Source organism: Muscardinus avellanarius (assembly GCF_963383645.1).
Source record: "Muscardinus avellanarius genome assembly, chromosome: 4".
Lineage (NCBI taxonomy): Eukaryota > Metazoa > Chordata > Mammalia > Rodentia > Gliridae > Muscardinus > Muscardinus avellanarius.
Genome location: NC_137789.1, coordinates 117211472 through 117354875, shown reverse-complemented (window position 1 = coordinate 117354875; position 143404 = coordinate 117211472). Strand labels below are relative to the sequence as shown.

The window sequence follows — 143404 nt, the reverse complement described above, 5'->3', positions numbered from 1 at the left end:
GGTCCAGTGAAACCTCTGTTATAGATGGGTCCAAAAATCTGTATGGGGAGCCCGTTGCCCAAGGGCTCCCAGGGAATGGGGTCACGGCTTAGGCAGGTCTGTAAAGCCTGGCCAGTGGATCCTGGCTCTTCAGTGCTCTTATAAAGAACATTTTCAAACCAAGCAGGAGGCAGCTCTGCATGCCAGGGGGCTGTCTGTGGGCTCTGGAAGCTGTTGCCCCTCGGTGGAGTTGGGAGGAGAAACCTGCCCCCAGCTGATCCCACGGAGCTGGCCAAGTGTGCCTGCTCTCTTGCTGTCTTCTACAAGTTTGTCTTCCTGTGCCTTTCCCAAAGAATCAAGAGCATCAGCCTCCATCCTCCTCCAAATCCTGACCCATATTTCCAACTGACTCAGAGCATCAACTCTCTGCCCCACAGGCACCTGAAACTTAGTCTCCCATCACGGTCTTTTTGTGGGGTGGGGAAGAGTGGTAATGGGGATTGAACCCAAGGGCACTTTACCTCTGAGCTACACATCCAGCCCTATTTTATTTTGAAGCAGGGCTTCCCTAGGTTGCTAAGGGTCTCACTAAGTGGGTAAGGCTAGCTTTCAACCCATGATCTTCCTGTCTCAGCCTCCCACTTGCTGAGATTACAGGCCTGCACCACCAGGCCTGGCTCATCTTCTTCCCCTTAAGCTGACCTTTTCTTCTATCGCCTCACCTTGTCATTTATTCACTGAACAGATATTTGTAAAGTACTCCATCTGTCCTATACGTCTCTAGTCACTAGGAGTGTGGTGGTGAGCAAGACATAGTGCCCACCCACGTCCTAGTGGGGGAGAGACAGACGGTCAACAAGTCACTAATTAAATATACACGAGGCCAGGAGCCAGGAGGAAACTAAAGCAGCCGCAGCCTGCCCAGCTATGCCCACAGCATGTGTTTCTCCTTTGACCTAATAAATATTCTCGGTTTTAGCTGAACTTGGGTCCCCTGGAAAAGGACCACATTTCCACCCTCTTCTGCAGCTAGATGTGACCATGTGACAGAGTTCTAGACAAGGAGATGAAGGTGAGAATGCCATGGTAGCTTCTGGAGCAAGCCTCAAGACAGCCTTCCTCTTTCTCCTTCCTCCTGGCTGAAGAACAAACAGAAGGGCAGGGAGCCAGCAGCCTCAGGGGTTATGATATAACCTGGAGAGTGGCACAGAATAAACCAGAACGAGAAAACGGGAGGCGCTTGGGTCCCTGGTCAGGCGGTCCCATGGCCCACACTGACTAACCGGGAACCCAGGGGCGTGCTGCTTCTGAGCCACACCCCAGCACTGTCTATTTTGAAACAGAGTTTCACTAAGTTGTGGAGAGCCTCGCTAAGTAGCTGAGGCCGCTGCAAACCTGCGATCCTCAGCCTGCGATCCTCCCGTCTCAACCTCCAAGTACTGGGATTACAAGCATGTGCCACCACACCCTTCTCACCGTTATTAATATTGTATGTAAAGCCAGAATTGAAATAGCCTTGCTGCTGATATCATCGTCATCATTATTATTATTGTTATTATTACTGTGGTGCTGGAGAGTAAACCCAGGGGCATTCTATTTCTGACCTACACACTTAGCCCTTTTCATTTTTTTTTATTAGGGTCTTTAATATGGTTTTCATGGGAGGGCACCAAGCACTGTGTGAATGTATGCCATTGTCAATACGATCCACATTATGATGTGAAACTATAATGTACCAATAAAAAACTTAAAAAATAAGAATAATAGGGTTTTTCACTAAGCTGCTGAGGCTGGCCTCTAGACTGCAGTCCTCCTGTCTCAGCCTCCCAAGTACTGAGATTACAGGCAGCCCTATGCCACCATACCCAGCTGCTAATTTTTCTTTCTTTTTTTTTAATGGCTTCTTATTTTATATCTCATCAGATCTTTATATTCTTTTAACCACATTATGTAGTCGATGAATAGCTTGTACCAGGAATAGGAAAACTGTCAGCACTTTTATTTTCTCTTTGTTCATTTTTGTAAGCTTCAACCCACAGTTATTTAGAAATATTTCTAAGTCACGTGCCTATTTTGTGAGGGTTAGTCTAGTTAAAGCCATATAGCATGATGTAAAACTACTTCAATCAAGCTGTTCTTTTCTAATACTAGGGGTTGAACGTAGAGGGTATTCTACCTCTGAGGTACACCCTCAGCTCTTTTTATTTTTATTTTTTTATATTTATTTATTTGTTTATTTATTTATTTTTGCGGGTCTGGGGATGGAACCCAGGGGCATTCTACCTCTGAGCTACACCCTCTGCCATATATATATATATATATATATATATATATATATATATATATATATATGTATATACATATATATATATATTTAATTCTTTATTTTGAAACCGGGTCTTACTGAGTTGCAGAGGGCCTAAGTAGCTGAGGCTACCCGCGAACCGCGATCCTCTGGTCTCAGCCTCCCGAATGCTGGGATTACAAGCGTGTTCCACCATGCCCGGCCCCTCAGCTCTTTTTAAATTTTACTCATTAGCCGGGCGTGGTGGTGCACACCTGTAATCCCAGTACTTGGGAGACTGAGACAGGAGGATCTGGGTTCACAGACAGCCTCAGCTACTTAGTGAGGCCCTTTGCAATTCAGTGAGACCCTGTTTCAAAATAAAGAATAACAAATAGGGCTGGGGCATAGCTCAGAGGTAGAATGCCCCTGGGTTCCAACTTCAGTACAGCCAAAAAAAAATTTTATTTATTTACTTACGTATATATCTGTGTGTGTGTGTGTGTGTGTGTGTGTGTGTGTGTGTGTGTGTGTGCGTGTATATATGTATTTTTGGTACTGGAGGCTGAACCAGGGGCATTCCACGTCTGAGCTACACCTCCAGACCCTATTTATTTATTTATTTTTGTGGGGCTGGGGATTGAACCCAGTGGCATTCTACCTCCCAGCTACACCCACAGCTCTATTTTAGTGTTTATTTGGAAACAGGATCTCACCGAGTTGTTGAGAGCCTCACTAAGTTGCTGCGTCTGGCTTTGAACCTGCGATCCTCCAGTCTCAGCCCCAAGTACTGGGATTCCGGGCATGCTCTAAGCAGTTCTTAAACTGTAATGCCCCATTTGTGCTAAAGAGGGTCCAGGAAACCAAGGAGGAGACCACTGCTGACCCCTCCTCACTGTGAGGCCTGGGTGCGGGTAACACAAGTGAACTTCTGAAAAGCTCACTCAAACAAGGCCTCCAGTGTTGGTTTGTCTTTTTTAAAGTTAGTAGCAGTGGGATCGTGATACTCTCTTCCTGCCCCTAAGTGGACCATCTTGTGCACACCCCACTCTGGAGGTCTTTCTACATTCATCCTACTGCCCACTCTCTGGTTTCCTGGGTGACCAAGGCCCACAGCAGCTCATGCTTCTAGTCTCAGCCAGACAGAATACCATTCAGTCACATGACTCCTCAGCCTAAAAGTCCAACCCTTTAGGCCTTAAGGACGGCACAGCCAGTCACAGCCCCTCCCACGTCCTCAGCCTCCCTCAGCTCCATCCCACCAGCCGGCTTCGCTTCCATACTCCAGGCTCTTTGCTTGCAATGACCTTGCTAGCCTGGCAAATTCCTTCTGCTGCTTCAAAACCCTCTGCAAAGTGGGGGCATGGGGTTGGGGGTGAAGGGTGGGGGCCATGGTGCATGCCTGTAATTCTAATCCTTGGGAGGCTGAGATAGGAGGATCGCCTGTTCCAAGCCAGCCTCAGCAACTTAGTGAGGCTCTTAGCAACTTAGCAAGACCGTGTCTCCAAATAAAAAACAAAATCGGTCTGAGGGTGTAGCTTGGAGGTTGAATGCCTCTGGGTTCAATTCCTAGGAAACACACACACACACACACACACACACACACACACACACACACGACAAATAAAACCCTCTGCAAATCTCACCACCTCTAACAGCTTTTGTTTTCTAAAACAGGGTCCATTGCTCCCTCACCCCGCTCTTAAATGCCATCCTCTGTTGAAACTTGTTTTTTTTTGTTTGTTTGTTTGTTTGTTTGTTTGGTATGTTTGGCTTCAGAGCCATAAGTCCTTTGAGGCTGAGGACTGAGTCTTACTCATTTCAAAAGAGCAAGAATGTAGCCGGGCGTGGTGGTGCACACTTGTAATGCCAGGACTCGGGAGGCTGAGACAGGAGGATCACAGTTTGCAGCCAGCCTCAGCTACTTAGTGAGGTTCTCTGCAACTCAGCGAGACCCTGTTTCAAAATAAAGAATAAAAAATAGGGGAGTGTAGCTCAGAGGTAGAATGCCTCTGGTTTTAATCCCCAGTTCCAGAAAGGAAAAAAAAAAAAAAGAAGAACAAAAGAGCCAGAATGTAGTTATCCAATCAGTGGAACGAAGGTCAGGGCAGAGTTAGTGATGAGTCCACACAGAGCCTGGGCTTCACCTGGAACCAGGTGATGGGTCCCGATACAGGGGAAATTGAGAATTCTTTTTCTTTTTTCCTCTCCCTGTGGTGCAACTCTGGGCTATACCCTCAGCCCTGTTTTACTTTTTTAAATTTGGAAACATGGTCTTGCTAAGTTGCTAACAGCTTCACTAAGTTTTTGAGGCTGTCCTTGAATCTGCCATCTCTTGTCTCAGCCTTCCAAGCACTGGGATTACAGACGTGTGCCACCGCACCAACAAGACTTATTAGATTTTCTACCAAAAAAAAAAAAAAAAAAAGATTTCTAACTGGGCATGGTGGTTCACACCTGTAATCCCAGTACTTGGGAGGCTGAGATAGGAGGATCACAAGTTTGAGGACAGCCTCAGCAAGTAGTGAAACTCTCATCAATCTAGTGATGACCTTGTTTTAAAATAAAAATAAAATAAGGCTGGTGGCGTAGGTTGGAGGTGGAATGCCCCTGGGTTCCATCCCCAGGATCACACACACACACACACACACACACACGCTGATTCCTGAAGCTCCTACCTTCACATGAAGCAAGCCATCTCAGATTCACTCTGCTGTGTGTAACTTATATGTGTGTGGTACCGGGGATTGGATCCAGGGGCATTTTACCTCTGAACTATACCCCAGCCCTATTTTAATTTTTAATTTTGAAACAGCATCTAAGTCTAAGTCTACTACACCTAGTTTTTTTGTTCTGTTTTGCTACTGGAGACTGAACCCAGGAGCACTCTACCTCTGAGCTATACTCCTAGCCTCCTACTCTTTTGAGTAGTACTAGGAAGTGCACACAGGCATTCTGTCTCCAAACCACAATTGAACCAAAGGCATTCTACCTCCAAGCCACACCCCAGCTCAATTTTATTTCTTACTTGAAAGCAGGGTCTGACTAGGTTACTAGAGCCTCTCTAAGTTGCCAAGGCTGGCTTGGAACCTGCGATCCTCCTATCTCAGCCTCCCAAGTACTGGGATTACAGGTGTGCACTACCACATCCAGCACCTCCAGCCTTATTTTAATTTTTATTTTGAAACAAGTTCTCTCTAAGTTGCTGAGAGCTTGCTATGTTTTCAAGCTGGCCTAGAACCTGTGGTCCTCCTGTCTCAGCCTTCCAAGTACTGGGATTACAGGTGTGCACTTTGCCCATCTCATTACATGGAATTTTAAAGGCATAATAGGTGTCTGCTTGGGGAATGAGAAGGAGGCACAGAAAACTCCCTGGTTTGGGGCATATGGGATATGTCGGCCTCGGTCAATAGGGAAGATCTATTGTCCGTGCTGAAGAGCAGAGGGGACGAGTGCCAAGTTCCTGGGCTGTCTGTCCTTGTTCATGGAAAAGACAGAGGGGGTGAGACTATGTTTAGGTCTGAAAGCATCTTGCTTCTAAGAAAGGGCTAAGAGGGGCTCTCGTGAAGTGAAGGCCAGAAAGCACCTGCCTTTGGTCTGGGCCCAAAAGGGAGCGCACGGGGTAAATGCTGCTCCCTCCCCATGGTGGGGCTGCCTGGATTCTTACAATTCTTAGAATTCCCAAGGTCGTTTGTCACACAACGTCTATCTTTTACATCTATCTTTTACAGCAAATGTTACGGAAGGAAATGAAACGAACATTTTGGCCTCTTACCTTACTTTCAGTAAGTGGGGGGCGTATTTGCATTTCAACTGCTACAGCCTTAAAGAGAGTCAGAACAAGAGCATCTTAGCAACTTATATCCACAATACCCTGATGATCAGAGCTAATGAATCACTCAAAAAGCAAAAGCAATTACGAATAGCCTCGGAACGTCTAAGCAAATTCTAACATGATTAGTGATTCTCTGAATGGAACGCAGCAGAGCTCAGGAATGTCTAATTCATGGATTTATTAACCTAAACTCTTACCAGGAGCTGACAGAAGTGCCAGCACTGTGCTGGGCACTGGATTTGATTTGAAGATGGGAAATGACAGCAGCTCAACCTCATAGCAGTGAGGGGAGACGAATGGCAGCTTGCACTGAGCTACCAGGGAGGTCTGCGGGTGGGAGCACGGGGCTCTCATAGCTGCCCAACCACTGGGTCACGTCCCCCAGATCACAGTATGAGCGCGTCCCAGATGAGCACAGAGAAGCAGCAACCAGCTCTTGCTGTGATCTGGGAGGAGATGAGTCAGGGCCCTGCCATTCCTAACTTCCCTTGTCTCCCAATTGTGGGAGTTGCTGGGAATCCAGAAAAGAGACCACGTGAATTTCTTCATCATAGTATAGGGAGGGTAGAGTTAATTGTTTAAAATGGCCATAATAAGCCAGGTGTGGTGTCACACGCCTGAAATCCCAGTGCTTGGGAGGCTGAGACAGGAGGACTGCAGGTTCTTGACCAGCCTCAGCAACCTAGTGAGGCCCTCCACGACTTAGTGGGACCCTGCTTCAAAATAAAGAATAAAATAGGGTTGAGGGTGTAGCTCAGAGGTAGAATGCCCCTGAACTCAATGCCTGTTCCACACACATGAGAGAGAGAAAGAGAGAGAGAGAGAGAGAGAGAGAGAGAGAGAGAGAGAGAGAGAGAGAAGGAGAGAGAGAAGGAGAGAGAGAAGGAGAGAGAGAAGGAGAGAGGAAGAAAGGCAGGCAGGCAGGCAGGCAGGCAGGCTGGCTGGCTATGGGTATAGCTTGGAGGTAGAATGCCCCTGGGTTCAATCCCTAGAACCAAAAATAAATAAAATTGGCCACAATCATTCTCCTCTCTGTACCCATGCTCTGGGATGACTCTGAGATTGGCCAAGTGATTTGCTTTAGCCAATAGAACAATAGCAATGGATACAAGCAAAGGCTTGAGAAATGCAGCCAGTTTTCCTTGGCTGCTCCTCTTGGGACCGTTGCAACCTCCCCGACGCAAATGAGCCCAGCTAGACTGCTGGAGGGTGTGTGACCTGGCCCATACCTCTCCATCATGTCTGCCTCCCATCAGGGATGCCAGGCATGTAAAAGAAGCCATAGACCTCAAGCTGACTGCAGTGCCTCTGTGAGCCCAGCTGAGAGTAAGTGGGACAGAAAAAAGTTATTCCAGTTGAGCTCAGTCCAAATGGCTAACTCGCAGAAGTGGGTTAATAAAGGACTGCTTTTGCGTGCGTGCGTGCATGAGAGAGAGAGAGAGAAAAACAGACAGACGGACTAGGGATTGAAACCAGGGCATTCTACTTCCTTCCAAGCTAGATCTCTAGCCCTATTTATTATTTATTTATTTATTTATTTATTTATTTATTTATTTATTTATTTGTGGTACTGGGAATGGAGCCCAGGGGCATTCTACCTCCAAGCTACACCCCCAGCCCCCCCCCCCTTTTTTTTTTTGCAGGTCTGGGATGGAACCCAGGGGCGTTCAACCTCCGAGCTACATCCCCTGCCATATTTCTTATTCTTTTTCATTTGAAACAGGGTCTCACTAAGTTGTGGAGGGCCTCACTAAGTAGCTGAGGCTGGCCGCGAACCTGCGATCCTCCTGTGTCAGCCTCCCAAACGCTGAGATTACAAGCAGTGCCACCACACCCGGCTTAAAAGATTGCTATTTAGAACTACTAAGCATTAGGGTGATTTATTACACAGCAAAAGCTAACTGCTACAGAGAGAGATTTCTAAGTTGGAGACAGAAACGACAAAGCATATACACCTTAGAGAGATCTTCCTTCTCCAATAACCTTGCTTCCCTGAATTCAAATGCCAGCTGGCTGCTTAGCACCCTGGCTCTCTGGCTGCTGTAATACTTCACGGAAAGGGAGGCCTACAGGAGGTGATCTGAGGCCGGCAGCTCAGGTGAGCACCAGCCTGCCTCCTGAGACATGCTGGGGCAGCTGGTGGAGGCTGGAGACTAAGCTGTCATTTGCAAGCGAGCACCAAAAAAGGCTACCTGAGGAGCATAGAGATGATCAACACCCTGCAGAGGCCAGCAGGCAGGGTTGGGAGATAAATGAGAAGGCTCAGTGATGCACTGAGTCACATGTCCAGAAAGGAGTGTTTAAGGACACGCGTGGGGCTGGTTCGCCTGCTCTGGAGCTAGTGGAGCCAAAGCCTGGCCCAAGCCACCAGTAAGTGGGAGATGGGCTGTTGTTGGTTTTGTTGTTTTGAAGCAGGATCTAAATTGCTGAGGGGCTTGCTAAGTTGCTGAGGCTTCCCTCAAACCTAGGATCCTCCTGTCTCAGCCGCCCAAGTACTGGGATTACAAGTGTACACCGCTGTACCCAGTTGGGAGATGGATCTTGGTCCCAACCAGTCCCTGGGTTGCTAGAGACACAAGCTCCAAGCCAGATGTAGCTCAACCTCAAGTGTATTGGTCCTAATTTTTTCTTTTAAGGGCTGGAGACGTAGCTCAATGGTAGAGTGCTTGCCTAGCTGACTGCCCTGTGGCGTGCCACCTCTCCAAGCCTGGCTGCCTGCTTTAAACCCTTGGCGCCATTCTGCCTGGGGCCAGCAGTGCCAGGAAGGGGCACAGAGAGGGGATGGTGCAGGCTGTGAGAGGTGGCAATACATCTCAAACAAACCTCATGGCTTGGAAATGCCCCTCCCCTCCCTGAGCAGGTCAAACTTCTCTCTGCCTGCTTGGGGGATGGAGGCCCGGGGCCAAGGGGGTCTTCAGCTTCACCCATTTAGTGATTTCCACGCCCCATTGTGAATCAGCAGGCACCTTAGGTGCCACAAATGAGAGTATCCCCTTGGTGGCAATTATTATGTGTTGATTTTTGATGGTATTAGGATTAAGCCCAGGGACATTCTACCTTTGAACTATACCCCCCCAGCCTGTTTTCTTTCTTTCTTTCTCTCTCTTTCTTTCTTTCTTTCTTTCTTTCTTTCTTTCTTTCTTTCTTTCTTTCTTTCTTCCTTTCTTTCCAGGGCCTATGTTGCTGAAATTGGCCACAATCTGTGATCCTCCTGACTCTACCTCCCAAGTACTGGGATTACAGGCATGTGCCACCATCCCCTGCTCCACTGAGAAACAGGAAGAAATTCCATTCTCTCAAAGCGCTGTGAAGGAAGAAGGACACATTTAGGCTGAACTTTGCAAAGCCTTTCTTAGAAGTGACAAAGAGAGCATTTTATCATCCTCATTATATTATTATTATTATTATTATTATTATTATTATGTTGTTGTTGTTGTTGTTGTTGTTGTTGTTGTGTAGTACTAGCGATTGAACCCAGGGACATTCTACCTCCAAGCTACACCTTCTTTTTTATTTTTATATTTATTTATTTATTTAATTTATTTGCAGTATTGGTGATGGAACCCAGGGGCATTTTACCCCTGAGTGACACCTCCAACCCTATTTTTATTCTTTCTTTCTTCCTTCCTTCCTTCCTTTTTTCCAGTACTGGGGTGGAACCCAGGTGCATTCTACCTCCAAGCTACATCCCCAGTCCTATTTTTTATTTATTTTTGAAGCAAGTTTGCATTCACTGAGTTGCAAAGGGCCTCACTAAGTAGTAGATGAGGCTATCCGCGAACTGCAATCCTCCTGTCTCAGCCTCCCAAGCGCAGGATTACAAGCATGCGCCACCATGCCCGGCTTTATTTATTTATTTTTTTTTTTTTTTTGAGATAGGGTCTCACTACATTTTCTAGACTGGCCTTGAACCTGCTATCCTCCTGCCTCAGCATCTGAAGTGGCTTGGATCACAGGCATGAGCCACCACGTCTGGCTATCAAGAGGGCATTTAAACCACTTTGGCCAGACTGAAGGAAGTCTGCAGCCCCTCAGTGCTGGATCCCCTCTCCAGCCCAGAGCAGCACCTTGAGCTTGTACTATCTACTGTCTGAGGCTAATAAATGAATCTGCAGCTGGCCGTGGTGGCGCATTTGGGAGGCTGGGACTGGAATATCGAGGTTTGTGGACAGCCTCAGCTACTTACTGAGGCCCTTTGCAACTCAGTGAGACCCTGTTTCAAAATAAAGGTTAAAAAATAGGTCTGGGGGTGTAGCTTGGAGGTAGAATGCCCCTGGGTTCCATCCCTAGTACCACAAAAAAAAAAAAGAAGGAAAGAAAAGAAAAAGAAAGACATGAATTTGTTCTCAAGCACTAAGGGAAGGTTTTCACAAAGCAAGCGGGCCGGTGCACCTGCAGTTATTGAGTAGCAGCTCTGAGAGGGCTCTGATCCCCAGAACACTCAGTAAGTGCCAGCCCTTGAGCTTACACTCCACTGTGTCTCAACTAGGCCTAACCCCAAAGGCCCACCGCAGCCCAGAACAACAAAAGAGACCAGCTTTTACTTTTTCTTTTCTTTTTAGTACTGGGGATTGAACCCAAAACATTCCCCTCTGAGCTACATTCCCAGCCCTATTTTTTATTCTTTACTTTGAAACAGGGTCTCACTAAGTTTCAGGGGGCTTCATTAATAGTTGAGACTGGCCCCCAACCGGTGATCCTCCTGTCTCAGCCGTCCAAGTACTGGGATTGCAAACGTGTGCATCACACCGGCTATCCTATCATACTTTCTGAGGGCTTGTCTCCACAAACCTCTCTAAGATGGAAGAATGGGCTTCTGGCCAGGGGCAGTGATGCACACCTGTAACCCCAGTAGTTGGGAGGCAGAAACAGGAGGATTAGAGGCTAGAGGCCAGCCTCAGGAACATAGCAAGGCCCTCAGCAACTTAGACCCTGTTTCAAAATAAAATAGGGCTGAGGGTATGGATCAGAGGTAGAAACCCCCTAAATTCAGTTTCCCAGTACCCCCCAATTTTTTTGTGTGTGTGTGATCCTGGGGTGGCACCCAGGGGCTTTTCTACCTCCAGGCTATACTCCCAGACCTATCATACTTTATTTGGAAACAGGGTCTCACTAGGTTGCTGAGAGCCTCACTCAGTAGCTGAGGCTGGCTTCGAACCTATGCGATCCTCTTGTCTCAGCCTCCCAAGCAAGGGGATTACAAGCGTGCGCCATCACGTCCGGCCCAATTTTTTTAAAAATAGGCTTCTACTTTTAAACAGCAATGGAAAACTCAGCCAGAGGGGGCTTCTCCTTACAGAAGAGAAGCCAAGCTCCTATTTTTAGAAGAGGTTCATGAACAGCACAACTAAGTGGCCAGGGTGAGAATTGAACCTGCGCCGAGAGTTAGGGTCAGATGGAGAGGCTCCTGCCTGTCCCGTGGCGTGTCCCTGCTGTGCCCGGGTCCTCGTGTGGACTCTAGCATCCTCCAGAGAGAGTGGGCGGGGCCAGCCGAGGCGCATGCGCGGCCCTCTAGGAAGCAAGAGGAAAGCTGGGGGGCTTACCTTTCCTCGCTGGCAGTTCTGCCCCATGGCGGGGAGGCAGGGACTGTGCCGGCTCCTGTCCTGTCCTGTCTCACTCAGTAGCAGGGTCTCCAATGCCTGGAGAAAGGTCAAGTTCAGAAGAGGCAGGTCAGGGGCCCAGCAGCCTCATTCTTGTCCTCAGCAATTGAGAAGCTAAATACCCTGATACTGAGGACCAGGGACAGAGTGCAGGCCCCTCTTTCTAGAAGGATCTACAAACCCAAGTAATATAAGGTTTCTAGCAGATCTAATACTAGAAAAAAATTCCCTGGAGTCCTGACTGGACATGGAACCTCATCACAATGACGGTTTCTCCTCTGCTCATTGGAAGAGAATCAAAGAGAAATGGAAACGAGCAGAAGCATCGTCAAAAGGCCAAAATTCAGCGAGGCATCATGGCGCACGCCTGGAGTCTCAGCACTTGGGAGGCTGAGACAGGAAAATCTCAGGTAGAAAGCCAGCCTCAGCAACTAACAAGGCCTTGTTTCTAAATAAAATACAAAACAGGGCTGGAGGTGTAACTTGGCAGGCCCTTCTCAGTATAACACACACACACACACACACACACACACACACACACACACACACACACACACCTCTCACAGCCCAAATTTCAGACCTTCATCAGTTTCTCCATATTGAAATTAAACAGGGTACGAAAAATAGAATAATATCAGGTTAAAACTTTATTTTTCTAACTATAAAAGCAACACTTAATAAAGAAAGAAGCTAGGTGTGGTGGTGCACACCTGTATTTCCAGTACCTGGGAAGCTGAGACAGGAGGATCTCAGGCTCAAGGCCAGCTCCAGCAATTTAGAGAAATCCTGTGCGTGTGTGTGCATGAGCGTGTGCGTGTGCGTGTGCATGTGTGTGTGTGTGTGTGTGTGAACCCAGAGGCATTCCATCTCCAAACTACACCCCAGCCCTATTTTTCTTTTTTATTCTTTAATTTGAAACAGGATCTCACTGAGTTGCAAAAGGCCTAAGAAGTTGCTGAGACTGTGAATTACGCTCTTCTGTCTCAGCCTCCCAAATCCAGGGATTACAAGTGTGTGCCACCACACCCAGCTCCTGTTTTCTTTCTCCTTTCTTCCTTCCTTTCTTTCTTCATACTGGGGATTGAACCCAAGGATGTTCGGCCTCTGAGCTACACCTCCAGCTCTTTTTATTTTGAAACAGGGTCCCACTAAATAGTTGAGAGCCTCACTAGGTTTTTTAGTCTATCCTCAAATCTGTGGTCCTTGCTGTCTCAGCCTCCCAAGTACTGAAATTACAAATGTAAGCCAACATTCCCAGTTGAAACCTCATTAAAAAAAAAAAAAAATCAGGGCAAAATTACAGGTTCAAGGACAGCCTTAGTAAGTAGTGAGATCTCAGCAACCTAGCAAGACCCTGTTTAAAAATAAAAAATAAAAGATAGGGCTGTGGGTGTAGCTTGGAGGTAAAATGCCCACGGATCAATTCCCGGTACCGCAAAAAAAAAAAAAAGTGAAAATGGGATTATCATATGATCCAGCAATCCCACATATGAGTATATACCCCCCCAAAAAATAAATAAACCAGTAAGTAAAAGAGATGCCTGAGCTTCCATGCTCTCTGTAGCAGTGTTCACAATATCCAGGCCGTGGAATCAACCTTAATGTTCATCAACAGGTGAATGGATAAAGAAACTGTGGAATATGTATAGAATAGGATATTACTTGTCATTTGTAATAACATAAACAAACCTGGAGAACATTGTGCTAAGTCAACAAAACAGGCACAGAGAGAAACACCACAGAATCTCCCATTATAGAGCATTTTTAAAAGTTGAATTCAGCTGGGCATGGCGGTGGACGCTTGTAATTCCAGTACTTGGGAGGCTGACACAGGAGGATTGCAGGTTAGTGGCCAACCTCAGCAACTTAGTGAGACCCTATTTCAAAATAAAACTTAAAAATAAGGCTGGGAGTATAGCTCAGAGGTAAATGCCCCTGAGTTCAATCCGCAGTAACACACACACACAGCTGAATTCATAGACCCAGTAAATAACACAATGCTTGCCAGTGGCTGGGAGTCAGGGATTTCAGGGGATGGTTATAGGGTATGAACTTTTAGTTATAAAATAAGTAAGTTCTGAGGGCCTAATGTACGGTATGGCAACTAGTTGACAATACTGTATTATATATTTGAAATTTGCAAAAATGGTGAATAATCGTTTTCATCACACAAAAGTAGCAACTGTGTAAAGTGACAGATATGCTAATTATCTTGACTGTACTGATCAATGTATGTCAAATCATCCTGTCAAACATCTTAAATGTATATAAAATTTACTTGTCAATTATATAAATAAAGCTGAGAAGCCAGGCATTGTGGCTCATGCATGTAATCCCAGTACTTGAGAGGCTGAGACAGGAGGATCGCAGGTTCGCAGCCAGACTCAGCTACTTAGTGAGGCCCTCTGCAACTTATTGAGACCCTGTTTAAAAGTGAAGAATAAGCCGGGTGTGGTGGCGCACGCTTGTAATCCTTGTGCTTGGGAGGCTGAGACAGGAGGATCGCACAGGTTCAAAGCCAGCCTCAGCTACTTAGTGAGGCTCTCAGCAACTTAGTGAGACCCTGTTTAAAAGTGAAGAATAAAAAATAGGGCTGGGAGTGTAGCTTGGAGGTAAAATGCTCCTGGCTTTCATCCCTAATATCTCACACACACATAAATAAATAAATAAATAAATAAATAAATAAATAAATAAATAAGTAAATAATAGAGCTGGGGGTATAGCTCCTGGGTTCAATTCTTAGTACAGCAAACAAATAAATAAATGAAATAAATTTTTAAAGACTGGGGTATAGTTCAGAGGTAGAATGCCCCTGAGTTCAATTCACAGTATTACACACTAAATAAATAAATAAAGCTAAGGCTGAAGAAGAATTTCCAACAATAAGTGCTAGATATATATCTAAGTTAAAATTTATGACAATTTTGTTGAATGTCTAACATAACATATCCTGAACAACAGATAATATATGATTTGCCATTAACATGCGACAGCAAATCTATAAGCCCCATTCTCTCTCTCTCTCTCTCTCTCTCTCTCTCTCTCTCTCTCTCTCTCCTTTTAATTTGTCACGCTGAGAATTGAACCCAGGGGCATTCTATCTCCAAGCTACACCTTAACCTTTTTTATTTTGAAACAGGGTCTTGTTGCTGAAAGTTTCACTAAGTTGCTGAGGAATCCCTTCCATGTCAGACTCTTTCTACTATAAGAGATGAAGCCAAGAGTCGAGGCTTTTTTTTTTTTTTTTTTTTTTTGGTGGTACTGAGGGTGGAGCCCAAGTAGTTTCTACCTCCAGGCTAAACTCCCAGACCTACTTTCTATTTTACTTGGAAACAGGGTCTCGCTAAGTTGCTGAGAGCCTCACTAAGTAGCTGAGGCTGGCTTCAAACTCGTGCGATCCTCCTGTCTCAGCCTCCCAAGCGCAGGGATTACAAGTGTGCGCCACCACGCCCGGCATACTCAATTTTTTTTTTCATATGTGGAAACTAGAACAAAAATAGGAAACAATAGGGACTTCAGTCAAATAAAGAGAAAGACTAGCAGATTAGACGAAGGGGATTAGGGAGTGAGGTAGGGAGGGGAAATGAACAGTTAAATAAGGTTATCTTCAGACGGGAGAGTATGACTAAAATGTCAGTAACGTGGGAGGAGTGGGCAGGGGGACAAGGAGAGAGACACACCGAGCACTGTGCGCATGTGTTTATGTTTCACTTTGAGTCTCACTATGATGTATTAGTACAATTCACCAAAAAAGTATTAAAAAATAAGTTGGGCATGATGATGCATGCCTGTAATCCCAGACTTAGGAGGCTGAGACAGGAGGTTCAAGGACAGAGGTAACCTAGTGAGACCTTGTTTTTTTGTTTTGTTTTGTTTTATTTTTTGGTGGTACTGGGGTTCCTGGAAGCCCTTCTACCTCCGGGTTACACTCCCAGACCTAATTTTTAGATTTTTATTTGGAAACAGGGTCTCCTAAGCCAGCGCACGCAGCTGGCTTCGAACCTGCGTGATCCTCCTGTCTCTGCCTCCCAAGCGCGGGGATTACAAGCGCGCGACACCACGCCCGGCCGAGACCTTGTTTTAAATGCAAAAAATAGCCGGGCGTGGTGGCGCACGCTTGTAATCCCCGCGCTTGGGAGGCTGAGACAGTAGGATCGGAGATTTGTGGCCAGCCTCGGCTACTTAGTGAGGTCCCCTGCAACTTAGTGAGACCCTGTTTCAAAATAAAGAATAAAAAAATAGGACTGGGGATGTAGCTTAGAGGGAAAATGTCCCTGGGTTCCATCCCCAGTACTGAAAATAAATAAATAAATAAATAAATAAATAAATAAATAAATAAATAAATAAATAAATGAGCTGGGGAGCCAGTTGTGGTGGCACATGCCTTTAATCTCAGTACTTGGGAGGTTGAGACAGGAGGATCACAGGTTCGAGTACAGCCTCAGCAAGTGGTGAGATTCTCATCAACCTGGTGAGAACCTGTTTCAAAATAAAAACAAAATAGGGCTGGGGGTTATTTAAAAACAAAATAGTTCAGAGACAGAATGTCATTGGATTCAATCCTTAGTACTACACAGAAAAAAAGGGGTGGGAGTGCTGAAGGAGTATCTCAGAGGTAGAATGCCCCAGGATTCAATCCCCAATATTATATATAATATAAAAAGCATGCTGGGCATGGCGATGCACACTTGTAATCTCAGTATTGGAAGGCTGAGAAAGGAGAATTGCATCCTGTCTTAGTGAGGCCCTCTGCAACTTAGACCTTGTTTCAAAATAATGAATAAAAAATAATGCTGAGGGCGTAGCTAAGAGGTAGAATGCCCCTGGGTTCAATCCTCAGTACCAAAATAAAGTATAAAAATAAAATAAAATTAGCCGGGTGTGGTAGCGTACACTTGTAATCCCAGCGCTTGGGAGACTGAGACAGGAGGATCGCACAGGTTCGAAGCCAGCCTCAGCTACTTAGTGAGGCTCTCAGCAACTTAGTGAGACCCTGTTTCCAAATAAAGTATAAAATAGGTCTGGGAGTGTAACCCGGAGGTAGAAAAAGCCCCTGGGTTCCATCCCCAGTACCACCAAAATAAAATAAAATAATAAAATAAAATAAAATTCACACAATTCCTTCATCCCAAGATTTTCTGTACGAGAGGAGACACAGGACTGGGAACTTATGTCTTTTCCAGAGCACTTGCAAATATCAGTAATTGCTTTATATTACTTGCTTATTGACACCCCCTTCTATTAGAATATAAGCCCCAGGGTGCATGAACTTCACAGTTGTAAGTACTCAGCACACAGTAGGTGCTGAATGCAACCTGGATTTCAGGTGCTGGGGCCAGGCTGCTTGACTTGAAGCCCTACTTGACCAGTTAATAGCTCTGACCTTGGAAAAGCATCTTAAGCTATCTGAACCTCGGAACCTCAGTTTCCTCAACCACAGAACAGGGATAATAGCTAAATAATAGAGCCACACAGGACTGGGAGGCTGTTGTATGTCAACAGAGCACTTACAATAAAATGCTTGGTACCAGCCGGGCGTGGTGGCACACGCTTGTAATCCCCACACTTGAGAGGCTGAGACAGGAGGATCGTGCAGGTTCGAAGCCAGCCTCTACTGGCTGAAGAGATCCTGTTTCCAAATAAAATATAAAATAGGTCTGGGAGTGTAGCCCAGAGGTAGAAGGCCCCTGAGTTCCATCCCCAGGACCACCAAAAAAAAAAAAATGCTTGGTACCTAGTATGTGTTCAATGTGTTAGTTAACTATTACTATTATTGATTGGCAATTTTACTAAAATACAAAGCAAATAGGGTTTAACTAAAGGCCATAAAAGACCTCTGTTTGGAGCACACACAATTCAGATGTGATTCAGAGCAGGGGGTCCTCAGAGAAAGCCTAAGTCAATTTGTTAGGATGAAAGAAGACAATGTTAGAACTTGCATTCACAGGTTTTTGTTGTTGTTGTTTTTGTTATTTATTTTTGGTATTAGGGATTAAGCCCAGGGCTGTTCTAAGATATATATATATTGTGGTGCTGGGGATGGAAACAAGAGGCATTTTACTTCTGAGCTATACCCCCATCCCTATTTTTTATTCTTTATTTTGAAACAGGGTCTCACTGAGTTGCAAAGGGCCTCACTAAGTAGCTGAGGTTGACTGTGAACCCAGATCCTCCTGTCTTAGCCTCTCAAATTCTGGGATTACAAGCGTGCACTACCATGCCTGGCTAATATTTTTTATTTTGAAACAGGGTTTCACTAAATTTTTGTGGTTGATCTCGAACCTGTGATTCTCCTTTCTCAGCTTTCTAAGTACTGGGATTATAAGCGTGTGCCACCATGCCAGGCCCTGTTCATGAGTTTTTAATCTCCCCCATAACTGATGAGGTAGAACAGAAAAATAAAATAAAATTTTAGGAAGAAAGTAGACACATTTAGAAGAAAAGGAAAAATATGGTTTTAACTTCTGAAATCTTCAGGTTAACAGAGCTTGTTTATTCCTAAAAAGCCAGGCCTATACTTTTAAATCATAATGGGCTGGCTCAAAATATTCTTGAGGCGATTAGAGCTTCACCTTTTGTCTGCCTCTAGGAAGATTCCCCAGAAAAAGTTACACCTTTTATTAAAGAGCCCCACACCCTTGCAACCCCAACTTTCTGTCTCTGCTCCTGAGGAATCCTGTCCCAAAAGGAATTCCCAATATTGTGAACCAGAAAGCTTCAAAGAGAAGAGGCCACCATCCCATATGACCTGGCCACTCTGTTTCTAGGAAGTCTTACTAAAAAAGTATAGCTTTGAAGACCTCTTAGCCATTTGGGGCCATTCTGAGTCATTCTGGGCCATTTGGGGCTACCTTGGGCCATTTGGGGCAGCTTGGGGCAGCTTTTGCAGCTCTTGTCTCTCTCCCTGCGCTGCTCTCATTCTTTTCTATATGATCCAGTTTCCCCTTAATATGCAGCTTAACTTGAATTAAAACCTCTGCCTTTATCTCTGACTGGCGCGTGGTGAAATTCTTTTCTCCACGGAAGCCAAGAACCCACAGAAGTTATCATGGTGCCCATGACATAACTTTTAGGCTACTCTTTAAAGTTTAGCTTTGGTACTGGGGGTTGACAGAGGGGTATTCTACTGCTGAGCTATACTCCTAGCCCTATTTTATTTTTTATTTTGAAACAGGATCTCATTAAGTTGCTTGAGGGCCTTCCTACATTGCCGAAGCTAGTCTCAAATCTGTGATCCTCCTGTCTCAGCTTCCCAAGTACAGGGATTACAGGCATGCGCCACCACATCTGGCTTGAATGTATGTAATTTCAAAAATTTGAAGATCCAATACAGTGTCTAACTTTAGTGGTTTTTAGTCTATTCCCAAGGTACACAACAATCACTATCTAATTTTAGAAAATGTTCATCACCCCATGAAGAAACCCATACCCATCAGTATTCACCCCTTCCCGGTCCTCCTCCAGCCCCTGGCAACCATTAATCTATTTTTGTGTCTATGGATTTGGCTATCTAGGACATCTCATTGAAGTGGAACCACAAATGTATATAACCTCAAATAATTAAAATACATGAATTTGGGAACATGTCTCCAGAAATCTTTTATGGTGGCCGATAGGACCATAAAGGTTTGGAGAACCCGGGCGGAAGGCCGAAGCCAGCCTGGCCTTGTCCCTGGCTCTCCATGGCTTCCACTCCAGGAGCCCTCGTAGGAGCCCTCTGCGCTCCCCGAGTCAGTGCTCCGGGGATTCCAGTAGCGGGCCCAGTCCAAAGCAGACACGATCTAAACCTACAGTGCATGCTTTGTCATTTGTGATTTAACTTTGTTTCTATAAAAAGATGTTATCCTAATTGTGAGAGATGGGCTTACAGTTTCCATAGAGTCCACACGTGCGCCTGTCTTCCTTTCTGAGTCGGGACAGCTGCCGAAGCCTCTATGGAATGCTGCCCTGGGTCACTGAAGCACCTCCCAGAGCGCCCGTGTCACCCCTTTCCCTTTGGTATGGATGTCCTAAAAGCCCCATGGGTCCTTAGGAGTCAGAGAAGATGTGAAGGCACCTTCCCTCTTCCTGCGCTTACTGCCAGCTGTTGCCCAGGAGATGGAGTGGGGGAGGGGAAGGAACCTGGAGACCCGCCCTAGTTACTCATTTGGAAGGCCATTCAAGGCAGAGCTGGATTCCTGCTGGGAGCTGCTGTTCACCATCACTCAACTGCCTGGTCCCCGGAACAGGCACTGATCTCTAGAACTGCGCTCCTCCCTCCCTCCCGCAGGGCCTAAAACATCTGTGTAAACCCCATGTTGCCCTTCAAAAAATTCTAGCATGAGCTGTGTGTAGTGGCACATGCCTGTAAACTTAGTACTTGGGAGGCTGAAATAGGAGGATTGCAGGTTTCTGGTCAGCCTCAGCAACTTAGTGAGGCTCTCAGTGACCTAGCGAGACCTTGTTTGAAAACAAATAATAAAAAGATCTGGGTGTAGCTCAGAGGTAGAATGTCCCTGGGTTCCATCCTAAGTACACCCCACCAAAAAATTAAAATAAATAAAATAAAATAAAATAAAATAAAATTCTGGCCCAGGCATTGTGAAAATACAGTTTCAAACTAGATGCATCATTTCTTGGGTTTGCTTGAATTTAGAGATCCTGCTATCTCAGCATCTTCCTAACAGAAATCCACAATCCATTCACATTTTGCTAAGGGCTAAATTTCTTGCTCTTTCCATTGATGGCCACCAAACCATTCAATGATTTACTACCTTGCCCTGAGCAACTCTCTGAGAGGTCATTACAAATAGCATCGATGGAGCGCTCACTGTCTGTCAGGCGTGCTGCAAAGAACGCAGGCATTTACCCACAAGACCCCTCAAAAGTAGCTTTCCCCATCCCATAAGTGAGGGAACTAAGGCCCAAAGAAGTCGAGAAACTCCCCAAGGCCTTTCAGATAGTAGTAGCAAGGCTGCGATTTTAGCTCACACTGGTAACCACCGCACACAGGGCCCTGGGCCCCGAGCACCACCCAGACACCGAGGCCAACGGAGAACGGCGGGTGGGGGCTCAGGGGAGAGGCGTCCCACTACCGAGCGAGCTGTGAGGAACCACAGCACAAGAGCCTGCCTTAAAAAATATCATATTAAAAAATGATACTAGAGCTTGGCATGGTGGTACACATCGGCGATGCCAGCACTTGAGAGGCTGAGACAGGAGGATCGCAGGTTTGAGGAAAGCCTCAAAAATGAGATCTTGTTTTCAAAATAAAAAATAAACCCTAGTACATACATACAAGAAATAAATAAATGAACAAATAAATAAAGCGAGCTGGAGGTATAGCTTATAGGTAGAATGCCTCTAGTACCATACATACACACAAAAGACATTAGCCCAGTCACTTCACACAAAAAGACTTAACGGTAGTGAATTTGGATCTACTTCAATTTATTATGTAACTCTGGGAAAGTGCTCCTCTCTGTAAAACTACTTTCTTTCTTTCTTTCTTTCTTTCTTTCTTTTTTTTTTTTGGTATTAGGGATGGAACCCAGGGGTTCTTTTACCTCCAGGCTACATTCCCAATCCTATTATTTTTTTGTGTTTGTACTGGAGATAAAACTCAGGGGCATTTTACCTCCAAGTGATACCCCCAGCCCTATTTTTTATTCTTTATTTTGAAACAGGATCTCACTGAGTTGCAAAGGGCCTCACTAAGTAATAGCTGAGGCTGCCCATGAACCATGATCCTCCTGTCTCAGCCTCCCGAATGCTGGGATTAGAAACATGCACCATCACACCCAGTTTTTAATTTTTATTTAGAAACAGGGTCTCGCTAAGTTGCTAAGGCTGGCTTCCAACCTGTGATCCTCCTGTCTCAGCCTCCCAAGTACTACGATTACAAGCATGTGCCACTACACCCGGCTCATCTACAAGGTTAAATTTTAAATGTCAGAATCTACCCTTTCAAATCTTAAGACTTGAATATCTATTTGTTTTAATTTACACAGGACAGAAAGTTATTAATGCAAAAGGTCAGAGAGGGGCTGCCTGCAAGGGCGTGAGACTCCCAAGCCCAGGGTGCCCGCCCTCTTGCCTTAAGCAAACTCCAGTCCCCTCTATAGGCTTTTCACTTGGGTTTACTCTCATTTTTCCAAAGGACAACATATGCTGTCTTTGCCATCCCATTACCATACGTGCATCAGCTGGCGATGAGTGGGGATGGGAAAAAGAGCGATCATAGAGTAAAGAAAAAAGAGCTCCCAGGAGGGAATGGACCAGAGGTACCAGCCTCCTCCCATGCTCTAGACAGAGGCAACACTCCCTTCCTTAAATTTATAGGCACGCATCATGTTCCCAAGATCACACATGCACCCACCACTACCCAGGGCTAAATTGACCATTATATGATTGTCCCTTGGTGGCATAGACCAGAAAGGGCAAAATGAGCCAAGTGTGCAGGAATACAGCCTCAGGTTGAGCACAGCACAGAGGTGTGACTTCCCCCAAACAATTTCCCAAAGCACCTGGCCCAAAAAGGTGTGGCTACCTGCACACCAAGGTTCCCTGCAAGGAGCCCCACCTCCGACCTCCAGGGCCCAGCTCCCTTCTCTGGCCTTTCCCTGCCTGATGACACAGCTGCCTTAAAAGCTGCCTCTCTCTGCCTCCTTGTACACTTCCCTGTCTACCCGGGGTCATCGCTCTGACCTTAGGTCACCTCTCAACCTCCTGGGACAACCGGATTGTGGATTCTGGGCCCAAAGCTCCCGGAGGTGGGTGTTCACGCTCTTTCCTCCTTCGGGAACAGTGCTCTGGGGAACAGTTCTTTCGCTGGTTAGTTGGAGTCCTGAGAACAGAAAGAAACAAAAGATGCATTTGTCATAAAATCCGTAGTCACAAAGGATTGGAAGGGCAGAGCCTGTGCCAGCGTCCGGTGGAAACAAGGGCGCAGGCCTTGGATGTCACTGTGGGCCTTGTGGGCAGAGGCTGGGCACTTGGCTGCCCTTGACATTCAGACAGGGCCCTGTGGTCCCACTGGAACCTCACAGAAACCTTGGGAGGGAGAGCACAGGACTACGACAAATGATGAGGAGGTTGCCGGTGGTAGCTCCTGCACACCGAGCCCCCCCGTGCGTGCTGGGCACTGTGCTAAAGAACTCACGAGCATCAACTCCTGGAACCTCCCAAGCCCAGGAAACGGGCACCCTTTTATTGCAGAAAGCTGAAGCCTGAAGGAGCTAGTTCACACCCCATGGACACGCAGCAGTAGCAGGGCTGGGTATTTTATTTTGGGTACTGGGAATTGAACCCAGGGCCATTCTACCTCTGAGCTACACCTCCTATTTTATTTTGTATTTTGAAGTAAGTTCTCACAAAGTTGCTGAGTGCCTTTCCAAGTTGCTGAGGTTGGCCTGGAACTGTGATCCTCCTGTCTCAGTCTCCCAGGTCCTGAGATTATAGGCATGTGCCACTGTGTCCCGTTGGGGATTCGGTTTCAATGTATGAATTGGGGGAGGCGGATACAAACATTCCAACCATAGTAAGCCCTCCCCAGCCCCCAGACAAGATCTTCAGGTGGTCCCTTGCCCTTCAAAGCAGCCTTTTCCATCAGGACAGTTAAGTCTGAGATGACATCTGCTCCTCTGCCTCCCTCCCTTAGCCCTTGTTCTCCGGCGTCTTGAAGGTAATTGCCCTCATGTTCTTCCTCTTAACTGCAAAAGGATGACAGCCATGCTTACTGGAGGTTCTTACTGAAGACACAATCTCCAACCAACCACAGCGAACCACAGAGTAAGAGAAGACCCTGGACTTTCATTACAGCAAGAACGAAAGTGACGGACGCTCCAGATTCACCTGCCCTTCAGCCGGGGCCAGCTGACAGGAGGTTGTCTTCATGGCCTGGTCCACATTCTGGTAATGTCAACAGTCACAGGACCTGACTCTTACCTCTGACCCAAACCTCCATGGTCCTCTGGGGCTCTGGAGTCCCCTCATGTGGTTTAAGTTCTGCGTCCATGACTTGGCTGCTTGGAAAGAACTTTGGGGACCACGTACTTGACTCATCATCTGTTTTCACAGATATTAACTACTCTACCGCCCGAAGTCCCTTTAGTTTCAGAAGGAACATACATGTTACTTGTGTTACTTCCACGCTCCTCAACACATGCTGCCAGCTCTGTTCATTCACGTATTATACATCCTGCAAACCCCATCCGAGCCCAGTCCCCCCTCCTCATCCACCCGCAATTGGTTACTATCCAATTTCTTCTCCAAATCAAAATACCAAAGCCAACCCGGACAGGTTCTAGTCCAAAAGGTATGCTAACAAAAGACCCAAATTAGAGAAAAGCATGAGGTGGCTGAGTACAAAAGAGAAGATTAAATTCCCTTTTGAGTCTGTATGTGCACGCTGTCCTAACATCCAGAGAAGAGGGCAGAGAACTGTCCATGTCTGAGAGAGACCGGTTGAAGCCCAGGAAGACATACACCCCAGGGCCCTGCCTCTCAGCCTGCTCACCTCACCACCAACCAGCGCCCCCAGGACCCTGGAAGGTCTGGTGGATGCCCACCATCTAGAAATGCCATCGACCCTTAAGTGATAACATGGCAGCCATCAAAACCTCGAAAGAAACTTACTATGCCACTGGCTCTGACACTTCTTGCATGAAGATTGTCTTCGGAGAGTCCCAGCAATAGCTCGCTCCTCCGAGACCGGGATCATAGCTTCTCTACCCTCTTGATGATGCAGGACCCAAAAACTGAACACGTGCTCTCAGACTGGCGTCTCGCCAAGCCCCGGAGAGAGAGCTCATCTGCCCACCGCCTTGGAACCTCCGAGCAAATCTCTGGTCCATTTTTGCCAAAAAAGAGAAAGAAAGACTCCATCCTACCACAACGGTCCATTGACTTCATGCCTCTTTGCAGGGGAAGCAAAAGACTTCCTAATCTCAAGCAAAAAATGCCAGCTATGTGCTTGTGCTCCCACAGGCTCCGCCGTGGAGGCTGGGCGCCGGGGCTGGCACAGCAACCTTCCAGCCCAGATACACTTCAATTTGCTTTTGTACAGAACCCCAGGCGCTGTCCAACAGTTCAGATCTGAACTTCCATCCCGGGGGCAGCTGCCTCGTCCTCATGCCCCAAGCATTCCCCGACCTCACTAGCGGACTCAGGAAAGGAGACAGACTAGGATCGGGGCCAAAGACTAACCACAGAGCTGGCGCGCTTATGGGGGGGGCGCCCTGGAGGGGGAGGGAGCGGCGAATGGGGGGATGGGTGGACTGTGAAGGCTGCGAAAAGCTTCATAGACAAGGTGCAGAGCAATTCAATATCCACGTGCACTGTGAGGTGCGCGCCTAGAGTCTCCACTACCTAGGAGGCTAAGGCAGGACTGAAAGGTCAAGGCCAGCCTGGGCAAATTAGCAAAACCCTGTTTTGAAATAAAACTTTAAAAAAGGTCTAAACTGGGAGTGGTGGCACACGCTTGTAATCCTAGCATTCGGGAAGCTGAGACAGGAGGATTGTAGGTTTGTAAACAGCCTCGGCTACTTAACGAGGCCCTTTACAACTTAGTGAGGCCCTGTGTCAAAATAAAGAATAAAAGATAGGACTGGGGGTGTAGCTCAGAGGTAGACTATCTCTGGATTCCACCCCTAGTATCTCAAAAAAATAAAAATAAAAATAAAAAATAATCTTAGACAAAGGTTTTGGATTTTTTGGTTATTGTCGTTCAGATAGACCATAAAAAAACACAAGCCACAGAAGAAAAAATAATAGCCAGGCATGATGGTATAATCACAGTTCTTAGTTCGGTGTGGTGGCGCACGCTTGTAATCCCAGCACTTGGGAGGCTGAGACGGGAGGATTGTGCAGGTTCAAAGCCAACCTCAGCTACTTAGTGAGGCTCAGCAATTTAGTGAGACCCTGTTTCCAAATAAAATATTTTTAAAAAATAGGTCTGGGAGTGTAGCCCGGGGGTATAAAGCCTCTGGGTTCCATCTCCAGTACCACAAAATCATCGTTATCATCATCACCATCATCATCATCATCATCATCATCACAGTTCTTGGGAGGCTTAGGCAAGAGGATTGCAGATTTGAGGCCAGCCTCAGCAACCAAGCAAGACCCTGTTTCCAAATAAAAAATAAAATAGGGGCTGAGGTTGTAGCTCAGAGGTAGAATATCCTGGGTTCAATGCCCAGTACCAAAAGAGAAAAAAAATAGTAAGTTAGACTTTACTAAAATTTAAAACTTTTGTCCTTTTAAAATAATATATATGGCCGGGCGTGGTGGCGCATGCTTGTAATCCCCGCGCTTGGGAGGCGGAGACAGGAGGATCGCGCAGGTTCGAAGCCAGCCGCGCTGGCTTAAGAGACCCTGTTTCCAAAAATAAAAATAGGTCTGGGAGTGTAGCCCGGAGGTAGAAGGGCTTCCAAGAACCCCAGTACCATAAAAATAAATAAATAAATAAATAAATAAATAAATAAAATAATATATGTGTATGTATATATACATGTTATAGATTCAATCACCAGTACTGCATAAATAAATAAATACCAAAGACATAACATATAACTATAATCCATTAGAATAGACATAACTGAAGCCAGGTGTGGTGGCGCATGCTTGCAATCCCAGTACTTGGGAAGCTGAGACAGGAGGATTGCAGGTTTGAGGATCATCTCAGCAAGTAGTGAGACCCGCATCAACCTAGCAAGACCCTGTCTCCAAATAAAAATAAAATAGAGCTGGGGATGTAGCTCAAAGGCAGAATGGGTTCAATCCCCAGTCACACACACACACACACACACACACACACACACACACACACACACGACAAGAAGGAACAGTTGAATTGGAAGACAAGATTGAGGCAGTCTCTTAGTAAACACAGAGACTGAAAAAGAAAGAGAAAATGTTAAAGTTGACTGACATGGAGAACAGAAGTGGTAACATACGAGTAATAGGAGGGCCAGAAAGAGAAGAAATAAAACTAGAGTCTGTAATATTTAAATAAAAGCAGATACATTTCTAAGTGGGGCGTGGTGGCACACACCGTTAATCCAGGTCCTTGGGAGGCTGAGACAGGAGTATGGTAGATTTGAAGCCAGCCTCAGCAATTTAGGGAGACCCTGTTTCCAAATAAAAAAGATCAGAGCCAGGCATAGTGGCACACGCCTGTACTTGGGAGGCTGAGACAAGAGGATCACAGTTTTGAGGACAGCCTCAGCAAATAATGAGATAGTAGTAGTAATGATAATTTTAATAACATTTAAAATAATAATAATAATACTATTTCCTAAACTTAAAAAAACAAAGGACCTCAGATTGAAAAGAGTAGAGTACTAAGGGGTAATCCATGCTACATTATAGAATATTATAGATAAAACAAAAATGAAATTCTCGTGCTTCTTGAGGGAGCCACAGTAGTATTGGGAGCACCCGGGACTCTGTCTCCGTAGATGTCTCTGAAGCCAGAGGTATTTTCATTAGTGGTGTCGCAAATGCCTCAAAACACCACTTATACTCGCTGGCACTTCAAAATTGCAATTGCTACTAGGCTCTGTTGGACCCTGCTCTATAATTCATTCATAAATAAGCACGTGCATTACTATGTCACCACTTTTAAACTTTAATTCAATCCTATTCCTCTGTAATTTGATGTATTTTACGCACCTAGAAAACATTCCCAGAAAGGATCCGTGGGCGTTGCGAGATTGCCACAGCTTCTTACGGTACAAGCGTGTGTGTGCGCACACCCACCCAGAGCCAGTTAAGAGTTCCCGATCTAAAGGAAGCAGGGCACAGTCGAGAACTATCTTCACCTTTTCCTGTTTACCACACTATATTGTAGACACTGGGTTGTATTTTCTTGCTTCCCCTGAGTTTTTCTAGGGAAACAGTGGTGCCACATGTCTTTGGGTCCTTGGTGCCTAGAACAGAGCTTGGCATTCACTGAACATCGCTTAGAGAGGAGCTACTGTGCAAAGGCCCATTGGGTGCGGCAGAAGAATGGAGAGATTCGGAGGAGAGCAATGACTCGTTGACATACTTGGTTGACATTCATTCATTCATCCATGTTGACATTCATTCATTCATCCATCCATCCATTCATAGAATTGCCTGATGGCTGTTCAATGCCATCCACAGTGGTGGACTCTGGGGACAAGAGGAAGAATGGCATCCAAGTCCTTATTCTCATAGAACACCCTTTCCTGGGAAGAAGACAAAACAAGGTTTTTGAAGAAGGGCAAATAATATGAAATAAGGTCACTTGTTCTAGAGAGGAAGAGTCACAAGGGAAGCCTATCCATATCCATCAGCGCTTTGTGTAGCAGAGGTTACTAGGAGAAAGTCACCAGAGAGCTATAAAATGTAGAAAGATATGCTTTTCTTAAGAGGAAACACCTTCATGGTCCTCCTTAGGACCTTACCTGTTCAATGGTTGTTGGTCTTGCCTAGTAAACCTTGAGCAGTGGCCCGTTCTGCCCAGGTGTTTTGGGGCTGGCCACTGCAAAGATGCAGCTTGGATATCTGACCTCTCAAGTTCCAGTCCCGGTTCAAAGACTCTATGATGCCATCAATAGACGGAATGTGCAAGGTTGCCTAGATACCTCGAGCTCCTTTTTCTTCTAATAGACCCAATGGAAGAGAAAACAGGCTGGGCAACCTCCTCTAGCCTACCAGACATGTGCCAAGAGACCAGGTCAAGGAGGGCTTGGCGGCACAGCAGCCTCAGCCTCTGAAAGAGAACATGCGTCCAGGAAGGATGGTGAAGAGAGAGACCCCGGCAGCCCCAGGGGGAAGAAGGACTGGAGGCTGAGGGTGTGGTACCAAGGCAAGAAAGAACTGCGGAGAGAAAACATGTACAGCTAGGTCTTTGGTTTACTAGGACGAAATCCGGTAAGGCGAATCATTTCTCCAAAGAAGCATAAGCTCAAGAGATAATTATTGTTTTGCTATTTTTAGTAGTAGTAGTAATAGTAGTAGTAGTAGTAGTAGTAGTAGTAGTAGTAGTAATAGTAGTAGTAGGCTTAAGAGACCCTGTTTCCAAATAAAAAAGTATAAAATAGGTCTGGGAGCACAGCCCGGAGGTAGAAGGGTTTCTAGGAACCCCAGTACCACCAAAAAAAAAAATAATAATAATAATAATACAGAAAAAAGTTAATTTTGGTAAATATAGGACTGATTCACAGCAATATCACCATATATATTTACTGAAGGTGTGCAAAAATATTTCTTGGAGGCCCTTAGGCTTCCTCAAGGACCTGAGCCCAGCCCTGGTTCGCTCCTCCTGCCCACGTCTTGGACATGGCCTCCTCTATTCTGTCTGGCTGGACATTCCGCTTCTTCAGCACTCAGTGACGCTGGCACAAGGAGCCAGCTCCTCATGCAGGGCAGCCAACAACTCTTGAGGAGTTGTGTGGAATTAAGTGTGCAATGAAGCATATAAAATGAAATTAACCTGGACTATTTACAATAATATTTTTCTCATTTTGTTTCCCAAGATAATGATCTCCAATTTTTCCAAAAAACTTTTTCTTTTTCTTTCTTTCTTTCTTTCTTTCTTTCTTTCTTTCTTTCTTTCTTTCTTTCTCTCTCTCTCTCTCTCTCCTTCCTTCCTTCCTTTTATTGTGGTACTGAGGATTGCATTTAGGGATGTTCTACCTCTGAACTACACCTAGGGCCTATATTACTTTTATTTTGAAACAGGGTCTCACTAAGTTGCTGAAAGCCTCACTAAATTCATGAAGCTTGCCTTGAGCTGTAATCCTCCTATCTCAGCCTCCCGACTACTGGGATTACAGGCATGCACCACTGTGCCCAGCAGGCTTTCTTTTCAATCATGTCTCACTCTAGTAAGCATTGAAAAAGAAGTCACGCTGGGCATGGTACTGTGTGACAAGATAAAGAGTCACAGTTCAGGAAAAAGATGAGGGGGGATGAAAAGAAAGCGAGGGGGGGGGGAGAGAGAGAGAGAGAGAGAGAGAGAGAGAGAGAGAGAGAGATTGAGAAGAGACTGAGAAGAGACTTCAGCTGGACACAGGATCAGCGAGAGGGCACATAGTTCTGGAGAGTAGAAGGACACCATGGGGCGTGTGGAGGGCCCAGGACAGGCAGGTAAGTCTGAGCTGAGAGGTTAAAGGGCTCCCAGGTACTGTTCCTGTACATGATGGTGTGATAAATGCCCCGTCACTAGAAGCAGTCTTTCAAATGAAATGTGGATGTCTGTGAAGGCTATCATATAAGTTCATATACCTCCTCCTGATGACAGGAAGTTTAGACTAAGGAGATCTCTAGCGCCTTCTGACTCTGCGGGTCCCTCATTTTACCACCAAGACATGGAGGCCCTGAGGGAATCTCCCAGAAGAAAGATCAACACCTCGGGCCAAGTTTCTTGGGAAATCACTTTTTATTCATTTACTGGATTTCATATACCTAATAGTCCAAAACAACTATCAACATCAGCAACACAAAGCATACCATTTCTAAAATGAAAGACACCTCCAGTAGACCCCCATCCATGATACACACACACAGCCTACCGGTGCTCACATGGGTCCCTGGAAGCTTGAAAAGGTCCCTCAAGGGCACCATGGCAACCAGCCCCTCTGCATCCCGGGACACAGGGCTCCGAGTCTTTGTTCGTGCTTCACATTTAAAGTCCACGCGAGGAGTCAAGGACAAATTAGATTCCATCCCCCAAGTTCATCGCATGGGCCTCTCGCCTCAGTGTTCATCCACAAGTTGAGGGCCCCATGTCTGACTAGAGATGACTCAAGCATTCCAGGGAGAGGCTCAGCCAGCCGGATCACAGGGACAGGTTTTGTATGCATTCCCAAAGCCACGGAGAGGAGGCCGCTCAGGCCTTCACGGGAAAATGTGTGGAAAAGGGATCTGATGCTCCCGCTGGATACTCTGACTTCACAAGTCCCAAAGATGCCAAATTGAGACGTCATATGAAGCCATCGCAAAGCAACAAGATGCTAAGGGTCCCGGAGAACCTGGGCTTCTCTTTGGGCCATCAAGAAGGTGAAGTCAGGTAGGGAAAACGTCAGGCCCGCCCGTGGGGACTCCTAGTTCTCCTTCTGTGACTCCTGTAGCCTCTTGGCCACAGCGGTGATCAGGGCCGCTCCCTTGCCACTGCCGTCTTCTGACAGCAAGAATGTCACATCACACCGAGGGGCCAGCTCCTTCACCGTCTCCTGCAATATCCGGGAGAAGCTACAAAATGGAGAAAGAAATGTTATCAGGCCATAAAGATGGGATCTCAGTATTTATAAGTTGTTCTGATCTAATCTCTTCCTTCTAGCCTGATTTCTCAAGGTTGCAAATTGCTTCAACAGCTGTTGTAATTATACCTTTTATTGGGCAACTATTAATGTCATGGACTGTGCTAGGTGTTATATATTCAGAACATCAAGTGTAACAGATAATACTTTGAAAATAATTACTACTTTCTCTACTACATAAAGAAAAAGTTCAGAAACTTGTCCACATTTGTACAACCCATAAGTTATCAGGTTTTGAGCCAGGCTTGCCTTTTTCTAGAAAACTCCTTATTTTTAGTTTAAAATTTCCCTCAACTTATTTATCATTTTTAAAAATTTATTTTGTGGTACTAGGGATGGAACCCAGGGGCATTCTACCACTGAGCTACATTCCCAGCCCTATTTTATTCTTTGATTTTGAAACAGGGTCTAAAGTTGTAGAGAGCCTCATTAAGTTGCTGAGGCTATCTTGAACATGTGATCCTCCTGTCTCAGTCTCTCAAGTACTGAAATTACAAATGTGCACCATCACATCCAGCTCTCCAACTTTTTATTTAAAAATTGTCAAACTTAGCCGGGCGTGGTGGCGCACGCTTGTAATCCCCGCGCTTGGGAGGCAGAGACAGGAGGATCGCGCAGGTTTGAAGCCAGCCGCGCGCGCGCTGGCTTAGGAGACCCTGTTTCCAAATAAAAATGTAAAAATAGGTCTGGGAGTGTAGTCCGGAGATAGAAGGGCTTCCAGGAACCCCAGTACCACCAAAAAAAAAAAAAAATGTCAAACTTAGCCGGGCGTGGTGGCGCACGCTTGTAATCCCCGCGCTTGGGAGGCTGAGACAGGAGGATCGCGCAGGTTCGAAGCCAGCCTCAGCTACTTAGTGAGGCTCTCAACAACTTAGTGAGACCCTGTTTCCAAATAAAATAGAAAATGGGTCTGGGAGTATAGCCCGGAAGTAGAAAGCCTCTGGGTTCCATCCCAGTACCACCAAAAAAAAAAAAAAAAAAATTGTCAAACTTACAGAAAGTGAAATAGTACAATGAACATTTATGAACTCTTGGCCTAGACTCGACAAAAATTAAAATTTTGCCCTAATTACCTTGTCTTTCATCCCTTCCTCTCTCCACTAATCTTCCAAAACACACAAGATCTTTTTTTGTTTGTTTGTTTGATTGTTTTGTTACTGAGGATTGAACATGGGGCATTCGACCTCAGAGCTATACTCCCAGCCCTTTTCATTTATTTTTATTATCTTGAAACAGGGTCTCACTAGGCTGGCCTTGAACTTGCAGCCATCCTATTTCAGCCTCCCAAGTACTGGATGTATGCATGGACTATCACATCCAGCTAACCACTGGTCTTAATCTGTGACACTCAGTTTCTCTACTGTGAATGCAATTATTAAACAAACTTTTTTTTTTTTGGTGGTACTAGAAATTGAACCTAGGTACATTCTACCTCCTAGCTATACCCTCAGCCCTGCTTTTTACTTGTATTTTGAAACAGGGTCTTGCTAGATTGATGCGAGTCTCACTACTAGCTGAGGCTGTCCTCGAATGATTCTCCATTATCGGCTTCCCTAGTACTGAGATTACAAGTTTCTGCCACCATGCCTGGCTTGGAATTGCTTTCTTTATTTTTCTATACATGTTCATTGCACATTTATAGAAAAGTACAACTGACTTTTTTTTAAGTAAGTACACAATATTTTAATCCCAGCATTTGGGAGGCTGAGACAGGAGGATCACGGACAGCCTCAGCTACATAGTGAGGCCCTTTGCAACTCAGTGAAACCCCGTTTCAAAATAAAGAATAGCCGGGCGTGGTGGCGCACGCTTGTAATCCCCACACTTGGGAGGCGGAGACAGGAGGAGGGCACAGGTTCGAACCAGCCTCGCTAGATTAAGAGACCCTGTTTCCAAATAAAATATAAAATAGGAGGTCTGGGAGTGTAGCCCAGAGGTAGGAGGGTTCCATCCCCAGTACCACCAATAAATAAATAAATAAATAAATAAATAAATAAATAAATAACAGGACTGAGGATGTAGCTCAAAGATAGAACGCCCCTGGGTTCCATCCTCAGTAATGCAAAAAAAAAGTACACAATATGTTTTAGTGTATTCACATAGTGTGCAACTATACTGCTACTTCATTCTGGAACATTTTTATCACTCTAAAAGAAACCTCGTACCTATTAGTAGTCACTTTCATTCATGTTGACCCACAGGAGTTCCCAGAAACCACAAATTTACTTCTATCTCTAGAGATTTGCTTATTTTGGAGGTTTTACATAATAAGATTATGCAGTAGGCGGCCTCTGGTGTCTGTCTTGATGGCTTCCAGGTTCATCAAGGTTGCACATGCGTCGCTTCTTCATCCCATTGTGCAGAGATGGCATATTTTTTCCATTGATTTATCACTGGTAGATACTTGAGTTGGTTCTACTTTTTTGACTATTATTATGAGTAATGCTGCTATCAGCAAGTTGTTGGGTGTTTTGTGTTGTGTTGTGTTGTGGTACTGGGGATTGAACCCAGAGGAATTCTACCTCCAAATTATACCCAGCCTGATTTTATTTCTTATTTGAAGAAAAGGTCTTGCTAAGTTGCTGAGGCTGTCCTCGAACCGCAATTCTCCTGTTTCAGCCTCCCAAGTACTGGGATCATAAGTGTGCGCCACCACGCCCAGCTCTGAGGCTGGCTTTTAACCTGCCATCCTCCTGTCTTAGCCTCCCAGGTACTGGGATTATGAGTGTGTACCACCACACACAGCTAATTGAGTTTTTTGGTGGAAATACGTTTTCAATTCTCTTGGTACATCTAGGAATGGAATTTCTGGGTCCTTATAGTAACTCTATGTTTATCTCTTCTATGAGATAATCTTCTATGTTTATTTTTTTCAGGAACTGCCAAACTATTTCCCAAATAGTTATAGTATTTTGCATTCCCACCAGCAGCGTATGAGGGCTCTGGCTCGATCCCACCCTCATCAACACCTGTTACTGTATGTCTTCTTATAGTCTTTCTAGTGTCCGTGGAATGGTGTCTTGTGGCTTTGATTTACTGGCCATTTACATATTGTCTTTGGAGAAATGACTGTGTCTACGCTTTGTGCATTTGCTAATTGGGTAACTTGTCTTTTATTGAGTTGTAAATATTCTTTTTTTTTTTCCAAACAAGGTCTCACTAAGTTGCAGAGTGCCTCACTAAGGCTGCCCATGAACCCTAGGAGAATCAGGGGATCCTCCTGTCTCAGCCTCCCAAGTACTGGGATTAAAAGCATGGGCCACCACGCCGGCTTGGAATTGCTTTCTTAACTTTATTATTCTGTACATGTTCATTGCCCATGTGTAGAAGTACAATTGACTTTTGCATATTAATTTTGTGTCCTGAACCTTACTACACTTTTTTATTAGCTCTGATCGCTTTTTTATTTTATTTTATGTTATTTTATTTTATTTGCTACTGGGGACTGAACCCAAGGTCATTTTATCTCCAAGCTCTACCCCATCCCTATTTTTTATTCTTTATTTTGAAACTGGGTCTCACAAAGTTGAGGAGGGCCTCACTCAGTAGCTGAAGCTGGCCACAAACTTGCAATTCTCCTGTCTCAGCCACCCAAGTACTGGGATTACAAGTGTGGGCCACCATGCCCAGCTTAGCTCTGACAGTTTTTTATTGTGTGTATTTCTTAAAGTTTTCTATATATGAAATCATGTTATTTGCAAATGAAGACATTTTTATTCTTGCCTTTCCAACATAATGTCCTCTCAAACTTTGTCTTATCTGACTTGATTTTCCTTTTGAGGCGCACATGTATTTTGTCTGTTTCCATCAAACCTCACCTTGAATCAAGACTTGTCTAGGAAACATCACGCGGTTATGAGGCAGGCCGATGCTGGGTAGTAGTGGTGAGAGCGGTTCCCAATCTTAAGGGGAAATACCCACTCTTGTACCATTAAATATGCTGTTAGATGTGGATTGTGGTTGCCACAGATGCTCTTTACCAGGTTAAGGAAACTCCTTATTTCTAGTTTGTTGAGTGCTTTTTTTTCCATGACAGAGTATTAGATATTATCAAGTTCTGTTTCTGTTTCATTTTTGTTTTGTTTTTTCTATACTGGGGGTTGAACTCAGGGACATTCTATCTCTAAGAGACACCCCCAGACCTACTGTATTTTTTATTTGAAACAGGGTCTCACTAGGTTGTTGAGAGCCTTACTAAGTTACTGAGGCTGGCCTCGAACCTGTGATCCTCCTCTCTCAGCTTCCCAAGTACTGGGATTACAGGCATGTGCCACCATGCTCTGCCTGTTTCTGCCTCTATTGGAATGATCATGTGGTTTTTTGTTTTGTTTTGTTTTGTTGGTACTGAGGGTTGAACTCAGGGGCACTTTGCCTCTGAGTTACACCCTCTGCCCTAGAGGAGGAGCAGAACAACAACTGAGGTTCTAAGAGGATAAGAAACTGGCCCTGGGCCCCCAGCGTCCACTTGGTAAAGCCAGGAGACAAGCCCACATTGCCTGGCAGGGCTCCTAACTCGTTTGTCCACTGAGTCTAAGCTAAGAAAATCATAACCAGCTCATACCTGACAAGTGCTCTGTGCCATGCAAAATAATAAGAGGGTGGGCTCCTTGCTGCTGGCCTTTTATACAACTGACCTTTTACGGTGCTGCTGGGTTAGAAACTGGCTAATAGTCCCCCATGGTGCACCAGGAGGCAGAGGCACAGGAGCTCTCCCCTGTCTCAGATTCAACAGCTGACTCCCTGCCACTCAGCGATTGATCCCTTCCCAACAAAGGAGGGGGCGCGTCTCCTCTCGTGGAGCTGAGGGAGCCGCTCCAAGTCCAGGTTGGCCGCCACCGCGTCCCCGCAAGCCTCCCGTGGGCACTCACTGAGGGTGCAGCTTGTACAGGGTGCCATCCACGCCCACCGTGATCTTCAGGTGCTCCAGCCCCTGGTCTTCTCTCCTTTTTTCCACAATGGCGGCCAGGCCTGCGCCACAGAGCTGGGCCGCCCGCCGGGACACAGCGCCACACACCTCCTTCACCACGATGCTGTCCTCGCACGTGCTGTCCAGGCCCAGCTGCTGCAGGATCCTCCTGACCTGGAGGAGGGCCAGCCGGTCGCTGCGGGCAGGCAGAGCAGAGGTCAGCACCTGCTTTCTGGGGCCCCAGACCTGCACAGCACAGCCCATAGCCTCCTACCCCTACGTGCCTTAGCAGGGCGTCAGAGAAAATGAGCCAGGCAGTGGCTAAGCTGGAGCAGAAGGCCCAAGAAGCTGAGAGTGTAGAAGGGCCACCACCCTGGGAAGTTCCTGTGTGTGTGTGTGTGTGTGTGTGTGTGTGTGTGTGTGTGTGTGTGTGTTGCTGGAGATTGAACCCAGGAACATTCTACCTCCAAGATGCAACATTCCCAGCCCTTTGTGATTTTTTGTTTTGAAACAGGGTCTCACTAAGTTACTGAGGCTGGCCTGGAACCTGCACTATTCCTGTCTCCACCTCTCAAGTATCCTGGGGTTACAGGCATGTGCCACCATGCCCAGCTTCCATCATTTTTTTTTTTTTTTTTTTGGTGCTGGGGATACAGATAGAACCCAGGGGCATTCGGCATTCTACCTCAGAGCTACACCTCCAACTCTATTTTATTTTTCAGTTTGAAACAGGGTCTCACTAAGTTGCAAAGAGCCTCTCTAAATTGCGGAGGCTGGTCACAAACCTGCTATCCTCCTGTCTCAGCCTTCCAAGTACTAGGCACCAGGAGCTAATACTAGAGTTGCCAACCAACATACCAGATGCCCAATTTTCAGAAGAGAAATCTGAGGTCCCAAGTACCAGAAACCTGCCCTCTCGAACAGTAGGAAGCAGAGCTTCAAGAAAATAAACAAAGCAAAAACACTAGTCTTCTCTCACCAACTCTAGCACCCTCACACGACACGCAGACTCTATTCAACTGGATTCCAATTTACTTTCTACTAACTTTTTGTGATTCTCTGTTTTTTCTTCCCAACTGGATTATATACTCTTTGAGTATAAATCTCTATTCTGGGCAGTAGCCAGCATAGGGCAAGTGAATTAATGAATATACAATATATATTAGCACCCTAAATCATGGAAACCAAATAAGCCTGTAGATGCATGTAGAGAAGCCCCATCCTGGGGACGGGCTGGCCTTGAGTAGAGACTCCAGCTGTCTCCCAGTGAACTACTGGTAACCGATGACATTCAACACAGAGGTCCAAGCATCCAGCTAAACAATGTGCGGCTAATCCTCGACTAACTCAGTAATACTTAGGGAAGATGAGTGTATCCAGAAAGAACCACTGAGCCTAGCATGGTGGCACACAACTGTAATCCCAGTATTTGGGAGGCTGAGACATGAGGATCTCAGGTTTGCGGCCAGCCTCAGCAACAGGTAGTGAGACTCTCATCAACCTAGCGAGACTGTCTTTTAAAATAAAAATAAAATAGGGCAGTGGGGGGGGAGTGGTAGATCAGAAGTAGAATGCCCCTGGGTTTAATCCCCAGTACCAGAAAAAAAAAAAAAGGAAAGAAAGAAAGACCCACTGAGAACCAGGTGCGATGGTGCACACCTATAATCCCAGTACTTGAGAGGCTGATTGATAGTAGGATTGCAGGTTGGAGACCAGCCTCAGCAGTTTAGCAAGACTCTGTTTCCAAATAAAAAATAAAATAAGGCTGGGGCTGTAGCTCAGAGGTAGAGTGCCCCTGAGTTCAATCCCCAGTACCAAAACTAAACAACAACAAAGAAAACACCTATGTGCTATTTGATCTTGGTTTTGGCTTTATTTATTTATTCATTTATTCATTTATTTATTTTCGTGGTACTGGGGATGAAACCCAGGGGCTTTCTACCTCCAGGCTACACTCCCAGACCTACTTTTTATATTTTTTTAAAATTTGGAAACAGGGTTCAATAAATGGATGGAAATTGAGAGAAATTTCCTACACTTAAGCCCATGATATCATCCAGTGCTAGTAGGGAAAGCAGTGAAACAGATACCTTTGTCCTTGACTGGTGGTGGAAGAAACTGAAACTCACCTTCTAATAAAATAGTGTGTCCACATGGAAATGTTCCTTTTAACCACATGTTTTTACTCCCAAAGAAATAATTTTTCAGAGGCAAATGACTGCATACAAATAGATTACAGCTGGGCATGGTGGCACACATTCATAATCCCAGTACCTGGGAGGCTGAGACGGGAAGATCTCATGTGGCCAGCCTCAGCTACCTAGTGAGACCCTCTGCAACTTAGTGAGACCCTGTTTCAAAATAAGAAATAAAAAATAGGGCCAGGGAGTGTAAGCTCGGAGGTAGAATGCCCCTGGGGTTAATTTCCAGTCCCACAAAAATAAGTAAATAAAAAGAATAATTATGAGATTACTCTGAATAGCAGGAATTTATAAATTACAAACTAGGCATCCTATACTAAAGGGAAAGTTTAGTAAATTATAGTAACTTAATGTAAACTTGTGCAGCCATTTGGAATGATAATTGTACCTAAGGGGTTGATGATGGAAGTTCCTCTTTCTTTCCAGAAGCACTCCAGCTAATAAATTTGGGAGTGATAGCATTCAATCATCACCATCTTATAATTTCTAGTGAAATAATGAATCTCAACAATAAACATCAATGACTGGTAATATCACAGAAGACAGACAGATAGACAGTTCACTAACACCCATGAAACACCCTTGCCAAAAGTTAACTCCACTTAGCTAACTCCAAATCTAATCATGCAAGCCGGGCGTGGTGGCGCACACTTGTAATCCCTGCGCTTGGGAGGCGGAGACAGGAGGATCGCATGGGTTCGAAGCCAGCCTCAGCTACTTAGTGAGGCTCTCAGCAACTTAGTGAGACCCTGTTTCCAAATAAAATATAAAAATAGGTCTGGGAGTGTAGCCCGGAGGTAGAAAGCCTCTGGGTTCCACCCCCAGTACCACCAAATCTAATCATGCATCTCCTACCGTTTTCCTGAAAATATAAGACAGAGGAGTATGCCAAATGCTGTTATCAACAAAATCTAGGAAACTCGGATAAGATAATTTCTTCAACATGATAACGGTGTTGTGGTTATGGGATGTGTGTGTGTTTGTTACTGGGAATAGAACTCAAGGGCATTCTACCTCTGAGCTTCACCCCCAGCCGGATTTTTTCTTTTCTTTATTTTGAAACAGGGTCTCACTGAGTTGCAAAGGGCCTCACTAAGTAGCTGAGGCTGTCTGCAAACCACGATCCTCCTGTCTCAGCCTCACAAATGCTGGGACTTCAAGAGTGTACCACCACACCCAGCCCACCCTCAGCTCTTTTTATTTTTTATTTTATTTTATTTTATTATTATGATTTTTTTTTTTTATGGTACTGGGGTTCCTGGAAGCCCTTCTACCTCCGGGCTACACTCCCAGACCTATTTTTACATTTTTATTTGGAAACAGGGTCTCCTAAGCCAGCGCACGCGGCTGGCTTCAAACCTGCGCAATCCTCCTGTCTCTGCCTCCCAAGCACGGGGATTACAAGCGTGCGCCACCACGCCTGGCTTATTTTTTATTTTAAAACAGGGTTTTTTAAAGTTACAGCACACTGGCCTTGAACCTGCAAGTCTCCTGACTCAGCCTTCTAAGTACCAGGATTACATGCTTGTACCACCACACCTGGCTTAGTTATGCTTTTTCAAAGAACTCATATTTTTAAAATACATTTTAAATACTTATAAACGAACTGACATAAAGTGTGAGTCTGTTTCAAATTAACCCCACCCAGAGGTGGGGCAAGAGTTGGTCATGGTTGAAGGTGGTAATGGAAACACTGAGTTCACAGCTTCTATGTTTGTATATGTTTAAAACTTTTCATAAGTGAAAAGTAAAAAGCCAGAATTGCAAATAAAAATTGCCATGAACAAACACTGAGTAAATAATATATGAGTGATATATGCAATATTACTGCATTTATGGAAAAATGTTTGCAGGTATTTAAAAAAATGAAAAGAGAATACAAGATACAAAAATCAAATTAGCAATATTTGATAGTGAACGTAAGATGATTTTTTCCAGACTTTTCTTTCATATTCTGGACATATCATCTTTTCAGAAATGGGTTTTTTTGTTTTGTTTTGTGTGTGTGTGTGTGTGTGTGTGTGTGTGTGTGTGTGTGTGTTTTGGCCTTAAGTAAACTCCTCTGCAGCCACTTGGGAACCTCAATGGAGGACTTAGTCATTCCCACCAAGTACTCTGAGACTTATCCAGGTGTCTCCTGATCTCTCGGCTGTGCTCATGGCCTGAGCTGTGACCTGATGCAGCTGGAGAGAGGAAGTGTGTGTGTGTGTGTGTGTGTGTGTGTGTGTGTGTGTATGTTACTAGAGATTAAACCCAGGGACTTCTACCTCTGAGCTACACCCCTGGGCCTATTGTGCACCACCATGCCTGGCTCTGTTTATACATTTAAATCTCCAATCTGCCCAGCCCTGGCCTGGTGACAGCACATCCCATTCAGAGCACACACAGGCAAACTTGATCACACATCACCTTTCGATCTGGGACAGGAACTTGGTTTCGAAGATGCCCCTGGTCCGGAGACGCTCTGAAATCTGCCCTCGAAAGAGGAGACCATGCTTGGTCAGGTCGATCAAGATCTGGCGCACGATCTCCCCCAGGTACATCCCACTGGTCATTTTTTCGTATCTGTTTGGGGAAGAGGAACAAATTTGATGAAGGAGGAAAAGCATCAGGCACTGGCAAGTGGTTTTCAAAAAGGACCCCGGTCTGTGTGTGGGAGGCATGCCACTCGCTGGCATCCGCAGCCGGTGGTTCAGACAAGTGAGGCCCTCTCTAGCCGCAGCCCAGAGAAATGCAACACGCAACAGCCAGCATGAGAAACCAGCTTCCGAGCCTCCTCGACCAGAAGCCAGCCCCCAGCTCTCCCACACTGGACTGCGCCATGAGAGCACTGTGGGCTGCCATCTCCAAAACAGGGAGCAGAGCAGGGCCCCACAGGACTCGTGGGAGGCAGGCATCTGGTGCACAGAGAGTGGGCTCCATTCCTAGCCTCAAAGCTGATTCTCTCTGGCTTTGCTGCAAATCTGTTCTAGCAGAGGTTCTCCTTGGCTTTGCATCTGAAGACTTCTATTCCACTAGACATTCTGCTCCTCTGCTCCTCTGTGAGATAAAGCTTAAGCTACCTGCAAACACCAGGAGTGCTCAGAAAACATCCGTTCCTTTTCCCTTTGCTACCAGGCCATGCGCTCCATGAGGCAAACAGCAAGAGGGAAGGGGGCTTTGTACACAGCCAGGCCCAGAGAAGGCAGGCACTCCGCCCAACGATGGAAGGGGGATTCCACAAGATCCACAGGGAGGCAGGGCCGGACTCCCCCAGCCTGCAGAGGTGAGTGCTTTGCGGGCGCCGGGGTCTCAGGAGCTGGGTTGTGTTCTCTAAACTGTTAAAGAGCTCATCAGTCGAAGAGATCAACACCAGGACAGAAAAATAATGGTGACTGCTAGGCAAATTCAAGTGTCTTGCTCCTTAAATTCTCAGTCCAAAAACATGAGCCTCCAGTGGATACAAACACAAAGCTAAGCTTTGTGATGAATCGTGATACTCAGATGCCCCTCTCAGGATTCAGAGATAAGGTCCTGTTATGTTTTGTTGTGTTTGCAGCACTGGACTGGAGAGTGAACCCAGAGCATCATCAACACTGGCAAACACTCTACTGCCAAACCACATCCTCACCCCAAATGTCCCTTTCTTGACTTCTTTCTTTTTTCCTTTCTTTTTTTTTTTTTTTTTTTTAGGGGGAGAGCAATTTTTGGTTCAGCTGACCTTCCAGTGACAAAGACTAGGGCAAGAAAGACAAAGGGCCACAGGCGCTCTAGGCCTCGCCGCCCTCTTCCTAAACAGCACACTCAGCCCAGCAGGCACCAAGGTGTCCACAGCCCGGGCCCCATCATAGTTCCCCCGGCCAACTTCCCAACATGCATACTGCCAGTCACCACAAATCTTATCTCCCTTATTTTATGTTAGGATATGAGAGAGTGAGAGTGAGAGTGAGAGTGAGAGTGAGAGTGAGAGAGAGAGAGAGAGAGAGAGAAAGAGAGAGAGAGAGAGAATATGAGTGTGTGTGTGTGTGTGTGTGTTTTACCAAGGATAAAAGTACAAAACTCAGAGAAATTCTACCTTAAGCTACACTCCCTGCTCTTTTTATGTTTTATTTTGAAACAGGGTCTCGTTAGGTTGCTGAGGGCCTTGCTAAATTGTTGGAGCTGGCCTTGAACCTGCAATCCTCCTGTCTCTGTCCTCCAAATACTGGAATTACAGGTGTATACTATCACACTTGGTTCTGAGTCTTTTCCTTCTCTCTTTCTTTCTTTCTTTCTTTCTTTCTTTCCTTCTTTCTTTCTTTGTTTTCTTTCTTTCTTTGTTTTCTTTCTTTCTTTCTTTCTTTCTTTCTTTCTTTCTTTCTTTTTGTGTGTGGTACTAAGGATTGAACCCAAAGGTATTATACCTCCAAGCTATTCCCCACCAGCCTTTTTATTTTTGTATGGTACTGGGGATTGAACCCAAGGGCATTCTACTTCTGAGCTAAACCCCTAGCCCTATTTTATTTTTATTTTGAAACAGGGTCTTCCTAGGTTGATGAGTATCTCAATACTTGCTAAGGCTGTCCTCAAACATGGGATCCTCCTGTCTCAGACCCCCAAGTATGAGGATTACAGGTGTGCATCACCACATCTGGCTCAGATGCAGAACTGTAATAAATACACAAGATGAAAACAGCGCTCCACCCTGGGATCTGGCTAAGTTGCTCACTGCACACCCACATCCATGTGCACATCCATCCTCTTCACCTCTGTTTGCCGGGATTCAAGGAGCCCTCGTCCACCTCCTTGTCGTACTGGGTCCGGATGTCATCTATGCAGCCGTTATCCCCAAATCCTCCCCACTCTGTGTTGATGCACATCTTCCCTTCGACCCCGTCCACCAGCTCGATGTTCCTCATCTCCTCCATGTAGCACATGTTGCTGCCCGTCCCTGGAAGGAATGACAGAGGAACTTCAGTCCTCAAAGAACCCTGGGTCTTGGCGAGGCAGAGGAGGGCGGCGAGGAAGGGTACAGCTGGGCGTGGCCGGGGCTCCACGCACAGCCCGCCGGCCTTGCGCAAGTGCCTCGTCTCCCACAGGCTCAGTTCTCATTTCTAAAAGGGAAATACTGCCTGCTCTGTGGGAAAACTGAGGTGATGTTCATGGGTTCTCTCCGCATGGTAAGTGTTGGATAAATGGCACCTGCTCTCTTCTTTATGATCATCATTCCTAAGCCAGAAGCTCACAGAGCTTCCAAAAGTCATAGACTTGGCAGTCAGAGCTGCAAGGGGCCTCAAAGGATCAGCTACCCTTGGATAAGTAAACCATTTATATCTGGGAGCCACACTTTCCTCCCTTACCCTTGACTTGGTCTCAGAACTGTTCTCAACACAGTAGACCAGGCAGCTATTACAGCCAATCAAACAGACCTCGCTGCTCAGCCCCTCCCATGGGCAAGGACACTCAAGTCAGGTAGAACGGCAGCCTGCCATGCTCACGGGGTGGGTAAGAGCCTGTGTGAAGCGAGGCCTCCACCTGGCTCTGCAGGTATTTAGGAGAGCTCTATCACCTTGTTCCACTGACCGCTCATACTCAGGATGCCCCGACGACCACGGGAGCAACTTCCTTGGGCTCTGACACTGCTCTTGCTATGTCTGTCACCTGGAGTTCCCCTTGTCCTCATCTCCACCAGTTCAAATCCCACCTGTCCCTCAACCTCCTAGAAAGAGTCATTTCTTTTTTTTTTTTTTTTTTTTTTGGTGGTACTGGGGTTCCTGGAAGCCCTTCTACCTCCGGGCTACACTCCCAGACCTAGTTTTTAACTTTATGTGGAAACAGGGTCTCTTAAACCAGCGAGGCTGGCTCTGAACCAGCGCGATCCTCCTGTCTCTGCCTCCCAAGCGCGGGGATTACAAGCGTGCTCCACCACGCCCGGCATAGAAAGAGTCATTTCTGTAGAACCCACCTTTGACCGTAATCACTGCCAGACTTTTTCCAAAGGCCCTTAAAAATGTTTGTATCACCTGAAACCATTCCTTTCCCTTCTCAGTTTCTCTCCAACTCTTCCCCTTTCTGTGTACCCTGAGAGCCAGAAGAATCCAGAGAGCAGAGGAGGTGCACTTTGTCAGAGTGAAAACCTAGCTCCCTTGGCCCAGGCCTACATAATGCAACAGTGTCTGCCTCTTCCCAACAGAGGCTGTCCAAGAGCACAATTTGAAAATCATTTCTTTCAGCCAGGCTTATAGTTCTAATACTTGGGAAGACAAGACAGGAGGATCACAGGTTTAAGGACAGCCTCAGCGATTTAGTGAGGCTCTTAGTAACCTAGGGAGAGTCTGTTTCCAAGTAAGAAATAAAATCAGTCTAGGGATGTAGTTAGGAGGTTGAATGCCTCTGGCTTAATTCCCAGTATCTCACACACACACACACACACACACACACACACACACGCGGTGAAAATTTCTTATTTCTGCATCATCTCCTTCCTCAACAAAATGAATGACTGTGGCTCAAAACCCTTAACTGAAGAAGAGACTAAATAGAGATTTAGTAAATAGACCACCTGGAATCTCAGTTGTACGTATGTGAGGTAGTGAGAGGTTCTGAGGATTGAACCCAGGAATACTACAACACTGAGCTTCACCTCCAGACTTTTTCATTTATTTTTTATATTTATTTATTTATTTATTTATTTATTTATTTATTTATTTATTTTTGGTGCTGGGAATTGAACCCAGGGGTATTCTACTTTTGAGCTACACCCCCAGCCTGAATTTTTATTCTTTATTTTGAAACAGGGTCTCACTGAGTTGCAGAGGGCCTCACTAAGTAGCTGAGGCCGTCTGTGACCACCATCCTCCTGTCTCAGCCTCCCACATGCTGGGATTACAAGCTTATGCCACCACACCCAACCCCAGCCCAATATTTTATTCTTTATTTTGAAGCAGGGTCTCACTAAGTAGCTGAGGCCATCTGTGAACCACAATCCTCCTGTCTCGGCCTCCCTGGATTACAGGCCTATGCCACCAGGCTTGGCTCACTTTCACCTCTGCTTTGAACAGAGCCTCTGAGTCACGGTACAATGCTTACACCCCCCCCCACACACACACACAAACACACCCTCACTATGTTCAGGGAACCTCAGGGATGAGATGGGATTAGGCCAGTGGGCTGTGCACGGTCACCTACCCGCAATCAGGCCAATCTCACAATCAGGATCTTCATAGCCACAGGTCATCATGGTCCCCACCGTATCATTCACGACTGCCACTATGTCCAGGTCAAACTCCTGCAAAGGAAGCAGCTCTACTGGAAACAGAAAGCGTGGGTGCAGAGGCACATCAGCAGGGTGGACAGAGGCCTTAGTCACAGGGACTGGGCCAAGATGGCAGAGCAGAGGGGCCAGGGAAGGGGCAGTGGCAGGCAGGAGCCTCAACACCATAGCCTACATTCCTCCTCTTGATGGCTTCCCTGAGCATGTCCACCACGTCCTCCCCTTCACAGTCGGTGGCCTTGAAGCCTTTGGTCCACCCTATGAGTGTTCCCTGAAAGGAAGGAGGGGAAACCGTTTGAGCAATCGTTCATGAGAACCACTGCGCAACCCCACCATCTGACAGACACAGGCAGTAAGTTTGGCTGCTGGTTAAGACACGGGCACTCAGCGCTAATAGACACAGGTACTAGGTTTGGTTGCCAGTTGCGAGTGCAAGTGCTTCTGCCTGTTTCTACCTCTGCAGCCCTAACGTGGCACAGAGATATCACTGAGCAGGATGCAGACCTGTCCATTGCTGAGTGCAATCACTGCAGCAATTCATACTCTTCAAGGGCCGGCCATGTTCCCTGCCATGACTACACAGAATCAAAGTCTGGGATCAGAGCAGTCCAACTTCTAATGTAGCCTCGGACAGACTGAGATGTCATCAAAGGTAAAGTTGTAAAATGTTTCTCAAAGCTTTGTTCCACAGCAAGAAGCCAGAGGCATCCCGTCAATCCAACAACACCAAAGAGACCTATTAGCAGGTCTGGTGTGGTGGCGCACTCTTGTAATCCCAGCACTTGGGAGGCTGAGACAGGAGGATCACACAGGTTCAAAGCCAGCCTCATCTACTGAGTGAGGCTCTCAGCAACTTAGTGAGACCCTGTTTCCAAATAAAGTATAAAATAGGTCTGGGAGTATAACCCCGAGGTAGAAAGCCTCTGGGTAGAGCCCCCAGTACCACCAAAAAAAAAAAAAAGAGAGAGAGAGAGACTTATTCATCTTATACATCAATATACAAAATGTCGCCAGGCATGATAGTGCATGCCTGCAATCTCAGTACTTGGGAGGCTGAGACAAGAGGATCACAAGTTCTAGAACAGCCTTAGTAACTTAAGAATCTCAGCAACCTACTGAAACCTTGTTTTCAAACAAAAAATTAAAAAGGGCTGGGGATGTAGCTCAGAGGTAGAATGTCCCTGGGTTCAATTCCCAGTACCACACATATACACACAAAAAAATATATCACCATAAAAAATTATGTCATAGGAGAACATTGCATGTTAGAGGAAAATGTTCATTGTAAACTATTCGGTGAAAATTTATTTAAAAAAAAAACAGTGAAGTGTGTGTGTGTGTGTGTGTGTGTGTGTGTGTGTGTGTGTGTGTTGCTGGGGATTGAACCCAGGGGTATTTTACCTCTGAGATACACCCTCAGCCCTATTTTATTTATTATTTGGAAACAATCTTGATATATTGCTGAGGACCTTGCTAAATTGCTGAATCTGGCTTTGAACCTGTGACCCTCCTGTCTGAGCCTCACAAGGAAGGACTGGGATTATAGGCATACACCACCATTTACCCACTGTGAATTATTATTTTTAATTACATGGAAAAAGGTCTGGAGCAATTTATACACCAACTCACAGACTTGCAGTCTGTGAGTGCTAGACTACAAGTGCCTTTTTTTTGTCTATATTTTCTAACTTTTTGAAAATTAACATGTATAATGTTTTATAATACCGAGAAAGTAGTATTTTAGTATTTTTATACTGGGGATTGAACCCGGAGGCATTCTACCTCTGAGCTACATTCCCAGCCCCATTTTCCTGTTTTCTGTTTTGAAGCAGGTAAGTTGCCTAGGCTGGCCTTGAACATACAACCCTCCTGTCTCAGCTTCCCAAGTACTGGGATTGCAGGTGTGCACCACCTTGACCAGCTGCAAGGCTGCACTGTTAGCCTGACGCAAGGGTTGGTCCAGCCCCAGTTCCATGGCCTACAAAGCTGGCAGAGCTGGGATGTCTGGGTGAGGAGGGGCCTTGGGAAGGAGAGGTGGCCGGCATACCTGGCAGCAGTACCTCACCCTGTGACCACAAGCCACCTCACCCTTTGGCCCTCAGCCAGCAAGGCCCAGTCCTTGTGAAATCGGCCCCCTTGTTCCTTTCCTGTTTGATATATGTAGACAGTTAGTCATCCCAACTGAAAAATCTCTTTCTTTTAAGTTGCAATTACACAAAAATTATATTTTAGTCTTCATTTCTTCTCCCAGCCATTGGTGGCGTTGCTTGCAGCTGCCCCCCCTGAATTGTCAGCACTGCTGAGAGAAAGAGGCCCTGGGAGCTCTGGTCAGGAGCACAGCTGCAGCCTGGGGCCCACAATCGCTCAAGACCGTGGACAGCTGCATGTGGCTCCTCTCCCCCATGACATACTAATTTTTAACATCAGCAGTGACACAGAAATGCAATGGTTTTGTAAAAACTTAGAACATAGACACATGCCTGTAATCCCAGTACTTGAGAAGCTGAAACAGGAGGATCTCAGGTCCGAGGACAGCCTCAGCAAGCAATGAGATTCTCATCAACCCACTGAGACTCTTTGTTTCCAAATAAAATTATTTTTTGTGGTACTAGGAGTGGAACCCAGGGGCTTTTGTACCTCCGGGCTATACTCCTAGACTTATTTTATACCTTATTTGGAAACAGGGTCTCACTAAGTTGCTGAGAGCCTCACTAAGTAGCTGCGGCTGGCTTTGAACCTGTGCGATCCTCCTGTCTCAGCCTCCCAAGCGCTGAGATTACAAGCATGCGCCACCACGCCCGGCCAAATGAATTTTTAAAAAATAAGGTTGGGTTGTAGCTAGTACCCCCAAAAAATAAAATGTTACTGATGAGGATGAATTTCCCTTTAACTCCCATCTGCCAGCCTGGGAAGTAACCTCTACTATCAGTCTGAGAGAAACCCTTCCAGACCTTTTATTCTTTGCTTATGTGCATTTTTATTCATTTTGTTTTGTTTTTTGTTACTGGGAATTGAATTCAGAGGTAGAATGCACTATTTTTTATTTTTATTTTGAAACAGTATCATTCTAGGTTAATGAGAGTCTCACTAATTGCTGAAGCTGTCCTCAAAACTGTGATCCTCCTGTCTCAGCTTTCCAAGTACTGGGATTACAAGTGTGCACTAACACACCTGGCTCTTATGTTTTTTGTTTGTTTGTTTGTTTTTTGTTTTGTTTTGTTTTGTTTTGTTTTTTTGGTGGTACTGGGATGAAACCCAGAGGCTTTCTACCTCCGGGCTATACTTCCAGGCCTATTTTTTATATTTTTATTTGGAAACAGGGTCTCACTAAGTTGCTGAGAGCCTCACTAAGTAGCTGAGGCTGGCTTTGAACCTGTGTGATCCTCCTGTCTCAGCCTCCCAAGTGCTGGGATTTCAAGCGTGCGCCACCACGCCCGGCTTATGTATGTTTTTAAATAAAAAAATTCAAGCTGGGTGCAGTGCAGGAGGATCACAGGTTTGAGGACAGCCTCAGCAAGTACTGAGACTCTCATCAACCTAGTCAGACCCTGTTTCAAAATAAAAGTAAGCCAGGTGTACTTGTAATCCCAGTATTTGGGAGGCTGAGGTAAGAGGGCTGCAGATGCGAAGCCAGCCTCAGCTACTTAGCAAGGCCCTCCACAGCTTAGTGAGACCTTTTTTCAAAATAAAGAATAATCTTTATTCTCCAGTTCAATAAATAAATTCAATCTCCAGTTCCATAAATAAATAAATAAATGAACAAACAAATAAATAGATAAATAAAGTGCTGGAAGTGTAGCTCAGAGATCTCTGAGTTCAACCCCTAGTACCATTAATTAATTGATTGATTGATTAATTCATATTATGTATGAACTACTTCAATTTGGTGGCTTTTTCTCAATGCATTTTCTTAATATGGATCGTCTACATTCGTTCACTGAGAAAATATGCCTCGAACATGATTACACAGAAATTTTTAAATCCACAAAACATACAAATAAGTGCTATTTTTGTTCTCTTCTCTTGTGTGTATAGTATTGGAGATTGAACCCAGAGGCATTCTACCTCTGAACTACACTCCCAACACTATTTTTCTTTTTTATTTGGAAACTGGGTCTCACTAAGTCGCACAGGGCCTCACAAAGTGCTGAGGCTGGCCGAGAACCTGCGATCCACCTGTCTCAGCCTCCCAAGTACTGAGATTACAAGTGTGCGCAATCATGCCCGGATATTTATCCTCATTTTTCAGATAAGAAAACCAAGATACAGAGAGGTTATAGAACTTGCCCAAAGTCACACAGGTAATAAATCTTGGATCCCGGATTTGAGAATTTAAAAAAAACCCGTAATGTTTAGAATGGTCTACCATCTGTTCCCAGCGGCCCTGAGCCTGTGCCCCGACATCAAGTGAACAGTAACTCAGCGGCGGTTGATATGCCTGGGTGGAGGAGGGCCTGGGATAAGCAGGGAGCCTGGCGGGCCTGTCTCACCTTGTCGATGTTCGCCTGTCTGCAGGGGAAGGAGAAGGTGAAGCCCAGCGGCAGCCGGGCTCCCTTAAGGCCCATGTAGTCCAGGAAGTCAGCGATGCACTGCACGATGTGGTCAAACAGCTGCGGGGAGGGAGCAGCGCTCATTTCAGCCAGAGTGGGGGCCGGTGCCCCGCACAGCCCCACCCACACTCACCTCCTCACCCGTGCCCTGCATGATCTCCAGGGGGATGGCAAAGATCTTGTTGTACATTCGCACCGACCTCCGTCCTCTTCTGATCTTCACCAGCAGAACTCGGAAGTTAGTTCCCCCCAGATCCAGGGCCAGGAACTTTCCTTTCTCTGTGGTGGAGAAAGTAAAGGCTGGGTTCCACCAGTCCACGTGCAGCAGGGACTCACGTCCAGGTAGTATGGGGAGGAAGAGGAGATGCCGAGCCCAGCAGACCTGGAGCCTAGCCTCCTGGGCCTTCAGACTAGAGGACACCAGGGCCCTGGCAGGCACCTTGAGTCTGCAGCAAAGCCCCAGGTACCACTCACACCACCACCACCGAGGTGCTATGAAAAGAGCCCTGGGCTGAAGACGAGGGACCTGACAGTTCTGCAAAAGAGCTTTCCATCTTGAGGAAGAGAGGCCAGAACTCACCTTCTCACATTTGTAGAGCGAGGACCCTTTCAGCTCTAACTCCATGGCCCAATGGCCTGTTAGGAAGTCCATGCACCTCACACTGCATTCTAGGCACAGGACATGCTGAAACAGGCGCTCACGGGGGCTCGAATCCGGGCCAGGATGTCCTGACCACAACGGACTCCGGAAGGTGTTCCCACCCTGTCTGTGCAGCCTCGGGGAGCCCTCACCATAAGCAGCAGCTGAGTCTTCTTGCCCCTCTCCCCTCCCCTGATCCCTAACCTGGCTGAGAGGGAAGCACATCAGGTCCTCTCTCCACAGCGCCGCACAGGCCCTCAAGCAGCGCCTCTGGCTTCTCTGCCACCTCGGGCATCGGAGTCCACGGCCCAGAACCTCTCTCCTTGCTCTGAGCCTCGCCCACTCTTTCTAACCGCACGGGTCTTCCTGCTGTTCCTTGAATTTGCCAAAGGATCGCTCCTAGCTCTCTCTCTGCTCCTTATCCTGCTCTAGCTTGCTCCACAGCATCTGTCCTGACCTGATGGTGTGACATTTGCTAGTGCATCGTCTGCCAGCCCACAAGGCTGTGCGCCCCACGCGGGGCAGGGGGCTGCCCCGCGGCTCTATCGCTGGCCCCGCAGGCCTGACATGGAGGTGCCTAGTGGAGCCTCGAGGAACCAAGGCAGAGGATGGAGGAGATGGAGGAATGAAAGATTAAATTTCTTTTACTGCTCTATTTGCTTTTGTGCCCTGCAAACCCAAAGACTCGGGCTCTAAAAAAGATCCAAAGAGATGCAAAGCTTGTAATAGGTCATTTAGCCCAAGTCTCAGGGCATCCGTGAATCAGGAAATATTCCCCCTTTAGGTAACTTATGAAGTGGTTGTGGAGATAAAACAAAAGGAAAGGTTCAAAAGCAAATTATAAGATACGAAGAATTTCATAAAGGTCATTATTTCCAGAAGAGGTTCTTGAGATTTAAAAAGGTAAAATAATTCAACTAAAAAACTAATGGAGAGCAGGGCATGGTGGCACAGCATTTGTAATCCCAGCATTCGGGAGGCTGTATCAGGAGGACCCAGGTTGGCAGCCAGCTTCAGCTACTTAGTGAGGCCCTCTGCAACTCAGTGAGACCATGTTTCAAAATAAAGAATAACAAATAGGGCTGGGGGTGTATCTCGGAGGCCGAATGCCCCTGGGTTCCATCCCCAGACCAGCAAAAAATAAATAAATAAATAAAGCCGGGCGTGGTAGTACAGGCTTGTAATCCATGCTTGGGAGGCGGAGACAGGAGGAACACACAGGTCCAAAGCCAACCTCGCTGGCTTAAGAGACCCTGTTTCCAAATAAAAATATAAAAAAAATAGGTGTCTGGGAATGTAGCCCAGAGGTAGAAGGGTTTCCAGGAACCCCAGTACCACCAAAAATAAATAAATAAATAAATATAAAAAACTGATGGAGCTGGGCATGGTGACGTACACTTGTAATGCCAGTATTTGGGAGGCTGAGGCAGGAAGATTCTAGGTTCACAGCCAGCCTCAGCTACTTAGTGAGGTCCTCTACAACTTAGTAAGACCCTGTTTCAAAATTAAGAATAAAAAATAGGGTTGGAGGTGTAACTCAGAGGTAGAATGCCCCTGGGTCAATGCAAAAATAAAATAAAAATAAAAAATTGATAGATCCAGGCATGGTGGTAGACTCCTATAATTCCTATAATAGTAATTAAAATATAACTCCTATAATAGTGCTTAGGAGGCTGAAACAATAGGATTGCGGTTCGTGGACAGGCTCAGCTATTTAGTGAGGCCCTCCACAACTTAGTGAGACCCTGTTTCAATATAAAATAGAGTTAGGGGTATAGCTCAGAAGCAGAATGCCCCTGGGTTCAATCCCAAATACCAAAAAAAAGGGGGGGATGACTGGTTGGGCATGATGGTGCATGCCTGCAATCCCAGTACTTGGGAGGCTGGGACAGATTGAAGCCATCCTCATTAATTTACCATGACACAGCACAACTTAACAAGACTATGTTTCAAAATTAAAAAAAAAAAAAAAAGCCAGGAATGGTGGCGCACACCTGTAATCCCAGCATTTGGGAAGCAGAGACTGGAGGATCACAGTCAGTGGATTGCCTCAGCTACTTAGTGAGGCCCTTCACAACTCAGTGAGACCCTGTTTCAGAAATGATAAGACTAAAAAAATAGGGCTAGAGTGTAGATCGGAGGTACAATGCTCCTGGGTTCCATCCCCATACAACAAGAAAAAAAAATTTTTTTAAGATTTTTTTAAAAGGTCTGGGAGAAGCTGGGCGTGGTGGCGCACAGTTGTACTCTCAGCATTCATTCGGAAGGCTGAGACAGGAGGATCGCAGCTCCCAGACAGCCTCAGCTACTTAGGGAGGCCCTTTGCAACTCAGTGAGACCCTGTTTCAAAAAAAAAGAATAAAAAAAAAAAATAGGGCTGGGGTGTAGCTCGGAGGTAGAATGCCCTGGGTTCCATCTCCAGTACCTCAAATGAAAAAATAAAAAATAAAGGTCTGGGGTATAACTCAAAGGAAGAATGTCCCTGGATTCAATTCCCAATACGTAAAAAAATAAATCACTGACGGTACTATTTGGTGATTTCTCTGAGCTGAGCCAGAGGAGTAGGAGCAGGATGAAGAGCTGGTAAAGTCTGGGCAGAACTAGATGAGAAGAGGGAAGAAGGAATCCAAGCCCTGGATGAGAACGGCACGGGAGGAGCTGGGCAGGACGAGCAGCCGGACCAGCCCGAGCATCCAGCAGGAAGCTCAGGGAGGAGCTTGGCCTTCGGTCTGCTCACAGTGGGGCCATCTGCTTCTCACCACACATGCAGACACGCACGTACACGCACACACAGGTTAATGAAGGCACGTGGGTTCAGGAGGAGGCCTGGCCTTCTCCCTCCTCCCCCAAGGCTCTAAAAGCCGGGCACCTCCCTGGATTTCAAGTTTTGACAGCGCTCTGGCGGCCCTCAGAGCGGAGGGCTGTGCCGCCCACCTGTGCCGTCAGGCATCCCGTAGACGTAAGTGGGCAGCATCTTGACCGTGGCCAGCGTGTGGGTCTCCTTCTTCAGCCCGTACTCCAGCTCCGCCCGCATCCTTCCCTGCACCGCCACAAGCTGCTCCCGGGTGAGCCGCAGCAGAGCCAGCACCGCGTCGATCTGCTTCCGCTGGGCCTGCACGCGCGAGGCCACCGCGGTCACCATGGCGGCCCCCTTGGTGCTGCCGCTCTCTGACAGCAGGAAGCGGACATCGCAGTTGGGGACCAGTTTCCTCACCACCTTGTGCAGGCGTTTGGGGTACCTGAAGGTAAGGATGAGAGCAAAATATTAGACAGTCATAAAGGGCCAGGCCCGGCCTATGGGAAGGACCAGGTAGAGTGAGGAATGAGTTGCCTCTTCATTTGTTGGGTGGTGGGGAGGGCAGAGTTGTTATGTGGGGGGGGGTGTGACTAGGACATCTCAGGCAGTGGGAGGGACAGCTGGGGGGCTCAGGGAAGGGCTTATTTGATCAGCTAATATATACTTTTTATATGGGGATGGAACCCAGGGGCATTCTACCTCCGAGCTATACCTTCAGCCCTATATATTTTTTATTATTTTGAAACAGGGTCTCACTGAGTTGCCAAGGGCCTCACTAAGTAGCTGAGGCTGCCTGTGAACCGTGATCCTCCTATCTCAGCCTCCCAAATGCTGGGATTACAAGCGTGCACCACCACGCCCCGCTGGGAAGGATTTTCTTTCTCTTCAATTCCAGTATCACCTCTTCTAGCCAAATGGGCTGTCACTCTCCATCTTTTTGGGAAGTTCTCATTTCCTCTGGCCTTCCCACCAGGGAACTTCTGCCATTCCTGTTTTTCTCATCTATAACTAGGTAAATCTTTCTTTCTGGCCTTACCACATAGTAGGTTTTAATGATAGATAGATGGATGAAGGGATGGATACATGGATGGATAGATGAATACATGGATGGGTGGGCAGTGGGCAGACACATAGATGGATGTAACCTTCCAAACCAAGCAATTGGTGTTGGCAGACTTTTATTTTTGTACTAAAAATTGAACCCAAGGGCATTTCAACCTCCGAGCTACATCCCCAGACCTTTTTAGTTTTAATTTTGAAATGATCTCACTAAGTTGTTAAGGGTCTAAGTTGTGAGGTTGACCTCAAACCTGCAGTCTTCCTGTCTTAACCTAAGTACTAGGATTTGACAGGTGTGCATTCTACCTCTGAGCTACACCCCCAGCCCTATTTCTTATTCTTTATTTTGAAAGAGTCTCACTAAGTTGTAGAGGGCCTCACTAAGTAGCTGAGGCTGGCCATGAATCTGAGATCCTCCTGTCTCGGCCTCCCAAGTGTTGGGATTACCACGCCTGGCAGCAGACTATTTCTTTAAGAGTGGTTCCCCAAAGCAGCCCAGCCAGCTAGATGAATGTGGCTCTGATTCACCCATCTTGTAACCTCAGAACTATAATGAGGTGGCTGGTTCCAGCTGCCCAGATGAGCAGCATAGCACAGAGAGAACACTGGGACCCTGCTCCAGGGGGACTTGTTTGTGGGGTATAGGCTGGCAGGTGCCACTCACTGGGGGTGTATCTTGTAGAGCGTGCCATCCATGCCCACTGTGGTCCGGAGCCTCGTCACCTTCTTGTTCTCCCGGAGGCGAGTCAGGATGGCCGCCAGGGCTGCTGCACAGAGATTGGCCGAGCGGAAGGAGACGATGGTACAGACATGCTGGACAGCGATGCAGTCGGCCTCTGAAGGCTCCAGGCCCAAATCCACCAGGATCTCTCTTGTATTAGCAAGGCCTTCTTTATGCCTGGCCAGGGGACAGGAACGAGGGGCCCTCTATGCCATGGACATCCTCCTGGGAGAACCGGGTCCCCCACCTCCCAGGACTGTAAAAATAAATAGCCTTGTTCACAGTAATGTAGTTGTAACAATAGCGATGTCAGCATTGATAAGAGCAGGTACTATTCACAGAGCACCGGCTATGTGCCAGGAACTTGTCTAAGAATTTTATATGTGTTAACTCATGTCCTAGGGAGAAGTACTGTTACTACCAAATTATACAGATGAGAAATGTAAGGACCAGGGAGGGTAAGTAATTTCCCCTGGTCACACAGTAAATAAATGCTAGAGCCAAGAGTTAAATTCAAGTAGATTAGAGCCCACACATGCGTGTGTGTGTGTGTATGTGTGTGTGTGTGTGTGTGTGTCGGGAGGGTACTAGGGATTGAACTCAGGGGGCATTCTACCTCCAGACTATACTCCCAACACTTTTGTTGTTGCTACTTTTTGTTTTGAAACAGGATCTCACTGGGCTGCTAAGAGTCTTGCTAAGTTGCCGGGGCTGGCCATGAACCTGCCATCCTCCTGCCTCAGCCTCTCACGTATTGGGATTACAGGCACGGACCACCATGCCCTGCTAAATCCCACACTTCTAACTACCCTGTGCTATGCAATCCATTCGCAGACACTGTCACTGCCAAGCTCTGCAGCCACACCTGGGCATCAGTGTCCCTCAGCTGAGCTCAGAATCTAAACTGATTACAAAGCTCAGAGCAATGCCAGGGATTCTCAGCCTGAGGAGCAAGACCCGAGGTGACTGGGGCCAGCTGCCTTCACTAGCCAGCCCCGCACTGCAGGCCCTGAGCGTGGCACCACAGATCACCAAGCCCACAGCCGGCCCGGCTGGGGGAAGGTGGAGAAGGCCCTGGCTACGGCAGTTCTTCACCTGGATCCCATACATGGGCTTTAAAGGGTCCCAGGGTGCCCCAGTATTGTGAGCAAAATTATGCACAAATGTGATTTTAGGGAGAAAGCATCTAGAACTTGAATCACATTCTCAAAGATGTCGATGATCCCAAAATTTACAAGTCACCACTTTAGGGAGAAAGAGCAATAAACACGGAGAGAGGGTAGCTCTGTGACAGCAAAGTCCCTGGCTGATGAAACTATCAAGAATGTGGCAGCTAAGTCACAGAGAAACGGCTAGTCTGTCCGGGGCTGTGCAGGGCTTGAAGCCCTCCCCAAAGAGGAGGATAAAGTCCCCGCTGCTGTCCTGCCCCCTGAACGTACCACACCCCCGCTGCCCACCAGCCCCGCTCAGAGCCAAGGAGCAAGGGCAGCAGCCAGCAACTCACTTCTCCATGGCGGCCACGTGCTGCGTTTCGATCTTGCCCTTCGTGTGGAGAGCGGAGGACTTTGCACCGCCAAACAGGAGGCCGGCCTTGGCCATCTTTAGCAAGATGAGCCTGACGAGCTCCCCCAGGTACAGGCCGCTGATCATCTTCTCGAACCTGCAATTTGGTGAGCGTCAGTGGAAGCTACACCTTGGTTATTCAGCATCGGTTCCCAAAGACCGAGTCTCCAGTCAAGGTCAGGAGAGTGTGCGGGGCAGGAGCTCTGGGACCAGGAGGCCTCAGCCTGCCTCTGTGCAATGTGCCCTGGGGGGAGAGCACAGTCCTGTAGGAGCTGCACCCTCCTACCTGTGACAGGACAGGGCGCAGCCAGAGGACATCAAAGGTCCTTCCTGCTCACAAAGTGCCAGGCTCCAAGAATCTTCATTCCGGCCACCCTGGCCGAGAGAGTACGAGGCTCAACACCGCAGATTCCAGCTACCTTCCTAAGACCATGCAACCATCACGTGACGCACCAGCTCCTGACTCAGGTGCTTCCAACTCCCACACCCAGCTTCTGTACAAGAGCAAGATGCTCCTGGAATTTGAATTTGGATTGTCCCAAATGCCCAAGAGTTAAAGGCTTGGTGCTCAGCCTCTGTGGTGCTCTTGGGAAGAGTGTGTGTGTGTTACTAGGGATGGGACCCAGGGGCATTCTACCTCCAAGCTACACTCACAGCCCTGGTTTTTAATTTTATTTATTTATTTATTTATTTATTTATTTATTTATTTATTTTGCGGTACTGGGGATGGAACCCAGGGGCATTCTACCTCCAAGAGGTACCCTCAGCCCTATTTTTTTTTATTCTTTATTTTGAAACAGGGTCTCACTGAGTTGCAAAGGGCCTCACTAAGTAGTAGCTGAGGCTGTCCGCGAATCACGATCCTTTCTGTCTCAGCTTCCAGAATGCCGGGATTGCAAGCGTGTGCCACCATGCCCAGCTTGTTTTTTATTCTTTATTTTGAAACAAGGTCTCACTAAGTTGCAGAGGGCCTCACTAAGTAGCTGAGACTCACTGTGAACCTGCAATCCTCCTCTCTCAGCCTCCCAAAGCACTGGGATTACAAGTGTTCTCCACCATGCCGGCTCCATGTTGGGACATTTAAGAGGTAGGGCCCAGTGAAAGGTCTTCTGGTCACTGTGGGTGTGCCCTTGAAGGGGATGTGGGGACCTCAGCCCCTTCTTCTTTCTCTCTCTTCTTCACACTCACTCATGAGGTACATGGGCCTCCTCCATTTAATAAGCCATAATAATGTGTAAGATTCAGCTGTGCATGATGGTGCACGCCTATAATCTCTGTACTTGGGAGGCTGAAATAGGAGGATTACAGGTTCAAGGCCAGCCTTAGCAACTTGGCAAGGCCCTCAGCGACTTAGTGAGACTCTGTTTTAAAATAAAATAGGGCCGGGCATGGTGGTGCACACTTGTAATCCCTGCGCTTAGGAGGCGGAGACAGGAGGATCGCGCAGGTTCGAAGCTAGCTGCGCTGGCTTACGAGACCCTGTTTCCAAATAAAAAGTATAAAATAGGTTTGGGAGTGTAGCCTGGAGGTAGAAGGGCTTCCAGGAACCCCAGTACCACTAAATAAATAAATAAATAAATAAATAAATAAATAAATAGGGCAGGGGATGTAGCTCAGAGGTAGAACTCCCTCTGGGTTCAATCCACAACCCAAATAAAAATAAATGTTTAAGACTTTACGTGTAGAAAGGAAAAGAAAATCAGCTGCACCACCCGCCTTCAAGGTGCTCAGCCTGTAAAGAGCAGAGGCAGACACGCAAATATTTACTCTGCAGATGAGAAGGGCGTGGGGCCAGGAAGGAAGGGTGTGTGATCGGGAAGGTCCTGCCTGGGCCGCCAGGTGCTGTGACATCAGACCTCTGAGACAGCAGGGAGGGGAGCCTAGGAACACCGCGAGGCCTGCGGCTGCGCCCACCCCTGCTCTGGTACCTCCTGGGGCCACTTGCCCTCGCGCTCCTAGAGGTCTGGCTCACAGCCTCACCTCCAGTGCCTTATCCAGAAATATAGACTAAACTAGAATTGAGGTTATGGTCTTGGGGGATCAGTCCATCTCCCTGACTTCGATTTGCTGGTCAGTCAGATGAAATCGAAACTCCAGCCTGGCCTTATAAACTCACTGTGATGGAGGCCTCGTCACAGCCAGAGAGCCTCGCGGGTACACTGGCTCCTGAGTGAGCCGGAGGCCCAGGTTCCGGCGAAGCACTCACAGTTGCTTCCCCGGGTTGAGCGAGCCCTGGTCCAGCTCCCTGTCAAACTCGGTGCGGATGTCCTCCAGGGCGCCGTCGTCCCCGAAGGCCCCCCACTCCGTGTTGATGCACATGCGCCCCTCGTCGCCCTCCACGAGGTCAATGTTGCTCATGTCCTCCATGTAGCAAGCGTTGGTCCCAGTCCCTGAGGAGTGAGGGGTCAGAGAGAATAGGCGAAGGGCACGGGGCTCCCGGCTGGCGGGACTCAGAGCCCAGCTGCCCGGTCCTGACCAGTGGCACCGGGGCTCCTGGTCCACGCCCCGGGGCTGGTTCTGGCGGAGGAAGGCAGCTTCGGGCAGCCTGAGTCCAGCAAGAAGGAAGCTGACTAGTCAAGTCTACACTCGCGGGTGCTGGTGGCTTGCGTTATGAATGGACTCAGTGAGGAAGCAGTCCCCGAGGAACCTGCCTGAAAGCTAGCGGTGCACACTGCAGCGGAGGAGGAGCTAAGCTAACAGGCAACTACTTAGAAAAACAAACTGGTCAGCCCAGAGTAACTTTTAAATCCCTTCCCTACAATCCTCTCTTTGGGGGCTGGGCCACTGGAGATTGAACCCAGGGGCAGTCTATCTCCAGGCTACACTATCAGCCCTATTTTATATTGGAAACAGGGTCTCGCTAGGTTGATGAGTCTTACTACTTGCTGAGACTGTCCTCGAACCGGCGAGCCTCCCCGCCCAGCCTCCCAAGTACTAGAATCACAGGCGTGCACCACGCGCGATGCCAGGCTTCCACCTTATCTTTGACAGTGGTCAGCCATCACATGTGAAAGTAGTGTCCTGTTGTTTGAATACAAAATCACTCCAATGAAATGCCTCAGGCACTCAAGTGTTTGGAAACAGCTGCAAATGCATGCAACTTTTTGAAATCTTTTGGGATAATGGAAATGTTGTAAAATGAGAAGGAATGCTTACAAAGCTAAGTTTACTAAAATCTCACTGAACTGTCACCTGTGGTCAGCTGGAGCCAGAAACCTTTTATGCCTCAACAAAGCTGCTTTTAATTTTTTTCATGTGTTTCTATCGTCCCCTGGCCAATACTCTGGTCTGAGTAATTATCTTTTTTTTTTTTGTGTGTGTGTGTGTGTGTGTGTGTGTGTGGTACTAGGGATGAAACCCAGGGGTGTTTTTACCTCTAATCTATACCCTCAGCCCTATTTTTTATTCTTTATTTTGAAACAGGGTTGCAAAGGGCCTCACTAGGTAGCTGAGGCTGTCCACGAACAGCGATCCTCCTGTCTCAGCCTCCCATATGCTTGGATTACAAAAATTAGGTCTGAGTATTTTAAATAACAATACAAAAATGGAGAAGTGTCAAGAGCAGAATATGACTTAGGCATGGCACCCAATCCATAGGTCACTAGGCAATGTCTTCATGATGGAATCAGAGGACCACAGGTGGACACCGTGACTGGAAAGCGCCCTTGGCGTTCTGAGATGGGGTTCCCGGAAACAGAAAGGCATGCCAAGTCCTGGGGTGTAGAGACCCTGCCTCATGGGAAAGGCTGAGGAGGCACTTGTGTGTGTGTGTGTGTGTGTGTGTGTGTGTGTGTGGTACTGGGGGTATAACCCAGGGGCTTTTCTACCTCCAGGCTATATTCCCAGACCTATTTATTTATTTATTTATTTATTTATTTATTTATTTAATGTGGTACTGGGGTTCCTGGAAGCCCTTCTACCTCCGAGCTACACTCCCAGACCTATTTACATTTTTATTTGGAAACAGGGTCTCCTAAGCCAGTGCGCGTGGCTGGCGCGCGCGTGGCTTGGGAGGCAGAGACAATCCTCCTGTCTCTGCCTCCCAAGCGGCTTCCCCAGACCTATTTTATACTTTATTTGGAAACAGGGTCTCACTAAGTTGCTGAGAGCCTCACTGAGTAGCTGAGGCTGGCTTCCAACTTGTGCAATCCTCCTGTCTCAGCCTCCCAAGCACTGGGATTACAAGCGTGTACCACCACGCCTGGCTAAGGAGACACTTTTAGAAATTAAGAAAGCACAATGCAGAAAACTTTCCCAGTCATGGTAAAAGAGTAGGAAGGGGAAAAGTGAGTATCCAAGAACAACCTCTAAACCGGACATAATGGTACACACCTATAATCCCAGTACTTGGGGTGTTGAGACAGGAGGATTACAGGTTCAAAACCAATATAAGCAACTTAGTGAGACCCTGCTTCAAAATAAGAAACTGGGCTAGGGTGTCGCTCAGGAATAGAATGCCTTTGGGTTCAATGCCCAGTAGAACCAAAGGAAGAAAAAATAACAACCTACAAATCAGATCAGCTGCGTTTCACGGCCCGCCTGCAGAGCCCTTCCCACCAGCTAGACACCTTCACCACGCGTGGCCTCCCATGGCAGCACGATGCCCTGACCGCTCATCCTGCTTCCGCCCTCGTGCCCAGGAGTCGACTCTCCACACAGCAGCCCACGTGCATTTTCTCAATGTACGTCTGCATCCCCACCCCTCACCCAAAGGCCTCCAGCGAAACGCTGAGGCATCCAGTGACCACGCCCCATGCCCTGTGCAGCCTGCCCAGCCCATCTCCGCCCCGAGTCACCTACCACCCTCAGCCTTGCCTCCCTCGCTGGGGCCTCTTGGGTTCCTGGGTCCCCAGGCTCCCGCCGTAGGAGTCTCCTTCCTCCCCAGGGTCTCTGTGTCCACCTGCATTTTTGCCCTCTGAGGCCCTTGTCCAGCTGCCCCCAGGGAAGCTTCCCTGCCCCGTACTTCAGCTCGCCACTGCTTCGTTTTCTTGACCACGCCGACCACCATCAGAAATCATGGTATTAGCCGGGCGTGGTGGCACACGCTTATAATCCCCGCGCTTGGGAGGCTGAGACAGGAGGATCACACGGGTTCGAAGCCAGCCTCAGCTACTTAGTGAGACCCTGTTTCCAAATAAAATATAAAAAAGGTCTGGAAGTATAGCCCGGAGGTAGAAAGCCTCTGGGATCCACCCCCAGTACCACAAAAAAAAAAAAAAAAAAAAAAGGAATCATGGTATTAGTTCAGGTCTTCTCTTTTTTTTTTTATGGTACTGGGAATGGAACCCAGGGGCATTCTACCTCCCAGCTACACCCCCAGCCCAGCCCTATTTTATTTTCTTTATCTTGAAACAGGGTTTCACTGGGTTGCGAAGGGTCTCGCTAAATAGCTGAAGGGTCTCGCTAAGTAGCTGAGGCCGTCAGCAAATCGCGATCCTCCAGTCTCAGCCTCCAGAATGCTGGGATGACAAGTGTGCACCACCATGCCCGGCACTCTTCTTGAAAGCCCAGGACGCTCCAGGAGCCACCAGTGGGAACCCAGTGCCAAGCACAGGCCCCGCACCCCGCGGCACCCGGGGACACTTGGTGAACAGATGGATCAGCCAGTCAATCAGCTCCCCTCCCCTGTGCTGCTGCTTCTAGGCAGACTTCCTCAGTCCCCTCCTGCTCCCTGGGATTTTACTGAAACTAAGCCCCAAACCAGTCCTCTCCCTTCCCTCCGCAGACAAGTCCACCCGAATTACCAATGATGACACCGACTTCACAGTAGGGGTCGTCATAGGCACACGTCATCATGGTCCCCACGGTGTCGTTGACCAAGGCCAGGATGTCCACATCCAGGTCCTGCCAAACACAAGGCCCGAGGCAGCAGCGGGTGAGAGGGGTGTCCTTCCCCCTCGTCACAGAGGAAGTGAAAGCCCAGGTGACTGGTTGAGACCTCTAGACCCTGCCTGCTGGGCCTGCCTGGAAGACTTAGGCTTTTCTCAAGATTTGGGGTCTAGCTGGGTGTGGTGGCATGTGCCTATAATCCCAGTACTTGGGAGGCTGGAACAGGAGGATTGCAGGTTCGAAGCCAGCCTTAACAACGTAGTGAGACTCTCAGCAACTTAGCAAGAACCTGTTTCAAAATAAAATAGGACTGGGGGTGTGGTTCAGAGGCAGAACACATCTGGGATTGGGCCTCTGTCTCCCCCACCCCCCCCAAAAAAAAAAGACTAGGGGTCTAGGAGACCCAAGCTCCTGCTCCAAGGGTGAAGGCCTCTGCGTAAGGAGAATGAGGACAGCCAGTTAGGAGCACACCAGTGCTTGATGAACACCCAGCAGATACAGAAGTAAGCCCAGCAGCATACAGTCCTGGGAGTAATGGCATTTCCAGGAAAAAGCACCAAAGTTCTCCCCGACCAGGCCATGCTGCCAGCAAGCACAGCCTCAGCCTGCGCCCCCAGGGACAGCGCCAGGGTCTCTGCCTGGGCTCCCTGCCCTGCCGAGCCCTCCTGGGTCACTGCACCAGGGCTCCCTAAAGTAAACTGAAGAGCCGGGCCGCAGCTCAGTGGTAGAACACTTGCCTAGCATGCACAAGGTCCTGGATTCACTCCCTGGCACCACCAGAAAGTAAAACTGAGAACACCAAAAAGGAAAATGCAGACTACAAAGGAAAAGGTTTGCCAGACGTGGTGGTGCACACCTGTATCAGTACTTGGGAGGCTGAGACAGGAGCATCACAGGTTCCAGGACAGCCTTATCAAGTACTGAGACTCTCATCATCCTAGCGAGATGCTGTTTTCAAATAAGAAGCAAAAATTAGGCTGGGAGCATAGCTTGAAGGTAGAATGTCTCTGGAAAAAGGAAAAGCGTCCTCATTTTTCAAAACATTCCTCTTGGGCCAGGGCTGAAGCTCATTGGTAGAGCATTTGCCTAGCACTTGAGACAGCACTGAACACACACACACACACACACACACACACACACACACACACACACACACATTCTCTCTTGCCATCAGGGTCACAGTTTGGGTTATTGGTACTTTTCAGCTCAGCAGGGAGCAAGTGATCTTTTAAGCCTCAGGTGGGAGGGGTAGGGCTTGGGCTTACACACAGAAGGTCTGTTCCCTGAAGGGAGTGGCAGCTGGGACCCGGGAAGCTCAGGAGGTGCGGGACTGCCTGGCAGTGGTGACAGGTGCTGCCCCCACCAAAGGTCACCAGTGGTTTATCCTGATCACCCACCTCTGTGCTACAGCTGGACCTCCCCTAAGAAGTTCCTTCTCTGGTTCCCCTTCTGGGCAGGCACAGGTGGGTAAACGGGTAAGAGACCCCAGGAGGAAGGGCTGGGCCTGGGAGCGGACCCCACAGGGCGAGCCCCGCACCTTGTGTTTCTTCATGGCTTTGGTCAGGCGGCTCACTACATCCGTGTCCTGGACTCCCCGTGCCTTAAACTTCTTGGTCCACGAAAGCAGGACACCCTGTAGGGAGATTTCAGATCCAGTCCAAAGGAAGGAGGTGCTCAGCATGACACTGAATAGCAGAAATGTCAGTCACAGCCAGGCGTGGTGGTGCACACCTGTAATCCCAGTACTTGGGAGGCTGAGACAGGAGAATCGCAGGTTTGAGGCTAACCTCAGCAACTTAGGGAGGTTTTCAGCAACTTAGCAAGACTCTGTTTCCAAATAAAATAGGGCTGGGTGTATAACTCAGAGGTAGAATACCCCTGGGTTAAGTTCTAAGTACTACCACCAAAAAAAAAAAAAAAAGGTTTTTTGGGTTTTTTTTTGTTTTTTTTTAAAGAGTGAGATCAAGTGTGTTTACCTTTTAGCACCTGGCTTATTTCACTTAACATAATGCCCTCCAGGTCCATCCATGGCACTGTAAGTGACAGAAATTCATCCCTTCATGGCCATTATATTTACCACGTTTTCTCTATCCGTTCATCTGTCAGTGTACCTTTAGGCTGATTCCATATCTTAGCTATTGTGAATAGATTCTTTTAATATTGCTTCAGAGGCCTTTTCTAGCAATGTAAGCATCTGTATTCCTCCCATCTAAGTAGACTGAAGCATCATGGGTAGTAAGAAAAAAAGCACCTGCTGAAGAGTCAAAACACTTGGATTCACGAGACAGGGGAGCCCCAGTTTACTCATTTGTGTGATAGAAATATCAGGTCCCTGATGGAGACAGGCTAGCTCTCGTGAAAATACCTGACATCGGGCAGCTGCGCACTGTCTGGACAGAGCATATGGTTTGCAGGTCCCCATAACAGAGCTAACATGGTCCTCCCTGTAGGACTCCCTCCAGAACCCAATTCCAACTTGGAAAAATGGTTCCCAAGCTGGATTATCAGTTATTTCTTTACATATGCTGTTTCCCAAGAGTTTCATGTCGGAACTTGCCAATAATCATAGCACTTTTTAGACTACAAAAGAACTTGGAAGTTAATAGAATTGCCCAAGCCCACCCAATCAAGAGCTACTAAGCCCAAGCTCACAGACTCCTCCATTATCTCTCATTTAATGCCCTCAGTTTATGGATAAGAAAACAGGTTTACTTGTCAAAAATAACTTGACAATATAGGGAAGAATTTAGCTCTAGGCTTTTATTTAACTCCAATGGTTTATATATCTGCCTTTAGAATAGTACTACACTGTTTCAATTATTATAGCTTTATATGGTTTGAAATCAGAAAATATATATCTTCTAGCTTTGTTCTTTTTCAAGATCGTTTTGGGTATCTAGAGTCCATATTCCATATTAGGATAGATTTTTTTTCTGAAAAATAAATATATAAATATATGATAGTTTCACCTAAAAAAAATAGGAAAAAAATATTCTCTGGTAAGAAAGAAAGTAAAAAGAAATATTGAAATGTTATCTTTAAGTCATCAAAAGCTTGGTATCAGACAAATGAAACTTTTATGTGAGATTATCATTTTTAATTTTGGATAAATTGCTATAATACTAGATGTCAACCACTAAGCCAAGCATGGGAGGGAGGGATGGGGAGAGAATGGGGTGGGGATCGGGTGGGGGCTGACTGGGCGATGTGTGCATGTATGTCTAAAAAAGTTTGTATCCCACTATGATGTATGAATACAGTGCACCAATAAAAAAAAAGAAAGAAAAAAAAAAAAGAAAACAGGTTTAGAAACAAAGAACTGCTCTGGGTCTACCTGGGAGTGAGGGCCCCAGTAGACTGCAGGGCTCTCGCTCCCCATGGGCAGCCGCTTTCTTCGGCACCACAGCGCCACCCTGTGGCACCTCTCTCCAACCGGCTTTCAAGGTGATGTCAACCTCCTGGGCTTCCAGAGAGTTGGGGGGCTTCCCCACAAAAGGCGTGTAAGGGACAGTGTGGGAACTGTTAGGGGAGAATGCATGGGAAAATGAGGGATAAAAGCTTGTGATATGTTAATTTGGGGAAATGAGTAATAGCATACAACTATATTAAATGACACATTTATTTATTTATTTATTTATTTATTTATTTATTTATTTATTTATTTATTTTGGAGGTACTGAGGGTGAGACCCAGGGGCTTTCTACCTCCAGGCTATACTCCCAGACCCATTTTATATTTTATTTGTTTTGTTTTTGTTTTTGTTTTTGTTTTTTTGGTGGTACTGGGGGTGGAACCCAGAGGCTTTCTACCTCCGGGCTATACTCCCAGACCTATTTTATATTTTATTTGGAAACAGGGTCTCACTAAGTTGCTGAGAGCCTCGCTAAGTACCTGAGGCTGGCTTCAAACCTGTGTGATACTCATATAAATGACACCTATATTTAATGTAGCTATGTCTGAGTGGAAAACCCCACAATTCTCATAATGGGTATCTCTGAAAGCTGGGTTAGAGGTGGTTTCTGTTTTCATCTTTAAAAATTTCAATTGCTACTCTCCTCTTTTTTAACTTTAAAAAAGTATTATCATTTTATCATTAGAACTCACAGAAATCCTCTTTGGCTAAGATGTTCCTTCTGTTTTCTCATTAAAAAGTGTAAGCATGCTTGTAATCCCAGCATTTGGGAGGCTGAGACAGGAGGATCGCAGTTCACGGCCAGCCTCAGCTACTTAGTGAGGCCCTTTGCAACTCATTGAGACCCTGTTTCAAAATAAAGAATAAAAAATAGGGCTGGAGCCGGGCGTGGTGGTGCACGCTTGTAATCCCTGTGCTTGGGAGGCTGAGACAGGAGGATCGCACAGGTTCAAAGCCAGTCTCAGCTACTACTGAGGCTTTCAGCAACTTAATGAGACCCTGTTTCCAAATAAAATATAAAAAAGGTCTGGGAGTATAGCCCCGAGGTAGAAAGCCTCTGGGTTCCACCCCCAGTACCACAAAAAAAATAAAATAAAATAGGGCTGGAGAGTGTAGTTCAGAGGTAGAATGCCCCTGGATTCCATCCCCAGTACCAAAAAAGAAAAAGAAAAAAAAAAAAAAGAAGAAGAAAGATAGTTATCCAGCACCTATAAAATGGGTTCAGGGAGAATTACACAGAAGAGCAGCCTGCCCTCCAGAAACACCTGAGCCACGATTCCAGGCCAAGTCCGTGGGATGGGAAAGCTCTACTACTGACCAGTAAGTGGTCTACATCGACGGTACCAAGTCACCCCAAGGAGGCCCATGACTTGACGGTCAACCAGGTGTCGTGACTGGAATGTGAAGCCTTCAGGGGCCACCCCCCCAAAACAGGAGTGGCAGGGGTTTGACTCCTGACGGTGGCCCCGGCCAGGAAGCGCCTTGGCCTTCTGCGGGGCCCTGCACTCATGTTCACAGGTTCACATGGATGAGTTGGGTGTCCCCTCTTACAAACTGAGATCTGAGCCACACAGGGATGAATCATTCCCAGCCACTCTGCCTGGCTAGTGGCACCGGTGCTGTGTCTGCTCATGTTGGTCTGCTCCAGAGACCACGTGAGTCCTCCTCCTGAGAGCTCCACTAGAGGGAGATACCCAAGACTACCCATCTAACGCTAGGCAGCTGTCAGTGGTCCTAACTGTGGTGCCCAAACCATAGCTCCACATCTCCTGGTACCTATTAGAAATGCAAATTTAGGGCTGGCGGCAGACCTACTGATTCTGAGGGGCCCCAGCGATCTGTGTTCAACTTTCTGGGCATGGTGGAACACATCTGTAATCTCAATACTTGAGAGGCTGAAACAGGAGGACCACAGATTGGATGCTAGCCTCAGCAATTTAGCAAAACTGCTTTAAAATATTTTTTAAAAAGTAAGGAAAGGGGTTGGAGGTTTAGTTCAGAAGGAGAATGTCCCTAGGTTCAATCTTTAATACAACAACAACAACAACAATAACAACAAGCCCTCCAGGAGAGTCCGACGCACACCACAATGCTCCCTGGTGCTGTGCCCAGGCTGAGTGTAGAATCAAAGGCACTGTGTTAAGCAGACCTCCTCCTTATCATTCAAAACAGCAGAGAATATAACAAACCGGAAAGCTGCTAGCCTGGCTCCGCACATGCCCGCAATCCCCAGCCCCGCCAGCCTTACCTCTTCCAACTTTGTCTGTCTGCAGGGAAAAGAAAAGGTGAAGCCAAGGGGTAGTTTCTTGTGCTGCAACTCTTTGGTCTTCATAAAATCTGCCAGGCAGTCAGCTACATAGTCAAACAGCTGCAGAAAGAGAAAGCACAGCGCGGGGCTAAGGCAGGTCCCTCGCACTCGGCACCCAGGCCTTCCCGCCCGCCAAGTACCTCAGAGCCATTGCCTCGGATGATCTCGTTGGGCGTTGGGTAGAACTGACTCTCCATCTGGACCTCGTGCTTTCCCGCTTCAGAGACTTGCACCTTCAAGACACGAAACTTGGAGCCTCCGAGATCCAGGGAAAGGAACTCCCCATTTTCTATTAGGAAATATAAACCCGTCACCATTCAATGCAGGTCTGCTCTGTGCCAAGCCCTGCATTAGAAGTTAGACATGTTATAAATGCCCTGGGATCTCATGACAACCCATGGGCTCATGTCGCCATGCTCAATGCTGAGGCTGAGGAGCATGGACATTGTGTCTGGGCCAGTGCAGCAGGGGACAGAGGTGGGTCTGAGCCTGTCCGTCCCACCCAGCATGCTGTATGGTCACTTTCAGAAGACACATGTGAATCCGCTGCATGCAGGTGCTTTGAAATGGGCCTTGAGAGCAGAGTCGTGCTAGCATGCCACAGCTGGTAAGAAAGAGCTCTTAAGCCAACTACAAGGGGACTCAGATAAAGGCATGAAGAAGACAGGGGAGAGAAAAGCCATGGTCTGATGGGCAGAGAAAGTACTCCAGGAGAGAAGGGATACAGGGACCAAATGATGGCCCTTGAGGTCCCAAAAATGATCAGCTGTGAAGCCAGCTCACAGGCCTCAAAAGGAGAAGGTGGAACAGGACCCAGCCTAGCCCAAGAGGGTTGCTATTTTAAAAGGTAGAAGCTGGACACAGTGGCACATACCTGTAATCCCAGTATTCGCAAGGCTGAAACAGGAGGATGACAGGTTTGAGGCCAGCCTGAGCAATTTAGCCAGGCCCTTAGAAACTTAGTGAGACCCTGTTTCAAAATAGAAAATGAAAAGGGACGGAGGTGTCGCTTACAGGTAGGATGCCCCTAGTACAAAAAAAAAAAAAAAAAAAAAATAGGGAGCGGTGCACGTGTTGGGGAGGCAGCCCGCCTGAGGACATCTACCCAGGACCTCTGCCGGTATCGGTAGCAAACATGGAATGGGTTTTGGGTATGCACGCACCCCTTCAGGCCAACAAACTCAGTGCAGAATTATCTGTGCTGAAGAGTGGCTGCACGTACCAGGCATGGTTGGTGACACACGCACAAGGCACACATAAGTGAAACGTCACACTCACGTGCCATGTGCCGACACCCACGGCTACCCGGATCTAAGGGGCCAGATGGCCAACCAGGGCCACTCTTCGTGAGCCGTGAAACAAGACACGGAAGGAAATTGCTAGAGGATGGTAAAAATGAAACATCATCATCTCAAACCCTCAAGATCGGGTGGGCAGCCAAGGGGAAGAAAACAAGCAGAGCCTGATGAGGTAGCAGAGAAGAAATCAAATTTTAGGTAGAAAGACAAATTGGGAAGGAAAGGAGAATAAAGTTTTAAAATCTAGAAAGGTCATAATCTCTAAGGCCTTTAGGGTGAGTCTTAGGCAGAAGCCTAGATAGACTCACACTCTTAACAACAATGGCCCCTTGTGGCCGCCTGAGATTCCTGAGATGCCTAATAAACAAAGGGTCCAAGAGGAGAACAACAGTTGGGACACAGCCACCCCGCAGCCCTGCCCTCGCCAGGAAAACCTGAAGATTAAAGGGAGCCCAGGCCTCCACCGTGGGGCCCACCCACCAGCTCCCGGAAGTTCTATAAAGAACGGAAAAAGCCAGAGTCTCTCTTGCTCTTACTTAGACGCTCTCCACCTCTTAAGATGGCCTGCCTTTCCCTTGGGATCCCTCGCTTTCCTCAGTAAAACCTCTGCCTTTATTTCTGACTGGCGCTTGTTGAAATTCTTTTCACCACGGAAGCCAAGAACCCACAGAAGTTACCGTGTTTTCCAGGACAGGCCCAGTGCCTTGGGGACGCATGCACCGTGGTTCCCTCCCGGGTTTCCCACCAGACCCTGCGCCTCCTTCCTGGGGCTCATATCCTCAAGCAAGACACTTTCTCTGGGCTCCAGCAGGCTGAGCCAGGCAATCCCAGAGCTAGAGGTAAACTAGGGCAGCCTCTGGGAGCCTGGTCAGTTAGTACCGATCTCAGCTGAGAGGGGCAGCGATTCTACAGTTTCACACAGGCTCCCAGGTGGCCAAAGTTTAGAGTCTTGTTTTTTTTTTTTTTTAATGTGGACTGGGGGTTGAACCCAGGAGCATTCTACCTCTGAGCTACACTCCTAGATCTAATTTATTTTTATTTTATTTATTTATTTATTTATTTATTTATTTATTGCAGTACTGGGGATGGAACCCAGGGGCATTCTACCTCCGAGCGACACCCCCAGCCCTATTTTTTATTCTTTTTTTTTTTAAAAAAAAAAAAAAACAGGGTCTCACTGAGTTGCAAAGGCCTCTCTATGTAGCAGAGGCTGGCCTCAAACCTACATGATCCTCCTGTCTCAGCTGCCCCCCCCGCCCCCCCCATGCTGGGATTACAAGAGTGCGTGCCACGCCTAGTTTAATTTATTTTTATTTTGAAATAGGGTAGCCGGGCGTGGTGGCGCATGCTTGTAATCCCAGCATTCGGGAGGCTGAGACTGGAGGATCACGGTTTGCAGACAGCCTCAGCTACTTAGTGAGGCCCTCTGCAACTCAGTGAGACCCAGTTTCAAAATAAAGAATAAAAAATAGGGCAGGGGGTGTAGCTCGGAGGTCAAATGCCCCTGGGTTCTATCCCCAGACCTGCGAAAGAAAGAAAGAAAGAAAGAAAGAAAGAAAGAAAGAAAGAAAGAAAGAAAGGTCTTGCTAAGTTGATGAGCTATTTGCTGAGCCTATCTTCAAACTTGCAATCTTCCTGTCTCAGCCTCCCAAGTACTGGATCACAAGTGTGAGTCACCATGCTGGGCTGGAGTCCTCACTTACAGACTCAGCCAGCCTTATCTTTTGTTTTTGTCTGGGAACTGTGGAGCTATCTGGGGATGAGCTCCCCAGATCGACCTGAAAGAAGCCATTTATTATTGGGCCTGGGAATCCTGGCAGCAAATCCTACACCTCCCTTATTAGCACTTATGTGCTGGGGGAGGTGCTCACACAGATGTTATCTTGGTGTGGAAGTCAGCACATCACACCCACATGCAAACACTACCAACACTTACCCAGGGCCAGGCACATACCAGGTGCAAGTGAAAGGCTGTGGGCACCAGGGGGAGTTTACCAGAAATCCAGGCAAAGAAAGATGCCATTTTCACTTAGTGGGACGAATGCTCTGAGGGTGGGAGGTACAGGGAGGGGAACTCAAATCAGAGAGGGAGAGCAGCCAGCCCCCCAGGGGCCGAGACAGCTGAGACCTGAGATGAGAAGTCAGGCTGGCAGCCAGGACACAGTGGGCATCCTGGGAGGGCAGACCATGAGCAAAGCAACTCAGGGCTGCGGTTCTGTAGCACAGGTGGGGCCGGAAGGTGGCCTCGGTAAACTGAGAAGGATTTGGAAAAGCCACCCCACCCCAAAGACCTGGGCTTGACCCAGAAAGTAAGAAAGCTTTTCAGCAAGGAAATGCCAAGATCTGATTGAGATTCTGGAAAAAAGCTTCTGGCACCAACCAGGGAGGGCAACCTGCGGCCTTCACAGAAGCGGAGGCTGCGGTGCCACACCTGGGAGAGGATGCGTGGGCTGGCTGGCGCTGGGGCATTCCTCCCCCGCCCGCACTGGCCCTTATCCCTGTGCAAACACATAGCTCCAAGGTGGCTCAAGATGGAATTTTGTGGAAACCACGTGGTAATGTGACTCTAATCCTGGAGGAGGAGTCAGGGGACCCTGCCTAGGCAGAGGAGAGGGCAAGGGCTGCAGGGGGCCATCAGGGTCTTTACAGCAATTGTTAAGAAACCTCCCAAGAGGAAGGTTAAGAAAGACTCCCAAGAGGGAAGATTTCTGTGTGTGTGAGTGTGTGTGTGTGTGTGTGTGCGCGCGCGTGTGTTACTGGGGATTGAACCCAAGGGCAATCTATCTCTGAGCTACACTTCTAGCCCTTTTTACTTTTTGTTTTGAAACAGGGTCTCACTAAGTAGTGGCTGAGGCTGGCCTCAAACCTGTGATCTTCCTGTCTCATTCTCCCAAGTATTAGGATTCGAGATGTACTCCGCCATGCCGGGCTAAGAGATTTCTTTTGACAATCTGCCTGTTACTGCTGATCCTCAGAAACGGGGTGGCCCCTTCTCCCAAGCCACTGTCAGGCCTGCACCTCTGCTCCTTCCTCCATCCCTAGGGAAGTTTCTCCCAAAGACACACATTGACTGACTACATAGATTCCTGGGATTCAGTATTCCCAGGGGCAGAGGATAGGGAAATCATGTTTAGGAATCGCCTTAAGTGAACTCCCTATAGAGAGCCTGGCTGATACCCCAGGGCTCCCGGGCTCATCCCCAAGGCCTGTGTGTGGGCACCCAAGGCTGCCTCCCGGCAGAGGACAGAAAGAGAGTCAGCCAGGGACTGAGAGGCACACCTTGGCAACCCTGCGATGGGTTTCCAAGCACTTCTCTCCGCAACTGGGAGAGAGACACGCATGCCAAGAAAACATGTTAAGGCTCTTGCTTCTACCCAAGAAGGTCCAGGCAGCCCTCTGAGGCTGGCAGGAGGATGGGGAGTGAATCTCCACAGGTGAGAGGAGAAAAGGCAGAGGTGAAGCAGAGGCTGCCAGGGATCAGGAGAGGTTTCTTTGTTTGGTTTTGTTGGTAATCATTAAATTATAGCAGCAGCTCCCAAGAGCCATAGAGGACTGGGGACAACATCTGGGAGATTTTAAAGCACTTCATTCACATGACCTCATCAGATTCTAATGGTGGGCTCTTAAAATGATGTCCCTCAAAATGCCGCCAGGGACCATGAGCACAGAGGGAGGGCTGAGGTCCCTCATCTGCCTGCAGACCAGGTGAGCCGCCCTGACCTTCAAGCCTCTTACTGAAATTTCATTGACCACAGGAGGTTAAGCTCTTATCTCAGAGGAGACTGTAAATCAAACACCTCTCCTAGAGCCCAGAAGAACTTTGACCCAGGCCATTCTCTGCTCCTACGGTTCACTCACGCCCCCTAAAAATCATTTACCACCCCACTGAAACTGCCCGAGGCCCACGGTTCCCTCTCCTGGGAAGAGGGTATTTAAGCCACAATCTCTTGGCCCTTCTTTGAGTTCCATGTTGTGTTTGGCTCCCAAGTGTACAGCACATCAATATTTGTATATTTGATCTCTGGTTATTCTGCCTACTGTCAATGGATTTTAGAAGACTTAAAGAATGAAGTCACTGGGCGTGGTGACGCATGCTTGTAATCCCAGCACTCTGGAAGCTGAGACAGGAGGATCCCAGTTCAGACAGCCTCAGCTACTACTTAGTGAGGCTGTTTGCAACTCAGTGAGACCCTGTTTCAAAATAAAGAATAAAAAAAAAAAAAGGGCTGGGGGTGTAGCTCGGAGGTAGAATGCCTCTGGGTTCTATCTTCAGAACCGCAAAAAAAAAAAAAAAAAAAAGAATGGAGTCAAGCCAGGTGTGGTGGTGCACGCTTGTAATCCCAGTACTTGGGAGGCTGAGACAGGAGGATCACAGGTTCGTGGCTAGATTCAGCTTCTTAGTGAGGCCCTCTGCAACTTAGTGAGACCCTGTTTCAAAATAAAAAATAAAATAGGGCCAGGGGTGTAAGTTGGAGGTAGAATGTCCCTGGATTCCATCTTCAGCACAACCAAAAAAAAAAAAAAATTGGAGCCTTTAGAGAGGGAAGGAAGAACTCCCCTGGCCCCTCACTAAGCCCTACAGCATGCAGGACACACTGACCGCAGCCTCTTCCTCATAAAGTCAGGAGCACAGCTGTGCAGGAGTCCCCAAGGCCGCCGGCTAACTGGGACCCCGGGCTGGGGCCTGGCTGCAATGGAGCACTGGGTGCCTCCCATCTGTGCTGAGAGGAGGAGGGGGAGCACCGCTGCCAGTCTCACTTCTAAGCCTGCTGAAGCTGAGGCCATCCAGGCCACCCTCTGGCTCCTGGTGTCACACTTCATTGATGTCTGAAGGAGGAGTCTCAGCTCAGGAAGCCAGGAGGACTTGGCCTGCTGCAGGCCCCATAACTCAGAGGCTTGCTAGGCAGCCCTGGATGACCACAGTCTCCTCCTTCAGGGCGGGCTCTCACAGAGCATGTCAGAGGCGGGGCTGGGACTTCAAATGAGGGCCATCTCTGCCCATGACAAGCACCCACCTGCCCAAGGAAGAGGCACCTCTCCTGTCCCTGCCCCCGGAGCCTCGTGACCAACAGAGACAAACTTTTTTTTTTTTTTTGTACTGGGAATTGAGCACAGGGGCATTCTACTTTTGAGCTACAACCCCAGCCTGATTTTATTTTTTATTTTAAAACAGGGTCTTGCTAAGATGCTGAGGCTGGTCTCAAACCTACGATCCTCCTATCCTCAGCCTCCCAAATACTGGGATTACAAGCATGTGCCACCACGCTGGGCATGCCAAGCTATTCTGACCCAGTGTTGCCCCAGAGAGGCCCGGAACACAGCTAACCCACCGAAGACTATTTGGGAGCTCCCCGATCTTCAGCTCCTGCTCCCTCAAAGGCCCCAAAGCTCTGCGAACTGGTGCCCTAAACATGGAGGAGTCCTTGCTCCCCAGTGCTCCCCATTTGACTTGGCAAAAGCTGCTTCCTACAGTGCTCTAGGGGGGAAAGTGGGTGCCCCCTTTGCCCCCATCCACACAGATGGGGTGCCCCCATCTGTGGAGCCCACAGGTACTCAGCAGGACTGACGCAGAGATGACTGAGGAGGGTGAGCCAGGGAACGGAGACAGAAGATGGGGGAGAGGAGCCAGAGTCGGGGACCCACCAGCCAAGAGGAGCCAGAGACCGAGGTCCCTGGCAGCCCCGCCCACTCACCGGAGCCGTCAGGGATGGCCCTGACGAAGGTGGGCAGCATCTTCACCGAGGCCGTGGGGTTTGTGTCCTTCGCCAGGCCCCTCTCCATCTCGGCCTGGAACCTCGCCATAATGTCCAAAAGGGTCTCATCAGAGAGTCGCATGTGATACAGGAATCTGTCCACCTGGAACAGATGTGGGGGCGAGCAGGATAGGCTGCTGGGGGTGATGAAAACCCCACCCCACCACGAATCCGGCTCTGGGGACAGCTTCTTGATGGGCACTCCCAAGGCCCTGCCTGGGGACAAAGCAGGCAGCTAGAACAGATTTAGTCCTCTGACAGGCAAACTCTGAGGAAGAAATGACTCTGGTGAAACAATAGTAGGGGAGAAAGGCAAGAAGGATTCTGAGTTTCTCCTCCCCCTCCTCCTCCTCCTCCTCTTCCTCTTCCTCCTCCTCCTTCTTTGTTATGGGGATTCAACACAGGGGCATTCTACCTTTGAGCCACATCCCCAACTCTATTTTATTTTTTATTTTGAAAGAAGATCTTGCTAAGCTATTGAGGGTCTCACAAGGTTGCTGAGACTGTCCTCGAACCTGTGATCCTCCTGTCTTAAGCCTCCCAAGTACAAGTATGTACTTGGCAGGATTTAGGGTGTGTGTGTGTGTGTGTGTGTGTGTGTGTGTGTGTGTGTGTTACTAAGGACTGAACTTAAGGGTATTCTAACTCTGAGCTACACCTCCAGCCCTATTTTATATATATATATATATATATATATATTTTTTTTTTTTTTTTTTTTAAACAAGGTCTCATAAGTTGCTAAGGGCCTTGAACTTTCAATCCTACTGTCTCAGCTCCCAAGTACTAGAATTATAGGCATGTGCCACCACATCCCGCTAGGATTCGGGGTTTCTTTTTTTTTTTTTTTTGGTGGTACTGGGGTTCCTGGAAGCCCTTCTACCTCCAGGCTACACTCCCAGACCTATTTTTATATTTTTATTTGGAAACAGGGTCTCCTACGCCAGTGCGCGCTGCTGGCTTCCAACCTGCGAGATCCTCCTGTCTCTGCCTCCCAAGCGCGGGGATTACAAGTGTGCGCCACCACGCCCAGCAAGATTTTTTATTTTTTTTGGTGGTACTGTGGTTCCTGGAAGCCCTTCTACCTCCAGCTACACTCCCACGGGCTACACTCCCAGACCTATTTTTATACATTTTTATTTGGAAACAGGGTCTCTTAAGCCAGCAAGGCTGGCTTCGAACCTGCGCGATCCTCCTGTCTCTGCCTCCCAAGTGCGGGGATTACAAGCGTGCGCCACCACGCCCAGCCAAATTTTTAAACTCACCTCAAATTGCTATTGGGAATGAATGGATGTCATTCAGGGAACCAAGAACTTGAGGCAAAAGCCCACTGCCCCAATGGAGGAAGGTTATAAAAATCACTACGCTGTCTTCAGTGCACTTAACAGTGACATGTCACATCAGGAATGGCAGAAAAGCTCTCTCCCTGCATGACAGGAACACTGGCGCTGCTGCTGCAGTGTGGATGCCCTGGGCTCACTGGCTGGGTACTCTGTAGCTGCCAACTCTGTTCTGTTTAGCGAGCACCCTCCCCCCGAATCCAGGTCAGAAGAAGGCGTGGTTCCAAGCGCATTCCTGGAGGGAGTTGGGTTTATCTACCCTAGGAGCGTGTGGTATGGCCTACAAAGTGCTCTTGTGAATGCTGCTTCGTCAGATCTCAGGACATCCCTTTGAGAAAGTCAGAGCCAAAGTGATTGTCTCTGAGAGATGAGGCGCAGGGCCGCTGGGTGGCAGGAAGAGAGCTATGACTGATGGGCAGACTGAGACTCCGAGGCGTTCTCTGCACTCCCCTCTCCACAGCCTGGCTTTGGTTCACAGCCCCCGTGGGACCCTCAAGCCCAAAAGACCGATTACACCAAAAGCACAGGCTCCCCTTTATCCAAGGACAGGAGCCCGGCCACCAGCCAGACCTTGGAGGACAGGAGGACGGGATCCAGTGAAATGGCCCCGTGGCTCTGGGGAGGTGCTGAGCAGAGAACCATCAGAGAGCGGTTAACAAAAAGGACTGTTGAGCTTTCGGCGTACTTGAGAAGAGAGTGTGTAACCAGGCCATGCTTCATTAAGAGCGTCCTACTCGCCCGGAACCTGTTTATGACTAATTGGTCAGAACAGCCCCACACAAATGGAGACGACTGGTCAGAAGGAACGTGACCCAAATAACTAGGGTGGGGAAGGGTATGAGGTCCTACGAGGGAAGCGAACATGATCCTTTATCATCTCGCCAAAGCCCCACAGGCTGCACTGAGCACATTCAACACGCTTTGCTTGTCCAGAGAGTAGAAAGAGCTTCTCCAGGCATCCACACAACACCATCCTTCGATGGGATTCAGGCTCTTCCACGCCCTTTTGGGGTCATCTGTGAACCAAAGTCCTAGAGAGTCACGTAGCCCCCTGGCTGCTGCTGCTCTTTCAATAAGTTAACGTTGTAGCAGAAAGAAGGTCATTTAGCAGCTTCTTGTCTGCTCTGTGCCTTCCAGCACCTCCTACAGTAGCTAGAAGGGAAAAATGAAACTATAGAACAAAAAAACCCTATCCCTTCAATCCAAACATGTGACCTGGAGCATGCGTAACTGGGGACACGTGTCTCAGGCATTAAGAAAGACAGGGTGGCGCACACTTCTGATCCCGGTACTTGGGAGGCTGTGACAGGAGGATTGCAGGTTCAAAGCCAGCCTCAGCTACTTAGTGAGATCCTGTTTCAAAAATAAAGACTAAAAATTGAGTTGGGGGGTGTAGCTGGGTGGTAGAATACCCCCGGGTTTAATCTCTATTTCAAAAATAAAGGATAAAAAAGAGGGGTAGGGGTGTAGCTCGGAGATAGAATGCCCCTGGACTCAATCCTCAGTACCACATAAATAAATAAATAAATAAATAAATAAATAAATAAATAAATATTCACAAGTCACAGTAGGGGATACTGCCTAAACAGGAGAGCCAACACCATATTTAACTTGGAAAGAGCAAATTTAAAAACTTGAAGTTCAGACCTGTTGAATTACAGAAAGTAGGAGCTGGAAGAAGCCTTAGAGATTATTTAGTTCAAAGGTCTCCTATTGTAAATCAAGAGTCATAAAGACTCTTTGGCCTACTGATTTCACTTGGGGAAAAGGATAGATAGGCCCGTGTTTATCACAGCAATCCTTTTCATCGAAAGGAATGTAACATTTTTTTATGGGTTAAATCAGTGAAAATTCTGAGCAGAGAACCTAAATGGTTTGACTTATATATAATATTTTAATTATTAGAGAGAATGTTTTGAGCTGGGCATGGAGGCACTGCAATCCCAGCTGCTAGGGAGACTGAGGCAGGAGGATCACAAGTTTGAAGCCAGCCTGGGCAACGTAATGAGACCCCATTTTATAATAACAAACAAAAAGGGCTGGCGATGTTGCTCAGGGTCAAAGTGCCCCTGAGTTCAATCCCCAGTATAGAGAGAAGGAAAAAAACAAAGAATATTTCTGAAAGCATCCAAATATACATCAAGAGGAGATAGATTAAATAAATTCGACATAACAACTTCAATGATTAGGAAGACATTAAAAATTATGAAGCTAGCCAGGCATGGTAGTATACACTTGTAATCCCAGCATTCGGGAGGCCAAGACCAGAGAATCACTGTTCAGGGATAGCCTCGGCTACTTAGTGAGGGCTTTGCAACTCAGTGAGACCCTGTTTCAAAAAATAAAGAGACTAATGCCAGGCGTGGTGGTGCACTCTTGTAATTCCTGCGCTTGGGAGGCTGAGACAGGAGGATCGCACAGGTTCAAAGCCAGCCTCAGCTACTGAGTGAGGCTCTCAGCAACTTAGTGACACCCTGTTTCCAAATAAAATAAAATAGGTCTAGGAGTATAGCCCGGAAGTAGAAAAGCCCCTGGGTTCCACCTCCAGTACCACCAAAAGAAAAAAAGAGAGAGACTAAAAAATAGGGCTGGGGGTGTAGCTCAGCAGTAGAATGCCCCTGGGTTCCATCCACAGTACTGCAAAAATAAAAAAATGAAGATAATGGAGAAATGAATGTTAAGTGGTTATAATACAATGAGTGAAGGAAACAAGATTTAGAACTGTATATATATGTGTTTTCATACAGTTCTATGTATGTATACATATACATGTATACATATGTATATGTATGTATAATAATATCAAATATGTATATACAGCATATTATCAGTATAAGTAGAAAAGCATACACCATAAAGGAAGACTGCAAGCACGTTCAGGCAGCAAACAGGACAGCGTTTGTGATTAAAGGTAAAATTTTCACTTTTTCTTAACTAAACTGTAAAAAAAACACACTGGAAACCTAACCAGCCCTGTTCTTCTGAATGAACCATCTGCAGGGCATGACCCCGCCCCGCCCAGTGTTATCAATAGGTCAAAGACTGTCAATATACTGAACTGGAAAAGAAGCTGTCAGAGTAATTTCTCTTTTCCTTCTTTCATATCTGTTTTGTTTTATTTCTGTCTTAATGCTGGTATGAGGAGATTTTGTAAAACTGTCCTAGGTTCTGAGCAGAATGGCTGGCAGGCAAGCGTGGCCCAGGACCCCACAGCTCCGTGGCAGGAGACACAGAGCCAGATGGACACCACTCTCTGCCCAAGAGGATGCTCTGTGCCTTTGACCAGGTGTGTGAAAGGGAGGAATGTTCTCAGAACCAGAGACCCAACCGGACAACCATAAACCAGCCCCCACTTCGCCCCAGATGGGGAAGTACTTAAGAAGTCCCCAAATTTCTGGCCTCCTGTGGGGAGGGAGAAGGTCAACTCTGGGTATTGACAAAGGCTGACCCTTCCTCCAGAAGGACCTGGAGCTCAGCAGGGGAGCTGACTTTCCACAAGAGCCATCCAGCCTGCACCCAGGCTGCTGGACAAACACGTCCTGCCTCGTCCTAGGCTAGAACAAAAGGTCACCATAGAGGGGACGAGGAAAGGAAACAGCCGTGCGGAACCAAAGGTTTCAGGGTTCCAAAACTCCCCCTGGGGGGCGGGAGAGACACCAGGCATTCTGCACTATTTCAAGCAGGTAACCACAGAAAGTGAATTCTGAAGCAGAGCTGTTTAGGATTTTTCGCCTCCGTAAGGAGCCAGTAGGGGCGCTGTGAAACCTAACCAGGTTAAATCTGATGATTTATATTTTCAATTTTCATCCCCTCTAAGCCAACTCTCTAATTAAATTTTTTTGTGTGTGTGGGTCTGGGATGGAACCCAGGGGCATTCAACCTCTGAGCTACACCCCCTGCCCTTTTTTTTTTTTTTTATTCCTTATTTTGAAACAGGGTCTCACTGAGCTGTAGAGGGCCTCACTGAGTAACTGAGGCTGTCCGCGAACCATGATCCTCTGGTCTCAGCCTCCCAAATGCTGGGATTACAAGCGTGCACCACCATGCCTGGCTAATTTTAAAAAATCCCACCAGGTACAAGTGGGCTGGAAGGGCCTCCTCCTCTTTCTTATTTTCAAAAGCCATAGCAAATGAAAAAATAAACAGGGTCTTGATAAGTTCAAGGGCCTTGCTAACTTGCTGAGGCTAGCCTCAAATCTGCAATCCCCCCGTCTCAGCTTCCCAAGTACTGGGATTCCAGGCGTCACCACTATACTCAGCTCAGCTTTAGGCGTAATCTACAGTATACCTTAAACACCTGGGAGCCTCCCCTGAGCCTGGCAGGAGGACATCTATGTCTATAAACTGAGACACATCCAGAGCTGCTGACAGCCAGCTGGTGTAGCCTGTGAGGCGGGCGGGGCTGGTTTCAGCTGCCTGAGAAGAATCCTGATTACCCCCAGTTGATGCCCGCAACCTTTAACTAGCTGACCTTGGAATGAATTTTGTAAATTACTTCCTGGGGCAAAGTGACAAAATAACTCACACACCATTGATAGTGCACTGTGGGCAAATGACATGTGCCAATAGTCAACATTTCTTTTTTTTTTTTTTTGTGGTACTGGGGATGGAACCCTTCTATCTCCAGACTACACTCCCAGACCTAATTTTTATATTTTATTTGGAAACAGGGTCTCTTAAGCCAGCAAGGGCTGGCTTCGAACCTGCGCAATCCTCCTGTCTCCGCCTCCCCAAACTCGGGGATTACAAGCCTGCACCCGGCTAATCAACATTTCAATTATCACAGATTAAAACTCATTTGCCAGCCAGGCATGAGGCACATGCCTGTAATTCAAGTACTCAGGAGCTGAGACAGGAGGATCACAGGTTGAAAGACAATGTCAGCAAGTAGTGAGACTCTCATCAACCTAGCAAGACCCTGTTTTAAAAGAAAAAAATTTTAAAAACAGGGCTGGGAACGCAGGTGTGGCGGCACACATTTCTAGTCCCAGCATTTGGGAGGCTGAGACAGGAGGGTCTGGGTTCCTGGACAGCCTCAGCTAGAGACCCTGTTTCAAAATACAGAATAAAAAATAGGGCTTGGGGTGTAGCTCAGAGGTAGAATGCCCCTGAGTTCCATCCCCAAGTACTAAAAAAAACAAAACAAAACAAAAAAGCAAAAAACAGGGCTGAGGGTATAGTTCGAAGGCAGAATGCCCCTGGGTTCAATCCCCATTACCACAAACACATACACACAACAACAACACTAACAACAAAATTTGTGTATCTGTAATCCCATCTCTTTGGGAAGCTTAGGCAGGAGGATTACTTGATCCCAGGAGTCTGAGGCCAGCCTGCGCCATGTAGTGAGACTCTTCTCAAGTTAAATTGAGTAGCTGGCATGGTGGTCTGTAATCCCAGCCACTCAGGAGGCTGAGGCAGAAGGATGGCAAGTTTGAGGCCAACCTGGGCAACTTAGCAGGACACTGTCTCAAAGTCAAATAAAAAGGGCTCAGGATGTAGCTCAGGGATAAGAGAGCTTGCCTAGCATGGGTAAGGCCCAGGGAAACAATCCCCAATACGACAAAAACATGAACAAATAAAACGCACATCCCCCTGGTGCTCGTATTTTATATGCTTTCCACACATGAATAGTCAGGTCTGCTTCAAAAGTTCTTAAAATTTCTTTACAAATGACTCTTCCATTGTGGCCTTTCCCCTCAAGTATCCCTGAATCAAACACAAACCTCTTTAATATTTCTGAGAACCTTTTCATCCCCTTCTGCTTTACCCTCTCTGCCAGGAAGTTCCGAGTGAAATTTCGAGTTTGGGGTGTGGAAGATTTAATCTCTCTTTCCCCTCTGAGATTATTATTACTGGCTGTTGGCTCCCAGCATCTTTTCTAGTAAGTTATTTTATTTATTGGTTTGTTTGTTTGTTTATTTATTTTTGTGGGTCTGGGGATGGAACCCAGAGGCATTTAACCTCCGAGCTACACCCACTGCCCTATTTTTTTATTCTTTTTTAATCCTTTCTTTTTCCTGTGGTTCTGAAGCTGGAAACCCAGGGACCTCACATGCTAGGCAAGCACTCCACCACTGAGTTGCAGCCCAGCTCTTAAATCCTTATTTGATGCAGGCAAGTTCTGTCCGTGAAGAGTGGCCCAGACCTCTCTCACCTCTGGGAGTCCTTACCTTCTTAATCTGATCCTCCTTCAGCTTGGTGAAGTAAAATGCCATCAAATGTACCGCAAACATGGTCCCAAGTCTTGTTCCCACTAAGGTAGGCAGAGATTTCTGTGGAGCGTTCCCCCTCGTCTCCGAAGCGCTGCACACTTCCAGTTTAGGCTGGGAGCTAGGTGCTGCCGACGGAATACTTCCAGTCTGCCTGGTTCAATGATTAAACTTCGCCCCCTGTCTCTGGTCCCTCCCTCTGCCACACACTTAATTGTCTATCAGGAGGCTCTGCTGGTAGCTGAGGGCCAGTGGAGGGGGAGGCCGGGAATTGATGGGTTACTTGACTATTTGAGAGTCAGTTGGGTGCCACAAAATGTCATTGCTAAGCAACACTTTCGGGCCAGTGCTCCACCAAGCCCACTCAGCCGAGGAAAATCTTCTGAGAAGTTGGGAGCGAAACAAAGGCAACTTTCAGCCCGTGGTGCTGCTCTGCAAACCTCCAGCCCCAGACTCTCCTCCTTGGTCCTTTCTCCTCTCCCCGTGACAGACCTCCACAACTCTCTGGTCCCCTAAAGATCCACCTTGATTAAGACAAAATAGTGCCCCGGTCAGGGAGAGTCCAAGAATGCTGGGGCAAATTCCTCCACATATGACAGATCTCTTAGCTAACAGCTCCTGGTTAATGGAAAGCAATCAATAGAGGTTTATCTATTCACTGCGTTAAAGCCGACCTTTATTGCACAGGTGGTGACGCAGACAAAAGTAGGCATAGGAGTGAACTGAAGTCCCAGGACTCACTAGGAAGCTGCGGCCAGAGAAAAACTGAAGCCACAGCTGGGAAAGGTTTCCTGCCAATAAGGTACCTGGTTCACTCGTTTACCTCACTCCCCATAGTTGATGTGAGAGGGACCAGGAGGGGGTCAGTGTGCCCCTCACATCAAGGGGCAGATAAACCTTGGACTCTTGCTACAGTTGTTGGCTGGTTCGTGGACTCGAAACAACAGTGTTAAAGCAGCTAATGTGGATGGAGCATCTGCTAGTCCCATTTTTTTTTAGATGAAAAAACTAAGGCCCAGAAAGGTTAAGTGACTCATTCAAAATCACAAAGCCTGTAAATGCTCCAGCCAGTAATATACCCAAGGAGTTTGATCTCAGGCCCCAGCTCTTCACCTCTCAAACTCCTCTTTCTCCCTGGGATTTTTAATTGGCAACCATCAGCAGCATTCTGTTGCGTTACTGTTAAGAATTTCACCATTCGGCCAGGTGTAGTGGTGCACACCTGTAATTTTAGTACTTGCGAGGCTGATCCAGGAGGATCACAGGTTTACAGCCAGCCTCAGGTACTTAGTGAGGCCCTCTGCGACTTAGTGAGACCCTGTTTTAAAAATAAATAATAAAAAATAAGGCTGGGGGTGTAGCTTGGAGGTAGAATGCCCTTGGTTTTAATCCCCAGGACCGCAAAAAAAGAAAAAAGAAAAAAAAAAGGCATGGTGGTACATACCTTTAATCCCAGGACTTGGGAAGCTGAGACAGGAAGATCACAGATTTAAGTACAGCCTTACCAAGTAGTGAGACTCTCATCAACCTAACAAGAACCTGTTTCAAAATAAAAATAAAATAGGGCTGGGGGTGTGAGTTGGAGGTAGAATACTTCTGACTGTTCTATCCCCAGTACGACAAAAAAAGAAAAGAAAAGAAAAGAAAAGGAAGAAATTCCTAGCTGGGCATGGTGGTGCATGCCTATAATCCTAGTACTTGGGAGGCTGAGACAGGAGGACCACAGGTTCGCAGACAGCCTCAGCTACTTACTGAGGCCCTTTGCAACTCAGTGAGAACCTGTTTCAAAATAAAAAATAAAAAATAGGGCCGGGGGTGTAGCTTGGAGGTAGAATGCTCCTGGGTTCCATCTTCGGTACTGAAAAAAGAAAAAGAAAAAGAAAAAAAAAATGTGTGCAGCCTTGTCAATTCAGTGAAACAGCTATAAACCATTTGTAGGTACAGAAATTATAGGAACAATTGGAAATTTTTATAAGAATTCTGCTTCTATTACTAAAGAATTCTGTTACAGGACAGAGCTTGAATTCTGCCCTGTGTTCTTTTTAGGGGAAAGCCTGGTTGTTCATAACATAAATCAGTCTGGCCTGCTGGAATTCCACTTGCTGTGAAAGAGTAAGAGTGAGAAAAAATGTCCATAAACGAAAATCAGTGCAAACACTCTCAAACTCTGCCAGGAGTTAGAGTTACTATGGTGTCTCCACGGAGTAACCATGAATGAAACAGAAATGTTAACCTCAGCAAGTTTCTAAAGAAGGCTGCTGATTGCTTTTCACTTTTGCTGCTAACCTAGAGAAGACAGGGATGCTCAGGAAAAAATTAGGACAGAAGTGGTGTTTTTTTTTTTTATCACAACCGTACATAAGGGCCATATTTACAAAACACGTATCAAGGAGGACAAGCCGAGGGTGCAATTCATATGGGTTTCACAGAATAATTACAATCTCCATTGCGCAAAATAGCCAACTTCTGAAAGCAGATGAGACTTCTGGGTAAACATGGAATAACCCAACAAGACACAGAAATGAAAGGAGCCGGGCATGGAGGCGCAGGCCTGTAATCCAGTACTAGGGAGGCTGAGGCAGGAGGATCACAGGTTCCAGGACAGCCTCAGCAATGTAGTGAGGCTTTCATCAACCTAGCAAGACCCTGTTTCAAAATAAAAATAAAAAGGGCTGGGAAGTGTAGCTTGGAGGAAGAATGTCCCTGGATTCAATCCCCAGTACCACACAGACACACACAGACACACACACACCACACACACACACACACACACACACACACACACACCACACCACACACATGTACGCTCCAGGCCCACCCCTCCACCAACCCCGCTGGGCATTTATTCTCTGGAGAGACTGAATCCTTGGACTTGAGGCCATCAGGCACCATGGGAAGTGGAATGAGGCACTGACTGAAGACAGGGCAACCAAGTGAAGCCCTCGAATTGAGCATGGGACCCCCAGAGAGTCTTTTTCATCTTGCCTGCACCAACAGACACCCATGCAGGCACGTTCCTCTCCTCCCTCATGACAGGAGGTGAGAAGTCCTGCTTTTCCTCTGGTAAAACTAAGTGGCCTCAGAGGAAACATTCAAAACCTAAACATGGCCGGGTGTGGTGGCGCACGCTTGTCATCCCTGCGCTTGGGAGGCAGAGACAGGAGGATTGTGCAGGTTCGAAGCCAGCAGTGCGCGCTGGCTTAGGAGACCCTGTTTCTGAAAAAAATGTAAAAATAGGTCTGGGAGTGAAGCCCGGAGGTAGAAGGGCTTCCAGGAACCCCAGTACCACCAAAACAAAAACAAAAACAAAAAAACAAACAAACAAACCAAAACCTAAACATGTAGCAAAGGTACAATTACAGAGACAGCAAACAGATCAGCGGTTACCAGGGATTTGGAACAAGGAGAGCATTGAGTATCTGAAGCACAGGGGAGTTTATGCATGCGTGCGGGTGGGGATTGAACCCAGAGGCATTCTATCTCTGAGCTACAATCCCACTGCTTTTCATCCTGAAATGGGATCCAGGTTGCTAAGAGTCTGATTAAATTGCTGAGGCTGGCTGCGAACCCGGATCCTCCTGTCTCAGCCTCATTCTTAGCCAGACATGGTGGCGCACGCTTGTAATCCCAGCATTTGGGAGGCTGAGACAGGAGGATCGCAGTGCTACTTAGTGAGGGCCTCTGCAACTCAGTGAGACCCTGTTTCAAAATAAAGAATAAAATATAGGGTTAGGGGTGTAGTTTGGAGGTAGAATGCCCCTGGGTTTCATCCCTAGTACCGCAAAAAAGAAAAGAAAAAGGAAGGAAGGAAAAAAGGAAAAAGAAAGAGAAAAGGAAAGAAAAGAAAAATGCTGGAGCTAGGAGTGTAGTTCAGCCGTAGAGCACTTGCCTAGTATGCAAGTTAATCCTCAGCACCAAAAAAGAAAAAAGAAAAAAAAGAGGTCGGGGTGCTTTGCAGACCGTGACAAAAGAACCTGGCTTTATCACAAGCGTCTAGTCACCTCACTGCAGGAGAGGGAGGGAAAGTAAGTGACTCTGGAAATACTCGAGGTTTGCGGGGCTGAAAGCAAAGGAACTGTATGCAGCACTGCACTCTGGCTGATAAAGTGGTGAGAGCGTGACTTAACAATTCTGAAAACATTATCTATGTGTACCGGAACTGAACAATTACATTAAGTGAGTGACAGTGGCTGGGAGGAGGTAGGTTTCTCACTCACTGTTGGAGTGAGGTTTCAGATAAACAAGGGGAAAGTCTAGACTGATCCATGTTACAGGACAACAGTATAAACTCAGCTAAGGTAGCTATAGGTTGTATGTATGTGTGTGTTTCTATAAACATTTGCAGACATGTGTATATACATAGGTTAGCATGCACACATGATTTTTTTTTGGGGGGGCACTAGTGATTGAACCCAGGGGTTCAATCCAAGCTACACCCAAGCTACCTCCAAGCTACACGCCCAGACCTACTTTTTTTTTTTTAAACAGGGTCTCACTAGGTTGATGAGAGTCTCGCTATTTGCTGAGGCTGGCTTCAAATCTGCAATCTTCCTGTCTCAGCCTCCCAAGTACGGGGAGTACAGGCGTGTGCCTCCACGTCTGACCACACATGCATTTTCTTGCTTTATCAGCTGAGAAGCCCTGGAAGCAATGATATCTGAGGCAGGGTCTCACAAGCCACCATGCTGGCTTAACGTTGGGATCCTCCTGCCTCAACCTTCTAAGTCACAGGGATTACAGGTGTGTGTCATTATATCTGGTTACAAATTTTGGTTTCTAACATAATTTTTGTGTGTGTGTGGTACTGGGGTGAAACCCAGAGGCTTTCTACCTCCGGGCTATACTCCCAGACCTATTTTATACTTTATTTGGAAACAGGGTCTCACTAAGTTGCTGAGAGCCTCACTAAGTAGCTGAGGCTGGCTTCGAACCCGTGTGATCCTCCTGTCTCAGCCTCCCAAGCGCGGGGATTACGAACGTGCGCCACCACGCCCGGCTAACATCATTTTTTTTTAAAACTGGAACCAGAGATATGCAAAATGATCCTGGAGAATCCTGTAGTACTATAAAGGGAAGGAGTCAGGAAATCCCAACCCCCCAACGCACACACCAAAATATGACACCTAGTCTGCTGATCATTATAAAGTTCCTGGAAAAGGCTTTAGTATTGCATCCCCTTATATGCCTAAACACTGGATCCATCAAAGGAAAACCAGTTACCCTTGGTACCTTCCCTGAGTTTTCATCAAATAAATTTATATCTGCTGGAAGGAAGATTAAAGAAAGTATCCACAACTGCACAGATTTTCCACAGCCATTGTCTATCTCCTAGGCCCATTCATTTACCAAAGAGAATGATTTACTAGTATCTCAACAATGGGCTTGTTCATTCACCTAAAATAATTTACCAACGTCAAAATGGGTAATCACACTCCTGTGGTTGTCCCCATGCATGTGACATGTATGTGTGTATCTCTTTCTCCTACCAGCCTGCTCATCATCAGTTCGCTCCAGCGGACCTGGGGGAGGGAGGCTTTCCCTGACCTTGACAAAACTAAGGAAATGGTGAACAAAACAGACACAACACCAAAATGACAGGGACATGTTGAGGGACACAGAAGCCACTGGAAGAGCTCCTAATAACCTGAGCTTGAACAGCTCCTCTAAAAGTAGGAGTAAGCAGGGCATGGTGGCACATGCTTGTAATCTCAGTATTTGGGAGGCTGAGACAGGAGGATCACAGGTTCGCTGCCAGCTTCAGCTACTTAGTGAGGCCCTACACAACTTAGTGAGGCCCTGTTTTTAAATAATTATAAGAGCTAGGTGTGGTGGCACACACTTGTAATCCCAGTGCTGGGGAGGCTGAGACAGAAGGATCGCACAGGTTTGAAGCCAGCCTCGGCTACTTAGTGAGGCTCTCAGCAATTTAGACCCTGTTTCCAAATAAAGTATAAAATAGGTCTGGGAGTTTAGCCCAGAGGTAGAAAAGCCCCTGGGTTCCATCCCCAGTACCACGAAATAAATATAAGCTATGTGTGGTGGCACATGCTTGTAATCCCAGTACTTGGGAGGCTGACAGAGGATCTCAGTTCATGAACAGCCTCAGCTACTTATGCCCTCTGCAATTTAGTGAGTCCCTGTTTCAAAATAAAGAATAAAAAATAGGGATGAGGGTGTTGCTTGGAGGTAGAATGCCCTTGGATTCCATCTCCAGTATGGAAAAAAATATCATAAAAAATAGGGATGGAGGTGTAGCTTGGAGGTAGAATGCCCTTTAGTTAAATTCCCAGGACCTCAAAAAATAAAAGTGTGTGTGTGTGTGTGTGTGTGTGTGTGTGTGTGTGTGTGTGTGTGTAACTGGAGATTGAACCCAGGGGCATTCTACCCCTGAGCTACACATCCTCAGCCTTATTTTTTATTCTTTATTTTGAAACAGGGTCTCACCAGTCAGGCATGGTGGCACACACTTGTAATCCCAGTACTTAGAAGGCAGAAACAGGAGGAGCTCAGGTTTGTGGCCAGACTCAGCAATTTAGGCCATCTGCAACTGGTTCAAAACAAAGAATAAAAAATAGGGCTGGGGTGTAGCCCAGAAGAAGAATGCCCCTGTGTTCAATCTCTAGTACCACCAAAAAAAAAAAAAAAAAAAAAAAAGGAAAAGAAAAGAAAAGAAAAAGAAAGAAACAGGGTCTTACTAAGTTGTGGAGAGCCTAAGTAGCTGAGGCTGGCTGTGAACCTGCAATCCTCCTGTCTCAGACTCCCAAGTACGAGGATTATAAGCGTGTGCCACCATGCCCAACTAAAAGGAGTGGTGGGTTTTTTTTTTTTTTTGGTGATATTGGGGTTCTTGGAAGCCCTTCTACCTCCGGGCTACTACACTCCCAGACTTAATATATATATATATGTGTGTGCGTGTGTGTGTGTGTGTGTGTGTGTGTGTGTGTGTGTGTGTGTATGTATATGTATATGTATATTTTTGGTGGTACTGGGGTTCCTGGAAGCCCTTCTATCTCTGGGATACACTCCCATGGGCTATACTCCCAGACCTATTTTTTTACCTTTTTATGTGGAAACAGGGTCTCTTAAGCCAGCAAGGCTGGCTCCGAACCAGTGCGATCCTCCTGTCTCCGCCTCCCAAGCGCGGGGATTACAAGCGTGTGCCACCACGTCCGGCTTAAAAGGAGTGTTTTTAAGAAAACAAAATCCCTAGTGCATGGGAAACTAAGATAGGTAGATCACAAAAAGAAAAAGAAAGCAAAATCCCCACCTGACATAATAGGAAATTAGTAGCTAATGTCTTACATTGATGATCAAAGAGACAGGAAGTGCAAATTATGAAGAATCAATGAGATAAGTGCAGAAGAAACAGTAGAGTTGAAAGTTTTTGTTTTTTTTTTAAACTGTGTTAAGCCGGGCATGATACACTTGGAATCCCAGTACTTGGGAGGCTGAGGCAGGAGGATCCAGGTTCGCCACCTGCCTCAGTAATTTTGTGAGTCCTTTCACAACTTAGTGAGACCCTGTTTCAAAATAAAGAATTTTGGAAGCCGAGTGTGGTGGCACACACTTGTAATCCCAGCATTTGGAAGGCTGAGACTGGAGGATCTTGGTTCGCTGATAGCCTCAGCTATTTAGTGAGGCTCTCCACAACTTAGTGAGACCCTGTTTCAAAATAAAGAATAAAAGGGCCGGGCGTGGTGGCGCAGGCTTGTAATCCCCACGCTTGGGAGGCAGAGACAGGAGGATCGCGCAGGTTCAAAGCCAGCCGTGTTCGCTGACTTAGGAGACCCTGTTTTCAAATAAAAATGTAAAAATAGGTCTGGGAGCATAGCCTGGAGGTAGAAGGGCTTCCAAAAACCCCAGTACCACCACCAAAAAAAAAAAAAAAAAGAATAAAAAGTCGGGCAGGGGGTGTAGCTCGGAGGTCAAATGCCCCTGGGTTCCATCCCCTACCTGCGAAAGAAAGAAGGAAGGAAGGAAGGAAGGAAGGAAGGAAGGAAAGAAAGAAAGAAAGAAAGAAAGAAAGAAAGAAAGAAAGAAAGAAAGAAATTAATTTTGGGGGTGTAGCTCAGAGGTAGAATGCCTCTGAGTTCAATTCCCAGTACTGCAAACAAAAACAAAAAAGCCGTGTATTTATTCCTTTGACAATACTTAATTTTAAAAAATGGCTAAAGTATGGTTTTGAGGGTGTAGTTCAGTAGTAGAGCACTGGCCTAGCTTGCATGAGGTCCTGGGTTCTATCCCCAGCACTGCTTAAAAAAAAAAAAAAAACTTAAATTGGGCATGGTGGCACATACCTGTAATCCCAGCACTTGGAAAGCTGAGACAGGAAGATTGTAGGTTCAAGCCCAACATGAGCAATTTAGTGAGGCCTTGTTTCAAAATAAAAATAGAACAGGGTATGTGGGAGGTATAGCTCAAGAGGTAGAGTACCCCTGGGTTCAACCTTCAGTACCAAAAAAATGCTTAAACTAATTCAGTTTATACGTAAAGATTAAAATATTGCAAAAGTGTAGCTTAGGAAGATTTCAAAAGATATTTGTGTTTAACCTACCTTACATATTGTTTAGTTACATACAGAGGGGATTTGATAGAATGTGATTAATATCATCTATGTTTTATTTATATATGTATGCATTTTTTGGTGCTGAGGGTTGAATCCATTCTTCCTCTGAGCTATACACCGAGACCTATTTTTTATTCTTTCTTTCTTTCTTTATTTTTGTTTGTTTTTTGGTGGTACTGGGGGTGGAACCCAGAGGCTTTCTACCTCCAGGCTATACTTCAAGACCTTTTTTATATTTTATTTGGAAACAGGGTCTCACTAAGTTGCTGAAAGCCTAAGTAGCTGAGGCTGGCTTCGAATCCGTGTGATCCTCCTGTCTCAGCCTCCCAAGCGCGGGGATTACAAGCATGCGCCACCACGCCCGGCTTATTCTTTATATTGAAACAGGGTCTCACTAAGTTGTGGAGGGCCTAAGTAGCTGAGCCTGGCTGCGAACCTGTGATCCTCTCTCTTGTCTCAGCCTCCCAAGTTATCAGGTGCCACCACGCCCAGTTCCTTATCCCATTTAAACCATAAAAGGTTAATCCCTCCTCTGTAGTTAACTTCAATCCAGTAGTTACTCGAGAAGTTAGTTCAGTTCTCAGAATGACTTAAGAGTTCACAGCCAAAAAGGATCTAAAGATCTAAATCTTCAGGTTCATTCATAGAACACTTTCCGTGTGCGGTGCCGGTACTTAATTACACATCACATTTAACCTCCCCAAGAACACTAAGCATGGCTGTCTACCTTCTTCAGACGCAGAGACCAAGCCCAGAGGGCAAGGTCACAAAGATGGTAGTGAGGTGAAAGGCTGAACCAGGTCTGTCCAACTCCAAAGCTGACACCTTTAATATCCCTTTATCTGTACTTCTAACCAAGTTTGAAAGCTGCTGGACAAAGAGAGGCCACTATGCACCAGCCTGGCCTTTGGAGAGGGACAACTACCCTATTTAAAGCAGCCCACGGCTGGGTATGGTGGCACATTCTTGTGATCCTAGTACTTGGGAGGCTGAGATAGGATTGCAGGTTCTTGGCCAGCCTTGACTATATAGTGAGGCCCTCTGCAGCTTAGTGAGACCCTGTTTCAAAATAAAAAATAGGGCTGGGAATATAGCTCAGAAGTAGAATGTCCCTGGGTTCAATCCCAAGGACATTCCAGTACTGGAAAAAACTAATTAAAATAAAAAAATAAAAGCCCACAGCTACCCATCACCATTCCTTTCCCATTTATCTTTATGGTGACATCCATTCATTTCACAAAGACTGATGACTGCGCTTCCCCGACAGCCCGGATATTGTGGGTACAGCAATGAATTAGATAGACAATGGGCCCTGCCTTTGCAGAGTTGACAGTATTTATTTCTTACTTGTTTGTATCTTCCCTACCAAAGTATGAGCTCCACGAGGCAGAAGCCTGCGAGCAATGCATGGGCACAACAGAGAGTAATGTCTGCCAAAGGATTCCACCCACGACACCCTCAGCAACAGCACAAGACACTGGTCAAACAACTCACCGATCTCACTTGATCTCCATGGAGTTTCTTAAGGTGCAGTGTTTCCGTACTATGCGACAAATGGTCGTTTTATAAAGATTATTTTTAAGTCTCTACCACATTTCAATATGTGTATATAAATAATTTTTATTTTAATATAATTTTTTTTTTTTTTTTGCAGTACTGGGGATGAAAGCCAAGGGCATTCTACCTCCAAGCTATACCCCCAGCCCTGTTTTTTTTTATTATTTTGCAACAGGGTCTCTTGCAAAGAACCTAAGTAGCTGAGGCTGACCACGAACTGCTATCCTCCTGTTTCACCCCCCCCCCCAAATGCTGGGGTTACAAGTGTGCACCACCACATCCGGCTAGGTTTTTTTTTTTTTTTGGTACTGGAGATTGAACCCAAGGGCTTTTCTACCTGTGGGCTATACTCCCAGACCTATTTTATACTTTATTTGGAAACAGGATCTCACTAAGTTGCTGAGAGCCTCACTAGCTGAGGCTGGCTTAGAACCTGTGCGATCCTCCTGTCTTAGCCTCCCAAGCGCTGGGATTACAAGCATGCGTCACCATACCCATTTTTTTTTTTTTTTTTTTTTTTTTTTGCGGGTCTGGGGATGGAACCCAGAGGCATTTGCTCTCCAAGCTATACCCCTTGCCCTATTTTTTATTCTTTTATTTTGAAACAGGGTCTCACTAAGTTGCGAAGGGCCTCACTAAGTAGCTAAGGCTGTCCTTGAACTGCAATCCTCTGGTCTCAGCCTCCCAAATGCTGGGATTACATGCATGTGCCACCAAGCCTGGCTTTTATTCTTTATTTTGAAACAGTATCTCACTAAGTTGTGGAGGGCCTAAGTAGCAGAGGTTATCTGTGAACCGTGATCCTCCAGTCTCAGCCTCCTGAATACTGGGATTACAAGCGTGCACCACCACACCCGGTTTTTTATTTTTGAAACTGGGTCTCATTAAGTTGCAAGAGCCTCACTAACTTGCTAAAGTTGGCTGCCAACCAGCAATCCTCCTGTCTCAATCTCCCAAGTACTGGGATTACAATTATGCACCATCATGCCCAGCTCTCAGTGTTTATTTGTTTGTTTATTTATTTTTGTGGGTCTGGGGATGGAACCCAGGGGCATTTGACCTCTGAGCTATAACCCCTGACCTATTTTTTTATTCTTTATTTTGAAACAGGGTTCTCAGTCAGTTGCGAGGGCCTAAGTACCTGAGGCTGTCTGCGAACCGCAATCCTCCAGTCTCAGTCTCCCGATTGCTGGGATTACAAGCATGCTCCACCACGCCCGGCTCTCAGTGTTTTTTAAATGCTGCAACAAAAAGGAGTTTAGTCATCTTTAAGAGTTCATTTTTCTGCAAAAAAACAAAACAAACAAACAAAAAAACCCAGTATAATATAACCACACTACAGCAGGCAGTAAATGCATATGAACAAAAAGGATTTAAAATAAAATTTTATTTGCAAAATTAAAAAAATAATAATTAATCAGAATTGGGCTCCTTCTTCTTTCTTCTTGTCCCTTTTGAGTAAGCTGCAGACTCTGTTCCGTCTTTGCTGTGCTCAGTTCGCTGCGTCAACCACTCCCTCTCGAGTTGCTTCAGCATGTCAGGGGTGAGCAGTCCTTGCTGCACCAGTCTGGAAGCAAGGGACAGACCCCCGGCGTCGCCGGAGCCAGGGCCGGGAGGCTCTACGGCTTTGCTCCCTGTGCTTTTGGTGCCACGCATCCTTCTAGCTTGGCTCTTTAAGGATCCTGACAAACGTGACTGGCTCTCTGGTGACAAGCTCCCCAAATTCAACAGCTTATGTGACTCAGAAATTTTAATCAGTTTAGTGATATTGTGGACACCATCTTGGATAATACCATCCAGCTCTTTCTGGAGGCCTCGAACAAGGCTAGCATCGGGAAACATATCCATGAACCGGTAGCTGGAAAAAAACATAATACATTATAGCGATAGCCCTGGATTGCCCTGCATTTTGATATGATTAATTCCAAATGTTCCCTTTTTGCAAATTGTTCAGTGACTTTGCTACTTCTGTATGCTTGAAGAATTAAGTCTTTATGAGGGTGGGTTGGCACACTATCTCAAGTGATTCTGATACGCTCTCTGGGGGTGGGGGGCACACTCCACCGTAGAGAAACCCTCTAGAGCAGGGCTTCTCAAATGTTAACCTACAAGTGAGTTGCCTGGGGTCTGGCAAAATGCAGAGTATGCCTCAAAATCTGACATAAACTTGAGATTCTTTACTTCTAAAAAGCTCCCAGGAGCCAGGCATGGTAGCACACACTTCTAATTCCAGTACTTAGAAGGGTGAGACAGGACGATTATAGGTTTGTGCAAGCCTCAGCTACTTAGGCTCTCTGCAACTTAGTGAGACCTTGTTTCAAAATAAAGAATAAATAGCCGGGCATGGTGGTGCACACTTGTAATCCCCGCACTTGGGAGGCGGAGACAGGAGGATCGCGCAGGTTCGAAGCCAGCTGCGCTGGTTTAAGAGACCCTGTTTCCAAATAAAAAAAAGTATAAAATAAGTCTGGGAGTGTAGCCCGGAGGTAGCAGAGTTTCCAGGAACCCCAGTACCACCAATAAATAAATAAATAAATAAATAAATAAATAAATAAATAAATAAATAATAGGGGGTATATAATAAATAATGGGGGTATAGCTTGGAGGTGAGAATTCCCCTGGGTTCTATCTCTAGCACTGTAAAATAAATTAGAGAGATAGACAGACAGACAGACAATAAAAAGCTCCCAGGTGCAGGGCCAGTGGCACACACTTGTAATCCCAGTCTGGGGAGGATGAAACAGGAAGATTGCAGGTTCAAAGCCAGCCTCAACAATTCAGTGAGGCTCGCCTGGTTTCAATCCACAGCACCACAAAGAAACAAACAAAAGACCCCCAAGCAATTCCCAAGTGATATCAAGACTTTTAGTCCAAGGACCATTCTTTGAGTAGCAAGGGTCTTGTAGACCTTCTCACTTGGCTTGCTTAACGAGATTTAAGAACTCCTGAAGTCTTTTTTGACATGGTTGCAAACCTAGCTCAAATGCCTTTAGGGAAAATTAACATAATTTAGAGTACCTTGCAAATATGTGCCTAATTTGGAAGAGGGAAAAAAACTCCACAAAAAGCCCACAAATACCTCTGATTTGCCTTATTACTTAGAAAAATGAGAACACATAAAAACATTTGTTACCTTAGCCACAGATACAGGTCCAAGACATCATGGACAGCTTCAAGATCCATGAGGTCTTTAATGTTCTTAGGTGGAAGCAAAGGCCATCTGATGTATCGGCGCAACCATGCAGCAGTCAGGGGCTCATTCCTGCTGTACTGCCTGGCAAACTGACAGAAAACAAGAAAGAGTTTGGTAAAAGAATAAGAATCCCCTTAAGTCTGCAATTAGAAAGGAAAAGGAAAGAAGCATAACAACGTTAGCTGTGGCTGTGTTCATAGCTGCTCTCTGGCTGGACGTGGTGGTACACACTTGTAATCCCAGCATTTGGGAGGCCGAGACAGGAGGATCACGGTTCACGGACAGCCTCAGCTACTTAGTGAGGCCCTCCGCAACTCAGTGAGACCCCGTTTCAAAATAAAGAATAAAAAAAATAGAACTGGGACGGGCGTGGTGGCGCACGCTTGTAATCCCAGCATTTGGGAGGCCGAGACCGGAGGATCGCGGTTCGCGGACAGCCTCAGCTACTTAGTGAGGCCCTCCGCAACTCAGTGAGACCCCGTTTCAAAATAAAGAATAAAAAAAATAGAACTGGGACGGGCGTGGTGGCGCACGCTTGTAATCCCAGCATTTGGGAGGCTGAGACCGGAGGATCGCGGTTCGCGGACAGCCTCAGCTACTTAGTGAGGCTCTCCGCAACTCAGTGAGACCCCGTTTCAAAATAAAGAATAAAAAAAAAAATTGGGCAGGGCATGTAGCTCGGAGGTCAAATGCCCCTGGGTTCCATCCCCAGACCCGCAAAAAAAAAAAAAAAAAAAATAGGGCTGGGTCCCTGGGCCTCTAATAGGGTCCCATGCTAGAGCAAACTGGTCCCGAACCATTGCTCGGACCCTGCCTGTGGGCTGCTGGCACTGAAGCAGGTTGCACAGTGGGAAAAAAAATGCCGGGAGTGGTGGCACATGCTTGTAATCCCAGTGTTTGAGAGGCTGAGACCAGAGGACTGCAGTTCGCGGACAGCCTCATCTACTTAGTGAGACCCTCCGTAACTCAGTGAGACCCTGTTTCAAAAATAAAGAATAAAACACTGGGCAGGGGGTGTAGCTTGGAGGTCAAATGCCTCTGGGTTCCATCCCCAGACCCGAAAAAAAAAAAAGCTGCTCTTTCCTCCTTAATGCTTTTCTAATTTTTTAAAAACACATAATCCCCAGGGGCATTCATTCTGAGATATGTCCCCAGCCCTTATTTATTTATTTATTTATTTATTTATTTATTTATCTTTGCGGGTCTGGGGATGAAACCCAGGGGCATTCGACCTCCGAGCTACACCCCCTGCCCTATTTTTTATTCTTTATTTTGAAACCAGGTTTCACTGAGTTGCAAAGGGCCTCACTAAGTAGCTGAGGCTGTCCGCGAACCGCAATCCTCTGGTCTCAGCCTCCCGAATGCTGGGATTACAAGAATGCGCCACCATGCCCGGCCCCATTTTATTTTGAGAATGGATCTCAAAATAAATAGCTAAATTGCTGAGGGCCTCGCTAAGCTGCTGAAGCTGGCTTTAAACCTGTCTCAGTCTCCCAAGTACTGGGGATCACAGGCATGCACTATCACTCCTAGCAAGATACCTACTTTTTTTTGTGATGCTGAGAATTGTACCTAGGGGTAATCTACCTCTAAGCTACACCCCCAGCCCTGTTTTTTATTCTTTATTTTGAAACAGGGTCTCACTAAACTACAGAGGGTCTCATTAAGTAGCTAAGGCTGTCCTTGAACCCGGATCCTCCTGTCTCAGCCTCCCAAGTACTGGGATTACAAGCATGTGCCATCACATCTGACCAAGATATCTATTTTTTCTTTAAAGAATGACTGTCAGTTGGGTGTGGTGGTGCACGCTTATAATCCTAGTACTTGGGAGGCCAATACAGGAGGATCACAGGTTCAAGGACAGTCTCAGTAAGTAGTGAGAGTCTCATCAACCTAGCAAGACTCTGTTCCCAAATAAGAAGTAAAATTGAGTGTACTGTGTGTGTGACATCGATCGAGAGACTTTGCTCTGGCCTTGCTCTTTGCTGACTGAGGACCAGTGAGGCTCCAACCTCAGAATCTCCTCTGCCACTCCTGGACATGGATCATTATTCCTTTCTCCTAGCTTATTTGCAACTTGTCATTTGTTAAGCATTTGAAGTGTAAATATAAATTTTAGGACTTGTGTATTGTTTAATATACTTATCCGACCCAAACTGATTGGCTAGTGTGAAGTATATTGTTTGATGGTCATTCATAGCTAGTTGGCTTTTGGTAAAGCAGCTGCCCAGCACTCGAAACTAGCTTAACCTTACTTATAGAATTTACTAGTAATTTCCCACATGCAATAACCTTCCAATGTGAATAAACTTTGTGACATGTGGAAAAACATAAATCGTGTGTGATGTGACTTACTGGTCTTATGGCCCGTTGCTAGTGACACATAATATTTTAATTTTGTGCCACGAATAACTATTTATGCACTATTTACATAACATTGTAAAGATCTTAAAAACAGATTTGGTTAAAATAGAGCTAGTGGAGCCAGGCATGGTGGCACACACTTGTAATCCCAGTACTTGGGAGGCTAAAGTAGGATTGCAGGTTCACAGCCAGCCTCAGCTACTTAGTGAGGCCCTCCCCGACTTACTGAGATCTTGTTTCCAAATTAAAACTAAATTAGGATTGAGGGTATAGCTCAGAGGTAGAATGTCCTTGGGTTCGATCCCCAGTACCGCACCCCCCAAAAACTAAAAAAAAAAATAGAGCTAGTGGTTTTGCAAGCATATAATCTCAGTACTTGGGAAGCTGAGACAGGAGATCACAAGTTCAAAACTAGCCTCAGCAACTGAGTAATGCCCTCAGAAACTTAGTATGACCCCTGTTTCAAAATAAAACATAAACGAGGCTGGGGTGCAGCTCAGAGGTACAATTACCCCGGTTTCAATCCCAAGCACCAAAATAAATAAATAAATAAATAAATAAATAAATAAATAAATATAAAGAGCTACTATACAGAATACTAAGATCTATAAGGAGATGGCAAGGTGCATGTTCGAAGAAGAGGAGGCCTCTGGGGTCACTGGGCAGGGAGCACACCAAGAGAGGTGTGTGCAAGGGACCAGAAGCAGTTCAGTTCAGCTCAGTTTCCACGGCCCTTCCTGCCCTTCCCACCCCTGTGCTCCTCAGAGGTCAGAGATTTGCATCTCTAAAAAAGAGGAGGCTGGAACCTGGGCAAATACTCACAGAAGTCAGCAACCCATTGCTCAGTGCCTTGCAGTTAAGAAAACTGAACACTGTTGCCATGACTGAGCCCTATTCCTTCTTCCTTCCAAATAACATCACCCAGCACTAACAAGGAAAAAGTGTATAAGGCAAAGCGCCCTTCTCAAAACATTAGCTTCTTCACAGTGGCTATCATAAATGCCCAAACAGAAGGCAAGGGTCCGACGTTCCTCAAAAATTATTTGTAAAAGATGGGATATGTGGCACATGCCTGTATTCCAGCTCCCTGGGAGGCTGAGGAAGGACGCCCCCAAGTGTGAGGCCAGACTGGACAACTCAGGTGAGTCAAAATAAAAAGTAAAAAAAAGAGCTGGGCATGGTGGTGCATGCTTGTAACCCCAGTACTTGGGAGGCTGAGACAGGAGGATTGCAGGTTCACAGCCAGCCTCAGCTACTTAAGTGAGACCCTCTGCAACTTAGTGAGACCCTGTTTCAAAATAAAGAATAAAAAACAGGGATGGAAGTGTAGCTCAGAGGTAGTGTGCCTCTGGGTTCAATCCCCAGTACCACACACACACACACAAAAAAAAGGACCAGGTAAATAGCTCATTGTTAGAATGCCTCTGGGTTCAATTCTCAGAAGCAGCAACAACAAACACACAATCTTATTTTAAAAAAAGTCACTGTGAGTGGTGTGTGTGTGTGCGTGCGTGCGTGCGTGCATGCGTGTGTGCGTGTGTGTGTGTTACTGGGGACTGAATTTAGGTGGCATTCTACCTCTGAGCTATACCCCCAGCCCTTTTTTTTTTTTTTGGTTTGGAAACAGGGTCTCACTAAGTTGTTGAGAGTGTCACTATATTGCTGAGACTATCCTCTAACATATAATCCTATTTCACCCTCACGAGTTACTGGGATTGCACATGTGCACCACCATGGTCGGCTTTACTTAAGTTTTTACAAACTCTCTCATATTACAGGGTACTCTTTCCAAGTGTTTTATTTTGAATAACGAAGAACTGTTTGGAGGAAAAAGGCATTCATCTGAAACAAGTCCCAGCAACACAGGACACGGCTTACCTGTAACAAGGAGGAGCAGACGAAAGGCTGCTTCTTGTTGATAGGGGCTGTGCAGAACACATACCTCACTCGCAGACTTAACGGGATATGCTGGATCAACTCTGCAGAAAATTTAAAGTCATCCATATTGCAGACAAAATACTGTCCATCGACTTGTGAAAAGTCTACAAAAATATCCTGAGAGAAAAAAGGCATATGAAATTATTGGACTGCCTCATTGGGCAGGAATAAATTACTCAATTCTACAAAAGACAGTATTTTTACTCCACAACAGTCTTTCAGAAAAGCCTAAATTATTCACTTCCTCCTGAAGCTAAGAGATTCCCCCCACAGCCCTCCCAACCTAAAGTACTCAGAGAGAAAATTCCTCAGGACAAAACTCCCAGAGGACTGTGAAAGAGGGTTTTCATCTGCAAGATGAATTTCACAGACAGCAGAATTACAAAGTCAGACCATCCAATCATGCCCACCAGGTGAACCAGAAATTGTCATATCGACAATAAACAATAAACTTAAACAGTGAGTTCCTACTTACAATGAGATTAGAAAGTGTTGTATCAGGGAGATGGTAGGCAAACATTTCAATCTGTTCAGCAGTTGGATGAAGACCGGCTGCCTTTAGTAAAAGAAACAATAAATTGACTTGTTTTTAAAAGGATACATTTTTAGCCAGGCATGGTGGCACACACTTAAAATCCCAATACTTGGGAGGGTAAGAGAGGAGGATCACCAATTCAAGAAATGCCTCAGCAAGTAGTGAGACTCTCATCAATCTAGTGAGACCCTGTTTCAAATTAAAAATTAACAGGGCTGGGGTATGGCTCAGAGATAGAATGCCCCTGGGTTCAATTCCAAGTACCCCCCCCCTCCAAAAGACACATTTATTAACTTATTTTGAAATAAATTTCCTATATTCAGGCTAAGCTCTTATTAAATGAGTTAAATGCCAAGAATTTGAGTAAAACAGAGGAAAAGACATCATTTATTACCAACTAGAACAGCTGATGAGCTGAATGTGGTGGTGCATGCCTGTAATCTCAGTACTTGGGAGACTAAAAACAGGAGGATTGGAGGTTCAAGGATAGCCTCAACAACTTTGTAAGGTTCTCAGCAACTTATCAAGACCTCGTTTCCAAATAAAAAATAAAACAGGGCTGGGGGGTGCAGCTCAGAGGTAGAATGCCCCTGGGTTCAATCCCCAGTTAACGTCACCAAAAAAAAAAAAAAAGATGATTTAGTAAAATGATGGATTATACTAAGTAAATAATCTTTTTATTTTAGTCATATTTCTAAAACTTATTATGATCTGATGGAATACCAAAACTGCTTTCAGGACAAAACAATTTTCTAAGTCTTAGTCCTCTCCAATGAATAAAAATGAATAGGAAAAACCCAGTTGATTTAACCAGGTATATTGCAATATACATGAGAAAATTTCAGTTCTCTCTCTCTCTCTCCCTCTCCCTCTCCCTCTCTCTCTCTCTCAATGGTGCTGGGGATTAAACCCCAGCTATACTTCCGAATTACACCTCCAGACTGATTTTATTTTTTTTTATTTGGAAATAAACTCTAAGTTATTGAGAGCTTTACTAAATTGCTGAGGCTGGCTTCAAACCTATAATCCTCCTGTTTGAGCTCCCAAGTACTGGGATTATAGGCATGCACCACCATGGCCCTCAGTTATCACTTTAACTGTACATTGCAATGCTAAGAAATGCCCACATGTAGCCAGGAGTGGTGGCACATGCCTATAATCCCAGTACTTGGAATGCTGAGACAGGAAGACTGTAGGTTTGTTGCCAGCCACATCAACCTTGAGACATCCTCCACAACGTAGGGGGGTGTAGCTCAGAGTTAGAATTCCCCTGGGTTCAATCCCCAGTACCTCAAAAATACATAAATATAAAATAGGACTGGGGATATAGATCAAAGATAAAATAGCTCCAAAGTAGAATGCCCCTGGATTCAATCCCCAGCACCACAAAAATAAGAAATGCCCACAAATAAGTAAAAAGGTGGAGAGGAGAGGAAGAGAGAAAGAGAGGCAGAGAGAAAGAGAGAGAAAGAGAAAGCAGCAGCAGCAAGACATGAGTCCTAAGGGAGAATGGAAGAGTATGATTACAAGAAATGAGAAATATTGTTGGGCATGGTGGTGCACGTTTATAATCCCAGTACTGGCTGAGACAAGAGGATCACAGGTTCGAAGGCAGCCTCAGCAACTTAGTGAGTCTCTCAGCAATTTATTGAGACCTTGTTTCCAAATAAAAAGTAAAATAGGTCTGGGGGTGTAGCTCAGAGGTGGAAGGCCCCGGGTTCCATTCCTAGTAACACACACACACACACACACACACACACACACACACACACACACAAATATTATTATTTTTTATTTTATTTTTTGGTGGTACTGGGGGTGGAATCCAGAGGCTTTCTACCTCCAGGTTATACTCCCAGACCTATTTTATATTTTATTTGGAAACAGGGTCTCACTAAGTTGCTGAGAGCCTCACTAAGTAGCTGAGGCTGGCTTGAACCTGTGTGATCCTCCTGTCTCAGCCTCCCAAGCACGGGGATTACAAGCGTGTACTACCATGCCCAGCTAAAGAGAGATATTTTTATAATTTCAATTGCACTGTGCACAAACCTAACCATTCTTAATGAGCCATGTAAAAGAACTTCCAGGCAAATTTAAACTTAAACTGTTTTGCCAGCATGGTGACGCACACTCATAATTCCAGCACTTGGGAGGCTGAGACAGGAGGATTACACAAGTTTGAAGCCTCAGCTACTTAGTGAGGCCCTTTGCAACTCAGTGAGACCCTGTTTCCAAATAAAGTATAAAATAGGTCTGGGAGTATAACCCAGAGGTAGAAAAGCCCCTGGGTTCCACCCACAGTAACACACACACACACACACACACACACACACACACACACACACCACATTTTACATATTAGTTTAGCAAGCCAGACATGGTGGTACGGGCTTTTAACCCCAGTACTTGGGAGGCTGAGTTCGGAAGATTTCAAGTTTGAGGATAGCTTAGGCAAGTATTGAGACTCATCAATCTAGTGAGACCCTGTTTCAAAGATAAAAATAAATAGCACTGGGGGTGTAACTCAGAATGCCCCTTAAGTTCAATCCCCAGTACCAAAATAAATTTTTTTGGGTGTGTGGTCCTGGGGATGGAACCCAGGAGCATTCGACCTTTGAGCTACACTCCCAGCCTTATTTTTTATATTTTATTTTGAAACTTGGTCTCACTGAGTTGCAAAGAGCCAATCAAGAAATGGGCAAAAGAGCTGAATAGACACTTACAAAAGAAGAGATACAAAGGGCCAATAGATACATGAAAAGATGCTCTACATCACTGGCCATTAGGGAGATGCAAATCAAAACTACACTGAGATTCCATCTAACCCCAGTCAGAGTGGCAAGCATAAAGAAATCAAATAACAACAAATGCTGGCAAGGATGTGGGGAAAGAGGAACTCTTTTACACTGTTGGTGGGAGTGCAAACTAGTTCAGCCACTATGGAGATCTGTGTGGAGATTCATAAGAAAACTGGGTCAGGTCAACTAAACTAGCTCAATTTGGACCCCTCAATTGCACACCATTCTCTGATTAAGGGGTCCCTCTGCCTGTCCAACAAAGGACATTCCTAATATGGTTTCCATGGCAATGAACTTTTGCTTATTTCTGCTTCCAGATGTCTGAGGCAAGATTATGGATGGTGGGGAAGGAATGAGTGTCCACCTTGCATCTTACCTTAATGGGATCCACAGGCCTGTTCAAAATTTCTTTTAATAAACTGAGGTCTTCACGATTCATCGTTGTAACCTCTCCTTCTTTATACTGCGAGCTGAATCTACCAGCTCTGCCAGCAATCTGCAGGGCTTGAGAGGTAGTGATTGGCTCTATTTCCTTCTCTCCCTTTTCATTGATGGTGGGCTTTATGAGGGAGTAAAAAATGATTCTCCTTATGCTCCTGAAATAGACACAAAAATGATCCTAGAGACTGCACAAACAGCTCTCTGTCACTTGGTCATCACAGAAATGCTCACTCCAATTCTAACGCAGGCCCACTCACCATCTTGCCACCATTTAAAATAAGGACGCTGGGTGCAGTGGCACATAGCCTGCAACTACAGCTACTCGAGAGGCTGAAATAGGAGGTTGAGGCAGGAGGATCACAAGTGTGAGGTCAGCTAAGGCAACTTAGCGAGAGATCCTGTCTCAAAATAAAAAACAAAAAGGACTAAGGATGGAGCTCAGTGGTAGAGTGCCGAGTTCAACCTTCAGTACTACAAAAGATAACACTATAAAAATAAATAAATAAAACCAGGTGTGGTGATGCACGCTTGTAATCCCAGCATTTGGGAGGCTGAGACAGGAGGACTGAGGTTCGTAGCCAGCCTCAGCTATTTAGTGAGGCTCTCTACAACTTAGTGAGAGCCTGTTTCAAAATAAAGAAGAAAAAATAGGGCTGTGGGTATAGCTCAGAAGTAGAATGCCCTTGGGTTCAATCCCCAGCACTGCAAAAACAAACAAACAAACAAACAAACAAACAAACACAAGGAAAAGAGTTTGTAGACAATTGTTTTTCTTCCTTTCAAATATTTTTTAACAATTATGTATTTACTAAAAATTATCAAACTGTATGTATGCTTCAGATGGATGAATTGTATGTTTATGTAAATTATACCTCAGTACAGCTACAGAAAATAACTATTTTACAAGTAACTTCCAAAAAGTATTCTCATACTGCTTTAAAAAGTTAGTTAGCTCCTTGCCAGGCGTGGTGGCACATGCTTATTGTAATCCCTGCGCTTGGGAGGCAGAGACAGGAGGATCGCGCAGGTTCAAAGCCAGCCTCAGCTGGCTTAAGAGACCCTGTTTCCAAATAAAATATAAAATAGGTCTGGGAGTGTATCCTGGATGTAGAAGGGTTCCATCCCCAGTACCACCAAAAAAAAAAAAAAGTTAGCTGCTCCAGGTACAATGGCATGCACCTTTAGTCCCAGCTACTTGGGTAGCTGAGGCAAGAGGATCACTTGAGCCCAAGAGTTCAAGGTCAGTCTAGGCAACATAGCACGACATCATCTCAAAAAATTAAAAAAGTCAGGTGTGGTGGCGTACGCTTGTAATCCCAGAGCTTGGGAGGCTGAGATGAGGATCACACAGGTTTGAAGCTAGCCTCAGCTATTTAGTGAGGCTCTCAGCAACTTAGTGAGACCCTGTTTCCAAATGGAATATAAAATAGGTCTGGGAGTATAGCCCAGAGGTAGAAAAGCCTCTGGGTTCCACCCTCAGCACCAGCAAAAAAAAAAAAAAAAAAAAAAAAAAAGCTGCTGATAGCTCTTGATAAGAGCTGTTAATACTTCTTGGATTCATAAATGTATAGGAGCCTTTATTACCTGGAGAAGATACTTCAATTTAATGTTGTTACCCCAGATATAATAGTCAGTGCCACAAATATAAGCACTTACTTAGACACCTGCTGACTGAGAAACTGAAAATAAAGCAAGGTAATGACAGGTTAGCAGCAGCAGTGGGCAGCACTCAAAAGTCCCAGTGCAGCCGGGAGTGGTGGCATACACCTCTAATCCTAGTGTGAGTTTGGGATAGGAGGATTGCAGGTTAAAGGCCAGTCTTCTCAACTTAATGAGACCCTGTTTCAAAATAAAAAATGAAACCGGGCAAGGTGGTGCATGCTTGTAATCCCATACTTGGGAGGCTGAGAAGGAGGTTTGCAGTCAGGCTCAGCTACTTAGTGAGGCCCTTTGCAACTTAGTGAGACCTTCTTTCAAAATAAAAAATAAAATATAGGGGTGGTAGTGTAGCCCAGAGGCAGAATGCCCCTGGGTTCCATTCCCAGTATTGCAAAAAAGAGGGGCATGGTGGCACACATCTGTAATACCAGTACTTGAGAGGCTGAGACAGAAAGATCAGCCTCAGCAATTTAGTGCAGCTTTCAGAAACCTAGTGAGACTCTTGTTTCCAAATAAGAAATTTAAAACCCAACCTGAGGATGTAGCTTGGAGGTACAGTAACTCTGGATTCGACCCCCAATACCAAAACAAACAAACAAACAAACAAACAGGGCTTGGCGTATGGCTCAGAGAAAGAATGCCCCTGGGTTCAATCCCTAGCACTAAAAAGTAAAAAAAAGTCCTAGTGCTACATGAGATATATAAATATTATTCCTTTAATAGATGATAAGGCTCAAATCTATATTATAACTCCATTCTCTAAAGCAAAGTGTTTGGTCATTAATGCTAATATTGGAAACAAAACTGTCATTTAACCCACTGAGGTACCCACCATACGTATTCAAAACAAATTACTTACAAATTAAGTCCCATTCCGATTGCATCTGTAGCAACCAGGATTTTGCATGTATCACTGGGATCATTAAACTTTTTTGCTTGAGCAAGTTTGGTCCCTACAACAGAACAGTTGATGTTAAGTGAGTGCTTTCAGTCTTTCACTATAACGTGCTGAGCATATCTTGGAAACCCTCTCCCTCATTCTTTCTACTTTTATGGATAAAACTTTCATTGTTTCAAACTATTTCTTTACACCTCAAAGAATCACTTGCCCTCTATTTCCTTTTTTTTTTTTTTTTTTTTTTGGCAGTACTGGGGTTCCTGGAAATCCTTCTACCTCCGGGCTACACTCCCAGACCTATTTTTGTATTTTTATTTGGAAACAGGGTCTCTTAAGCCAGCGCGGCTGGCTTCGAACCTGTGCAATTCTCCTGTCTCCGCCTCCCAAGCACGCGGATTACAAGCGTGCACCACCACACCGGGCTATTTCCATTCTTTTAAATACCCCTCATGTAGTGACACAGTTTCCCACCACACTAGTCCTCGGAAAATGAGAACAGTTATTAGATTTCAGGACTACAACTTGAAGGGTACTAGCAGGTCCACATTTTAATGTCATTTCATAAGAAAATCATAAACTTAACATATAACACATAGTCTATATCAACAAATTAACAAGAGCTGTAAGTAAAGTACTTCTATTATATATAACAAATTACCAGTACATCAAGCAGCCTAATCAATACTTTTTACTAAATTTTCTATACACACACACACACACACACACACACACACATATATATATATATATCAACATAAATGGCAAAATAAGATTTTATATCCTGTCAAAATGGAAGTTAATGATTACCAGGTGGGAGACTGCCATATATAACAGCTGATTCCAATCCCCGAATTTCAATCTGTCGACTCACAGAATAAATATCATTCTTGCTAAAACAGACAATGCAGTCCCCAGGCCGAAGATTATCTAAAGATTCTAGTGCGTGATCCAGCACAGAAATGGGAGTGAGCCTCTGATAGTTTTGAACCTACAGTAAAGACATATGATAGTTAAATACTACATCCAAGTCAACTTCTTGTGCCTAATTAACTGAGAAGCTTGCAATCAACAGGAGCTAAAAACTTGTAAGTACCAACAGTTTTCAAAGGAAACAGAGAAAAAACATTCTGATATTACGAGTGTTCTCACTGGCCTTATTTTTGTGTGTGTGTGTGTGTGTGTGTGTGTGTGTGTGTGTGTGTGTGTGTGTGTTTTACGAGGGATGGAACCCAGGGGCATTCTACCTCTGAATTACACCCTATAATTTTTATTTTGAAAGAGGGTCTTTCTAGGTTGATGAGAGTCTCATCTTGCTGAGGCTGTCCTTAAGACCTGCAATCCTCCTGTCTCAGCCTCCCCAATAGTAGGATTACAAGCGTGAGCCACCATGCCCAGCTTTCACCAGCATTTTTAAATTAATAAAATGTCATAGAGTGCTTCATACATTTTCAAAGCATTTTCATGCATATTGATTTTCATGGCAATGTAGCAACTTCAAAGGGGTTGTTAATTGTTATTTCCCTTTTATGAATGAGTAAAAAATTAGGTCAGAAGCTCTTTTCAGTTTTAGCCTGCCATGATTTGCCTCCAAATACAAATCTAAAAACAGCAAAGCCCACAATGGAATCCAGAATTTCTTCCGCCACATTCCACTATCTCCCCCTGAAAACTGAACACAAAACTAAGACAATGGGTAACTACAAATATTTCTTGATCTCATTATAGAACCCTGGTAAAAAAGAAAAGCAGGACCTAAAAGAAACCAGTTACTTCCTACTCTAGGAATCTGCAAAAGGAATACAAATGGCATCTGACAACTAGACAAACAACTAAAGACCCCAATATGTGACATTCAAGACTTTTTATGGGTTTTGGGGTCTCAAATTCAATAGTCTTGACTTACTTAATTCAAAACTGATTTGCTCAAGCTCTAAAGGATTTTATGATGAAAAAGAATCTCCCAGGCTGGATATAGCTCAGTGGTACAGTAATTGCCTAGCATGTGCAAGGCCCTGGTTCAATCCCCAGCACTGAAAACAAAATAAAAAATAATCTCTCAGTATCTATGATCTTGGGGGCCTTAGGGTATGATGGGAACTCCATGAGAAGCTCACAAGATGAGGTATACAAGAAGGTCAACTATAAGAAAAACAAAGCTTTCTTTTCAGCTGGGCTCTGATGTGGCATGGTCTAGGGCCCGCAAGGCCACTGTGTAGACACTCTGGGCCCAGAGCCCCGTCACTTAGAATGAAGCCTATAGCCAAGTACCTCCACTTCCTCCCCAGTTGTGTATAAAAGCTCAGTGACCAGGTCAATAGCAGCAGATTCTCCACACAAATGCACTTCTTCGGCACACAGTCCTGCAAATGCACAGGAGATTTTTTAATTTTTTATTTTAAATACATAATTAAATATTACATGTAACAAAAATACTTTACATTTACTTGCCTATTGTTTTATAACCTACCAGATGTTTTTGGTGATATTGTCTCTTTGATGCAAACTTCAAAACAATGACTGCCTCACCAGGCAACCCCATTTTTATCAATCTCAAGTTTCTTTTCTTTTCTTTTCTTTTTAGTACTGGGGATTGAACCCAAAAGCATTCTATCTCTGAGCTCCACTCCTAGAGTGATTTTATTTCTTATTTGGAAACAAGGTCTTGCTGGGTTGCTGACGGCCTCACTAAGTTGCTGAGGTTGGCTTTGAACCTATGATCCTCCTGTTTCTGCCTCCCAAGTACTGGGATTACAGGTGTGTGCCACCACACCCGGCTAATCTCAAGGTTCTTAAATTGCTCCAGGCCAAGGTTTCCACCCTATTATAGGGTGAAGCCAGCCAGGTCTAGAGCCTGGGATTCTGATGCTTAGTCCTGAACATTAGTCTAATACTTAAATTTTTTCAAATTAGGCTCCATGGAATCACTGAGGTACCTCAGAGGTTGGGAGCTGGAGGAAAAAAAGTAACTCTAAGCTCTTTACAGCTGAACAGATTCCCTTTCATCTTTTTTTGTTTTTGCGGTATCAGGGATGGAACCCTGGGGTACTCTACCTCTGAGCAACAACCCCAGCCCTATTCTGTATTCTTTATTTTGAAACAGGGTCTTACTTTTTTATTTTATTTTATTTTTGTGGTACTGGGAGTGGAACCCAGGCGCTTTCTACCTCCAGGCTACACTCCCAGACCTGTTTTATACTTTATTTGGAAACAGGGTCTCACTAAGTTGCTGAGAGTCTCACTAAGTAGCTGAGGCTGGCTTCGAACCTGTGCGATCCTCCTGTCTCAGCCTCCCAACAGCGGGGATTTTACAAGCGTGTGCCACCACGCCCGGGGAAACAGGGTCTTACCGAGTTTCATAGAGCCTACTAAGTAGCTAAGGCTGGCTGTGAACCACAATCCTCCTGTCTCCGTCTCTCAAATGCTGGGTTTACAAGCATGTGCCACCACACCTGTCTCCCCTTGTATCTATTTTATAACACGTTTCAATGCAAACTCTTTGAAGAAGAGTTCAATTATTTGTTTTAAAGTTTGAATACATGCTGGGTGTGCCAGGCATGGTGGCGCATGCTTGTAATCCCCGCGCTTGGGAGGCTGAGACAGGAGGATGGCACAGGTTCAAAGCCAGCCTCAGCTACTTAGTGAGGCTCTCAGCAACGTAGTGAGATCCTGTTTCCAAATAAAATATAAAACAGGTCTGGGAGTACAGCCCGGAGGTAGAAATCACCTGGGTTCCACCCCCAGTACAAAAAAAAAAAAAAAAAAAAAAAAAGAAAGAAAGAAAGAAAAAGAAAAGGAAAAAGAAAACACGCAGGCATGGTGGTACACTGTAATCCCAGTACTTGGGAGGCTGAGACAGGAGGATCTGGGTTTGCAGCCAGCCTTAGCTACTTAGTAAGGCTCTCTGCAACTTAGTGAGACCCTGTTTCAAAATAAAAAATCAGGCTGCTGGGGCTGTAGCTCAGAGGTAGAATGCCCCTGGGTTCAATACCCAGCACCACACACACACACACACACACACACACACACACACACACACACACACAAAACCAAAGCCAGCTATAGTGATGCATACTTATAATTCTAGCACTTGGAAAGCTGAGAAAAAAAAATTGCAGGTTTGAAGCCAGCCTAAGGGCTGTCAGCAACTTATCAAGACCCTGTTTCCAAATTAAAAAAAAAAAAAAAAAAAAGGGTTAGGGATGTACCCCTAAGGGTACACACGCACACAATGAAAACAAAAATTCACTCCATGCCTGTAATCCCAGTACTTGGGAGGCTGAGGCAGGAGAATCACAGGTTTGGTGTCAGCCTCAGAAACTTAGCAAAGATCTGTTTAAAAATTTAAAAATTTTGAAAAGGGCTGGAGTATAGCTGAGAAACAGAATGCCTCTGAATTCAATTCTCAGTACCAAACAAAACAAAACAAATGACTCCAACATTAAAAGTCCACATCCATGGACTTCAATAACACCACTTTTAAGAAGAACCTATCTTAAGAAATAATAATAAACAAGTAAAAACTAAAATGCTACTGCCCCAAAATACTTTATTGCACTATAAATAGTGGGGAAAATGTTTAACTCTATGGAACAATTTATGCAGTTAATGTTAATACGTGGCATAAAAAAAGTCTATGAAGTAATAGAATAAAAAATAACAAAATACAAAACTGTATGTTCTCAAAACACTGTATGTGGCCAGGCATGGTGACACATGCTATAATCCCAGCATTTGGGAGGCTGAGACAGAAGGATTGCAGTTCACAGACAGCCTCATCTACTCAGTGAGACCCTGTTTCAAAGTAAAGAATAAAAAATAGGGCCGGGGGGTGGAGGGGCGGCATAGCTTGAAGATAGAATGCTCCTGGGTTCCATCCCCAGTACCACAAAACAAAACAAAACAAAACAAAAAAACCCATACGCGTAAGAAAAAAGACTGGCAAGAAACATACCAAAACATTAATAGTAATTATGTGAATATGACAAGACTTGAAACTGTTTTTTTGGTAGTGCTAGGAATCAAACACCACATCCAGTGTTCTTCATTTTTAAAATAATATTTAAGCCAGGCATGGCTGTGCACACTTGGGAGTACTTGGGAGGCTCAGACAGGAGAATCAGAGGTTCTTAGCCAGTCCCAGCAACTCAGTGAGGCCCTCCTTAACTTAGTGAGACCCTATTTCAAAATAAAGAATAAAAAATAAGGGTGGGGGTATAGCTCAGAGATAGAATGCCCCAGGGTCAATTAAAAAAAAAAATTACAAAACAAGGCCAAAGCCAGTCATAGTGGCGCACGCTTTGTAATCCCAGCATTTGGGAGGCTGAGACCATAAAATCACAGTTCGTGGACAGTCTCAGCTACTTAGCAAGGCCCCTTGCAACTCAGTGAGACCCTGTTTCAAAAATAAAGCAAGCCAGGTGTGGTGGCGCACGCTTGTAATTCCAGCATCCGGGAGACTGAGCCCGGAGGATCCTGGTTTGCAGACAGCCTCAGCTACTTACTGAGGCCTTCTACAACTTAGTGAGACCCTGTTTCAAAATAAAGAATACAAAATAGGACAAGGGGGTATAGCTTGGAGGTCAAATGCCCCTGGGTTCCATTCCCAGACCCACAAAAAATAAAAAATAAAAAAAGAAAGAAACTAAAACAGGACTGGGTGTGCACCTCAGAGGTACAATGCCCCTGCGTTCCATCCCCAGTACCACAAAAAATAAAATAAAATAAAATAAAATAAAATAAAATAAAATAAAATAAAATAAAATAAAATAAACAAGGCCGGGCTTTGTTGCATATTCTAGTGCTGGAGAGGCTGGGAAATGAGGATTGAAGCCAGCAAAGGCCTACATTAACTTAGCAATACTCTAACTGTCGTGTGGTGGTGCACACCTGTAATCTCAGTACTTGGGAGGCTAAAAAGGAGGATCACAGATTTGAGGGCCGCTTCAGCAGTATAGACTCTCAGTAACCTAGCAAGATGATGTTTAAAACAAAAAATAAAAAGGGGTGGGGTGTAATTAGGAGGTAGAATGGCTCTGGGTTTAATCCTCAGTACCATAAAAAAAATAAAATTAATATAAACTTAAAAACCTCACATTTCAAACCTCCCTCCCCTTTTTTGCAGTACTGGGGATTGAACCCAGAGGCATTCTACCTTGGAGCTACACACCCACCCCTATTTCTTATCCTTTATTTTCAAACAGGGTCTCCTCTTGTCTCAGCCTCCCAAGTACCCAGATTACGAGCATTTGACCCCATGACTGGCTTCACTTCAGAGTTTTTTGATTAACTACTGTCAAAGAGAGAGAATCCAGCTGAGTGCTTGGCAATGTCAAACAGATTAAATAAGTCTCAGTGCAGATGTCACAAGCTCAGTTTTACAAGAACGAAGACCACCAACCTAGAAGTGCTCTGGTCCACGCCCATCCTCTGGCTGGGTCTCTAATCATTTGAATTTCATCAATTACGGCCACTTCATCTTTAAATTAAAAAAGTTATCATGAGCAATACAATCTACTTAAATAGTATTATAAATAAATTTTAATATCAAAACTCCAATACCATCACAGAGTAGAAGGCAAGTACCTACATTTCCAAGGACAAGGAGTAGAAAGACAGCCCTTCATTTACTGATAGAGCATCCCTACAATGGGAAGCCAGACGGCACTTAGGAGCAGAATGTGAAGTGGGGGTGTAATTACTTGGGCCTCGGGTTTGATCATTCTTAGTGGTTGTAAGCCCTTTGTTATGGTAAAAAATCAGTGCATACCATATTTTCCTATGGCAAAAATACTTCCAACAAAATTATTTTATTCTCTGTAAGTCATATATATTGTATTTTTTTCTTCCCTAAATACTAAGGAACTGAGATGAGAACATTAAACAAAGCTAATTTTATAATGAAAAACCATCAGATTAAAACTTATTTTAATCTGGACATATATAAAAAGGACTAGAAAAGAGGGGGAAGAAGAGGACATTTTTATTTGTAAACTTGTATGCTATTTAAATTTTTACAATGTATTACTTCTATTTAAATGTTTACAATGAGCTGGTGTGGTGGCGCATGCTTGTAATCCCTTGCTTGGGAGGCTGAGACAGGAGGATCGCACTGGTTCGAAGCCAGCTTCAGCTACTTAGTGAGGCTCTCGGCAACTTAGTGAGACCCTGTTTCCAAATAAAGTATAAAATAGGTCTGGGAGTATAGCCCAGAGGTAGAAAGCCTCTGAGTTCCACCCCAGTACCACCATAAATAAATAAATAAATAAATAAATAAATAAAAATAAATGTTTACAATGTATTACCTTGACATACACTTTTTTTTAATTTCAAAAAAATTTTTTGCAGTACTGGGGATGGAACCCAGGGATATTCTATCTCTGAGCTACACCCCCAGCCCTATTTTTTCTTTATTTTGAAACAGGGTCTCACACTAAGTTGCAAAGGGCCTCACTAAGTACTGAGGCTGGCCTAGAACCTCGATCCTTCTGCTCAGCCTCCCAAATGCTGGCATTACAAACGTGCACCACCAGGCCCAGCTTACACTATTTTTTTTAAACTACTAAGTTGATTAGAAAGTGAAAAAAAACAAATTAGTAATTAGTAAATAATGTGCAATCCCTATTTTATTTAATATACATACTCATAATACACATACAACTATATACACAACAGGATTAACACTTGCTGCTTCTGAATAGGTAGGACTGGAAAATTATGTATATTTGTTTTCTCTTTACTTGTTTACATATTTATATTTTAGAAAGTAAAGATATAATTGCTATATTACATAAATAAAAAGTTAATTTTCACTTAAAATGTTTTCTGAAATATTTAAGTAGGTCATAGCAGCACTGTATAGAATAGGTAAAATTTTTAGGCAATCTAAATATCCTTTAGTGGGGGAATAAATAGTTTTAGTGGGGAATGAATAATTTTTTTCATAAGAAGGAATACTATATAACAGTTTAAATGAATACACTTAAACTATATAGGTATCTCAACTAGACTAGGTCTACAATAATGTTGCATGGAGTTAAAAAGTTGCACACAGTAAGAAAATATAATCATACAAGTATTTTAAACACAACCAAGCAACATATATCAATGAAATAAAAGGGAGAAGAAATAATACATCAAATACTTAATAGCAGTTAGGTCAAAACAGGGGAGAAGAAAACTGAGCAGTGGTACAAAAGCACCTTCAGCTATACTTATTAACATTAAGAAAAAAATTTAAGCTCTTTTAAGAGAAAAAAAAATAAACACTTAGAAACAAGCATGACAATGTTTGGCATTTATAATTGGTGGCAGGCAGTAGATATTTGTTGTATTATTTTTTCCAGATTTTTAATGTTTTCTCATAATAAAAAACTTTGTAAGTTCAACTGTATTTTAAAGTTAAAAATACAAATCCTAAGTTTTTAAATGGCATGTACATACATGGTGTTGTGACACTGCACATCTCAACAGTGCAAGCAACGTGGGCGGCCTGCTTCCCATCTGTGTCCACTGTCACCCGCTCCTCGCCTGTCACCAGGTCACACGGCACACCCTGGGATAACAGAGACACTGCCACTTTGAGAATAACAAAAGTAGTCATGGATGCTTAATAGAGTGTTCTCTCCATCATCATCAAATTTATTTAAAAGCTGATATAAAATATCCTCAATACCTTTTTTTTTTTCCGGTACTGGGGATGGAATACCTCCGAGCTATACCCCCAGGCCTATTTTTTATTCTTTATTTTATTTTGGTACTGGAGATGGAACCCAAGGGCTTTCTACCTCTGGGCTACACTCCCAGACCTATTTCTATTTTATTTGGAAACAGGGCCTCACTAAGTTGCTGAGAGCCTCACTAAGTAGTAGCTGAGGCTGTTCGCGAACTGGGATCCTCCTGTCTCAGCCTCCCAAATGTTAGAATTACAAGTGTGCACCACCACACCGGCTTGCATTTTTTTTCTTTTTTATAACAGCACAAAGAACTACTTTCTTACATAGGTAAATTGGAGATATCTCAAAAGCAAAAGGAAAATTAAACATCATAACAGCAGTTGTTAACTCTGAGAAGGCAAAGGAGTTGAGAGAAAGTTAGGAGGTTTGAACTAATCATTAATTTTTTTCAAAAAGTAAATGAAACAAGCTAGGTCTGATCAAGTTGAGTAGTGAATTCAAGGTTATTTGTATGTTACTCTCTGCACTTCTCTCTACATATGAAATGTTCTATAATATTTTATTCATTCTACTGCATATATTATTTTGCATTTTTGGGGGGTGCCGAAGACCATTCTACTTCTGAGCTATACCTCCAACCTTTTTATTTTGAAACAAGATCTTATCCATTGCTGAGACTAGCTCAAACTTGCAATCCACCTATCTCAGTCTCCCAAGTACTGGGATTAAAGGTATGTACCACCATGCCTGGCTATTTTCTCACATTTTAAATCTCTGAAATCAGGATGTATCTTAAGTACTGACGGTATGCCAGAGCTCAGTTGGCAGCAACTTTTTCTTTCTTAATTGTACATATAAGATAGTACTTCTTACAACTTAGAGCTTCTTTAGGTGCAAAAAATAAGATAATTTTTGTTAGTAGGAAGTTACTACATACGCTTTATCCCATTGTCCAACTTCATGCCCAAAACAGAAAATATACAAGAAGAGGAAAAAAAAAAAAGCAACTATTTGGCAATGTACTGACAGCAGCATTACTCTTTTCGAAGATCTCATGTGCCAGTAATTTTAAAGGGCCACAATACACTCCAGATTTTGCTGACAAGTATTTCTGGATTGCATGGTAAGTCTTTCCACTGTTTGTGGGGCCTGAATGGAATATTATCTTCCGCTGTATGGCTCTGGCCTCTGGGTACCTAAAACATAGATAAACAGCTTAATTCCATAACTTCAAAATTTATCCTGGCAGAGATATCAACTGAATAGATTCCAAATGAAGCAGTCTCTTAACAAGATAAGTCTTTGAAAAACTAAACAACTGGGTTCATATCTAGATTAAAAATATTACTCATTTCCAAACATTGCATTAACTAACTAGTGAACACAGATCCCATAATGCAAATTAATGTCTTGGATCTTTTCCCAACTGTCCAAAATTTTTCCTCAGGAGTTACTAAAAATAAGTTTAAACTGCTATCAGTTCCATAGATATGGTCATATCATTCCTGCAGCTCTAAACACAAGACCCTAAAAGCAAATATTCCCAGGCCTCTGAATTTCAACATATTCAACTTGAGTAACGAGGCCTTCTGCTTCTGGCCACGATGGACTAACTGGCAGCGAGAGACCAGACCTAACCCCCATAAGCAAATGCAAACCTTGGCAAAATGTATGCTGTAGCTGTATGGGGCCGTGCAGAACAGGCAGCATGGGACTGAAGAAGGGGATGCTGGAGATGAGCCCCACTGCACCCGGCAGCATGCGGGGCAAGTAGAGAATAGTCCCACTGAACGAAGGAGGTCAAGCTCAAAGCTGTTGAAGCAGCTGGGTTTTGAAGAGCAGAGTATGAAAAAACAGGAAGTACTGAGGGAGAAGAGAGCCCTGAAATCTGTGTGGACCTTGAGCCAAATCATGGCTGAACACGGGCCAGGTGAGAATGGGTAGGGCCTACAAGAGAGTGGCCCACCAAGGATCTGAGCGGTCTCCAAGAAGCCTTGAGGTGCTAGGAAATGCTACTACTCCAACTGAGGCAGCAGGAAGGTCACAACTTAGATGCAGGGACAATACCCCCAAACAGGGCTCCTTCAGATCTGTCCTAACAAAACCTAAGCCCAAGCTTGATCAGGATCAAGGAGAGACTCCAGTTAACTGCCTTACAGAACACATTGCCTGTTTTCTCAAGGAAAAGGACACAATCAGATTCCTTATAATTTGTCATCCAGCATATAATGTCAACAATATATACTAATCATTAGTCTCCCCAAATTAGGAACTGAAAATTTCAAATCCACAAATGAAGGAACTAACCAGTTAGGTGGCAATCTTAAGTCACTGATTTTTCGGAGATCATCTTTACATTCCAACACAGGAAATATCTGTTTGGCATGTCTCAAGAAAAATGGAAATAGATCATCCACATGAGCTGGAAAGGAAAACAATGCATTAACACGTGCAATTGACATGTTGTCCACAACTGAACAAAGTGAAGTCTTTTTCTTAGTGGGGTAAATGGCGGGGGGGTCACTGCCAGAATAAGAAGAAAACCTGTAGAATAGGACAATCTATACTTTTCTGGAATCTTGCTTTGTCTTGCATTTTCCTCCAAATTTCACTTACATTTCTAGGAAAGCAGAAACCTGGCTATCAATCTCCTGTATTCTTCTTCTTCTTCTTCTTCTTTTTTTTTTTTTTTTTTTGCTGTTCTGGAAATGGAACCCTGGGGCAATCTACCTCTGATCTATACCCTCGGTCCTATTTTTTTTTTTAGTCCTTTTTTTTTTTTTTTTTTTTGTGGTCCTGGGGATGGAATCCAAGCTATATCTTCAGCCCTATTTTTTATTCTTTACATTCTCACGGAGTTGCAAAGGGCCTCACTAAGTAGCTGAGGCTGGCCTTGAACTGTGATCCTCCTGTCTCAGCCTCCCAAATGCTGGGATTACACGCGTGCACCACCACGCCCGGTATCTTTTTATTTTTTGAAACAGGGTCTCACTGAGTTGCAAAGGGCCTCACTCAGTAGCTGAGGCTGTCTTTGAACTGTGATCCTCCGGTCTTCACCTCCTGAATCCTGGGATTACAAGCGTGTGCCACCACACCCGGCCCCAATCCCTGTATTCTATTATTCCAGTGCAAAGAGGCAAATACTAGCATTGATGAAAGTTAAATTTAAGAATAAAGAACTTGCCAGGTGTGGTGGCAAACACCTATAACCCCAGTACTTGGGAGGATGAGACAGGAAGAGTGCAGGCTTGAGGCTAGTGCATGGGAAATTAGTGAGACCCTGTTTAATAATAAAATAAAATAGGGCTGGGAGGGTGTGCCTCAAGAGGTTAGAATGCCCCTGAGTTTAATCCCTAGCTACATACAAAACCGTAAAGAACTCAAAAGGGTGGAGATATATCTGAGAGATACAACATTAGCCTAGCATATACAAGGCCCAGGTTTAATCCTGAGCACCACTAATAATAAAAAACAAATACTCCAGGCATGGTGGCGCAAGATTGCAATCCCAGCATTTGAGAGGCTGAGACTGGAGGATTGCGGTTCGTGGACAGTCTCAGCTACTTAGGCCTTCCACAACTTAGTGAGACCCTGTCTCAAAATAAAAAATAAAAAAATAGTAGGAGTTGTAGATTGGAGGTCAAATGCCCCTGGATTCCATCCCCAGACCTGCAAAAATATTAAATAAATAAATAAATAAATAAATAAATAAATAAATATGAACATATACATTATAGAGTAGGCCTGCAGGTACACGAAGTGAGTTAAAGGTGCACATATTTTGTGTGTGTACTGGAGACTGAACCCAGGGTCATGCACCTGTGAAGCATGTGCTTTTCCCTGGAGCTACATTTCCTAGCCTATGTTACTTTTTTTTGGTACTGGGGATTGAACCCAGGGGAATTCTACCTCTGTTTTTTTTTTTTTTTTTTTTGTGGTACTAGGGATAGAACCCAAGGGCATTCTACCTCTGAGCTACACCCCTAGCCCTATTTTTTATTTTGAAACAGGGTCTCACTGAGTTGTGGAGGGGCTGTCCATGAACCGTGATCCTCCTGTCTCAGCCTCCCAAATGCTGAGATTATAAGCATGTGCCACCATGACCGGTTTAATTCTTTATTTTAAAACAGGGTCTAATGCCAGGCGTGGTGGCGCACGCTTGTAATCCCCGCGCTTGGGAGGCGGAGACAGGAGGATCCTGCAGGTTCGAAGTCAGCCGTGCTGGCCTAAGAGACCCTGTTTCCAAAAAAAAAATAGGTCTGGGAGTGTAGCCCAGAGGTAGAAGGGCTTCCAGGAACCCCAGTACCACAAAAAAAAAAAAAAAAAAAAAGGGTCTAAGATGCAGAGGGCCTCACTAAATAAATGAGGCTGGCCACAAACCTGTGATCCTCCTGTCTCAGTCTCCCAAGTACTAGGATTACAAGTATGTGCCACATGCCTGGCTGACTATGTTTATATATAGCAAAGAACAGATGGTAATAAATCAAAGCTCCAGTCTAAGACATATTCATGACATTAATAACTAGCTGAGGAACCCAAGAAAAAAGTAAAGTGAAGCCAGGCATGGTGGCACATGCTTGTAATCTCAGTACTTAGGAAGCTGAGATAGGAGGATCCAGGTTCACGGCTAGCCTCAGCTATTTAGTGAGACTCTTAGCAATTTAGTGAGACCTGAGTTCCTTCCCCAGCGCCACAGAAAGAAAGAGAGAAAGAAAGAAAGAAAGAAAGAAAGAAAGAAAGAAAGAAAGAAAGAAAGAAAGAAAAGTGACCTAAAAGGTTTCTTATGAAAGCACTAAATTGTTTACAGAGGATGTCACCAAGACCTATACTGTTTTTTGTTTTTGTTTTTGTTTTTGTTTTTTGTACCAGGGACTGAATCCAGGGGCATTCTACCTAGCTATTTATTTATTTATTTATTTATTTATTTATTTATTTAGCAGTACTGGGGGTGGAACCCAGAGGCTTTCTACCTCCGGGCTATACTCCCAGACCTTTTTTGTATTTTATTTGGAAACAGGGTCTCACTAAGTTGCTGAGAGCCTCACTCAGTAGCTGAGGCTGGCTTCGAACCTGTGTGATCCTCCTGTCTCAGCCTCCCAAGCACGGGGATTATAAGCGTGCGCCACCACGCCCGGCTCTCTATTTTATTTTTATTTTGAAGCAGGATCTAGCTAGGTTGATGAGAGCCTCACTCCTTGCTGAGGCTGTCCTTGAACCTGCGGTTCTCCTGTCTCAGCTTCCCATGTACTGGGATTACAGGCATGTGCCACCATGTCCAATTTACCAATACCTACTCTAAAACAAGCCCTGCTAGAAAAATAAAGCATGGGAAGAAACAGCTTATTCAACAGGATTTAAAAAAATCTTCTAAACACTTACCTGCACTGAAGCAAATGTCATTCAAAACAATGTGAATGTCCACATCCAGAGACTGAGACTGCATAATATAATTTCTAAAACTTATGAAAGCTTGATGGAAGAGACGAGCTGTGGACAACAAAATTAAAATATGTAAGACTTAATTTTCATTTTCAATCTCATTTTATTTTACGGTACTGGGGGTGGATCCCAGGGGCTTTCTACCTCAGGGTTATACTCCCAGACCTATTTTATATTTTAATTTGGAAACAGAGTCTCACTAAGTTGCTGAGAGCCTCACACTAAGTAGCTGAGGCTGGCTTCGAACCTGTGTGATCCTCCAGTCTCAGCCTCCCAAGCGCGGGGATTACAAGTGTGCGCCACCACACCCGGCTTCAATCTTATTTTTTTTTTCCATCTGGGGATGGAACTCAGGGGCATTTGACCTCCAAGCTACACCCCCTGCCCTATTTTTTTATTCTTTATTTTGAAACCGGGTCTTACTTAGTTGCAGAGGGCCTCACTAAGAAGCTGAGGCTGTCCACAAACCGCGATCCTCCGGTCTCAGCCTCCCGAACGCTGGGATTACAAGCGTGCACCACCACGCCCGGCTCCAATGTGTCTTTTAAAAATTTTTTTTTAGGCCAGGCGTGGTGGCGCACGCTTGTAAAACCCGCACTTGGGAGGCAGAGACAGGAGGATCGCGCAGGTTCGAAGCCAGGCGCGTGCTCTGGCTTAAGAGACCCTGTTTCCAAATAAAAATACAAAATAGGTGTCTGGGAGTAGAGCCCGGAGGGAGAAGGGCTTCCAGGAACCCCAGTACCACCAAAAAAAAAAAAAAAAAAAATTTTTTTTTGATACTATAACTAGATTATGATCTAGGCTAAAGTTGAAATCCCAGCACAACAGGAAGGCAGGCTAACACGCAGCTCACGGGCCATGAAGCCTGGCTCACCAGTCTCCCACAGGGAAGAAGCAAAGGTCAGAGACTGGCCTCCAGACTACAACTGCGTCCTTGCTTCTGGGCCATGAGGTCCCACATACTGATGAAGCTAAACTCTCAGGAAGCAACACATCTATAGTGATGCTATTGGCCTTACCGTCAAGTCCGTAATCAGCACCCAGTTTCTGAATTTCTTTCCTTTTATAAAACTTGTCTAAGATCTTCTTTACTTCATCTAGGGAAAGATACAAAAATTTAACATTTGCTTTCTACTTCAGAAAAATGTCCAAAGACAAAAGAAAATTTAAGTTCTAACAATAAAAACAGTTTAATGAGCACTGCATGAAGTTGAAGGTTTTAGTTGATCCTTCTTTATGGATTAATGTGTGATGGAGTATCTAGAAAAATGATAGTCAATAATACGACATCCTTGTTGTACTACAGAAGAACGGACAAGGGAAAACCAGTTCAGAGCTAAGCTTTGGCTTTTTCAGGCCACGTTTAGATAACCATGCTTGGTTTCATTTATTTACATTCTGTACGTTAAATAGCAAGCAGCTAAAATAAATCCAGAAAGACAACCAAGATGGCAAGGACCAGATCACCACACCCTTATGCAAACAACTAAAGGAGCCAGGATGATCTAGAATTTGAGATTTTAAGAACATGTTCCTCTTACTTGCTCTAGATGGCCTAAGGTGGTGGGAGAGAAAGGTAGAAGATTCCAATGGGATTAACACAAAGAACTTCTTAATACTTAGAACAGCAAAAAGAGAGCTGGGCATGGTGGTGCATGCTTGTAATCCCCGTACTTGGAAGGCTGAGACAGGAGGATCACAAGTTCCCAGCCAGCCTCAGCAATTTATGAGGCCTTTTGCAACTCACTGAGACACTGTTCAAATTAAAAAATAAAAAATAAATAAAATAAAAAATAGGGCTAGGGGTGTATCTCAGAGGTAGAATGCCCCTGAGTTCAATTTCCAGTACTGCAAAAACTAAATAAACAAACAAATAAATAAAAATAAAGGCAAAAAGAAATTGCGCCTCCCAAAAGTCAAAGTTCCTGGTCACCAGAAGCACAGTCAAGAGTTGGATGGCTGTATTTCAAGAGTAACAGGAGAGCTAGCCAGGTGTGGTGATGCACACCTGTAATCCCAGTATTTGGGAGGCTGAGACAGGAGGATCACAGATTCAAAGGCAGTCCCAGTGCTTTAGCAAAACCCTAAGCAATTCAGAGACCCTGTTTCAAAATAAAAAATAACAAGAGCTGAAGGCATAGCTCAGAAGCAGAATGTCCCTAAATTCAACGCCCCCAGCACCAAAATAAACAATAGGAGTAATAGTAGAGCTGGGCATAGTCATAAATGCCTATAATCCCAGCTACCCTGGTGGCTGAGACACGAAGAATCTCAAGTATAAGGATGGCCTGGGCAACCTGGCAAGTCCCTATTGTAAAATAAAGGGCTGTGGATGTAATTCAGCAGTAGAGTGCTTATCTAACATGTGTGAGGCCCTGGGTTCAATCTCTAGTCCTGGAGAGACGGAGATGGAGAGAGACAGAGAGAGACAGAGACAGAGACAGAGACAGAGACAGAGAGAGAGAGAGAGAGAGGAGAGATTCAACAGGGGAAGTTGAATTAAATGCCTGAAGTAATATGCCACTTTATTTTTGTGTGTGTGTGGGTGTGGGAATGGAACCTAGGAGCATTCTACCTCTGAGCTACACCCCCTGCCCTATTTTTTATTCTTTATTTTGAAACAGGGTCTCACTAAGTTGCAGAGGGCCTCACTAAGTAGCTGAGGCTGTCCATGAACAGTGATCCTCTAGTCTCAGCCTCCCAAATGCTGGGATTAAAAGCGTGCGCCACTACACCCGGCGTAATATGCCACTTTAAGTCAAGAATTTTTATAGGTAGCTTTTTTTTTTTTGTGGGCGTGGTGGCACAGGCCTGTAATCCCAGTTCTTGGGAGGCTGAGACAAGAGTATCACAGATTCAGTCAGCCTCAGAAAGTTAGCAAAAACGTCCTTCAAAATAAAAAATAAAATAGGACTGGGGGTATAGCTCAGAAGTAGAATGCTCCTGGGTTCAATCCCCAGTAATACACATACACGACATATAGTAACATGTGCAACACATAATCACAACTCTCTCTCACACATACGTTCACAACATGCAAACAGCCAACAGATAAAATGTTGTCACTAATCATCAGGGAAATGGAAATTAAATTAAGCCATAGTGACATATTAGCATATACCTGTTAGAATGGCTATAAAGAAAAAGAAAGATACCATGTGTTCACAAGGGTGCAGAGAAAAGGAAACTTCTGTGTAAGTAAAATGGAACATTTTTCAGCCTTAAAAAAAAAAATTCTGTCCTTTGAGACAACATGGAAGAACCCAGAGAATATTATGCTAAGTGAAATAAACCAGGAAAAGACAGATACTGCATAATGTCACTTACATGTGGGAATCAAAAAAAGCAAACTCAAAAAAGTAGAAAGTAGAATGGTGACTACTGGAGGCAGGTAGAGTTGGCTGAAAAGGGTAAGTGCAGATGTTCATCAAAGAGAACAGTTTATTTATTTATTTTGGAACTAGGGACGGAACCAGAGGCATTCTACTTCCAAGTTATCTGGAGATAGGGTCTCACTAAATTGCTGAGACTGGCTTTGAACCTGCAATCTCCTCTTTTAACCTCCCAAGTACTGAGATTACAAGCATGTGCCACCATGCCCAACTTAAAGTGTACAGTTTAGATACACAGGAAGAATAAGTTTTAGCACTACTGCATATAATAAGTAAGGTACTGTATATTTCAAAATTACTAAGAATACAAAAATAAGTATATACGGTGATAGATTTGCTATTTAGCTTCATTTAATCACTCCACAATGTGAACATATATCAAAACATCATATTGTACATCATAACTGTACACAACTATTTGTCTTTTTTTTTTTTTTTTGGTGGTGGTGGTACTGGGGTTCCTGGAAGCCCTTCTACCTCCGGGCTATACTCCCAGACCTACTTTTTATATTTTTATTTGGAAACAGGGTCTCTTAAGCCAGCACAGCTGGCTTCGAACCTGCCCGATCCTCCTGTCTCCGCCTCTCAGGGATTACAAGCGTGCACTACCACGCCCGGCCACTATTTGCCATTAAAAAAAAAAAAAAAAATTTAAGATGGGTTTAAGCTGGTGCATACCTACAATCCCTGTACTTGGGAGGCTGAGACAGAAATATCACAGGTTTTTTTGTTTGTTATTGTGATACTGGGGATTGAACCCAGGGTCATTCTACCTCCAAAATATACCATCCCACAGCCCTTTTTTTTATTTTGAAACAGGTCTTGCTAAATTGTAACAAGTCTCACTGAGTTGCTGAGGCTGGACCTAATCTCCAGTTCTCCTGTCTCAACCTCTCAAACCCTGGGATTATGTGCCACCACACACAGCAGAACCCCAAGTCTGAGGACAGCCTCAGCGACTGACTTAGCAAGACTCAGCAACCTAGTGAGACCCTGTTTCAAAACAAAAAATAGAAAGGGCTGAGATGTAGCTCAGAGGTAGAATGCCCCTTGGTTAAATACGCAGTACCCCAAAAAAATTATAAATGAAAGCACTACTGGGGTACATGAGGCAGGAGGAACCGTATGTGTCAAGGCCTGGAACAGAGGTATATGTCATCCAGATGGCTGAAGCACAGGAAGTAAATTGCAAGGAGGCTGGAGAAGAACCAAGTCACATCTAGCAGCACCTTACGGGCTACAGCAAGACCTGGGGGCCAGCAGGGTGGCTCAAGCCTATATTCTCAGCACCAAGGAAGCTGAGACAGGAGGATCACAGGTTTGAGGACAGCCATAGCAATTTAGCAAGACCCTATTTCAAAATTAAAACTAAGAAGGGCTGAAGGTGTAGCTCAGAAGTAGAATGCTCCTAGGTTCAATCCCTAGTACAAAAAATAAAAATAAATAAATAAAGGAAGAGGGAACCTTTTAAACTAGAAAAAATGAAGAATACATAAATGATTTTTAGCAGAGGAAAAGGATTAGATCTTTTCAAAACAACATTTTGACTGCAAAATGGAACAGAAAGATCAAAGGTATGTGAGGAGCCGCATAAGAGGCTACCCCACCAATCCAGTGGAAAAAGAGAGGATTTTTGGCTGGTAATTTAGGCCAATTTGGTGGCAGTGGAAGAGAAAAGTAAATGAATTTCTGAGACAGAATTAACAAGACTTGTCAACTGGACTTTATGACTACTAACTGTAGGGGGCAAAGAATGAGAAGAACCAAGATCATCAGGTTTTTTTGTTTGTTTGTTTTTGTTTTTTTGGTGGTACTGGGGGTGGAACCCAGGGGCTTTCTACCTTCAGGTTATACTCCTGGACCTATTTTATGTTTTATTTGGAAACAGGGTCTCACTAAGTTGCTGAGAGCCTCACTAAGTAGCTGAGGCTAGTTTCAAACCATTCCAATCCTCCCGTCTCAGCTTCCCAAGTGCGGGGATTACAAGCATGTGCCACCAAGCCCAGCGATCATCAGGTTTTTTACCTGAGTGCCTGAAAAAGGAGCAGGTTAGGAGGAAGATATATTGTCTTGGGCAAGCTGAGGTGAGGGTTATGTAAGAAACCCAAGTGGAGATACCTGGTAGGCAGCTATATAGGTGAAGGGTGAATGAGAGAGAAAGCTCCACGGTAGAGACAGGGTCTGAGAAATACTGACTTTAAGGGCAAAGAAGAAAATGAGACACTCTGTTACAAGACCATCGAATAAGGCAAAGGGACACAGGACAGATCCTTGAGGGATACCAACTTTCCTGGCAGGAAGCAGGCAACAGAGATGGAGCAGTGACAGCTTCTGGTACCAATAGCTATGTGTACCCAGTTTCAGAATAAAAAATAAAAAAGGGCTAGGGATATAGGTTGGGAGTAGAATGCCCCTGAATTCAATTCCCAGTGTCAAAAAAAAAAAAAAAATAGTTACTAAAGCCAGGTGTGGTGGTGCACGCTTGTGATCCCAGCATTTGGGAGGCTGAGACCACAAGTTCGCAATTCACGGCAGCATCAGCTACTTAGTGAGGCCGTCCGTAACTTAATGAGACCCTGTTTCAAAATAAAGAAAAGTAGAGCAGGAGGTGTAGCTCAGAAGTAGAATGCCCCTGGGTTCCATCCCCAGACCCGCAAAAAAAAAAAAAAAAAAAGTTACTAAAATAATACAGTCCCCAACTCCAAGTACAGTGAAAGGCCTTGCTTAGCACTGGCTTGGAAAAAGTCAAGAATAACAGCCCAGAGTGATGGTATAGGCCTGGAATCCCAACTACTCAGAAGGCTGAGGCAGAAGGATTACTTAGGCCCAGAAGTTGGAGGTCTCCCTGGGTAACAGACTATCTCAAAGTAGAAGGAGGAGAAAAAGAAAAAAATGATATATGCTGGGAATTGCACATTTTTAATGAAAATCCTGGATTCTCTGAAAAAACAAGATTTGACCCATGTCGTGCTGTTGTATCTTCAAATTGCAACTAGAGGCACCAATGTTGCTTGTTAAAGTGAACTGACCAAAGAAAGTTCCTGGATAGCTAGTACCCAGGAGAGCTGGGGCATTCCCTCAGGGTCCCAGAGGAAACCGCTCACTTTCTCATCATCTAAGTCCAATCGCAGCCATCTTATACAAAACGCCCCTCGAAAACATTTACACAAGCTGGGCATGGTAGTGCATGCCTGCAATCCCAGTATTTGGGAGGCTGAGACAGGAGGATTACAGGTTCTCAGCTACTTAATGAGACCCTGTTTTGAAATATAGAATAAAAAACAGGGCTGGGAGTATAGCTTGGTGGTAGAATGCCCCTGGGTTCAATCCTCAAAAAAAAAAAATAAAAATAAAAATAAAAAAAGGAGGAGGAGAAGGAGGGGGAAGAAGTAGAAGAAGGAGGAGGAGGAGGAGAAATTTACACACCTCTGTCAAACCGGAGGAGGAGGAGGAGGAGGAGGAGGAGGAGGAGGAGGAGGAGGAGGAGGAGAGAAAGAAATTAATTTACACACCTCTGTCAAACCAAGAAAGAAAGAAAGAAAGAAAGAAAGAGAAAGAAAGAAACAAAGAAATTTACACACCTCTGTCAAACCGGAGGAGGAGGAGGAGGAGGAGGAGGAGGAGGAGGAGGAGGAGGAGGAGGAGGAGGAGGAAAGAAAGAAAGAAATTAATCTTACACACCTCTGTCAAACCAAGAAAGAAAGAAAGAAAGAAAGAAAGAAAGAAAGAAAGAAAGAAAGAAAGAAAGAAAGAAAGAAAGAAATTTACACACCTCTGTCAAACCCACCCAAAGTTTTAGGGACAAAACCCACTACAGCTCATCATCACTGATGTTATATGCTTTTGCTTCTCCTGGAGCCTGGGATGATCAGGACACCCACCACCTTTGGCAAGGACACCTTTTATCAATTCTACCTCGTTCTACAGTGGATTATCCACCTGACAGTCCTCTCAGCAGACCGTGCGTCTGGAGAGGAGATCATGATCTCTTTCCTCTTGGTACCCAGAAGCAAACTAACAGCATCAGGTTCGCGTCTGCGCCCGGTCAATGACACGAAGGATCCTGAAAGAAATCCTTCTCGGGCTTCTCACTGCCTCGTTCCTTTACCCCTCTCGTAAGCACTAGAAAAAGTGATCGACCACCCGAAGAGCGACCAAAAGAAAGGTCTCAACACACGGGGCTTAACCGCGTGGGACGATGGGTTGGCTACACTCCCCAGGGTCGAAGGGCTCGCCACCCGAGGGAGGGAGCCGCTGCGAGCAGAGACGACGCTCGGGGATCGGTCACCAGGGGAGGGACGGCTCCCCGCCGCCGGCTCCGCACTCACTCTTGTCCAGAGGCTGGGTCAGCTCGGCCCCGACGTCGCCATCGGCGCTGGGGCCCTGCGGCTTCACCGTCAGGGGAACGAACAGAGACGTGTTCGGGGCTTTGGAGCCCCCAGAGGCGGAGGAGGCGGCAAGGGCTGGAACGCCGCGCCCCGGGGCCCCGGGAAGGGGCCCGAGGTGGGCGCCGAGGGCAGAGCAGACGGCCGCCCTTGGGCCAGCCTGGCGCCCCGCAGGGAGCCGCGCCCACAGCAGGGCACACCGGGGCAAGGACATCGGGGCCACAGGCTCTGGAGGAGCCCGCAGCTGCGCCGGGACGCGGCGGCGGACAGTGACGTACCGCGGGCGCCTGCCGCCAGGAAAGACCCAGGCCCGGCGGGGAGCTGTCCAAGAAATTGCCTGACCAGTAAGGAAAAGGTTTCCCGTGAGGTCGCCTCTCTGGGAATGGAGAAGCACTACGGGGAGAACCTTTCAGATATTTGCCCGCTCCCCCTTCCTTTGACAATTCGAAGCAGCTTTCCTAAAGAAGGGGGAATAGGGAGGCATCTTTGCGGATGCACTTGAGAGGAGGGGGGCCTGCCGGCGCGTCACGTGACGCTGACTGGCCGGCTCGGAAGCAAGTGGGCGCCGGGCTGGGTGCGGGGCGCCGCGTGTTTCGCGGATTCGAACGCCCAAGAGGGTCTCCCCAAAGTTTACTGCGTTGTTAGCGTTGGTTCCCTAACAGGGTAATGTTGAAGAACGTACTGATTCGCTCACAGGGGCAGCGGAGGAATTTGCTGTTCTATTAGTAGGTAAAGTTCTTGTGTGACGCGTGTCTACGTACAGGAGTTGTGTACATCATCCTAAAACTTGATGGCTTACAAGCCAAAAATACATGCTGTGTACCGCGCCTACGTTGTTTCATTTGCATTCATTGGATACTGTGTCCTCATGACGCTGCAACAAACGCTCAAAACAAGCTGTTAAGTTTGACACCTCCCTTAGTACTTAAGATTGTATGCCGGATAGCCGGGCGTGGTGTCGCAGGCTTGTAACCCCAGCATTTGGGAGGCTGAAACAGGAGGATGGAGGTTTAAGGACAGCCTCAGCTACTTAGTGAGGTCCTTTGCAACTCAGTGAAACCCTACTTCAAAATAAAGAATGAAAAATAGCCGGGCGTGGTGGCGCAGGCTTGTAATTCCCGCGCTTGGGAGGCGGAGACAGGAGGATCGCGCATGATCGAAGCCAGCCGCGCTGGCTTAAGAGACCTTGTTTCCAAATAAAAAAGTATAAAATTAGGTCTGGAAGTGTAGCCCGGAGGTAGAAGGGTTCCATCCCCAGTACCACCAAAAAAGAATAAGAAATAGGGCAGGGGGTGTAGCTCAGAGGTAGAATACACCTGGGTTCCATCCCCAGACCCGCAAAAAAAAAAAAAAAAAAAAAAAAAAAAAAAAAAGATTGTGTGCTGGGTGTGGTGGCACTCATTTATAATCTCCTTGGGATGTTGAGATTGGAGGATTGCAGGTTCGGGGACAGACTCAGGTTAGTGAGGCTCTCAGGAACTTAGTGAGACCCTGTTTACAATTTTTAAAAGTCGTTCTGGGATGTAGCTTGGACGTAGAATAAATGTCTTTGGGCAGTTCCCAATACCACACACCAGAGCAGTCTGGGTGGGACCTGGGAATGGTGGGTTTTTTTGTTTTGTTTTGTTTTTTTGCGGGTCTGGGGATGGAACCCAGGGGCATTCAACCTCCAAGCTACACCCTGCCCTATTTTTATTCTTTATTTTAAAATCAGGTCTCACTGAGTTGCAGAGAACCTCAGTAAGTAGCTGTGGCTGTCTTCGAATGCGATCCTCAGGTCTCAGCCTCCCAAATGCTGGGATTACAAGCGTGTGCCACCAGTCCTGGCTTGGTTTTTTTGTTTTGATGTTACAGGTTGAATGCAGGAACATTCTACCAGGGAACTACATTCATAGACTTTTTTTCTTTTTCTTGAAACAAGGTCTTAGTAAATTGCTAAGGCTCACGTCCAGCCTGCAATCTCCCTGTCTCAGCCTCCCAAGTACTGGGATTACAAGGGTGTGCAACCGTGCTCAGCAGGAATGGCCAATTTTAAAAGTTCCTAAAGAGCTGGGTGTGGTGGTGCACGCTTGTAATCCCAGCATGCTTGTAATCCCAGCATTTGGGAGGCTGAGACTGGAGGATTGCGGTTCACGGAGAGGCACTACGCAACTTAGACACTGTTTGAAAATAAAGAATAAAAAATAGGACAAGGGTGTAGCTTGGAGGTAGAATGCCCCTGGGTTTCATCCCCAGTACTGCCAAAAAGGAAAGGAAAAAAAAAAGGTTTCTAAAGTGATTCTTACCTGCCGCCAATGCTAAGAACCACTGAACTGGTTAGACATTGTACTTTTGTACTTAATATTGAACTCAGGAGTGTGCTACCTCCAAGCTACACCCACAGCCCTTTTTATCTTTTATTTTGAAACAAGATCTCCCTAAATTGAAGAGGCTAGAGCTGGGCGTGGTGGTACACACTTGTAATCCCAGCATTTGGGAGGCTGAGATTGGAAATGACATTGCATGAACAGGCCCCAGAGTTCAGGACAGGTAGAATGTATGAACAGAACTTTAAAGGAGACCCTTACTAAAAGGAGACCCTTACTAAATTAGCCATGAGACTGGCGAGGACTGGGTGGCTCTTCTCCCCTTATATAGGATTTGTAATACCCCTTATATACTAGGGTTGACTCCTTATGATGTTTGGGAGACCACTCCCCATTTTGCCTAACCTAAAAGCCAAATTGGTTGCTGAATTTGATACTCAATAACTGTTTGATTCTCTCAAAATGATGGCTCATGACAGAAAAAAATTTGTGGCCATAAAGCTATATATGAAATAGCTCCTCCTCCCACCCCTCACAACTACCGGCCAGGAGACTGGGCCGAGACATCACTGAGAAGCTCTCGAGTCCCGTTGGAAAGGACCCTACCTTGTGATCCTGACCACACCCACCGCAGTCAAAGTCGGCATTGCTGCCTGGGTTCATCATACCCACATTCCATCTGCTGACCCCACGCTGAGGCAGACCTAAGACCCAATCGATCCCCTAAAAATCCGGTTGACAAAAAGGACCCACTATAGTAACTTTCTTCTTATTCTTGCCCTTAGCTATGCCAAGCACAGCCTTCCAGTCTCCCCACAGTGCCCTGAACCTTACCTGGACCGTCAGTGGGACGCCCACTGGTAGGACCTTATTTGCGACATCCAAGACAGCACCTCAAGGAACCTGGTACCCGGAGCTCCAGTTTAATCAGTGCACTTGGGTAGATAAATTTCTGGGACCAAGAGATGTCCATAGTGGGCTTCGCCCCTAGATGATGATTCCACATTGTACTTTTTTTTGGTGGTACTGGGGATGGAACCCAGAGGCATTCTACCTCCGTGCTATACTCCCAGACCTATTTTATATTTTATTTGGAAACAGGGTCTCACTAAGTTTCTGGGAAACTCACTCAGTAGCTGAGGCTGGCTTCGAACCTGTGCGATCCTCCTATCTCAGCCTCCCAAGCGCGGGGATTACAAGCGTGCGCCACCACACCCGGCTCACATTGTACTTTTGACTCTTCAATTCTATGTTTGCCCAGGGAGGGTCCAATGGAGGTTGTAAGCAAAAATGTGTGTGTATGGGGGAGGCCCACTCCTTTGATGCTAGTTAGGACTGTGTATCTACTGGACACATTTCATGAGTTGCTCCTGTTAAAGATGACCTTATAGAAGTGTCTAAAAGGGGCATATTTGCATTTGTCAGGTTTACTGAGAAAGGTAAAGGGACTACTAACTGACCTAAGTGGGTGCACGGCCTCACATGGGGCCTGTGCTTATATAGCAAGAGGTTAGACCCTGGTATCCTGTTTATGTGTCTACAAACGAGGCCCCCCCCCAAAGGTTACACATACCTACCAGGCAGCTCTTCTGGTGACGGTCGCCACATCTTTGCCACCCAGATCACCAGTCTCCACAACTCAAATAACTGACTAGTTCAATGCCATTGTTAGGGCCTACCCCTACTTTAGGGCCAATCTCCCTCCTTGAAGCTTTTTTGCTTCTTAACCTGTCTGACCAGCCCTGACCAAGGATTGTTGGTTTTGCTTAGATCCCCGACCCCCTTACTATGATGGATTGGACATACCAGGCAATTTTACCTATCCTGAGGACACAGGCCAGTGCCAGCGGTTGTCTAAAGTTTAAACAGGAAGAGTAACTCTCCAGAACATGTTAGGACAAGATCTGTGTCTCCCTCCTCCAGGCAAGCCGATAACAAAAACGTATCAAAACTTGTGTAGCCAGGCGGCAGTAGTCCCACTGGCCTCGGGGTATTTAGTGCCACCAAAAAACGCATGATGGGTATGTATGTCTGGCCCGGTAACCTGTATACACACCATGGTACTGAACCAGACCCAACTCACTAAGCTGGTTCCCCACATACTCTATCATTTAGAAGAAGAAATAGAGGGATTAGTGGCCTACTCCCCAAAACGCCCTGAGAGAACTTGTAATGACCGCTGTGGTCGTGGTCCTCTCCACCCTTTTGGGGATCAGGATAGTGGGTGCTGAAACTTCTGTGTTGGTACCTCAGTCCAAAATTTATTACTCCCTTCAGGCCACAATAGACATAGATCTTAAGGAGATAGAGGCTTCCCTTAAACACCTACAAGAGTCCCTTTCATCTCTAGCATAAATCACCCTTCAAAACAGGAGGGGTCTCGACCTCCTATTTCTCCAGCAAGGAGGCCTTTGTGCAGCCTTAGGAGAACAGTGCTGTTTTTATGCCAAACATTCCAGGGTCATTAGATTCCCTTGCTGTCCTCAGAAAAAGATTACAAAAAAGAGAAAACGACAGGATCCCAAATCAAAATTGGTATGAGTCTTTGTTTTCATGGTCTCCTTGGCTAACTACTTTACTTACTGCGATGGCAGGACCTTTATTCCTCCTGATACTAATTTTAACCTTGGGTCCTTGCATTATTAATAGATTAATGGCTTTCTTTCCACAACGAATAAATGCCTTACAGCTATTGGCTCTTTGGTCACAATGCAAACCCCTAGAGATGTTTGATGTCCAAGACCCATGATTGGGTCTTGTTACAACAGAAGGGGGAAATGAGGAACCCTCCTAACAGTTGTGACTCCATTTCTATTATAAGGCCCCTGGCTACAATAGATAAAATGCTTAAGCTATGTGGTCATTATGGGCCAATCCCCTTGCGTCGTCAAATCACCCCTACTTAAAAGTCGCCCAATCGTGTAAATGCTGGAATTCCCCACCCTTACCCTAACTGCAATAAAAGCTTTGTCTAACTGCTGCATCCTCCGTGAGGTCTGAGAGTCCCAGCTTAAGCCCAAGTAAAGGCTCTTTGCTTTTGCATACGGTTACGTTTTCCCTGGTGGTCTTTGGGGACTTCTCACTGGGCGTTACATTTTCCAAGTTAGTTATGAAGGAAAGTCTTAAGAAAACCAAATAAGCTGCAAGGCACTGTGGCATGCTCTTAATTCCAATTCCTGGGAGACTCAGAGGAGGTTTGCAGGTTCAAGGCCAGCTTCAGCAATTGCAAGGCCCCCATCAATTTAGTGAGATCCTGTTTCAAAATAAAAAATAAAAGAGGGCTGGGGGTGTAGCTGGGAGAGAGAATGCCCCTGGGCTCAATCCCCAGTAACACACACACACAGTATCCCATATATAACAATATTTTAAACCAACTTAATTAAAAGCATCATGTTGCTGTTTAAATTGAAATAGCCAGGTGAGGTAGCACACTTGTATTCCCAATACTTAGGAGACTAACACAGAGTATTACCCAGCCTCAGCAACTTAGTGAGACCCTGTTTCAAAATTAAGAAAAATAAAATAGACTAGGGATGTAGCTCAGATGTAGAGTCTCCTGATTTCATTCACTAATACCCAAAATAAATCTGAAGCCAGGCTAGGAGGTACATGCCTGTAATTCCAGTTTTTGAGAGGCTGAGACAGGAGGATCACAGGTTTAAAGCCAGCCTCAGTAATTTAGAGAGGTTGTCAGCAACTTAGGTCCTGTTTCCAAATAAAAAATAAAACAGAGCTGGGATGTGTAGCTCAAAAGTAGAATGCCCCTGGGTTCTCCCAGTACCATGAAACAAAACAAGTGAAACTGGTACTATTTTTTTAAATCATCACAAATATAGCTTCCTAATAAGCAATTCTATCCTCAACATTAAATTTAACAATGAGAAGGCATTTGAGGATGGAGCTGTTTTAAACAAATAGCAAGCTCAATTTGTTTCAAATCCTTTATTATACATCATGGTTGCACAATTTGAGGCTGGTTAAATACAATTGGTTTTCAAAATCTCTTTAAATATTTTCTAGATTACTACATGCAAGTGACCATGAAAATATTTGGCATTTTCAAATTTTGAAACTCTGAACAGGCACTTACATGAAGAAAAACATTACCATTCATAGATATCCACATTTAAAATAGATGCTCCAGCACATGGTACATGGAACGTTTGGCCAGTAAATAAGTTGGCTACTGACCATTTTATCAAAGTGCCATAGTAGTAAAACAGGTTTAAAGAAATGTAATTTGGGTTATTAAGCTTACTCATAAAGTAAGGTTAACTGACAAAACTTGCACTGAAGTGTATTTTTAAATATTGGTACAAAACCCAATGAACCTTAAGTGAAAGTAGTTTCCGTACAGCAGACTTCAATTTGGTTCTCACACTCCACATTTACAGTAGTTGAGATCAGACCCCATGCGTATGAGCAGATGACTGTCTCCTTTAGAGACACTGAACAAACGATTTGAATTTAGTGTTTTAAAACATACTGGTGAAATCTAAATGGAGTACGAACCAGCTGAAGTTCCAGTTTAACAAATGAAATTGCCCAGATCTGGGTAACTACAAGCTTCACCAGTCCCTCCCGATTCCCCAGAACTTTCCATTGAAAAGTGAACAGAATAAATCTGTAAAGCCAAGAAAATGTTATCTGTGTAGACATGGCCAAAAAGCTCCTTAAATTTAAAATATACACATATGTTTCAAAGTATTTATGGAAAAATTATATAGTTTTTAACAAGTTTCAAACTGCCAACATATGTCAACTCTACATTGCAGAAAACAGATGGTGGTACTGCTGTAAAATAGTAGCAGAATGGTTACTTAATATAGGAGATGGGAACAAGAGGGCCACAGAGACATGCCACACAACCCCTTGGGAAAAATTTTAGTATTCATACCACAGACTTCAGAGGATAAAATGCAGGAAGCCATGAAATGATAGACCGAGAAGGACCTACAGTGAGATGCTCCATATACAGTTCTCAAACACATGTAATTCTCAAAAATATTGAGATGCCATGTTTTAAATCTGCAGGACAGAAGGGCTACTTGGGTTTTCTAATTTTATTTTGAACACAAAATATTTCATTTCTTGCACAGAGTGAATAAGGTAATCATTAGCATGAAATAGGAGAAAGATTTACAATCAACATTATGCAGAAGGAAAGTAAAATTACAAATACCAGCCTACTTGCATGAAAAATCTTTAATATTTCTGTTGAAGCATATCTGAGTGCTTATCATCAAAATGTGCAGTTAAAAAAAGGCAGCTTAAGAAGTCTCCAGTGTTTCAAAGAAAGCACTTTTTAAAATGTAAATACATGAAGAACATTTAGTTACACTGTAAAATAAATGCAGCACTGTAAGATAAAGGAAGACTATTATATATGGAGTTTTGGCCTTTTCCCCCCTACACGCTGCAGCCATCTTTAACCTGATGTCCTCAACAATTATAGTTTTGTATTTCTTTTTTTTTCTCCTGTACAGTTCACATTTCAGGCTGTTCAGCAGATGCCTGTGATTCTGGAGACTCAAATCTCTGGTGAAAATTTGTCCTCTGTTTCCTCAGTTTTTCAGGAGCCTTTCTCCATAAAATGATCTCCTAGAAAATAAATGCAAGATAGCAACAAATTAATGTTCTCTACTAGGTTTTCACCATGGAAATACTGACTCTAACTTCATCTTTCCTGACTGATCCCTTTCTTCCAATTATTGTTTGGTGTGCCCTTTCTGCCCCCTACCAGCACCCCACACACAACAGCACCACCCATCCAATGTGGTATGGGCTCCTAGCTATGACTGCTTTAGAGAATCCCCACACTCTATACTGTGGTTTCTTGTTCACCGTTGCCCTCACCAAATCAAGCCCATGTCACTTACTAAACGTGCTTCCTGGTAGGTGGCTCTTGCCTTTCTTACCTAAGATGCCTTTTTAATTCATCTTTCATATCATTACAAGATTTATCTTCTAAAGCATTGCTTGGATTGCTTTTCAATAGTTCTCAGTGTCTCCAGGATAAATCTCCAAACAAGTATTCAGAGCCTCCATAATCTTAATCTAATTTACTGACACTATTCCCCCTTTCACTCCATTAGAAGCACCCGACTTCTGAGTGTTTTTAGACCTACTGCAGAACAAAGATCAGCCTGGGTGGGACCATACCTGTTGCTTGAAATACCTTCTGTCTTCTTCATCAACAAGCACAAGATTCAAAAAGTACCTTACTGAAAATTTTTTGTTCACATCTCTCATTGTTGGTGTTGGGTCATAGCCTGCTAAAAATAATCTTATTGGAATGGATTCACCTGCAATAAAAGCAATTTCCATTTAGTTCTAAATATAATTAAACACAATCACATAAAACTCAACTGTTAAAAGAATAGACACGCTTCCATTATACTCATGAGATTCAGCATCAAAAAAGATCAGGGTTTCTTAGCCTAGGCACTACTGACATTTTGGGTTTCTTTTCTTGTGGGAAGGTCCTATGCACTTAGCAGCATCCCTGGCCCCTACCCACCAGAAGTCAGTAACACTCAAGTATGACAGCTGTCTCCAAGCTGTGCACGGTGGCACAGGCTTATAATTCCTGTGAGACAGGAGGGTTGCAGGTTCGAAGACAGTTTCAGTAAATAGTGAGAATCTCATTAACCAAGGGAGACCCTGCGTTTCAAATAAAATAAAAATAGGAATGAGTGTTTATCTTGGAGGTAAAATGCCTCTAGATTCAATCCCCAATGCCAAAAATAAATAAATATGTCTCTAGATATTGCCAAATGTCTCTTGGGGAGAAAGTTGCCCCTAGATGAAAACCAGTGCTCTAGATAGAGCTGTACGCCTGGGTCAAACCCACTCCACCACTTACTGGCTGATGCCTTGGCTTGTGTAACCTGCTTCACATTCCTCACTGGAAAACGGAATTGCAAGACTCATCTTGTAGGGAATTTGTAAGGACTACATACAATACATAAGGAGCTTACAACAGTGCCAGCAGGCAAGCGCTATACAGAATTAGTTTTGTTATTTTCTGTTTTCATACAGTTTACTACATTTTTCCCATCCAAGTACTAACTAGGACCAACCCTGCTCACCTTAAAAAAATCAGACGGGAGCCAGGCGTGGTGGTGCACGCTTGTGATCCCAGCATTCGGGAGGCTGAGACTGGAGGATCATGGTTCGTGGACAGCCTCAGCTACTTAAGCCCTCTGCAACTCAGTGAGACCCTGTTTCAAAATAAAGAATAAAAAACTAGAGCAGGGGTTGTAGTAGCTCAAACATCAAATGCCCCAGGCTTCCATCCCCATACTCGCACAAGAAAAAAAAAAAAATCAGATGGATTCAGTAGGGTATGGCCGTAAACAAGGTAACCATATTTCTAAGCATGTTTATAAAGTCTTGAAAACTTCTAATTCATCCAAAGCAACAAATATGTACAGAATGAGGCCATGCCGCATTACAAAAAGATTATGTTCAGATCTTCATGCCTTCTATTTGCCTAATGAGGACAGTTATTTGCTTATTCTATTTTAATTTTTGTAGCGCTGGGGATGGAAGCCAGGGGCATTCTACCTCTGAGCTACACCTCCAGCCTAATTTTTTAATCTTTATTTTGAAATAGGGTCTCATTGAGTTGCGGAGGGCCTCACTTAGTAACTGAGGCATGCTCCAAACCCAGACCTTCCTGTCTCAGACTCCCAAGTGCTGGGATTACAAGCATGCGCCACCACACCCAGCTTGTTTATTTATTATTTTATTTTGCAGTACTAGGGATGGAACCCAGAGGCATTCTACCTCCGAGCGACACCCTCAGCTCTATTTTATTCTTTAATTGAAACAGGGTCTCACTGAGCTGCAAAGGGGAAACAGGGTCTCGCTAAGTTGCTGGGAGCTTCACTAAGTAGCTGAGGCTGGCTTCAAACCTGCGCAATTTGCTGTGGGGATTACAAGCGTGAGCCACCATGCCCAGCTTTATTCTTTATTTAAAACAGAGTCTCACTAAGTTGTAGCGGGCCCAAGTAGCTGAGACTAGCTGTGAACCTGCAATCCTGTCTCAGCCTCCTACTGCGATTACAAGCATTTACCACCATACCCAGTTTACTGTGTTTTTAAAATGTCTTTGCACCTTAGTTTTGCCTATAAAGGATTTAAGCACCTAACTCAAAGAGTAGTAGGGAACTTTAGAACACCTAAATTATAATGTCTCGTGCTGGGCATGGTGGCATAGGCTTGTAATCACAGCACTTGGAAAGCTATGCCAGAAGGATCAAAGGTTTAAACAACCTCAGCAACTTAGTGAGACTATGTTTCAAAATAAAAAAATAGGACAGGGGATATAGAGGTAAAACACCCCTGAGTTTAATGCCCAATTAAAAAAAAAAAAAAAAAAACTATGATGCCTCATCTACCACCTACACTCAATAAATGGTTTGTTTGTTTATTTTTTGGTGGTACTGGGGTTCCTGGAAGCCCTTCTACCTCCGGGCTACACTCCCAGACTTATACTTTTTTATTTGGAAACAGGGTCTCTTAAGTCAGCACGGCAGGCTTCGAACCGGTGTGATTCTCCTGTCTCCACCTCCCAAGCACAGGGATTACAAGCGTGTGCCACCACACCTGGCAATAAATGGTATTTTTTAAAAGTGATTACTATCAAAGTGAGAAACATTCAAAGACATCACTTTATTATTTATTTATTGTAGTACTGGGGATGGAATCCAGAATCCAGGGGATTTCTACCTCTGGGCTACACTCCCAGACCTATTTTATTTATTTACATATATATATATATATAACTTTTTTTTTTAAAACAGGGTCTCACTAAGTTGCTGAGAGCCCAGACTTTGAACCCGTACAATCCCCCTGTCTCAGCCTCCCAGGTGCTGGGGTTACAAGCACGCACCACTTTTTCAAAGACATTTTAAAAAAAAAAACAAGTATTAGCCGGACGTGGTGGCACATGCTTATAATACCAGTACTTGGGAGGCTGAGACAGGAGGATCCAGGTTCAAGGCCAGCCTCAGCTACTTAGTGAGGCACTTTGTAACTTACTGAGACCCTGTTTCAAAAATAAAGAATAAAAAAAAAAAAATCAGGCTGGGGGTGTAGCTCAGAGGTAGAATGCCCCTGGGTCCAAATCCCCAGCACCACAAAAAATTAAATAAATGAATGAATACTGCCTTCACTGCCCCAGACACTGAATATCATCTAGTAAGAGAATCACTTATTTTCTTGGAATCTATAAGGATTTCAAAATCCCACAGGAATCAGTGCTCACCTATATTGCATCTTATGGTCAGTATGAGAAAGATTTATAGAGAACTTTTTTTTTTTTTTTTTTTTTTTTTTTTGCAGTACTGGGGATGGAACCCAGGGCATTCTACCTTCAAGCTACACTCCTAGTCCTATTTATTGAAACAGGGTCTCACTGAGTTGGCAAAAGGGCTTCCTAAGTGGCTGAGGCTGTCCTTGAACTGCGATCCTCCTGCCTCCCAAATGCTGGGGTTACAAGCATACGCCACCATGCCCGACTAGAAAACAACTATTATTTTAGTACTGGGAATGGAACCCAGGTACATTGTACCTCTGAGCTACATCTCCAGCCAATTTTATTTTGAAACAGGGTCTCAATAAGTTGCAGAGGCTGGCTGAGAGCCTCCTGTTTCAGCCTCCCAAGTACTGGGATTACAGGTACACCACTAGAGAACAACTATTATAACAATCAAAATATTACAAATTAAGAACTGGAAAAGAGATATGGAAAACTATCCATAAACTTAAACTTCTAGATTTAAACTGAGTAAGCCAGGCATGGTGGTGCACGTGAGGCTAAGACTGGGAGGATCACAGTTCAAGGACAGCCTGAGCTACTTAATGAGGTCCTTTGCAACTCAGACTGCTTTCAAAATAAAGCTGGGGTGTAGCTTCGGAGGTAGAATGCCCCTGGATTCCATCCCCAGTTTCACACACACAAAAAAAATTGTAAATTTAAACTGAGTGATATATTTGACCTTATTTCAGATTAGGAAATAACACTGCAGTCTTTTCAGCAACTACACAGACATAGCCTCAAAAAGTAAGAATAGTTTAAAAATTCATATATAAACTTTCACACTGAATGAATACTCATGAGCTGCCATGAACACTTTCCTGTCTGCACACAAAGAGGCAAACGTAAAGGATGTTACCTTTTACCGGTGCGCCATCCATTATTTCGTATTTGGCGATTGTTTCTGTTTCTGTTGTGGTACTGGGTCCTGGTGCAATAACATAAATGGTGTCAATTTATATATTTACAGAATATAATTTCCAGACTTATGCCTTCTTCCTATTTTCCATCTACATTATTTTGGCACTATCTTCCCATTTTGTGAAAATGCAGTCATTCTATTTCTTGGTCTACACTTAATATATTCATCATTTAACTGAACAGTTCACTCCCTTCTTCCCAAAGGTGGCACGCAGTGCAGAATCTCCTTCACATAGTTCCATCGTTTCTAATCTCTACTAAAATAGAAACTAGCAGTATGCATCAGAATTAACTATTCTATGTTAGTTTTCTCTGCATCTCCCAAACTCCTTCTCATGGGGTCAACTTACTTGATTGATATACACGTGAGGCACAGCGGCACACTTCTATAATCCCAGCTACTCAAGGAAGCTGAGGCAGGAGGATAGCAAATTCAAGACCAGCCTAGCAAGACTGCCTTCAAATAAAAAATAAAAAGTTCTTGGGGGGGGGTGTGGCTCAGTGGTAAGACTGCCACTCAAGCCTCAGTATTGGAAAAAAAATTCTAGCCAGGCATGGTGGCTCATGCTTGTAAACCCAGTACTTGGGAGGTGAGACAGGAGGATCACTCAAGTTTGATGCCAGCCTCAGCTACTTAGTGAGGCTCTCAGTACTAGGATTTCATCTCTAGTACCACACACACACAAAAAAGAAAATTCTGAGATTCATCCACAAAGAAATTATTTGAACCCAAACATTTTTAAAAAAAATCAAGGTATGGTAAGTGAAAAAACTATACCAAGGGCTGGGGTGTAGCTCAGTGGTAAAGCACTTGCCTGGGATGTATGATACCCTGGGTTCAATCCTAAGCACTACCAAAAACAAAAATAAAACAACCTACACCAAAACATACAGTAATGGTCCCGATGTTGTGAAATATAATACACAAAAACTAAAATCTGTTCTGGATGACTAATATATTTTTTATTTAAAATTTTCTATAATATGATTTTTATAAAAAATTAAACAATTTCTTTTCAAACAATTGAGAACCTACAGTTTTAATATCTTGAAATTAATTAAATTTTAGTAGAAGTAAAATAAAGATTAATTGCAGATGCTTATAATTTGACTATTAATTATAACTTATTTTTGTGTGTGTGATACTGGGGGGTGGAACCCAGAGACTTTCTACCTCCGGGCTATACTCCCAGACCTTTTGTATATTTTATTTGGAAACAGGGTCTCACTGAGTTTGCTGAGAGCCTCACTAAGTAGCTGAGGCTGGCTTTCAACCCGTGCGATCCTCCTGTCTCAGCCTCCTAAGCTCAGGGATTACAAGTGTGTGCCACCACACCCAGCCTGATTTTTTTTTTTTTTAAGAAGCAAGCTTTCACTATGTTTCCCAGACCATCCCTGAACACCTGGGCTCAAACAATCCTCCTGCCCCAGCCTCCCATGTAGCTGGGAATGCCACTGTTGCTAGAATTTTAAAATTTAAAAATCTATTACCTATCAGTGGCTTCTGAAGAGAAGACAGTTTTTAAAGTATCTCCTTTAAAGTACATTGGTGGTACCAAGGGAATTCTACCTCTGAGCTACACCCCCAGCCATATTTTGAAACAGGGTCTCACTAAGTTACTGAGGCTGGGTGGGAATCTATGATCATCCTGTCTTAGCCTCCCAAGTAACAGGATTATAAGCATGCCCCATCATGCTTAGCAAGCAATAAGATACTTTTTTTTTTTTTTGCAGGTCTGGGGATGGAACCCGGAGGCATTTGACCTCTGAGCTACACCCCCTGCCCTATTTTTTATTCTTTATTTTGAAACAGGGTCTGAGTTGCAGAGGGCCTCACTAAGTAGCTGAGGCTTTCCGCAAACCGTGATCCTCTGGTCTCAGCTTCACAAATGCTGGGATTACAAGCATGAGCCACCACACCCGGCTATAAGATACTTTTTTAATGAGGATTGAACTCAGAGCTTCATCCATGTTAGGTAAGCACTGAGCTACCTTCCTAACCCTTATTTTATTTTGAGACACGGTCTTGCTGTGTTGCCAGGCTGTCCTCAAATCTATACTCCTCCCCTCTCAGCTTTTTTTTTCAGTGCTTGGGATGGATCCCAGGGGCACTCACCTCAGAGGTACACTCCCAACCCTAATTTTTTTTTTGGTGGTCCTGGGGTTCCTGGAAACCCTTCTACCTCCGGGCTACACTTCCAGACCTATTTTTTATATTTTTATTTGGAAACA

At 45.3% G+C, this 143404-nt stretch overlaps 3 protein-coding genes across 3 annotated transcripts in view; all 3 read right to left on the bottom strand.

Annotated features, from left to right (window-relative positions):
• Positions 1–30750: 30750 nt before the first annotated feature.
• Positions 30751–82807, bottom strand: HKDC1 (hexokinase domain containing 1; the record flags this gene model as incomplete). Its single annotated transcript, XM_080693890.1, has 18 exons — positions 30751–30898; positions 35835–36068; positions 40483–40638; positions 42799–42982; positions 45220–45319; positions 45480–45575; positions 49795–49914; positions 49988–50133; positions 53429–53733; positions 55015–55248; positions 56576–56731; positions 58841–59024; positions 62379–62478; positions 64001–64096; positions 68124–68243; positions 68324–68472; positions 75175–75337; positions 82745–82807. The coding sequence occupies 18 exons, from the start codon at positions 82805–82807 to the stop codon at positions 30751–30753; spliced, it is 2754 nt and encodes a 917-aa protein (XP_080550016.1).
• An 11253-nt stretch (positions 82808–94060) lies between these two features.
• SUPV3L1 (Suv3 like RNA helicase) lies at positions 94061–128834 on the bottom strand (the record flags this gene model as incomplete). Its single annotated transcript, XM_080693891.1, has 15 exons — positions 94061–94764; positions 96040–96188; positions 100342–100518; positions 100877–100957; positions 104111–104330; positions 106694–106787; positions 107540–107720; positions 109001–109092; positions 113130–113207; positions 115172–115283; positions 116432–116600; positions 117712–117826; positions 120784–120891; positions 121863–121940; positions 128564–128834. 15 exons carry the CDS (start codon positions 128832–128834, stop codon positions 94320–94322), a joined length of 2370 nt encoding a protein of 789 aa, XP_080550017.1. The 3' UTR covers positions 94061–94319.
• Positions 128835–136413: 7579 nt separating this feature from the next.
• The window catches only part of VPS26A (VPS26 retromer complex component A), a gene marked incomplete at its 3' end in the record, with an annotated part of 13159 nt that continues 6168 nt past the window's right edge, over positions 136414–143404 (bottom strand). The window contains exons 4-6 of the mRNA XM_080695367.1: positions 141111–141179; positions 137089–137231; positions 136414–136527 (exon numbers count right to left, since the gene is read on the bottom strand). Coding sequence (XP_080551493.1) covers positions 136414–136527; positions 137089–137231; positions 141111–141179 — 326 coding nt within the window. The remainder of the gene's footprint in view (positions 136528–137088; positions 137232–141110; positions 141180–143404) is intronic.